Source organism: Pungitius pungitius, chromosome 18 (genome assembly GCF_949316345.1).
Source record: "Pungitius pungitius chromosome 18, fPunPun2.1, whole genome shotgun sequence".
Classification (NCBI taxonomy): domain Eukaryota; kingdom Metazoa; phylum Chordata; class Actinopteri; order Perciformes; family Gasterosteidae; genus Pungitius; species Pungitius pungitius.
Window position 1 is genome coordinate 11,214,757 of NC_084917.1, and position 133,651 is coordinate 11,348,407.

The window sequence follows — 133,651 nt, forward strand, 5'->3', positions numbered from 1 at the left end:
CGTATCTGTAACTCCTCTCGGCTTTGCAGAACTTCAGTGAGTTTCAGCTAATTGGTTATTTTCTCTTAAGCCAAGAAAAGCCTGGACAGGAGCTACTGGACACAGGCTGGTGAATGAAGTGGTGAATGAAGTGGAGCATTTGGAAACTAAAAAGGAAAAATATCAGACCTACATTCCCCGTTCTACTCTAAGGCTGCTAGGAAAGGAGCTGAGGACTCACCCACCTTGCTCCCTGTAGGTTGAGAGTTGCACATGTGCAATTTGAATGGCGGAAGCGAAAGCTGCACATCTTCTGCTTTTAAAACGTTTTGCAGTAAAGTATGAGTACGATCCCATGCAGTATGGATTCAAAAGAGACATCACAATCTCCTAACGTTGCAGGGAAATGTGGGTCAGAGTAGCAAGAAAAGCGTTCAACATACTTTAGTGTTGGTACACCTTTAATCTGCTATACTAAAGGTGGGGGTCTTGGAACGCATGGAAAGGTTATGATTACAATTATCCTGTGGAGGGTAGGAGTCCAGCTCGGTGATGTTAGAGAATGTGGGCAGAACAAAGACATTTCTTCTTCTACTTAAGTCAACATATAAAATAACGACATTTTTTGGTATTTCTTGCTATGTGGTAACCCGTTATTCAATAAAATCCTTTTAATGGACTTTTGATTCCTGTGATTTACATATTGGTTGTGAATCAGTGTTCAACAACACATTTTTCAGAAAAATCAATATTTGAAGGTGAACCTGCTGTACTGTTGGACAATGCTCAGATATTGTTTAAAATTAAAATGCGAATGTATACATTATATTGACTTGTAATTCATCACCAGTGTCCCTGAATCTATTGTGTTTAATCCTACATGTTCATTAATCTAACCTTCCTTATGCTAATCCTTTTTCATCTGCAGCTCTGAAACTAATATATGAATACCATTATCTTTATCAGAGATGTCTCATATTTAATTAAAGGTCCCATTTTGTGATAACAGTCCAACGCAATTACATTTAACAGGGTACTTTTAAGTGACTGAATGAGATTCCTCTCCCTAGGACTATGCAAACAACTCCTGTACACCAGCTGGTTGTACACACTCACACACCTCAGTGTGTTATTTTTACTTTCCGTTTGAATTAGTTTCACAGTGATCTTGAATAGCTCATAATGACATGACTCTTCCAGGATGTTTGATCCCTTTTAGAGACAGGTAACTTTAAGTATTTAGAGGTTAGTCTATAAATGCGTCCTAGGGGCTTTTACTTTGGAATATAAGTTTAGCTTTTGGTAGTATTAAAGCTGTATCAATATATAATCAATGGTGCCAAACAAATTACTCAAAAAAGTGGGTCTCAGTGCATGCTGGTTGTTGGTAATGTGAAAGCATGAACCAACTAGAGAGTTTCATGAGAATGACTGCTGCATTATTTCAAAAGCTAAACCACTATTAAATCTATCTGCTGATTGTGCCATGTTTATATCCTATTACACCCTGATTAATTAAGGCCAGTAGAAAAGTGTGTGATAGCAATCTCACAGTAATAAACCCTTAATCATAACAAGACACGTTATGTGTGTGCATGCATTCTCCAACCGGGCTTTTGAACAGTACAGTCCCTCCCCTTCTAATTATTATTCATAACCTGCCCCTGGCAGTTAATAATACTAATCATGTTTGAAACACTTCTGTCACCAAAATGTTATTCCAATGACGCAGAATAACAACCAACAGATTACACCTCAGTCTTTACATCGTCACGTTACTCCTCTCCAACAGGAACCGGAAGAGAAAAAAAATGAATGTTTCTCTTTTTTGTTTCCTGGTCCGGATTAAACAAACCTAGCTACTCATGTGAAAGATCTCAAATTATGGCTCCAGAATATGTATTTTGTCTCCATATTGAAGTAGATCGGTCTTACGAGCTTCTTGCTAACACGTGTCAGGCCGGTGCAGACTGGCAGATGGTGATGCAGTCTGTTTCCTCCTGCAGAAATGACTGTGAGGCAATAAGGAGCAGGGATCAATGAATGACAGGAGCCGCAACATTTTGAGATTACAGCTAGCCGAGGCTTTCTGTCAGTGAAAAAAAAGAGGTTGCGTCAGGTAATTACTCTTTTTCCTGTAAGAATAACACAAAAAAGTGGCCTTTTTTTATTGGTTATTTATATCAGCCCATGGATTTGATCACTCAACGCCTTTATGAAACACCGCAATAAGAATATCAATGAAACAATGGAATGACTGTATGTACATACAGATGTATATGAATACTGTGGTTGGTATCAGTGCATCACTAATTGGGTAACCCCCATCATAGAGTGGTTTAGTCCAATTAGGGTATGGCTTGAAGTCAGTCAGTCATTTTCAAAGCCGCTTATAGGGTCATGGGGGGCTGGAGTCGGCGTTCAGCCTGGTTCAGTCGCCAATCAATCGCACGGCTGACACAGAGACAAAGAACCATTGTTTGTTGTTTCACCCAATTATGTCTCTTTTTGACTTTGTGTAAAGAGAGAGAATGTGTGTTCAGAGAGAGCGTCAAGGTGAGCAAATGGGTCAAACATACACAAGACTGCAAATGACTAACTCCTGACAGCTTAGACACGGGAATGATGTGAAATAATTGGAATGTTTTGTCTTTATGATTTAAGTAAACTGTGAAGAATATCTCAAATCGAACACCTACAATACATGTTTTCTTTTGTGAACGTGTGAATATCCTTTTTGGTTCCCGACCCAAACTTTTGTAAAATATGTTTTCCTTCTTCTCTCCTGACAGGCAAACGTTGTGTTGACAGATGGTTTATAGAATCCTCGGCCAAGTATCTTTCCAAAGTGCCTGACCATTCCCAAACAGTTTGCAATGACGGCTTCTCAGATGTCTGTCTGGAACAAATCTTTGTGCTCCGTGTTCATTGCATTCAGTGCGTTTCTAGATACAAAATAAAACTCAGAATGTGCAGGCTTTTTTCAAAGCTTTCAAATAAACTACATCATTCACATATGATAAGAAAATACAATACCAGTTTCATTTGACAACATCAGATATAATTAGAATATCATCTGCGATGGACCTTCTACAAAAAAAGTTGTTTGCTGATTCCGACTGTTAAATTCAGTGATCGTATGCTACACCATAATAACATGAATAATGTCTCAATTATCTGATGACTATGATGTGTTACAGAATTATAAAATGTATAATATTTTTAACAACATGTTGGTGGCCTGGATTTATATTCCAGGAGAGGTAATTATAACACCTGCATAATTTCCTTTTGGATGAAGTGGCTGCAGACAATGTGGAAGGAATATATTGTCCCATGTAGATATAACCGTTTTTAATGTCTGTTATAATGTATGTAATTTAACGTATATCAACTTAAGCACTGACATAATCAGTCTAGATTCATCTCCCAGTGAAGATGCACATGCTCATTTTCTGCAGGGAAAATCTCTCAACATTTGCAGTAGCGGTAACAAGGCCAAACTGTGGTGGGGGACAAACACACTGTAGCTGTAGTTGTGTCGATTGTTTGCAGGTTTGTATGTAAGATATAAACAGCATTCAGTCTGTTAAGTGGGGATCTGAATCGTCTGAAATCAAGGGCAGCGTTGAGGTCCGTGAGCGTGACATTACACCGGTGTCCAATCAGTAGCCCGTGTAGCAGATTTTCCATCGAATGCCTTAGTTTGGCTTTTGTTTTGGTACGTTTCTAAGAGTTAGATGACTTTTTCTGTGATGGTTATATTGTTCTTTGAAAGAGACTCTGGATGATCCACATGACAGTAATCCTGCAGTTAAAGGGTACCACGGTACCCTTACGTTGAAAACGGTACGGTTTTGAATATTTTTCAAAATATTGTAGTTTTTTAATAAAGGGGAAAATCGGCCATTAATTACGTGTCCACCTTTAAAGTACCCAACCCACATAGCTTTAGGTTTTTTCCACCTTAGACACACATCTGTAAAATGATGTAATTCATACTAATGGAAATAACTATGTAGTCATGTGGTCAGATACAGACAATAGGCCTACATAGCCTTGTATAATCAATGCTATGATTTCACCATGTAGTTTTCATGAATATCTTGCTGTGGGTTGATACTAATATGAATGCCATTTGTTAAGTGTTCAACAAGCTGCTAAAGTGACGTGTGTCTTAATGTGAGGCTTCAGAAATGAACACAAAGGGATTCTGTAGTTGCTCATAAAGCCTGAAGAAAATGGGATATTTGTGCAATGTTTTGATAACAGACTGCTGTTTAACTTGCATCTCACCCTCTGCTGTCCGTTGCGTTGTGCACGGCCCACACAGGGTGAGACCCCCCCATAATAATCCTTTAGGTGAAGTGTATATAAACGAGTGCTGCAGTGGGAAATTTGAACAGAAAGCAGTGTGTCCATTATGGATTAAATGCTCTACTGTTGGTGTCCATTTGTTCCTCATTTGTCTCACTCGTCCCTTTCTCTCGCTTTCTCTGCCTCATTTCGCTATCTTTCATTTCTTCTGTCTTTCTATTTGTAAAAAGTGTGACCTCTCATCTCTCCGCAGTAAATTTAGTTTATAGTCTTCTCTGCGGCTGTTAAATTGTATGTATGTGTAATTAAATAGCAAACGTGACGCATCAGTGAAAGACTTTGCAGAAAGTAGATCATAAAAACATCACTGTAAACACTTTGAATGAATAAAACAACACCAAGGATCAGAAGTTAAAACCTTTTATTTTGGACGTTTAGTGTACAGCCGCTCCATATTTCTATGGCGATTCATAGTTATTACACTAAATTAGTTTAGTAGCAGTGAAAGAAATCCAAAGAAATGTTTTATGTAATGTTTGACAGCCCATCACCGATAAACATTAATATCAAATCTGAATCTGCAGAAAATCAAGTATTTGTTCTACTCAGTGTGATTGACAGCAGAGATGATCAGAGGAGCAGAGTTCGTACCTTTATAATTAATACATGGACTAAAGTACGGGTAGAGTTTCTCAGTGAAGCAGCAGCCAGTAAAGGAGTAGATCAGAGCTGCAGCATCAACGTCATAAAAGGAGTCCAGACCCTCCTCATAATCCATAAACACCCCCCACCTTCTCAGGCCGAGACTCCAGAGAGAGACGGACTGGAGGGTCATCAAGAGCAGAGAACTCATTCTCCTTCCTCAACCATATCACCCAGTAACCATACTGAGGAGACACTGAACTGAATCCCTTCCTGTTGATAGACTCTCTCACCACTCCTCATGTCCACTCAGTCTTCCCTTTAACCTGAACCTCATAGTAAAATCTACCTGAAGAGAAACTCTGCTTTCCTAAAACATTACCACCAGGATTAAATCTCTCTGGATGGTCTGGGAGATTCTTCTTTACATCTCCAAGTTTAACTAGTTTTCCATCATTAGACAGGATGAGGTAAGGATTAGCTGTATCAGGATCGAGTGTCACATCAACTGCAGACTGCTGGACTCTCAGCAGGCCTCCAGCAGCTTCTTCATCTGCTTACTGAGCTTCTCCTCCAGCTGGTTCACAGTCCCCTCATATGAAGGTGGATTGACTCTGACTCCTGTCCAGTCCTTGGTGGGTGGAGCAGTGTTCAGGGTCTTGCTCTGGAGGAGGTGGAGGTGGCCTTCAGAGTGTGAGAGCTGCTCCACCTCAGTGCTTCTCTTGTTCAGCTCAGAGATCTCCTGTTCCAGCTCTTTGATGAAGCCTTCAGCCTCTTTCTGTGTCTTTTTCTGCTTCTCTTTGATGGTGTCCATGACTTCTCTCAACAGACTCCTTCAGAGCGCTGAAGACCAGGACACCTTCTGCTACCTCTCTGTCTGCTTGTTCCTCACTGAGCTCCACTGAGTGTTTGATCTCCTGAATCTTCAGTTGTCTCTTCTGGATTATCTGCTGGACTTCATCTTCAATCTTCCCCAGCTCAGTCTTCTTTCCTTCATATTCTTCTCTCAGAGGAACAACATTGTGGTTCTTGTGGTCTAAAACAGTGCAAAGCTTGCAGACACAGATCTGGTCGGTCTTACAGAACAGCTCCAGCAGTTTATCGTGCTTCATACACATCCTGCCATCCAGGTTCTCCACAAGGTCCATTCGCTGATGTTTCTTCAGAACTGACGTAGTCAGATGAGGCTCCAGGTGAGCCTCACAGGAGACCAGACACACCAGGCAGGACTTGAGGGCCTTCACTTTTGTTCCAGTGCAGACGTCACAGGGAACCTCTTCTGATTGGGCAGCTTGTTGCTCTGAGCTGTTGAGCTGACAGTCTGAACTGAGCAGCCATCTCAGAGATGAACGTGTTGACCTGCAGCTCAGGTCTGTTGGAGAAGAGCAGTGATGCAGGCTTTACAGACGTTGTGTCCACATGGTATGGTGACTGGATGAGTCAACACATCCAGACAGATGGAGCACAGGAACTGATCTTCAGTCATCAGACAGCTCGACACTCTGAGGACAACAAGTGAGACAAATACAACTTTTACTCCTTTTAATAACAAACATTAAAATACGGGTAGATGAAATCCAGCCTTCTGATTGGTTCAGAGTGAGTCATGGGGTGCATTATTCAGTGATAATGTACAGTAGTTGTTCAAAATGACCCATTGTTCCACATCACTGCACTCAAAGTAACACGTTAGATTTTGTGTGACCGTTAGTTGACAGAAACACCACAAATCATTTTGAGGCAATGCGATCTTTTGCAACGGGACATTAAGGTGGACATCATGAGCGATGTGAATGAATGAGATGGTGCAGGACCCGATGCTGTTTACATGCACGTAAGGGACTCTTTGTGTGCAGCTCTACTACTCGGCTTTCAGACATCCAGGACACTTGAGATTGGACAAAAGAAAGTATATTTTCTTCAAACCAAGCGAGTCTGCTAAATTTGTTGTTGATTCTGCTAAAGTTAAGTTAAACTTGATTGCTAGCTTGTTGCTTTAGCTTTAGTTTTTAGTGCCAGTTCTCACTGTAGATTCTATTTATTATTATTAGTTATTTTTATTATAGTTATTTTAGACTAATTTGAATGCTAGTGTCTCCTTCTATCTTTGGTAGGTTTGACCTGATCTGTTTTGTCTTCTCTACTGAAGCAGACTGAAATCATTGAAAACTCAGTTTGTCAAACAGCATATGGTGCATGTTCACTGATTAGGGTCAAAGTGGTTGATGTTTTGCATTTTGATGAGTTTCGGTTGAGGGCAATCAACCGGTTGTATTTAAGGGGTTGGATGAAGCGATGGCAAAGACAAAGGAGTTGAGGCTGCATCATCCAGCTCAAAGCACTGGTGCTCACGTAGCATGGTGTGAATGGATGGGGTCCTGTCTTCATCCAGGACATGGTAGAACCCTCCATCTCAATATCAAGCTGCTTGTTCCTCCCTCACTGAGAGCAAAACACTCGACTAGATCACGACTCTTTGCTGTCCTGCTGCTCCTAAATGGTGGAAGGAGCTCTCTGATGACATCAGGACCACAGAGAGCCTTTACATCTTCAGACTAAACCTCCACTAAAACACTAACACACTGTAGCCCTTAAACTGTACTTATAATGGCTCTTAACTATAACATGGTGTACATCGGCTTATTTCAACACAGCGACCTGCAAGTAGCGAAGCGTCTTAAATAAAGTGACGTGTGTCTTAATGCGAGACTTCAGAAATGAACACAAAGGGATTCTTTATTTGTGTCATTTAGGCTTCACTGGAAAATGGGTTTTTATTTTACTTGCATGTGTCCCTCTGTTGTTTTAGCGTCGCCTCTCTGAATGTCGCCATGTCTCCATCATCCGGCAGGTCACGTCATTTTTAAACCCTTGTATCTGTACTTCTACTTGAGTAATGAATGTGAATACTTTTAACACCTGATCATTATCAGTTTCAGAAAATATTCTCTACAATGCTTCTCAGAGGCTAACTACACCTCCCTTGTCTTGTCCAAAACCCGAAGATACTCAGTTTATAATTATTGAAGTAGAATAAATCATTTAGTGTCAGTGGGAGCATCCAGATTTAATGGTAACTGAAACACTAGAGATGATTAGGCATGATTTCATTATTATTACTAAATCATTCATTTGAAATATTATGCAGGGAGAAGAAAGAAAATAAATGATTGTGGTTGCCTATATCTTAATAACTGGAAAATGAAAGGCTAAAGTCATCTGCACCTTGAGATTTTTTATAGTTAAAGCTTTTGAAACAGATAATAAAAATACATTTATAAATAAAGCAAAAGGTCCCCGGGCAATTTCCATTGTCAATTGATTCAGAAGAAGATGTATGTTTACTGTGTAGATAACTGTGTTTACAGACCTCATACTGCATTCCTATCTCATCGTACATGACATTAGATGCAATCTCTTGATGAGGTCGAATGGCTGGGTCGTGTTCACATTTTACCACACGAGTTCTTGACACATTCAAACACGCTCACGTCCTCGCCTTCTTTTTCCGCTCGCTCGCCATGTCAAACACACGTGAATACAAAACGGCCCGAGATCCTCACCCCCAGACAAGCACTACAGCCGAGATGATTATCATTACACTGCATCTTCTGAGTATCCCAACTCAATCAGAGGTGATACAAAAAGGCCTCATCGGAGCTGACGAGCTGCCCTCTCGAGTCCCTTTCCTCCTCCTTCGGGCTGATTGCAGCTATCAGTGCGTGTGTGTGCGTGTGGGAGAGATGCCGCTTGATAACTCTCCTCTCCTAAATGAGCCCATCTCCCCCGTTCCGGGGGGAGGTGACGTAGCAAAACGCCGCGTGGTGTGCGCACGTGTAGAAGGTGAATGCTGGTGGTGCAAACGTGGTGCACTTGGTGGTGAAATGTCATACAGAGTATATTTCATTGTACCATTTTAAATAACTTTTGAATTATATTCTCATCACCTCAGTATGTTTATTGTTTTTGGTGGTTGAAAGGACATGATTCAGGAGAAAACGGCTTTCACTTGGCGGACTGTCTAATAAAAAGACATCTTTAGTGGATTTAGTAGGTAGATTTGGTCAAATGACTGATGATTTCCTGATTAATATGTTCTGCTTTAAAACTGTTATTAAAACGCTGACCAAAAAACATAGAGAACTGCAACCGTGTGAATGGCGTTCCTTTGTTTTGTTGGACGTCTTCATGAGCTCATTTAGACCTTTTATTAAAATGTGTCTGACAATGGTCAAATGTGATTAGTATCTCCAGTGTCCCTATTCATTTCCAATGGTTGTGACAGCAGCAAACGTTAAGCGTTTGTCGCTTCCTGCTGGTGTTTTCTATTTAAAATAGCAGCTCGTTTCAGTGTGCAGCTCTCTCTGCTTCTGAGGTAGTCGCCTCCCCCACATCTGAATCCAGTGTCGATGAGTGCATTCGGTCAAAATGCCGTAACATGCAGCCAAATCCATGGCCGTATTGTGTACATAAGCGGAGGTTTATGGGGCATTTTACTTGTCGCTTTAGTTTGAGACGTGCGAACAAGCGCAAGACGCTGCCGTGATGAAAGGTAATTAGCAGCCAGTGTAAAGCCTCGGTGGGCAGAACAAAGCATGGAGATTTTATAACCTGGGGGTAATGAGAACTATCATCATCGCGTCCAGCAGGCAGCGGTTTTGACAGCTCGTTTAAAAACCAATCATCCCTGAGCTGAGGTTCTTTGATGTAAGCTGTTGGACAAACACAGGAAAGCGATCTGAGTGTGTCATGTCCAACACACTGGTATCCCTCCGGGGTACACACACACAACTCCTTCACACAATATAATCTCGCTGGGTTTTAAACAGCTTTGGGGGTCCTGATCAAGAAATATCCGGTCCACAGATCATATCTAGTCCAGATGGTGGTCTTTGTCTGCAACTATTGCTTAACTTTTTTTTTGGCACTGGTTCTTAAAAAAAGGAAAAGATCTGTGAATTGTCGAGTCTTCAGATTAAGAGCTCAAATGAAAATAAAAACACATTCTCTTATTCATGCATTTGCTGGAAGCTGTTCTTGAAATACTTTATATTCATTTAATTCTTAATTTACACCCAGCTGTACCTGTTAGTATTCAGTCTGCTACCCACACTCTCTGTTCCACCTCAGCAAAGACCCTGTCTGGACTTCAGCACGGCTTTAGTCTTAACCCAATTATGGAATTGGGTTAAGCCGATTCGGGGAGGTCCATTCATCAAACATCACCGTCTTGCAAGCTGGGATCATGCAATTTATGGCCAATCAGTTGAACTTTCCCAGGAAAACTCATTAAACACTTCAGGCAACACCACTATGATGCCAGCTTTTTCCGTTAATTATTACTCATAAGATTTTGTCAATCTGTGTGTTGATCTGTCAATGATGAAAACATTATCTAATCGCAGTGATGGAATCGAATGGAATGGATTTAACAGCTGAATTAAAATGGCTTGTAGTCTTAATGAAGAAAGCACATGTCACACATGTGGAGTCCACCTTCTAAACAGCAGAAAAATAGTGAAATGCAGTAATTTCCCATTAAAAGCCTTGTGCGTTTCATACTAAAGCTAAACGTTGCTAAGCGTCAGTACAAAGACTGGGGGCACTGACCCACTGCTGCTATTTTGAGTTTTAACTGGAAAATATTTTGTTATTGAGCTTTCATGTAAGTTACTTATGGGGAAATCTTTATTCACATCTATTTTAATTGCAAAGGAAACGCTACTTCACACACATTAATGTGGAAATATCTTGATGCTGCATGATGTATTTGTTTAATGACTACTTTGTTTTTACTTATTGCAAACTAATTTTACAGACAGATTCTTTCTTGTTTGTTTGTTAGAATGCACAAAGATTGTGGGAAGGGTGTATTTGCAAAGTGTCATTATAAGTTGAAACTCCTGCATGAGTCAAACGTTGTATACTGGGAATGTACCCTGAAGACTTGTGCACCAGTCACTACTGGTTAACTTTGAGCTTTTTAAAATCCAGAAGAATTGTATTATGTAAGAAAATGAACACTATTGGAATATGGACAAAGATACATATTTTTAAAAAGAACAAAGTGAATGATTTGTAATCGTCCAGAATCTACACAATGTTTTTTACCTTTTATCTGCTCGTTTATGTTTTCGTTTTATGCATCAAATTCAACAAAAATAATACTTAGTGTTAACTGTTAAGTTTCCCTTGTAAGATGTTAAAATGTGGAACACAGCGGATCAAAAAACGATGAGAAAAAGACTTTCAATATTATGTCACTGCTTGTGTATGATTTGACCTTTTTTGAATCTTGACTTTAAAAAAAAGGCAAAAAGGCCGTGGATTGTCCATCATGTACAGGAATGTTAGATACTGCAGAACATGGAACAAGAGACAACACTGATTTGTCTAATTTTAAAAAGCAGCCTCACACTCTGGGCAACACCACATTGATGCCAGCCCCCCCCCCTACGGTGCAGCATTTTAGACACATCTCAGAGACACACAGCGGGGCCGTGTGCTGCGGTTCTTCACCCGGGGCACCATTCGTCCGACGAGGCTGGATCCAGTCCAGTCACGTCGGTGTGGTTTGACTCAGCCACCACACAGGACAATAAAAAACCCTGCCCATCATCTCTCAAATCTGTCTGAACAACTCATGTGGACTTGTCTCCTCATGAAGAATTCCAGCGCATCACATTGCCTATACATAGTTCAATCGGGACAGACTCGGTCCGGATTGACAACCCTTTATTAAACAGTATTGAAATTGTGCAGAATCTTCCGCATCCGGATTCACACTGAAGTGACACCTGAGAGCAGCACAGAGAGAACCCCTTAAAAAAGGTTTGACAGCAATGTGATTGGTTTAGAGCCACAGCGCCGCCTCTGTTGGCCCGTGAACACCTGGGTGCAGCCAATCTCCGCTGATTGGATCATTCTGGGAGACCAGCTGAAGCCTATCTAAATTACGTGTGGCATAAAGTCACGTGGCATAAAGTCCTACTTCTAGAACTACCACTTAAGCTCAATTTTAGGTTTCATTTTCTGCTACCAATGCACCGTAATTTTTTCCTGTTACTGTCTAAAACATATAATTCTTTTTTTATTATCATATTTATTTATGTCAAATTTTAATACAAAGTTCTTCATAGTGCCAGTTCAACATTTAGTTGTAAGTTTAATTGGGACACCAGATGGATATTTTTTTGTCCAGCAGATCTGTATTTTTATTCCTTTTATAAAAAGCAATTTCACCCATAATAAGCAATTATATGGGAGTGTTTTACAAGAACGTTGTCATCTTATGGAAAACCTCCACATCTGAGGTGAAATCATTACACTTACAAACTGTCCACCAATGTTGTTCATGAGCAACAAACTTAACTACTAATCACCAATTACCAGAAGGGTGCAGGACGCGTCGAACTGTAAATACGGGCAACTGCAGTAAAAGAGATCATTTGACAGTTAAACACTACTGAAAAGCTGCATATAGAAAAGCTACCATGTGACACCATTGGCATGCACAAATTGACTTCAGCATGACTTACATTGCAAGTTGTATATCGCCTTCACGGTAATCATGCTAACCTTTTTCTATTCTAGAACATCACCCTGTTTATCCTATATAGCAACCGTAACTCCATTTTTACTATAATAATATATCTGTTCCTTTCTTAGTAATGTCAGTGATAATATATCATAATATAACATAATTTACTTTCAACCCCTCACTTGAACTCTGAAGATGTCCATGTTAAAGGATTTTTAGAGCTTCCTTTCAACCATTTTTCTCTTGTCCCCCTTGCGGCTACATGGTCTTAAATGGATGCACTTAACATGTGACTGTCTTACATTTCCCCACTGGGCCCAGGTTTGTCGAATATTTTCTATTCGGATAAACCATGTGACTCAAGTTCAATAAACGTAACCATGGTGACTAAAAGCATACGACTTTTTTTCTCTTTCAGTCAGCGCATTCTTTCTCCTTACGGGACGAAAAGTGTATTTTTAGATTCGACGTGGCTATCAGGATGCACGGACGTGTATAAGACGATGCAGGTAAAAAGGGGCGTGGTGGTAAGGACCCTCCTGCACTTCCACTTTATTATTATTTTTATGTTGTAAGATTAGCATTTATTTCATTTACATTTTTTATGTTTCTCAAAAGCACACAAAATATGTGAACGCAAAATACTAAATCACCTGAGTATCATTGTATTAAAGCTATTCAGGAGCTATGACAGCATGTCATGTTGCTGAACAACTTATCCTTTTCTTTTTCATCTTTCTCATCAGTAAGTGGGGATTTTAAATTGTTTTAATTCTAACAGCTCCAGCTCCCCCACTTTGTGTGGCCATTATCAGAAGAAGGCGGAAGGAGGAGGCACAAGTCTAGATTCACCACCTAAGATACATTCAGAGAGGAATGATTGAGTTTGCCCCCCAAAACACTGTAATCACTCTGCTTTTGGACCACGTTGCCCTCAGAGAGACAAAAGGTGGGATCTCTCTGATGAAAACATGTCAGCTCTGTCCTCAGCTTTTCCATTGTGGTCTGAAGCGAACATCGCGCTCTCTACGATACTTTGTGATGCGTTGGATTGGTTCAGACAAAGAAAACCTTCAAATGAATTATCTGCTGCTGGGTAAAAGGTAAGAAAGTGGCATTTCATTTTTGTCCCAGACCTTTGTGTGTAATAGTTTGCTATTTGTGGCACTGCATACGCAGAAGTTGACAGGTGCTCGGGCCCCCTGCGTGACTAAAGTGCCACCGAAGTTATGAAAGTCATGAGTCAGATCCGCAGAGACCAATTTAAATCAGAGTTTTCCGGTTCATTCGTCCGGCTGGAAATGAGAATGTTAATTGTTTTTCCTACAGGTGGCTGCAGGTCGGCATTCAGCCGCCTTGGTGATACGCAGACTTACAGTAGATGGTTGTTGGAAGTGATTTGGGGTCAGGTGGTTCATTCTCAAAGGGACAGGAGGTAGCTAGAAAAAGTTGATTTTTTTATTTATCTTAATGTTATAACTTTTGTGAGTGCTTTAATGTATGCATTGTTTTAAATAAAGAATTCCTTTCTTTAGGGGCATTTTTAGGGTAATTTATGATCACTGTTATGACGGCACCACTCTATCGTTCAACTGACAACAAATGATTTTCTACTGTTTTAATCAAACTAATTAGCATTACTTACCGAGCGATGTTACTGCTGTTCTACAAACACATTCTTAAAGGTAATTCAAGGGAATCTTAAATCGTTATGAAACTGTTCATTTGATACTGTTGCCTCTATATCAGCGATTCCCAGCCCAAATCTCCTGTGGTTTCCCTCGACCTGTGGTCCAAGGAGCTGTTGTGGGAGGTGGGGAGCGGAGCTTCTCCTCAGGCCAGGAGCAGAGCTTTTGCCCACGCGCACTTACCACAATCACACCAAATGAACGCTCCTTGGTGTTAACAAACAATGCTCACGCTTTCCCAAAATCTGATTGCTTTCTAAATGAAAAAGAGCTAAACAGTTAGTTTTCAAAGCTATGATGACCGTAGGTCCTCTCACCAACTCATCACACAGTCTGTATCAGAGTGTGTCGTTGTCCTGGAGCCATGAATATGATAATACATTTGGAAAGTATGATGTTGATTGATCCGAAGCTGAATGAGTGTGAAGCGTTTATTAAGCATTTGGTTAGAGACTAATGAAAGCCTTTTAACCCACATCTCAGCTCCACACTCACGCCAAACCAAGTCTGACACTAATGTCCACTTTGAATCACAAGGCGTGAAAACAGATCCTGAAGCACACACTCAGATTTCATAGGTTGAACAAGTTGTAGAAGCACAACTTGTTATAGAGTTGTGATGTTCACAAGTGTGCACTACAACTGTGACCATATATCAAGTGAGGCACCATGACCGTTGCCTCAGTGGAAAAAAAATGTACATCTTAAAAAGCATTATCCAGTCTGTGGCAAAAGTGTATTTTCACGAGCCGTTCACTTGGTTACCCTGGTAACCCCGTGGGTTTGCTAATACTCACTGCACCAGTAAATAGGACTAACTAACCGGAGGTAGTTCTAATCATCTCAGCTCATCAAACCTTACGAGTCAGAAATGAACAATATTCTTGCAAGGTCAATATTATTTAAAACGGTTGATAAATAGTCAATATAACATGAAGCTATTTTTAATAACCATTCCATCTCAATGTATTGAGCTGTGTCATTGTTTCCAAATCAATATTCATCTTCAGAATAATACTTTGGATCCAGGGTTTCAAACACAAATACAATCACCCAGACTTTGTTATAAACGTTGTTTAAGGATTCTCACATTGGTATAAGTTTGCTTTTTAGCAATAATCTCTGCATCAATATGTCAAATGTAAACTTTTGGGATACCTTTCAGTTTAAACTAAAAAATGGTTAGGCAATCTGTTTAAACCCTCACAAACTCTTCTTTTCAATAAAAGTACATTTAAGAAAATGCATGTACAGAAAACTGCTCAGTGGAAAGAGAAGCTCAGGGAGCTTTAAGGGCTGTAGAGAGCGAGCACGTTCCTGGTTACCCTGCTTGGTAAACATTATTTCCCTGGCCACGATAGCATGAAGAAAGAAAACCCAAATCATAATAAACATTAGCACTGGTATTCCTGTTACAATATTTGAAGTTTGCTCATCTTAAGCCTCAGACCTGTATTTAGGGTTTCCACACATTCACATGCTTTGTAATGTCTGCGCGAATGTCCCTGTATTCACCTGCTGTCTGAAACGTACCGTTTTAGCGCCTGTTTATTAAGCCTCTCCCCCACCAAACCAAACCAACCCAGCATTACATTACCTGGGTTAAGAAGGTCCGTTTCAATATGATTTGCGCCGACGCACAGCTTTTCGCCAATTCTTGCCAGGACATGATATTTATATATGAAATGAATCCACTGCGTTCTTGTGTAGAACTGTGCAGCCGACTCCAGCCTATTTTGAGGGTTAAGTGCTTTGCGGTGTTGGAGGGAAGGTCAAGGCCATGTAAGGGACTCCTGCATTAGCGTGAAGAAGACCCGTCAGAGTGGAAATTTAAAGTCGCGTTTCAAGTAATATCCCAGCAAAAAACTGTTTTGAACAGATATGAAACCAGAAAAGTACCTGAATAAAAGTGACATACGGAGCTATTGCCTATTTTCCTCATGTTCACACAGGGGATAAATCCAACTTAACATATATCACGGGTGTTTTCAAACTCCTGCTCAGTTCCCTGTATGTGTGCACTGTTAATTTTGTTATTTATAAATAATATTTATTTAACCTGCTGCTTCCACTGCTTCTAATACGACAGCTATTGCCCTTTAAATCTGCAATCAAACCTGTTTATTTCTTTACTCACCTGCAATGACCATAGCAGCCTCTTGGGGACATTAGCAGCGCGTCCTGTGCATGTGTCGTGACGCTCGTTTGTGTGGGTCGAAGCGTTTGGAAGGTAAACTTCTTCAGTGCTCCTCAGTGTTTCCTGTCTGACAGAGAGACACATTAAACAGAAGCACCAATTCCCCCCCCCCCCCCAAGCGTACCAATGATTGCAATCAGGAGCCCTAAACGTCTCACATTTTGTCTTCCGTTGGTTTATTAAGACAATTCTCTGTTGTTTCTGTGTGTCTGTGTGTGTTCATTTTTACATCTTTCATGTTAAAATATATTACCCAACTAATATATTGACGAATATTACAACTGTTAACCCATAAGAGAGGCCTGGGGGTGCTGTGTGTAAGTATGTTGTGTACATCTCTGCATGGACACAACTATTTAAGTTCAAGGTCCACTTGCTAGTCTTCTACTCAGGCTCAAGCTGTCAACTTGTGACCTTAAACATTTCATTCTTTACTGAAACTGAAATCGATGGATGAATGGATGGAAGATATTACTTATATTCTTGTCAAAAGTACGATGATGAGATAGCAGTCTCACAGCTAGTAGGCTACACTTTAGCGTAACAATATTACATAACGCATTACAATTAGTTAGCTTTAGAGGTGAATTAAAATATTACGGGCTAGCCGGTTGCTAAACGAAGCCAACGACAACTTGGCTCTGGCATCCTTGTTTGTTTTCCAGTAGCATAAATAATGAGTTTCAGAACTGTAGTAAAGGTGTGATCCCCTCTTCAGCTCCTCAGACTCTGAGCTGTCTCTGCACTTAGTGCCGCGCGTTGAGACAGGATGTCTAAATCCTACAGTGAGACAGCAAATCGGTGGTATTTCCCCAAATGTCGAGAGGAGCTTTCACATGCACGGCGTTTGGCTTCAGCCAGTGTGTCCGTGTGGCTTTCGAGTGGCGCCACCGCGACGGCTGGTATGGGTGCAGGACGCCGGCTGACTGAGAATGAATCCGGACAGCTCGGCGGCCGCGGGGAAGCCCCGGCCCGGGGTCGCTGTCTGATGACCTTGTGCTGTCTGCCGTGGAAAGCTGATCTGACAGTGTGCGGCCCGAGGCCTCGCACACACACACACACACACACACGTGGGGAGTGCAGATCGCCACCGGCACGCAGACGGATCGACTGGACGCGGGGAGGAAGGCGAGGGCTGTGAGGCACCGTCGTTAAGGGCGCGGCGCCTCACAGGCCTCGCACGTCAATTAAGCAATTAGCACCCTCCAATAAAATAGGCGGTGCAGAGTGAGTACGGGTACGGAGCCGCGACCGTGATGCAGGCGACGGGTCCAGGGTTTAGTCCCTGCAGTCGTTCATCTCTGAGATCTCCAGGAGTGTGAGATACTGAGGTTGCCCTCATCGTGCCTGCCCATCAAGTCCTGAACAGGAGCCAGATGAGGAGACAAACTATTTTCTCTTCGGATTAACGCTAGTGTGATGTCAGCATTAATCTGTTTCTTTATCACAGGGGAGGACTTCTATTGGACAATGAAGGTCCGTATCATTGTATGATACATTGTATCATCATGCTGTATCATTCCCGGTATTGAGGTTTTTCTTTGAATATTCACCGGTTCACTTGGCTGCACCACACCAGGACTCTGATGTCACATTTTTGCTAATCTCTCTGTCAATTCACAAAGCTAGCATGAAATGGAATTCCGGTTCTATAATTAAACACATATTAAATATTATGCTGCCAACATAAATTCTGCAGCAACTGAATAGCAAATCTGTTTTCTTTTGGCTGCACTTTACGATAGCAGTCCATCAGGAACGGTTCAACATCCTGCTTTTTCCAACATGTCAGCTCATGTCCATGTGGTAGATATGGAGATAACTGCAAGTAGCATAGCTTAGCAGACTGTAAATATGGGGAAACAACACAATACCAGCCCAGTGCACCTCTACAAACATCCCTAAAGCTGGCAAATTAACACAGAATGTTGAATTTCATACCTATATCTTCCACCGTCTAGTGGTTGCCAGGCAACAAGTCCCGCACGTAGATCTTGCACAACCACAAATTTCTGTGGTTGCCAGAGACGACAAAATGTTAATTAGCTCAGTGGACTGTGGATTTGATTGGTGGGCCTCTTCGGAGACGAGGGACCAACTCGACAAAAAATAAACACTGATGGAGGTTGTAAAACTGCATTTTCAAGGCCAAGGGCCGAGTCTCAACCAGGGTTAGTGGAAAACTAGTGACGCCTGTCAAAGGGTTTAGTTGATTTATGCAGGACAAGCCCACTGCACGAATATAGGCTCAAGCCAGTGCTGGTAAAATGTAGTTTAATTGCTCCTCTAAAGTGTGGGCCACCACATAACAGACACCTGGAAACAAAAAAATAATAATTGAAACTATTGGAAAAGGCTTTCCAATTATGTAAATAGCTTTGTTAATTTCGAACATGATATGAACAAATAATCAAATCACAGTTTTCCTGATTATGAATCATCCTCTAGAGTTATGTATGCTTTAATTGAGAAAGTAGTCCTGTCAAATCCATTTAATTTAGACTTCCCTTCACTATAAATTTGCCTCAGACGGTTTTAGCCGGAGATATTTATCTGCTAGCCCTGTGCTTTGTTATTGAGCTCAACATTATCTTTACACCTGGTTCAATTTCCTGATATGAATGATGACAGATGTAGCATTTTGTCATAATAATTTCCTTCCACAAGCAGACTCTCTATGAGCTGAACCTTGATATTACTGACAATTAAAACTCGGTACTCAGTAGCTGGTGCAGTTGTTGTTGCTGCTTGTCGTGGTGGGATCTATTTTGGAATTCACATAAAAAAATCACTGATTTAAAAGAAATACGAGCTTGCTGCCTCAATGTCCCATTTTATAACATATAGCTCTTTGCTTAGCTACACATTAATTATTTATACTGAATTAAAGTTCCACGCATCCTTAAAAATGGTCTTTTATGTGATTATGTGCTCACAAGCTCCATATTCGCTCTGCCCTCCCCCACACTGCTTATTGCTTAAAGACTTTTGGAGGTGTTTGCAGTGCGCTGTAGCAGCTTTGTATGTAACAGTGTAGGTTTATATTGGACAGCCACTCAAAGAGCACTCAGCAGCTCCCTGGGAGTCTTCAGTCATACGCACAGAGAGACAAAAGTTCAATCACTGAACTCCTACTTCAGCTGACTCCATCAGACTGTCGGAGCAGCGGCTCCACACATTAGCTCTTCACAAGGAGAGCTCATGAATTGATTGATCGTCATTAAGGAGACAATTCCTTTCACATCACACTGTCTTTAACATGCGCACAATCAACGTTAAAGCGCCATCTTCATTCTCCTCGTTATCAGCCTCATCAGCCTTCTCTTCTTTATTACTCTCACAATGACCGTGTTAATTCTCATTTTTACTTTCATCTTGATCAACACCATCATTACATTGCCATCCTCTTAATTGCCAACATCCTTTTTTTGTGCATTCTCAGCGTCGCCTCATTATTGTAGAGGAAAGGAATCCGAATTGCTAATAATAATGCAACACATATAAAGCATTAATTTGGAAAAAAAATGCTAAATTTGGTTGTAAAATTGTGATCGATTGGTTTTAAATGCGTGACACTTTTTAAAATATGTGACACTAATACGTTGCATAGCATGTGAGAAAGATGAAAAGGACAGCCAGTTCCACCCGAGGTTCGACCTTAAAAGGGACAAAACTCAGCAAAAACTAATTCCCAACACAAAGTCTGTACTCGTCTTCATCACAAGCAGATACAGAACAGTAGAATCTTGGCCACGAATCCAATGTATCCATTTAATATGTTATGCAAATTACTCCAGAAATTGTACAGCGTTTTGTACAAAACAGCAGTCGTAGGCGCAGACAGCTCACTTAATTTCACCGCCACAGGAACCTTAGTGGTCGTATTAGAACCGCGATGACTGGCGCTTCCAGCGGTACGAGGCGCTGGCCCTCAGCCCGCTGGCTTGGAACGGGGATCGGACTTCTTCGCTTCCATCACACTTCTCTGCCGAGGGAACTGTCCCATGGCAATACACTGTGGCTCTTTTAACAGCCAGCCACACGTTATCACTGAGCCAACTTCCTGCAACATTAGATAATATTGGGTAGCAGTGTGTAGAACTATCGTACACTATAGTGCACTGTTTTCAGTGCAGTGATGGGATGTTGTAAAAAAAGGCACATATGGTTGTTCTTTCCTGGACTGGTCCCAATATAACAAGGACGTCTCGTACAGCTCGGGGTACCCACACACAGCCACACACAGCTAACTTCACTACGTTACTAGTAGTAGACACACTTTTTATCATGGGTATGCCATTTTCGGAGCAGGGGCCCAAAAATATGTTTGCTTTCTTTTGACCTTCTCCTGTTTTTTCGACCCAAACATATACACTTGTCTCTATTGACATTGACTATTATATTGATGGTTTTTAAGGATAAATACAGGTCCAGAATCCCTCTGTAACAGGTTGGCTGGGCGAATTACCTTCGTACAACAATTGTGCTTCTGATAACAGATCTTTTAATATTACTCTCCTCTCCAATATCAGAAGGTTGTGAGGTTGCCAGACGGGGATATTGAGTGAGAGCTAAGACTGTCTCCCTTTCGGCTTTGGCCCGCCATCAAACTTATTAGACAGATAATCGAGAGCTGGACCTGCGTTGGAGCGGGGAGCTTTCTGTGCCCGCGTGTCATTTATTCGTCCCCCTGAATACTGGCTCAATCAGATAGCAGCCAGCCTTTCACAGCGGCCCCCGTCTCTCTGCATGCGTTGACCTGCACTGGCACCGCCGTGGACTAATGTGAGCTCCATTGTTGGCTCTGAAACAGCCCTATTCTTGTTGCTTTAAACCTGCTTTTGTTCAATTTGTTTGTATTTTCGCCCGAGATAAAGTTGTGATCTGAAGGTCACATCTGTACGTGTGGTCCTACAGCTCCAAAGAGCCTGTTTTGTGCTTATTTTTCCAAGTAGAGAAACCTTGACACAAAACTTTTTTCAAATTTTTTTTTTTAATTCATTCTTTGTCCTTCAATTATACAGCTGATACATGACAGAAGGCTTAATTTGCTTTTTTTTAAATCTTATAATAGACAGATTATTTGCAATGATATAATAGAGGAATGAGAGCTTGTCTCAAAGATTTCAGAGCAGACCCTCTACCAATCAGCAACAACTCAAACTGTAGTCCTAAGGGTGGGAGGGTATCCTTGAGCTGTTTCCTGTATCCATGGCGATAGGAATCGCTCTCCAATCACGTCTCTGTATACTGTGTTAGGGAAGTGGACGGTTTCCTGCTGTTTTCACAGGCTTCCTCCCTCTAGTGTGCGCGCTTAAGAATGTATCTTGTCATGGAAAGCCACTTCGCTCAGTTTCAGCGTCCTTGTTGTGTTCAGCTTTTCTATTTCGAATGCACCTACCACATCAACATCACATCTCGAATGAAGTAAGTTTCAAAAGCTTTTTGCGTTTTCATGCAAACTTTACATGAACTGTAATTCAAAGACAATTTTATCTTCATAAGTAGTATTTGTTTTTCTGTACTGTAGTTTTCCAAATCATACATCAACAATATTACATTTGAATAAAACTGAAATTAAGTAGTAGAAGTAGTAAATCTTAGGCGCTTTATATTGAAACATGCAGTGGGAGCTTTTTATGTTACACTTAAAGCCCTCTGAAGCCACTTCCTGGGGAACTCCTCGCTGAGAGTGTGTCACGTCAAACGACATTCCTTCCCACCGGATCAAACCTGGGAGCGATGCCGGTTGGTCATCCGGCGACCAGCAGCTCCTCTCTCTCCGGATTCCTACCAGGCCTGAGACGGCTGTGCTCTGGAGCCCACACCCGAACCTGCTGGACACCCTGCGGCCCATCTTGGTCCAGGCCATCGTCATCCGTGAGTGAGGAATGGAGGGACGCCTCCAGACGCCGCAGCCCCCCAGGGGGTGCAGCTCCCCGGGACCTGCTGGGAAGTCCTGCTGGAGCTTGGATGCCAGTGTGGCCGTGCTTCTGGTGACCCTGGTTGGAGCTTTATTCCTGCTGATGCTTTACAAACTCTTACAGCTGAGACACAGGTGTGTGCATGTTATGTTGGTTTTCTTCCCAAATTTCAGTCCCTTTTAATAAAAGAATAATTAATGTCTTACTGGCTTGCAGAAGAATGCCTTTCAGGTCTGTGTACCATAGGTGGTGCACACACGGTGGCATCATCAGTATTGCAGGCAACTTGTGATTGATCGGTTTGCTGCCACAGCGTTGTCCTATCTCGGGGTTGTCTGTTTTTTCGTCCTTCAACTGTGAACCTTAACAGCGTGCTTTGGGCTTCGTTGACAAAAATGGACTCATTAGATGTTTGGTTGCACTGAGCTCCGCCCTCGTGTCACTGCTGGTTGCCAAAATGGGTTGTGCTGAACTTGTGTTGTGTCCTGCAGGCTGATGTTGGCCAGGGCGAGGAACGCGCTGGAATACTACAGCTTCTACCACTCCGCCACCTACACACTCAAACGCGCTGCGTCGTTTCAGGACGTGCCGACCGAGAAAGTCCTCGTCCCCGAAGCTACACCATCTGATCAAAGCGTTACCACGGGGACCTGCGCCGCCATCAACCCACTTCCGCCCCCTCTGCTGCATCCTCCGCCCCCACTGCCGCTCCCCCCACACCCTTTCCCGCCTCCCCCGATGCTCCAGAATCCCCCCACTCTCACTCTCACCCCTTCCGTCCTGGCCTTCGCCCTCCCGCTGCCTGCGATCCACACCAACCCGCCGAGTCCTCACCTGTCGTGGGGCGCGTGCTCGGACGCCGATGTGTACTCTCGGATCGGAGCGTTCAGGCCCTCCAGGCTCCCCAGCCTGTCCAACCAATCCAAAGTCATCCTTTTTGAGCACTCGTCTCTCTGACGACAAAAGGAGGTTATTTACCCCAAATATTATTTTTTTTCTCAAACTTGTTCTGGAGGTTGGAAAACGCAATGGCAGTTATCAGTAGGGCTACATGTGCTCATGTGCTACAACACCTTCAGTGATACAGAATCACACCGATCGCTCTTCTGCTGAATGATTCCCTTTAGTCCAAGATCATTGAGGATCATTCCTGTTGCATAAAAGTCTTACGCAAGGAGGCAGTGGTTAAATTGGATAGAAACTAACCATCCTGAGGGTTTCTTTTTTTAATTGGGTGTGAAAAACATTTCCTTAAATTATATTGAAGCCCAGAAATGGCCAAAATGACCGGACTTCTCTTATCTAATGACTTATTTAAGAGTGATTGATGAAAGATGAGTTAGTAATTGATGACACTGGCGTAGAGAAACCTTATACAAAGTTCACATGGTGTAAACTTGGACAAACGATTTTACTTTATAATGCTCCGCAGCCAAATATGTTGTTGTGAGAAAGTCCTGATGTTTGGTGTGTTTGAGTGAGTCCATTGTTTGTCTAAATGGGAGCCGTTTCCTCAGTCAGTTTTCCATGCAGGGTCCCTCCCTTTTTCACACCATCCTCCGTTTCCTCTGATTCTCTCGCTGGAGCAGTCTGACTTTGCATTTCCCTCAGTGGCTTATATTATGACTTAAAAGATCTTTTTATATTCAATCAACTGTTCCAATCTCTGACATGAATTTTAAATTGTTCATTTTTCTTTTTAACAGATCCCAAATCACAGTTCAAGGAAGATAAAACTGATAAAGCTGCAACGTCTGAATAATGTGTTCCTTGTTGACCAGACTCGGACATATTCAGATCCGGCACTCTTTTGTAGATGTGAGAGCCTGAACGTACACTAACAAGCTGTTATGTTGCATTTTTGTCTTTTTAACATTGTTTGCCCAGCCAGCTTCTCATTTATAATTCAACAATTTGTAAATTCATAAGGGACGCTGCTTTATTTGCCGCTTTTGTTATTTTTCGCTGAAAACCGAGACCTTGTGTGCCATTCCTCCTTAGTCTCTTCTGTATCTAAGTCCGTTAGTGAGGCCGCTGTCTCCTTACTAAAAGCCAGTTAATGCAATCTGTGCATGTGCCCCAGCATTGTCTCTTGATTGGTTGTAAGCTGAGCAGGGAGAGCATTTGTAACAACATACAGTTGCTGCAATTAAAGAGAACAAAGGACGACCACACACGGATGAAAATGAATGTCTTTGCCCTGGTTGACTTTTGGAGTTTATCTTCTGGGATGCTCCTCCAGCTCACTTCTGTTCCTTGATCTGTTAAACATGGTGAGCTAATGGCCAGGGTCAACGCTCAGTTCGGTGGTTCGTGTCACTTGATTAGAGCCGATGACGTCGTTCTGACCAACAGTATCATTGCAAAAGCGTATGAAGCTCCAACCCAGGTGAGCACTGCTTGCTCCATCAGCACTTTGCGATTGTTTAACCCGTGCGTACATGGCTGCGTTTAGTTGACGCTGTTTCCATGTTCCTGAAATAAATGTAAAGATAGATTTCTTTGAAAGTTGACACAGTGGAGGCTCTTAAGTCTTATCCTGACTCCCTATCAATGACTTTGTCCCAGAAGCACTTGACTCAAATTGCAGTCTTGGTAATTGCATCTGTCCTCTTCTCATCTCCTGAGAGGAAATGGGATTTTTTTTCAAATTTTCCGTCAGTGTCGTGTCCCCTCCGTGCCTCCAAAACAACTTATTTGCTTGTTGCTGAGTGCTGTGAAGTGGAGGCGAAACGACTGACGTTTTGAAGCCTCGGGTTTGGTCATTACGCCTCCCCCATCCATAGTTTGGCCCACATCACTCATCAACCACAGAATGCTTACTATATTCAGAATGCTGAATCGTGGCATACAGACTGGTCTATTCTACTGTCAATGGACCATGATGTACTCAATGAACATTGCGCTATGTTAAGGAAACTTTGAAGGTAGTAATTATAAATAAATAAATAAATATTTAAATATTTACAATGTTTACTGAGGTAAGAATTCAAGTGAGAATTTAGGTTTAAATTCTGATTGACTTTTAATCAGATGAATATGCACAGGCCGATAAACATCTCTCTCTTTTAATTGATGTTTTGGTATTTTATAGTGTGTGATGTTATTTAAGGAACTGAACACAATGGGTTAATGAACAAATCTACTGTTGGAGAGATGCTCATCTATCATCACAGTCCCAAAATATTTTTAATTTCTCTGCATTTGTGTCTCCTATGTGAGGTTTTTAAACTGGAATTGGACAGATAATTGTCAGCGAGATGACGCTGATGAAGCTTCCTATGCTAATTACATCCAGGATAGAGCTACTGTGTTTTAGACAGAACAAACAGTGACGGTAGTTTAGTGTGTTCAGCGAAATACTTCTATAATCAATGGAAAAACAGATACTAATTTGGCCAGAGACAGCATGAATGTGGCCTAAGGCACAGCCCCATAGATATCAGTTCTTCTCTAAAGGCTTTATATAGGTCAAATTGATTTAGTAAAAAAAAAATTGAGAGTTTCTGGTGTGAGCTAGTTGGTACGTTGGCTGTTTGAAGCAGATAAACACAAACTGCAAAAAACACTGGTAAAATGTGGTAAAAAACAAAAGGCCAAATTGTGCTTCACATACTGTTGAAGCACAAGGGACCAGAGCTAAAGATGTTAAGATTGTCCTGAATGTAGTGCGAGTGGAAAGGTTATGAGCTTATTAATTCTGACCTTCAACTGCAAAATGTATGGAATGGCCACAATCTGCCCAAACAACATTACTGTCCTGCTGCAGTAAGTCAAACACAAACGCACCCTCAATTCTCCAATGAAGCATATTTTGTGCTGGTTAGTGTGTCTACTAGAAGGTGAAAACACTTGTTCCCATTTGTATAGACAGTAAATGAACATGTGCTAAATGAATGTCTCACTATTGTGGTTATGAGAACATGCAAGTGTTGAGAATAGCAGCCTCTTGTGGCCACAGGGGAAGCATTGCTGTATAAACATAAAATGTAAGTAAAACAATTGTAAGGCTATAAAGTATAACATATCAATTGTTGTCCTATAGTGTGCAAAATATATAAAACTGTATAAAACAATATATTTGTGGCTGGCTAATGTTGGCTATTAAAACAAATTAAATACTGTGATATTGTTATTTTTATGGGTAGCAGATTGCCACTGAGGAGAGCATATTCATTTATAACATTTTGTATGCTTTTATTTGTTAATTATGAGCCTTACATTTTGGCTGAAGTAGCTCTGAGTAGTTTGGCAGCCACCATCATTTCATTACTGTCAATTGTTCAGGAAAAAGTGACTGGCTTTGAACTCAGAGGGTCACCAGAACTAAAAAAAAATGTAACTGAGTCGGACCAAGTATATTTTAATTATTTAAGTCCCCTATTTACTCACCTTTTTAGAAAAAGTCCTCTCACAATACAAGCAGTATTATTAAAAAATAGACCATTTTCTGTTAAATTGGTTGACTTCATATAATGTTGCTTATTTCCATTATCCTTAAAACTTTTATTCTCCTTATACATTGAATTTCTTTTTGTCTTGCCCCGTATAATGTGCGTAGGTGCTATTTAAAATGTATGGTTGTTTCATTTTAAAACCGAACGATCTGCAGCTCTCGGTCCCTTTAAGCTTGTTGGCAACAAGCGGCTTTCTCCCTGCCTTGCTGTTGAAAGGCCGTAACGTAATTCCTCTGACAGCAGCCCCCCCATCGGCGCCTCCGTAAGGGAAACATGACTAAATAGTCCAAGAGCGTATGGATGAGAATGAATCCACACTCTTAACCTCCTCCAATAGACGGGCTGATTACAGCCGAGTGCTCTCTGGGGCAATGATCCACGTAGTGTAACCGTGCTGTGGAGACTTTCACCTGCACATTCCACAGGTGACTTTGTGGAATTTGAAATGGTAAAGGCTTTGGTAAGCAGGTGATGTTGTTTTATGAAATTGTGTTTTGAAATGTCAAAAGGACTAATGTGACGGTTGGTTGGAAGAATCAAAACCATTTAATCTGGGCTGTAAGAGAAAGCATAAGCACTGTGGCAATGGTGGCGCGTAGAGTGACGGTTGGTGGTTCGAATCCCGTCCACCCCATGTGCCATGTGCCAAGTTTCCCAGAGCAAGACACCCAACCCCTAATTGCTCCCCAGGCAAAATGTAATGCATGGGTTATAATGCAATGTAAGTCGCTTTGGATAAAAGCGTCAGCTAAATGACATGTAGTGAAGTAGTAACTGTGCTTCGGAGGAAATGCATCACTACAGACATTTAACAAGAAAGGGGTTGTTTCTTCAATTTCTTCACTAATTACTCTGTGAAATTGACAAATTTGCATGATCAGTGAGTAGTACTTTTAGCCAAATCATTTTACAGCCAAACAATCTATTTTATAAATACTTAGTGGTTCAGTTAAACTGTTAAAATGGAGATATAATTTGACAACTGATTGTTTTGTTTTCCATCACACATCCTTCCATTTAGATGACTGCCCTAAAACAGAGAATAAAATACAGTACTTATTTAGTTAGTTATTTCCAGTGTGCTGTGATCTGACTGCTCATGCTTCTTGTTTCCAGTCGTGTTTGGGGCCGTCGACATGCTGTAACAATACTGAGGTCCGGACCCGTTTGTTTTGGATTCTCTCTGGTCTGCACACTGAAGAAATCATGGTCCTTTAATCAATTTTTTTTTTTTTTTTTTGTGAATATAAACTCCCTCCATGTAAGACGTAAGGAATTAATACTTAAATCCATGCCCTTATTTGTTGACTGCAGCACTGGTAATGTGTCAGTGCATCAAACACATTGTTTAGGCAAAGAAACCTTTGTTCAACTTGTGGACATTTGTATATGTCGAATTGTAAAAATGTCAAGCTGGATTTGGGGGAAATGTCTGTGGAATTGATGCCTGGACGGCCTTGAATTAAAACGTGGACTTTTCTTTTAAATTTTGCATTTAACATCTAATATCATAGCTTCAACAAAGCAAGCTGAATTGGAACAAAGGTGTATGTGATCGTTGCAGACAACATTGGAAAGGATCAATCAAATAACCTTTTAGGGTCACTTGTTGGAAAATAAAAGGGGAAAAACAACTTTAGAAAAAGTTTGTGGCACTCGTCTCCAGAAAGGATCACAGGACGCAGACCTGCTGTGCATTAGCAGTCACTGCGTAACACTCCACGCCTATTCGGCTTGAAGAATAACAAACACACCTGCTTATTGTCTGCGGTAGCTGCCAGCTGTGGGCCCCTCACACACACCTCTGTATTCCTGCCCAGCAGCGGGCCTTTGATCAGGTAATTGCCCCTCCGGCCCCCGGAGTTTGCATCCACCATATGTCGCTATGGCGACCACCTCTCCAGCATCTATCCGTGCGCCCCCTTCACAACCTTTTTAAGATGGACTGCTACGTTATGAGTCCGTGAGTGATGGAGGAAAAGGGCAAATAAATTACGCAACAAGAAGTACCTCAACCACGTCAACAGCAACCTTTTCATGTCATGTTTGGTATAGGGAGTGTTTTTTATTTCTTCTATTCAACTGGCTGTCTGTCATCCCACCCAGCAGACCACCACCATTAGAATGATAAATCTCTTTTATTTTAATACTGTCATATGTGTTTTCTTTGTTTCACATCATATCAGCCCGGAGACACACGTGCATGATATGAGAGGATCAGAGTGTGCAGGTGGAGCCCAGTAGAAACACTTTGGGGGCTCAGGATGCTGTTTGAAGGTGCAGACGTTTTGAAGAGAGGGAGAAAAAAAATTTTTTTGCAGGGGATGCGATCGTGGGAAGACTTTAACACAAAAACAAATATTCCATTGGGATTAATTCAAAAATACCACATACTTGTTTTTGTTTCCTTCAAGCAGGGTTTGAGAAATCCTGCACGCTGTCCGACAGGGCATGGAAGTTGTACATTGAAATATTTTCCAATTAAAATAATTTTCTAAGAAATGGCAATTTTCCTTGACATATATCTTTTAATGATACCTTTGTGTGGGTTTAAACAATGCCTACATACCAGGCTTTGACTTTGTTACTAACCCACTGTTACATTTGGTTGATTATTTAGACAGAGAAAAATAAAATCTTGGAGCAACACAGTCGCATACTCCAACTGACAGCTTCCATTTGAAAAAAGGTGTCACATTGTGTGCCAGACGTTCAATGCCGTAATTGCAATGTTCTGTAAAATCCTGTATCACACAGGGAGAATAATGGCCTGACGGTTGAGGAAAAGTACAAAAGCATATTTTTTCAAATCTCAGCACTGAAAATGCATCTACTCCCTTCTTCTTTTTCCCAATTGCCTCATATAATATTAAGTGTTTGGACATGCAGAGTGAAATATAATGAATTTGGAGGTGCACTGCAACTTTTTGGTCATCATTATCTATAAATCTATTCATATTTTAAAAAAATATTTTGTCTATGAAATGTAAGAAAATAATTATAACATCATCATCAGACTTTCGAAGAGCCCAGGGTGGCGTTAACATCTCTCCTGGTGTCTGACCAGCAGTCCTAAATCCCAAACTGATATTAAACAGAGAAGACATTTTATCTTGAATAACAAATTGATTATCAAAATTGTCATTTGTTGCTTTCTGCTGGTTGAGTACAAGTCAGCCGCAGGAACTTTGCTCTATAGATTAATTTATTCCCCCTCAATGTATCACTGGTTTTGGAAAATTATTAATTTGGATCATTTTTTAACCATAAATCTGTTAGTGTTTGAAATCATGACTCCTGAAAATGTATATAAAAGGTTTCTTTATTGAACTTTACAGAACAGGATGAGCAACATGGAGCTTTCAATCAGACATCACAGCGTTATCTATGCAAATAGGCTACGGACATCTTCTGGGAGCATTTCAGCACTGATAAAAATGGTGACGATCAACAGTAATGGTTGTGAGCCCTCTTCTCTGTTTTTATCATAATTCAATTTTCAAAACTATCTCTTTTATAAGCTCTTGGTTGATTAGGGCTGCTGCTCTTTTCAAATGAACGTCCGTCATGGTCTGCAGAAATGACACTTGATTATTTTCTTGAAAGCGCTCTGAAAGTCTTTGTTGAAGTACGCGTATATGATCGGGTTCAGTAAGGAGTTGGAGTAGCCGAGCCAGTTAATTACATCCTCCAGCCAGCGGGGCATGTAGCACGACTCCTGGCAAAAAGGCATCACCAGAGCCACGATGAAGAAGGGCAGCCAGCAGAGGATGAAGGTGCCCATGATGATCCCCAGAGTCTTCACCGTTTTGCGCTCACGGGCCATGGCGATCTTCCTCTTCGCCTCGGTCGCCTTTTCGTGCCTGCTCTCGAACAAAGGCACGCAGCTCGGGGTGTTGGGCAGCGGCAGGTTGCCTTTAAAGTTGCTGTGAACTTCAATTATCTCCAGAGACTCGCCGTCCTCCGCGTGTTTCACCGCGCCGTTGACGCTCGGCAGCGGCCGGGGCTCAACGCTCCTCTTCCAGCTTTTGCCCTGCGCGTCACCGGGAGTCTTCTTGTGGAACATGGCGGGAGAAAGCGCCAAGCAGGAGTCGGATACTTTCTTTTTCTCTGTTTTACGCACTGTCCTCCTGATCCGAAACCTGGCAGCTTTGAAAATGCGCCCATATAACACAAGCATAAGCGTCAGCGGGATGTAAAAAGCCCCAAAGGTGGCGTATATTGTGTACCATGGGTCTTGCCTGATCTTGCACTGCTTGGGGTTTGCCCTGTCCTCTGCCATGCTGCCGGGCTGGGAGCGCATGATCAGCATTGGCGGCACTGAGATGGAGAAACCCACGAGCCAGGTGACACTGATGAGGACTGCGGCTCTCCGCGGTGTCCTCTTCTTCATGTACTCTATGGGCTCTGTTATGGCCCAGTATCTGTCCAGAGCGATGGCGCACAGGTGCAGGATGGACGACGTGCAGCACAACACGTCCAGGGAGATGAAGATATCGCAGGGAATCTGCCCGAGAGTCCACCGGTTCAACACCTGGTAAAGCGCCGCCATGGGCAGCACCAGCACCGACACCATCAGGTCGGTGACAGCCAGAGAGCCAATCAAGTAGTTGGCCACGTTCTGGAGAGACCGTTCCAGGGCGATGGCCGCGACGACGCACGCGTTCCCAAATATTGCGCACAGAATGAGCGCGCCAAGCAGGAACGACGTGACCACTTGGTAACTCAGCTTCACTTCCTCGTCTTCGGGTTTGGGCGTTTTGTTGGAAGAGTTTTCAAACTGAGACCACGATGTCGTGTTGTTTGTGCCCTCCATTTTCGGTGAACTCGAGGTGTTTGGAGAGCTTCTGTTACTTGATGGAGAGCCTAGTGCGCATCTCACCGTCCCAACTCGAAGAGCACATGGTGGACTGTTGGACTGCCTGGTGCAGCAGAGAGAGTCTGAACTGTGAGTCTCGGCTGCTGACAGAGAATGATGCAGTGTATTTATACCAGTGATGGAAAATGCGTCATTTGTCTGCAAGGATGTAACGGAGTGGGCTGTTGGTGTCTGTTTAGTCAGCAGCTGAGGCATGATGTGGCAATGATTGACAAACATGAAAGCAGTTCATATTTACTATAATGTTTATTTTTGTATTCATCCATTTATTTAAACAACTATTTTTCTCTTGTGACTGCAAGTGAAATCAACGTGCCGATTTTTAAAGAAAAACGAATCTCGTTGAAACATGGATTTTGCCATTTCGGTGAGGGAGAAGCTTCCCTTTATGTCAGATGAAGATGGTTTGAGTCTTGCTTTGTTGACGATAGTGCGAATCTAGATTCCATTAAAAAATAATAATTGAAGAGAGAATATATAATGCATGTTAACGTATTGTAAACACACTAATATTAAATACCAACAACAACAGCAACTGTATCTTATTTTTCGTCCCCTTTTTTGATTTACCTAAGAAATGATATGAAGTTTAACTTCATATTATTTCTTAGGTAAAAGGTGTACTTGCTTGTCATGTAAATCAAATTTTTTGCAGTGGGTAAAACCACAAAAACAATGAAAATAGCACAGCAATAAAATAGCACATTCATTTGAGTATCGAAAGGATTTGTAGATTTTTTAATTTTAAAACGAAATAGTTGTTATTAGTTTTGGGTTATATTTTTTTACATTTACATTTTTTCTGCATATATGTGAATAAAAGAAGCGTTATTGTCGTCTATATTCAGCACCATGGTCAGCATTCTGGGACCGACAGGTTTGACACTGCCATCTGGCGTTGGTCAACTCTCATAACAGTTACCAAAGGGTGCCCCAATCATTCGTAATTTTCACTGTCACTAACAGTATCAAAAAAATGTGTACTTTCTTTGAGTAAAACTATTATATTCATTATCAGCTATTTTCTCCTGTCACTGGCTGGTGCATTTATACGTTGTGTGTGTGTGTGTGTATATAATGTATTCAGTCTAAAATGTATAAATAAATAAAGTACTGTGGGCTGTATGGTGGAAGGCAAACATTTAAGAATTGCTGGTTGATGTTGAACCACTCACGTACTAGGACACTACGGTGAAAGCTGACATTGTCCCAAACCACAACATAATACAGGACGCACTGCCTGCTGATGATCCTGCTGCTCACGTTCAAACAAAACATCCCGAAGACCACCCAGAAATGTGAGAAGGTGGTCAGTGTTATATGGCCCCAGGGTTGCATGATGGTGGAGAACCCCCCCCCCCCCCCCCCCCCATTGCTTATGCCTGCACATAGGGTGACATTGCCACCACGCTGGCCAGGGACTTCCACAATGGCACGCTGGCCAAATATGTTCCGGCCTCTCCTTCTCCTCTTCGCCAGATTGAACCCTGCTTCATCTACAAAAATGTATTCATGGGGCCTTTCCATGGAATCCATTTCAAATCATCAGTGCTGAAAGTGTAGGCTAAACTTACTTGCACATACTGATTTCGTAGATCTTTAACCCTTTCTGGATGGCGCTCAAAGGGTACTCTGTACACCTGCTTCATGCGTACCCTGTTGCGATGGAGGACACGGGCAATGGTAGAAAGGCTGACACGTTGACATGTTGATTCGTTCAAAGTTTACATTGTCTTCTACAACTCTTTGCTGTATTGCACGCAGTTGGATGGCATTGTTTTGACAAACCATATCAACAATGAGAACCTCTTGCTGTTGGGTGAACAAAGGAGTCCTTTCACCCTCATTTGGTAGTCTTGCAATTCTTCAAAAGGGAAAATGCTCTTACAAATATATACATACAGTAACAAGGAAATGACATATATTGTAAATCTTTTTTTTCTTTTCTCCCCAGTCCCTTCTCTAGTCAAAAACTGATGTACTGTATCAAATGTATACAGTAAACTTCTAGTCGCTCAAATTAGAAAAACAACACATTTAGCTGTTCTCTTCCCTGAATGTCCTGATAATGGTGGCCACAGAGAATCTGCTCAAATTGGGTTGTACTCTTTGTCCTGCTTCCCTCATTGTCATTCCATGAACAAGAACATGGTCACAGTTGCCCAAATTTGATCTGAAATGACTATTCTTTGTCTTGCTCTTCGTTGTCCTTGTACTCCTCCTCTTTGCCCACCACCTCTTACACAAACTCTTCCTCTTCCTCCTCTGCCTCTCACATTGTGTCCATCCATTGTTGTTATCAACATTCAACGTACCTGGGCTGGCTTATATTCTAGACAACTGATTTGATGACAGCTGTGTTGTAGTTGTGTTTAACTTTTGCCACATGTATATACCATTTTGCAACACAGTGCAAAATATGGTTTAGTGAGTGAGAATGTGTTTAGAGTTTTGCAAAAAGAGTGGATGAGATTTGCAAACAGTGTCTCAAACACCTGAACTTGTTAAAGGTTTTTGCCTACAGAGTGACTGATTCGACAAATGGGTTTAGGCCACTGGGCATTGGGTCCAGAGAATGGGGTTTAGTGTTTTAGCAATTGTGAAATACTCTTTTCTTCTCCTGTCACTCGTGCAATGATTACAAAGTAACCCTTTAGATGGCGCCTCATTTTTGGTCTATTAGACTTTCCGTAGATTCCCACTTCGCATGACGTCACAGCCCCGCTCTGGAGCGGAAAGGCTGCTTAACTTTCTTGTTTTCAGAGCGACGGGTTTCTTCGTGTCAGCGAGTGTTAAAGTCCTCACAGCTGTCAGGTAGACGAGCACGTACGAAGAAAACATTCACACACTGAGGGGCATTATCGTGAGAATGCTATATTTCCTACCACGCCACAAGATAGTATGTTGACTCCTGTTGTGCTAACTTAGCAATACATTGTTGTTGTTGCCACCGAGCCTGTTAGCTATTGATGTGCATTAGAAAACTATGAAGGTTACTTTTGTAGTTTTCTTTAGGAGACCGGACATGTCTTTCGACCTGCTGCAGAATCAAGATCTGAACTCTGACACACATTTATTTTTAGCTTGCGTAACATTGAAGTTGCACACATTTAGGCTTCTTTTGCGCCCTTCTGGTTTGGGGCTGTTAAGAGTCCATTAACGTTAGTTCTCATTTCTCCAGCACACGATCATCACCGTTTTCTTCCTTTTCGTCTCGACTGAGAGAGAGAGAGAGAGAGAGCCATGCTGCGCTGCAGGAGGTGTCGCAGAAGCATCTTGGACTCCACTTGTTTGTCAAAGGTTGGTGGAAGTCTGATGTTTTCAGCAATTTGCTTCTCTTTGAGGAATTCTGCTTGTAATAATGTAATGTAATGCTTTTCATTTCATTTCATGCTGAAAGGAACAGTTGATTAATCAGTCACCGGGGAACTCAAGCCCAATCATTTTGACAGTTATTTTAACAAGTTTTACAAGCCAGAATGTCAAACTTTTAGTGTTTAAGTTTCTCAAATGTAAGGATTGTTTTTCTCAGTTTTTATTTATTTGAAAATTGAATAGTCCATCTGAATACGGATGGATATCTTTTGTTGTCATCTCCCGTTTAGCAGACTGATTGTTGTTCAGTAACTCTCCTTATAACTGAGAGCGTTGATGGAATTCAGTCGTAATCATCAGTCTCTAAAGTTGCTGTGGGACATCGGGGTTGGGAAAACCCGAAAAGGTAACAGCGTGTGATTCAGTCATGAAAAAAAGAAAAGATGTCCTATCAGTGTCAGTGAAACCGAGTCTGATGTTGGCTGTTGTTGCTGATTGTGTGTTCTTAATGTGTCAGCAGGTTGAGGCCACAGATGGAAGCTCATCAGCTGTTTGCAGCATTTGGCACGTAAATATCGACACACTGCCAGAGTGGATACTGACGTCAGTTCACACGGTAAGTGTCACAGCGCAGACGTGCACCCACTGCACCCAGTCGTTAGGCCCTGAGTGATCGCGCTCACTTCCAAAAGGGGAAGAGAATGGTAAGAAAATGTTTTCTCATGGTACACTTTACATCTTAAACGCTGTTCATTTAAATATATTTTGTCATCTGCTTATTTTCTAATTATTCTGCATGAATTGGACAATTTTTTACTGTTGGTGCAAGTAGTGTTCTTGTGAATGGATTCCAAATCAAAAAAAAATAATATTCCTCAAGTGTAAATCTTGAGCTTCAATCTAAATATGTTTAGTTCATAAAATGAAACTGAATTTACAGTTGCTGCAATAGTCAAGAAATGTAATTGTTCAACTGTTAATTGTTGGCTTTTTTTAATGGGAGGATTTGCTGCTTTCATATATTGCAAAGTGTTGGGCAATTTGGCCGACAAAACATGCAAATTGAACATGTCCCCTTGTGCGTTTTTATTCCATCTAACAAAAGAATCAGCAGTTAAATTGAGGAAAATAATTGTCTTTTTTTTATTTTAACAATTTCCTTCACACGATTGGAAGATGGTGATTTCTGAATGTGTTTTCTGTCTAGGCTCAGTGGACAATTGGAAAACTGAACTGCCAAAACTGCGCAGGTCGTTTGGGAGGCTTCAACTTTGTCAGCCGCAGTTCATGTCCGTGCGGCCTGGACGCCACTGTCCACCTCAACAAAAGCCGCGTGGATCACGACCACAAACGCCACGTCCTCATCGTCCGTCCGAGGAGGACGAGGCCTGAGAAGGAGCGGGCCGGTCCGCTGGCGGACGTCTCGAGAACCGAACTGAACAGTTTACGGCTCATGTCCCACATGAGTTCTGTTGAGGCCTCTAACCCACTGCCGGACACCACCCGGTCCTCTTTTAGTCCTTCGTACTGCATCTCTCACAGGAGTCGGTGCAGCGGGGACGAGGATTCTGCCGTCAGGCCCTCGTGTTTTTGCCCCGGGGGCCTGACGATCCGGTCTGCGGCAGAGAGGGCAGGTAGAAGAGCCCATGGCTCTACGGAGTCACCCGTCCTGTGTCCCAGCAGCCAGCAGTTCGACAGGGACGGTGAAGCCCCGGTCGACGGCGCCCCCTGCCGTTCGTTTGTCTCTGGAAGGCCTTGGTCACCTCTGGATCGACAGCTGCTGCAAACTGCGGAGGACGTTGAGTCTTCTCCTGAGACGGCGGGGATCCACGAGGAGGTTTCTGTTTCAGACCTGTCCCACAGAGGGGGGTCCATCTCTGACAGCGGACAGGAGCCGGACGAGGAAGTGCTGGTGTGTTGCTGGCATTTTAAAGAAAATAAATCTGCTTTAGTTAGGATTAAAGATGTACAAAATGTTGATGTTAGCCATCTGTAGAGGCAACATGAACATTAAACAAAGTGCTTATTACTTACCTTTCCTTTTCTTAGTTGCTAATGGTAATTAATGTCCTTTGTGCATTGTTTTTTTCAGCTGTTGAGTCAGTGTCATGAATCAGGCCTCCTGATATGTGTGTGTTTGTTTGACCTCTCAGCTTGAAGGCTTCATGGCGTCCACAGCCTCAAGCAGACTGAGCAAAAGGGAGAAGAACCGTCTGAAGAGTCTTCGAAGGAAACAGAGGAGGAGGGAGCGATGGCTGCACAGCCAGCTGGAGCAGGTGAGAGAGCAGCAGCAACACTGTGGCACTATTCCAATCTCAATGAGTACTACTGAGCAAATGCAGGTAATCACAGCACAGAGAATGATAAAACAAAAAGAACCCTTGGGAGGTTTAGAATATTTTTGCAGTTCTTAGAAAGTTTCAGTGTTCCTCCGAAGCTGTAGAAAGGTAAGGAGGAAGCCGTTCTATGAGCATGCTTCGTGTCTTTTTAATTGCATTAACTGCCCCGTCCGAACAAGAATAGCTTCATTAGAATCCCTTGCAATTGAAAACAAAAGACAAACCACATACAAGTACAGACAAAGTTGTTGTTTTTATTATGGTTATCACTATTGTGTTGAATGGGACTTCAGGGATGATCTGATTTGGAATCACATTAAAAACTATTACGTATATTGAAGCTGTAAATTGAATTGTAAATCATGAATGAAAAACAACACGATGCTTAGAATTAGTCATTTCGGAGATGAAGGAGAGGGTGCAGTGATTTGATGCCAATGTAACCGTTTCTGTAGGATGACCATCAAGTGACGAGTTGTAGAAGATCTTTCAGAAGGAACATTAACGCTGTGTGCGTGTGTGCGCGTGCGCCTCCCTCCAGACCGAGAGTGTGAGCGCCCCACAGTCGGACAGTGAGGGCGTCACCTGCGCCGTCTGCCTCGAGGTGTACTTCAGCCCGTACAGCTGTCAGCCGTGCGGTCACGTCTTCTGCGAGCCGTGCCTCCGCACAATCGCCAAGAACCGGCCGACAAACACGCCGTGCCCTCTCTGCCGCACCCTCATCTCACACACCACCTTCCACAAAGGTAGGTTCTTCCTGTGCACCAAAACAAAGGACATGTGGGTGGGTGTGTTTTTAACCTCCTTCATATCTACCTTTGGATTGCTTGACAAAACAAGACGTCTCCTCGTGCTCTGAGAGGTAGAGATGGCTGACATTTTACAGACCAAATGATCAGGTGGTTCACACCCACGGCCCAAAAACCTGTGGGGAACTGAATTGCTTCTTAGGGTAGCTGTAAATGTGAATACTCGACTGGACAGACTGCCCCCCCCAGTGCCTGGTAATCAGTCAGGGATGATGGGCGGTGCAGTAATGAGGTGTAATGGCCTTTTGTAATACGGTACATACTGTTCTCTTTCCTCTTCAGAGCTCAACCAAACCGCAGAGACCTTCTTCCCGAAAGTGTACGCCGCCCGCAGGCGGAACTTCCAGAATGCTTCGTGTGCAAAATGGTCTCTGCCCAGCTCCCGCAAACGCTTCCGTAGCTTCTGGGGTGAGAAAGAGTTTGTAAAAGTTGTGTCACTGTTTTTTCGGGTTTTTTTTAATGTATATAAGTATAATTCATCCTTTTGACTGGGACATTCAACTGGGTGTACTAGCGGAAACCAGTTTGACTTAATGCAAGCCTTCATCAGCAACCTGTGCCAACAACACTGCATTATTATAACATAACATCTGTATTATATACATAACATCTAGTTAGTTTGTTAACACACTGTTAGTTTTTGACCTCACCCCTTCTTGTTAAACTGACGGATTCCCAGTCAAATGCCCCTGACCGTATTTTTTACCCTTTCCACATGTGGTGCCATGACCTTGTTACTTCATTAAAGCAGAGGTCTTATTGCTTTCCTGCTACAATTTAGGGGCAATAATGAATGTTATCTTTTCTCTTTAAGAAGAGAATCCTACAAACGGAAAAAACAGACCATAAAACAGCAGCGATAAAAAAATCCAGTGAGATGAACATTATTACAAGTAACTTTGTACCAGTAACAATTGTACTTGGTATAGAACAGGTTGTACACATGTCTTATATGTACATATTTAAAAGACCTGCTCAATGGAAAACCTCTATTGAGTATTTTAGCTTCACAATCCATGGCGATATGTATAATAATAAAATGAATAATTTAATACATTTTGTGATTCAAAATTGCAATCTGCAATAATTAGAATTTTAGAAACTCCTGATTTTTGACAATTGCTAAAGAAAACACAATAAATATTACACGTTTAATGGCCATATTAAAAAAATGGTTAACCAAAAACAAAAAAATGTATTCTTGGTTTAGGGATAATCAATAAAGTACTGAAATTGTTGCAAAAGATAATATTCCATTGCCCACTACAAATCAGTTCAGACTTAATAAAAGTAAAATAAGCTGGTCATGGTCTGTCCTCGTCTTCAGGGGAGCAGAGGCAGGCGGCGGGGGGACGCTGGCACTTTGTCCACGGAGGCTTCACGCTGGAAGCTCTGGACTTTGGGGACATGCGCAGCTGGCTCTTCTACATCGGCCTCGTCATCGTCTACATCCATTCAGTCAACTGGATCATGGCTTTGCTCTTCCTCTTTTGCCTCATCTACTACTACTTATTTTAAGATTAGGAGTACAGGTTTATCTTCTTTTTGTTCAATTTAAGTCAGCAGTTACTTTAGTGTTAAAAGTATCCAATAAGTATGATGGTGGTTTTGACCTGAATCTGGACATGAGACTTTGGCATGTTTAGAAAGGTTTACAATATGCTCAACTTAAAAAACTGATTTAAACGGAGTAGATCATTCTGCTTGTGTGATAAGTGCAATTTACACCGAGGTGTCCTGATCTACAGTCAATCTTCTCACTTTGGACATTAAAACATCACAAATGTGTGCTATTATTTAGTGAAACCTGTGGGTTGTGGTGTAACTATTTTGTAATGGTGGTAGCGAGGATCAGACAGACAAAAAGTCAGGATAGTTGCCTCATTTCATTTAACATTTTTGTTCAAAGAATGAATATTTTGGGGAAACATGCTTGCTCGCTGCCTTGAGAGCTTCAAGAAGAATGAAATTGAAGTTGATGGAAAAATCAAGTGACAAAGGAGCACTATTGCCATTTTCCAAATCCACACTTGTTACTTCAACATGGTCAACTCTAAACTACCAAATCCAAGAAAAGGAAAAATATAAGTCTGTATAAACTGTGCATCTTGCAAACGCCCAAGAGAATGATCCAAGTGGGTCATTTTTCATGGTTCACAACAACAATAAAGCTCATACGGGGAAAAATATAAATCTCTCATTCATTGTGCAGCTTCAGACGATATTTAATGTCTGGCTTCTGGCTAGAGGGACATATATTTTGTGTTAACAAATATTGATTATAGTCCAAGAAAACATGCATTACCAAATAATACAAGGAATTTAACTTGGCGGTTGGTGCATGGCATCAGACAGTAAGACTGATAAGACAACATAGTCCAAGAAAATAACATGTTAAATGTACAATTTGACTCTACATAAATAAAAAAGAGTATTAGGCTATGGGCTAGGAGGATAAAGAATAAGCAATATGCAAAGGATAGGAAGGAATCGAACTTAATGTAGGTCATGTTCCCCTTTAAAGGCTGTCTAACGCACTAAATGCCCTTCATCCTTCATCCTCTGCCCCTAAACAGTTAACGATCAGTCGGCCGGTGACGGCTTGTTTTGCTGTTGGCTCGTTCCGTGGATGCTCCTCACACGTGAGCGCGCGGCGGAAGACGGAGGAGCCTCCCTCTCGGCCTGAAGGTGACTCTCCTCTCGGCTGGGATGCACAGCGAGCTGCTGGGGGTCCGTCCGCCCCGCTACACGGCCCCGCTGCGGGAATAACCACGCACGCACACGCACGCACCCACCCACCCGAGGGTGGCTTTGAGAAATAACCAAACCCCGCGACTCTGCTGCGTTCGAGCGGGTAAATTCCTGTTCTTTTTTTCTGGAGGACACGGCTATTAGAAAAAAGGGGGGCTACTCTCTACTGCTCCCCCCCCCCCCCCTCTCTGTCTCTCTCCCTCTTTCGCGACTGCGTCTGGCTGGGCTCCGCTGGTGGGTGTGCATGCATGTGTTCTGCACCGCACGGGCGGAAAAAGCGCCCCAGATCTGCGGGGAGCATCTTCCCCACCGGCAAAGTGGCGCAAACGGAGCCGGAGCGCCGCGAGAGCGCGGAGGGGGCCGTGGAAGGCAGCAGGATGGCGAGTACTGAAATAAGTCATCTCTGTTGTCGATTGGCAAAATGCTCCGCGTTAAGCGTGTAAAGCTCCGCACAGGAGGACAGGTGCCTTTTTTGAAAAAAATTTACCAAACAGCCCGTTTCTATCATGCGCAGGTGCAGCGGTATACTTTGCGCAACAACAACAACAACAAAAGCCTCTTGGCGTCATTTTATTTGATCGTTTCCTGCCTCTTGAAGACGCTAAATGGAGGGCTTTGCAGTGCTCCGGTGGTGACCGTGTGTTTGTTGTGCAGGCAGTGCAGGAATTCAACACCCTGGTGGCGCTGTACCGCGAGCAGGTCATATCCGTCGGCGAGATCTCAAGCGACTGCCCGTCGCTGCGGGCTCAGATGCACCACACGCGCTCCAAAGGTTGCTCCATGGCGCGGGCGGCGTACCAGGACCTCACGCTCATCTCTGTGTCCGGGTAAGAAGGCAACATGAGACGTGCTCCCGGGGGAGGGGGGGGGGGGGGATTTTTGTTGTTGTTAAACCCCCGAATTGCCTCCTAAAACAATAATACAATTACAAATTGTTGTTGCTAAACAAAGTTACTTAGTGATTGACAGTAACCAAAGAGATGGTTTGTATTAATGAGATGAAACAGGAGACGTTTGATGTTTAAAAAGCAGAATAAAAAGAAACACAGTGAAATAAGGCACAACACGTTTTGTTAATAAACCTTTACAAATGGCACGTGACTTTGTGCAAAAGTTCCCTGAAAGGTGATTGTGTTCATCGGCCAAATCCGCTGCATGCTTTGGACCTCGGCCAGCTTGAATGTAAACAAAAGGTCCCTCGCTGCCTGTTTGTCTCATTGTGTCTTTGTCTCGCTCCGCTCTCGTTCCTTCCTCCCTTTTCATCCCCTCTCCCTCTCCCTCTCACCCCTCCTCCTCCTCCTCCTCCTCCTCTTCATGCTGCAGTCTGGAGGACGGAGAGATCCACCCCGAGATCTGTCGGCTCTTCATCCAGCTGCAGTGCTGCCTGGAAATGTTCATAACAGAGATGCTCAAATCCATGTGCCTGCTGGGGGTGCTGCAGCTGCACAGAAAAAGTACTGTCCCGAAAATACCGCTAAATTATGCTCTCACAAGAACACTTTGTTTGAAAGATAGCTCTAAAGTCATTGATGAGCTTAGATTTGTGAAAATGACACAAGCACAAGCATATGACCACCTCCGTGTGAATCACGTAAGATCAAAGTGATTGGTGGTGTATTCCATTTCGCTGCTTCACCTCTGTATTGTCACAATGTCCCCACTTGGCATTGACATGCGTCGTGGGTAATCCGATTACAAGGGGACAGTCCGGTCTTTGCCACCTGATATAAGCATACATGTCATACATGCATCTGCTTTATCCAAACAAGCAGATGTATCATTTCCTTTAGCAAAGACCCAATGTTTTTTTCTTATTAAAAAAAGGAGACGGCGACGGAGCCGGATCACTTCCTGTGATTAATCCGCTGGAACATCAAAGAAGAAATTCCAAATAACGCCGATCGGCTCTCTTCCTTGGTGTGCAAACCAAATTCTCCAAGATGTCTCACTTTTTACATACTGTACCTCCATGGGCTTGTCGGATTCGTCCGGCTTTGTGTACACAGCCAGCTCACATGGTTTGAGAACCAGCTGGCGGTGAGGAAAGAGAGGAACAAAAGGAGTGTCGCCTGCAGTGTGTTCACATGCACTGCAATGTGTCACAGGGCCCCTTTGAATCCAACACAGCCATTATTAGAGCCATTAGTAACCACTGTGCTTTTCGTGCTATGACTGTTCCAAATGTCTGTTTTTACAATTATCATACATTGTATTTACGTTTTACAATGGCAAAGATAACACCAATGACCAGAGTAATTAAACGATTCAAAACACTATTGGAAAAAAAAAAGAAAAGAAAAATCTGAACCTCGGAAAAGACAGAAAGAGAAATAACCCACAAAAGACCTAATTGGAAAATAAGATGATGCATATGAAGCATGTACTCAGAAGAGCACATTGAAATGCTTTGAATGTGTTTGCGTTGTCCTCATCGACGATGCCTCAGCTCTGCTGTCTCTGTCCGGACCGACAGGAACCGAATCAGAGCCCAGGTTGGACTTCAGGGTGGATGAAAGCTCCGACGTTCCCATCCTAGATGACCGATCCTCCTCTCCCACCCACTTCCCTCAGGAGCAGTGGCTGGTGGGAATGGATATTCAAAATATAGAGAGGTAAACTGCATCTTCTTTTAAATGGAATGTATTACATCATTTAAGTGTATTTTTCTGCTGCTCTGATTTTAGAAAAACTCATTGAAACTGCACATGTTTTCAAGCCGGTGTTTCTTTGGGTTCACAGAGACATGCGAGAGATGAGAAACCTACTCAGCAAACTCAGGGACACAATGCCATTGCCGCTGAAAAACCAAGGTGTGTTATATAAAAAAAAGAAAGTATTCATCATTTTGTGGATGTATTTTAAAACACTGTACCTTCCTTGCTTTTTTTCTGAATTTTCAACAGAAATGATTTGAAACCAATGCATTAATCGAATGAGACAGTATAGGAAAAATATAATGAACAAATATGATTATTTTCAAGGTTGACCAAGGTCTTTAAAAGAAAAAACATGAAAATCTGCTGACTCACCTTCTTCATAACAGTGAGACTGAGTGATGGACACCACTTATGCCTCTAATTATACAAATACAGCTAGCAACCTTAGCCTAGCACAAATAGTGGAAGCGGCTGGTTTGGTTCTGTCCATAGGTAAGATAATGCAGCCCTGGGGCTCAATGACCGTTGTTGCCCTTGGTTTAATCCGTGTGTAAAACCAACACGTGAGTAACAACGAGCTGGATCTGCTGCGTCGACAAAAGCACAATCTGACGTGTTTACGTCCCGCGCTTGGTACGGAATGTGTTAATTGGTGAGAGGAGGTTTCCATCCTTTATGGACGGAGCCCAGCTGTCCCGTGACCCTGCTTCCTGTCTCCACGCTCGATGAGCCCAGAAAGATCTTTCTGGAGGCCAAAGTGGAAAAAGCAAGTAATGCCCTTTGCAAACGCCAAAGGAATTACAAAATCAAAAGATAATAAGTTAACCTCTAGATAAAATATGAATTATAAAAAAGGAAACAAACGATTAGAGTATTTGCTCACTTCTCATAGACATGCGTACAATATTAAAGCTAGTCAAAAGAAAATAGTAGTCAATCTTGATACAACTTCCTACTTTTAAATCCTTCTTCTGAACGCAAAGATCCCTTTTTATCTGGCCTTGACTGTAACACACGCTGATCTGTGTAAAAGCTCTGCACTCCGACTTAACGGGGTTACGAGTGAAACAGAAAGGGAACTGGTGACATCTCCTCTTTGTAATGAGTCGTCCTCATTCCGACTCGCTGTGTGTTCCAGACGACAGCAGCTTGTTGAATCTGACCCCACAGCCGCTGATCAGGCAGAGGAAGAGACGCTTCCCCGGCCTCTGCTGCATGGTGTCTGGCTGAGAGCCCGAAGGCCCCGCTACAGGCAACACGGAAATAACTGATTCTTATTTCATTCTTTCATCTTTAGTTAGTCAGTTACGGTATTGGCGATCATAATATCTGAAATTGTAATCTTGTAGTAACTGTTGAACTGTCTGATGAAATGCCATTGGTCCTTTTAGTCTATTCCGTCGTTCGGGTCTGGAGTTCTGCGACTCACCTCGTTACGATTCGGCCCGTTTAGTGGCACGCGGTTTTGGGCTTGAATCGAGTCTGGGTTCGGGTATGTTCAAATGCATTTTATTGATACTTATTCAGAATAGATAGTTAATATACAACTTTGAGTGGAGAGGGGGAAATAGTGAGGCCAGAGGGTTGTGTTGGGCGGGCGAGCTAACTCAGAAATCCAGATTTTAACGTTAGCTCTGTGCAGAACTCCATTTTGTTTTTCAAGGGAGTCATCTTTGCATTGTCGTTCTTTTTTTTACCGAAGCAGCCATTCCAACCTATTATTCGGTTTTGTGACATTTTTCGTTATGGAAGAATAAAATTGTACATATTCTGGCTATGCACTGACAGCATTTGGTTTTCAGGTGTCTTTATGTCACACCTTCATGTTTGAATGTGTCAAAATGTGTCATGTCCTACTGCCCTCATGATGTAACGTTAATTCAACTGAACATCATCCAGTAGAGGCTCTGGCCAAGTGAGTCTCTACTTGTCTGCGTGGCGTGAAATCACGCAGACAAAGCAATTCATCTGCATTGTTATCACGTGTACGCTTAGTTGGCTCCTATAATTATTGCATTTATATTTTCCATAGAAAAGGAAAAATGATTTTTAATGTATCCTACAGTAGTTGTCTAAAAATAAACAGAATACCAAACAAATACAAACAGCTGCTATAAAGCTTATCAATATTTTAAGCATATTTTCAGCCTTTCAACTGCCGTGCAGCAGCAATGATGTAAAATGATGTTGGTCAGTTAGTTGTTCCACTAATAAAAAATCTTTTAGGTCACTATGAGGAAAGATAACGATGTATCTTTTAACCATCAGAGTAACACGTGAAAGCATCTAATCTCATTTACTTGATAACACATATTTTTTTAAATGAAATGTATTTTTGACTTTTTCTCATAAATAATTCCATCATAATTATAATGTTATGTTTATTCTTAATACTCAAAAAAATAAATGAGTCATCAGTATGTCGGTCATTCTGTTGACCACTTTAGAGGTTCACCACATGACATTTGGTTACATGTCATAGCCGCAACCAACAGTTTGCTACATAACGATGAACAAGTGTGTCTCCTGAGCAGAGATGTAAGTCACTGACTGTGTGTAATGTGAGCTTCACTGTGCTGTGTTGGGACAGCCGGACCGTGCCCCACTGGCATAGAGCAGTATCAGCTGATAAACCCCCCCCATCCAAACGCTGTTAGCGCTGTTAGCCACCGGCCGCTGAGAGGTATAGAAATGCTTTGAAATTCACATTTGGCACATTCAATATTTTAGGATGTAATGCTTTTTGCTCTTAGTCTTGTTGTTCAAGTTTTCCTATACAAGGGTTTTTTAGTGTTCCACATAAAGAAACAGAAGAATTGAAAAACCCACACACTAAAAACTAATTGAAATTAACTTATCCATTCAAAGCACTACACTAGATCCATTTCACATTGAATGTAAGTAATGTAATTTGTAAATCTGTGTTTGTGATGTCTTTTCTCTTTCTTTCATGTAATCTAGAGTTGTGATGTCTATATTGCTAAATTCTTTGTTCTGGCATGTATATGAACCAGAGTATGCCATGTGTAGTTAATGTTAATGTGCAATGTAGAGAATCCACAGCTTAACGTATGTACAGCTTAGGGCATTTTATAATGTGAATAAAGTTTTATATACAAATAAGATGATTCTTTTTTTTGAAATGTCTTTCACTTGGAATAATTCAACCATCATATGTTTTATTTCATTGAGTAAAATGAAAGGATGTTGATGCTTACAGTCAGCCTGGACTGGCCCTTAGCCAAGCTGCAAGGGTACTTCCTAGGATACACTGAGCTCTCTTCCCTCCTCCTCTCTAGTTATATACACGTTCACATCTCATTAATGCACAGCACTAATTCAGCTTCTTTCCCAGAGCCTTTGGGCTTTCCCTACTGTCAGGTTTCTGTAGGTGGTGGTTGTTCCTGCAGGGGACCTGCCTGACATGCACCTCTACTGTCAGGATCAATAGTCACATTACTATTGCTGACACCATTACTACCTCTGTTATCATAGTCTACTAATTCCACTACAGCTATTAGTATTAGAAGTCATTTCAAGTCATGATGTGGCTCACTACGACCAACATTTGAATCATTGCTGTGATATACCTCGAGGTATTGTGCATCTCTTACATTGCTCACTCTGTACAGCTGACATTTATTCCATTCTGTCCACCTCAGGAGAAGGATCCGTCTGCCTGAGGTTTCTTTGTTTTTTCTCTTTGGGGTGTGTTTTTCTTTTCCGATGTGAGGGTTTAGGGGTGTGATGCTGCATGTGTACAGATTGGAAAGCTCCCCCGAGGCAAAATTAATATAACGAATGAATTGTAATTAGAAGAAAGTATCCTGTATTAATCCCACTGTGTTTTGCTGTAAAGGCGCCGGGCAGCAGTTAAAAAAATAGACACAAGATGAGAATAAGATGAATAAGAATAAGATGAATATCAATCTTATCTACTAACACTTCCTATACCTTTGTCCACAGCCCCAAAGTATTAAGGGAATCAAACAATAACTCAAATCCAAGTAATAATATTTTCATACATTGGTGTGGTGAATGTCAAAACGTTCAAGCCATAAGAGCAATAATCTATTGTATACACACATTCTTGATGCAGAATTCCTTTTGATTCTTGACATGGTCCAGTTGGGATTGATAAAAGTAGCAGATTGTGCAAATGCTTGGATAACAAATAAAAAAACATTTGTTCCCTTTTCGTTTTCTCTGAACTGTTAAGTCTCAAACACAGAACATCTGGTTTACATTTATGCAGCTGAGATATTCCAGGGCCCTCAACTTCCCGTAATAATGAGGGACGAGAGGGTTGTTTAAGAGACTTTATCTGCTGCTATGTTTGCAGATTATTGAAATGTTATGACAGAGATTGGGCAATGTGGTGCAAAATGAACTGGATTCCCAGGAGAATTTAAACTGCTGCTACGAGCCTCATGTCACAATCAGCTCTGCCTGCAGAGCAGAGTGGACTTAGTGAGAGGACCTGAAGCTACAGACTTGTATTCCTTAATATCTTCAGTATATGTGGTAAGTACGATGGATATTCTTTTTATAGCATGTGGACCGAACATTGCCTTTATTTGTACTATTTTATTTGCATAATCGCTAAGACCACAACATTTGAAAGGGAAATTATCTGAATTAATTGGAGAATACTATAGAATCAACATCAGGACTTTCTTTTTTTTTTTTTTTTTAGAGGAGGTGAAACCGATTTGAAGATTCCCCGATGGCTGCATCCGACCGTTTGGTCCTGATGCTCCAACTCCTCAGCTGGACATCAGTGGGCATGGCTTGTTTCTGTGATCGATACCCTTGGGGCTCCTGGTCCGCCTGCTCCAGAACCTGCAACCACGGCACCCAGCACAGATACCGGTGAGACGATGAACAGGCGGAGGGGTCACAGCAAATTGAAACTGGGCCGAAGCAATCGAGAAATACTGTGATCAAGAACTGTTTTCAAACGTTGATGGGCCGTTTTAAATAATTGCTCTGAAATACAAATAAGTAACGCAGATGTGGCGACATCTTCCGTGTGTAAAAGGGATTTTCACTCTCTGTTACTAGGCAATATCATTATAATGATGGCTATTACTGGAAGAACAGTTGCCATCAGCTGTGTGAGAAACATGACGAGAGAGCTTGTAACGAGCAGAACTGTCCCATCAACTGCCGGCTGACAGACTTCGGGTCTTGGTCCGACTGCTCGCCTTGCGCCAAGAAACAGGCGAGAAACACAACCACCACACGACAGAGCTCTGCCATGTTCCCAACTACCAGCTATGTCTTATTTCTATGGTACACACTCATTCTCAGACAGCTTTTGAGTGGTATGCAGACTAGAAAATGAAGGATACTCACCGCACCCTCCGCTCAAGTGTAGGCGCGTGATGGGATATTTAAATGATTGGCAAACGGTGGTGAGGAAGCTCAAGGAAGGATGTATAATTGTTATGTCGACAAAAAAGGGAGGGAAAGCAAAATAAAATCTGCATTATGGTATAAAAAAAAAAAAACGTTGGATTATTGTGTCCTTATTTTTTCTTTCTTAGCAAACAGTTTCAATACAAAATGAATGGCTGCGAAGTTAGTGACTGGGTCTCTTTCACATGTCGGGGCTACAGTTTCGGACGCGGTCAGTCGAGAGGCCGTCCCAATTTGGTGGATCGGCCTGCAGCGTGGAGCTGACGGATGAGAGGCCCTGTTACCCCTCCACAGAGTGCAAGTTAGCACCCATCGATTGCAGAAGCGACTTTAAGTGTGATAATGGTGAATACTGTTGGAACATGGTTGATGGGTTGTAGAACAAAGGAAAAAGAGTGCCATCCTGAAAATGGTCAGAATTAACTTCAGCGCTTTTGTTTAATCTCGGATATGTTGTCACTACAAACACACACATGGAGGCATAAAACAAGAATTGTGTTTTCTACTAAGCACCTTTTCTGCTGCAGGACGCTGCATCAATTCAACGCTGACGTGCAACAGGCAGAACGACTGTGTAGATAACTCGGATGAGAGGGACTGTGCAGACTTCAAGACAGTGTGTCCAACGGAGAGGAGGGTGGCCCCCGGAGCTAGCCTGGTAGGAAATGGGTAAGCTAAAGGTCAAAAAGGTCAAAACTTTGTATTTAATCTGCCTTCCTGCATTTGTTCATACTTGTAAACATTTCTATTATTACTTCTTTTAATGTTGTTGTATAAGTGAAGCAAAAAACAAATAAACAATATAAATTTACCAATTAGAGCCCAAATTTAATTTGCACTAGCAAACAATATCCATTTTGTGATTAAAATGTATATGTGTATATGTATGATGTAGATATTCAAATGTTAAATAAGGTATATTTTTTTATTTCGTTAAATGAAAGAAATAATAAATCTAAATTCTGTAATGTAAACGTCCCTGAATTCAGATTATTTTACATTTTAAATTCAAACATATAAACATTAAGTGTGCTTAAATGGTGCTACGAAAACAATTATTTGTCCAATTAAATGGTCCATAGTTTCTTTACCCCCAAAGTAATTGTCCCATACTGTCCAATAATATTTGTCTGCCAATATATTGTTTGTCTTTTGAGCCCATTGTATAATAAAATGATGTTTGTGTTTGTAGATTTGATGCTCTGGCCGAGAAGCAGAGGTCAGCGGTACTGGACAATATGTTTATGGGAGAAAGTTGCATCATCAGGAGGCCTCCGACCACGCTGCTGTACCATCGCATACCTCACAACTTTGAGAGCTTTGACATTAAGGTAGCTTTATTTTTTGTAAAATGTTATACAGTGAAGCTTGCCTGGTTCCACACCTCTGACTCACCGCACCACATGTCAGGTTTGTCCAGTCATTCACAATAAATGATGGCTGTTGATATTGTTGAAGAAGAAACTGGCCAATCAGAAGTAAACGGTCCTTTTTCTTTTTTTTAAACGGAAGAAACAAGCACTGGAAAGACCTTTGTCATTCTTCTTCAAACATTGAGAAAACACCCACTCCCAGACAGAAATCGCTCCACGTGAAAGTGGATGAAAGAACAACATTTTTTCCTTTGTGCGTGTATAAAAATCAAACAGTCCTGTTGAAATTTGCAGAGGTTTTTTCAGCCATGGCTTTGTTGTTGCTGTAGTTGTTGAGATAGACCTTGATTAACCAATGTGGTTGTGGTTGTGTAGGTTGGAGAGTTGGAGGACTTCAGCACAGAGCCCCATCTGCTGCATACCGAGTCCATTAATATAAAGAGGTCCAGTTCGTCTGCAAAGGAAACGAAAAATTCAGACTTCTTATTCGTGATCCTCTTCCTACGAGATAGATTTGGAAACCAAGTCAGCTCTAACAAGGAAGCTTTTGAAGCTTCAAAGAAAAAGGTGGGTGACTCATACAGTGACTTTCACATTTGAAGAGACAAACTTGTGAGGACTTCCATTTACTTAATGCATTCCCTAATAGGTTTGTTTTAAACACGGTCCTCACGTACATGGGTAGGTGCAGATACACACAGACAAACTCACACAAAGAATGTATTTAAAAGTTTTTAGGGTGCATTGCATTGACTGACTCTAAACAATACAGCTACCAGCATAAACCTAACCTTACCCCAAGCTTGAAGTACATATTGTGCCTTAAAATGTAATGTTTAAAGAAAAAAGTGTGTGACCAGATTCCTGTCCCCCCCTGGGTGGTTGAAACATCCCCACACACACCCACACAACTACAACCACACACACACACACACACACATGCTGGTATCCTCTCTCCTTTATTTCCCTCCGTAGGACTCCAAGTTTTTCCGGGTCCACCAGGTTCTGCCCGTGTCCACGTTCAAGGTGAGAGACCCGGCGGACCTCGTCTTGTCGCAGCCCTTCCTCCAGTTCCTTCACGCGCTTCCTCTGGAGTACAACTACGCCCTCTACAGGGACATCTTCCAGCGCTTTGGAACGCACTACTACAGCTCAGGGAAACTGGGGGGCATCTATGACCTGTTGTACCAGTTCAGCCGAGAGGAGCTCTCCACTTCAGGTACAACAGCACAGCTGGCTGTATCTGTTTGGACGTAAATCAGACCCATGTAATGTTAATCATATATAACAGTTAAAAACTTTATCATTAGTAATATTACATTTATAAAGGTGTGTGTAGGATATGTCATTGGATTGCACATTTTCCACACTGTCTCTCCTGAAGGTGAAACGGAAGAGCACACCAAAGGCTGCCTGGGCCGCGAGACCACGTGGTCCATCATCCTCTACACGGAACACAGCAGCGTGACCCGATGCTCCGACAACAGAATGACCGAGAAATATCACGGTTGGTAATATGACTTCCCCACTCTTTCTTCTCAACTTTCCCCTTCATGGCGTACTGGCTGTGGAAAAAAAATAAATCACTGTTTCTGTTGCTTGCTTCAGACATTCCTTAAGCATTTTTCTCCGCTGCAGGCTCGTACATTCAGGCATCAGAGAAGTCTTTCTCAATGACGAGGGGAGGGCGACCCAGAGAGGCAGCAGCTCTGGCCTGGGAGAGGCAAGGCCCCGCTCCTGACCGGACATCCTACAAGAACTGGGCCAAGTCGGTTCTCGACAACCCTCATCTGGTCGAATACGAGGTAAAACCCAAAACCACACACGTGTATGGAAGCCCATTTGTGCAACTTGGAAAAAAATAAAAATGTTCATTATAGTGATATAGTATATAGTAATAATAATGATAGTAATAATGATGTTGCTTCCTCTTATGCATCAAAGCAACAGAGGTGCATGACATGAAGTTTAGTATTGATTGAAACATGTACAACCACTGACGACTACATTAGACAGAAATTCAAAAATCTTGAAATTTTAGTTTTGGATGAATCACAAGATATCAAACTCTACAGAAAGATGAACACCCCGTCCTGACCTCAGCAGGTAATTGTGAAATCGTAAATCATAATTGTGACTTTGTTTCTTCATAGTGACTTAAAGAATCTTTCAAAGTTTAATTTCAAAGAAATTTCGAAGTGGCGCAAATGTGGCTTCCATAGAAGTGCCAACAACAAAACCTGATTAAATGGGGTTCATGGAATTTGTGTTTGCTTAGATCCTTCCCATTATAGATCTGGTCCGGGGGATCCCATGTGCTGCTACAAAGAGGAGGCACCTGAGGAAGGCCCTGCTTCAATACCTGGAGGAGTTTGATACCTGCAAGTGCTCTCCCTGCCCCAACAACGCCAAGCCAGTTCTCTCCGGCACAGAGTGCAAGTGTATTTGTCAAACTGGCACATTTGGCTCAAACTGTGAGAAACGGGCCCCCGACTTCACTTCAGGTACCATTTTGTCCAACGCTTTCATATCCGAAGTTGAATTGTAATTGCGTACTACACTGTGCATTGGTTTTTCAACAGGATTGATGGTGTTCACAATGGACATTTGGTTTGGTGTGTAATTTCCACAGAGGCGGTGGATGGTTACTGGAGCTGCTGGGGGCCGTGGAGTAGCTGTGGAGGCTCAATGAAGAGACATCGAAGGAGGCGGTGCGATAACCCCCCCCCCCTCAGAGGAGGCCAACCCTGCGAGGGTCCCGACAGGAATGAAGATCCATGTCATGTCTCCATCTTTGAAAGGTAGGACCAACTGTTTGCTTGAAGAGTGTTGAAACAGTCATGAAAAGTTGAATTATTTTGGACATTTACATGCCAGCCGTCCAATGGAAGACAGAGCTTTAGCTCAACACTGCAGAATGGTCAAAGTAATACTTTGAACCTTACTTAAATGTTTTTGACATACCACAATTTCCTTATACATGCAACCACGGATGCACTGGTGCTGCCATAGAAATTTACAAAATGCATCGATTGTATTTTCACTGTTTGTTCTGTATCTATGTGCTTGTGTCCAGGCAGCAGACCTGTGACAATGATGACGACTTCACCGTAGGCTGGAGCGATGAGCTGCCACCGGGGGTGCAGGGCTGTCGGAGGCCACAGAGGCCCGCCAACAGTTTCCTCAGGGTAAACACTGACAGCCTGTAGTCATTAATGCACGCCATAAGAGAGACATGAATATTTAAGTTAATTCGTTACCAGTTAACTGAATAAGAATATTGACTAAAACTCACTTTGACGGTGAGTAGTAGAAAGTGATTGCTGCCAAGAAATTAATGCATGCATTAATAATGCAGGTGTAATGTTGAAAAGTTAAAGTTGCCTCTCTGTGTAATCTGTCAAACATTAATGGAATTTAATACAAAATATTCTAAATGCTATATTCCATTTGCATTAAAAATATGTAATAAACTAGCAAAACAAAAATGAACAAGTGATCACAAACTTGCCAAATAATAAATGATGTTCCTTGATTTCTATTAACATTTTTTTTTTAAAGAACTTGGAATCACAATATTGATGTCAAAAGTTTACTTTTTGTCTTAATATCAATGTAATCTGTGTGGGTCAATTGTCAAACCGTTCTTCTTTTTGATAGTGTACTCATGGATGTCTTAGGTTTCAAACACACTTCAAACTCAGCCAAAATATTGAATTCATTCCGTTTCATTTCAACCCGCGAAGCAGCACAAGCAGATCTGATGAATCTAGTAACTCTGTTCTCTGACAGAAAGCAAAGCAGTATTATGACTTTGGTGAGGACGAACACTTTGTGTGCTTCACTGGATTTGATCTGGAGGGTTTCCAGTACATCAACTGTCTCCCTGACGGGACGTGGAGTCAACCAAGAGGCAGATGCTTGAGTAAGTTGTTGTTGCACAGGTATCAAAGGACTGTTGATTTTGGTATCTCAGCACCTGACGTCTACGTTAGCTCAATGGTTGCCCTTCTGTACTTTTAGGGAAGCTGTGCCTTCCTCCGGAGATCCCTGATGGCATGATGCTGTACCCCAACAAAGCCCAGTACAAAGTGGGGGAACATGTGGGTATGAACTGTAACGTGACAAACTTCTTACCGGTGCCATCGGGCTTCTACAGATGCAAGGAAGATCTCACCTGGGATCCTCCACTACCCGCTGAACTACGCTGCACTGACGGTACGCTGGATTTCCTCCGATCACTGATCCGATCAGAGCTAGTTTGAGATGTGTTGTCCGACCACCTTTCCTTTCCTTTGTAATAAGATCCATTTAAAGTTCAAAATGAAGCAACACCCCATGTTTGTGAGATCTGTCTCACTCTGGTCTCACCACCTCTGTGCGGCTGAGAAAGACAGTTGTTGTGCATGATTTTCTACCAACAACCACAAAACACAGCAATGAGCCCACTTTGGACAAAACGTCTTTCTGTCATAGACTCGATGCTAAATGCTAAATGTTTTGCGTCAAGCATTCTCTGTATGATGGATATGGCAAAGGTGTGTGATGTGTCTGTGTTCTTCCCGTATGCAGAGGAACCGTACGTTCCAGAGAGTAGGTGTGGTCCAGGAGAGAAACTGCTGAACTCTAGATGTGTCTGCGTTCCACGAGAGAGCTGCCTGTAAGCTTTTAGCATAAAGTAACCACACCACATACCACATACCTTCCATTTGTGGAATTTAAGGGAAAGCCAGTTGTAATGCATTGCTCTCTAATACCAGCTGCTGATTGACATGTAAGTGCTTGTGTGCAGTTCACAACCGGAGACTCTCTGCATCCTGAACCTCGACATTGGCGTCACCGTGCCAATGTCCCTCTGCTCCTTCGGCGCTGGTCGTTGCCACGGGGATCCGCTGTTCTTTGTCGCCGAGGAGGCATGTGAGGCAGTCGATTTGGCCAAACTGGAGTGGACACGGTTCAGAGCCAACATGTCCTCTAAGAGCTCAGTGCAGGAGCCCTGTGGTCTCGACACCTGTTACGACTGGGAAACCTGCTCCTGTGAGTTTGTCTGATATGAAACCATTAGCTTATCAGGAGATATATATTGATTTGTTAAATGATTTGGTTCCTTTGATTGATTGATTTTTTAGTTTTTCGTTGCTGGCATGCTGATGGGTTAGGATAACCTTTACAACACGTGAGGCAAACGGATGAGATTCTAGAAAGTTGCTGACCCAAGCCCATGAATGAATTAAAGACTTTTATAATTGTATTATCACCAGAAACTAAGAAATGTTGCGTTCATTAGCTTACAATGACCTCTTCATTTCTACATCGGATATCGGTTAAATCTTCAACTTGTCTTAGCATGAATTATTCATTTATAAAAAGTGTTAAAACGTCAATAGGCCACTCACTGAACAACAATGTGGTTTGACAATTTTTTTGTCTGTCCACAGCCTCCAAGACGTGTGTGTGCAAAGAAGCTAGGATGTGCCCCCAAGTTTCAGAGCAAACGTTCTGCGTGAAGCTGACAAGAATCCGGAGGACTCGCAGCATGGGCCTTTGTTTGATGGCTGCCCTCAAATGTACCAGCACTCAGATTGAGATTCTTAACGAAGGGGTCTGTGAGTCTAGATGATCCTGGAAAAAAGCTCTGCTGTGCCATTCCACGCAATTTCTGTATACATATATCTTTTATCGTTCTTAAAAAAATAAATAAACCGAGACTGGCAAGTGAAATGGGGTCCACGGACCCAAAGCAACTCACACCCAACTGAGAAGATGGAGCAACTCTAAATTCTTTAAACGTGATCATTGTATTACTATAACTATATGTTGTATATGCATTGTGTGTGTACGCAGCTTTAGTGACCTTAAAACTACTGTATTACTTTAATAAAAAGTGATGTAATGAAACTAAATATACAAACACAGAAGCTTTCCTTCCTTCCTATTGGGAAATAAAGCTGTTTCAAATGCAATATTGTGCTGTCCTTATGCTTAGAAAACTCAAATGAATGATTTGTTGTGCACATTGCAACCCTCCCTCCCCCACAAACACACTCGCACACAAACACAAAACAACAGAACAAAGATGTATTGAAAAGCGGTTTTATAAAAACAATCAATTTCATGACATTAGAACAAAACAGTTTTTTTTCACATGCTGTATGTTGTCTTTTATCAGTCCGCACACTGCAGGTCTCTAAAGTGCAATTCATTGGCACACACACAAGGAACATTTTCTCCATTCAGTAGTATTTGACTATGCATCACTTGCCTATCATCAGTCCTTCGTGACAATTATAAAAAGACACAAAAGAGGAAGATTGCAGAGGAACATATTTACGGAAGTTCCAGTGCGAGCAATATGTTTTTTAATTGCTTACAAGAAGAAATAGAGAAATATTTTCCCTCCTTTATGTACAGTGGAAGGCCGCTCAGTAAAATAAACGATCAGCTATCTTTATTCTGGACAAGCTTCAATACTGAAAACATTGACCTTCTCCCCAGCACACCGTCTGGCCCCCACCTCACATTCGGTCATCGCTTTGGCAACACCGCCAACACCAGATCTCACGCACAGGGAGGCGGAGTCGTTGGGGCACTCTGTTATGTTCTGACAAACGCACTTCGATTCTAGAATTGAAAAAAATAAAAAGAAATAGAATCTATTTAGCACATTCAATGTTTAAATCAACATGGGCCTGGAAATTACATTATTATTATGTCCCCTTTAGATTTGCATTGACACTACAGTGAAAACATAATCTGAACTGTGGAAACATTGGTCTTGGAACGATTGAATTATGAAAAAGTACAGAAAACATTAAATTGCACATAAAAATACAAATACAAAAAAAAAAAGATAATGAATAGGAATATCCTTTAATTATGGTTGGGGGGACTTACCCTGACAGATCGTTCCTGGTTTGCAATGCGTGCAGGAAGTGGATGTCTCCTCTGGCCAAACACAATCGATGTCATTGGCCAACTCAAAGCTTCTCCCATTACATTGCAGAGCTCCAAGCTGACAAACGCTAAGCAAACGGGTTCGGCTGGAGCCGAGTCTGGCGCACAACTTCAGAGAAATCCTGGAAGAAGAAAATACGTGGAGTTACACGTGAATGTTGTTTTGTGTTTCCGTGCAAGCCAATTCCCTTTGAATAAATGATCAAAAATGACACTCACGGGCACTGAGAGGGCATTTTACACACACACTCAGTTTTTCCTACATCCTCCCACGGCTTACACTGCAGGCCAGATGGTGGAGGTGCAGCTGATGGAACTGAGGAGAAGAACACCCAGTGAATATGAAAACCAGATTCCGTAGCTCCACTCAGCTCTACGGAGCATAAATGCCACTTTCAGCTCATTGTTTTGGTCGTCTGGCTGCAACTTCAGGGTTTTAGTTCAATGAGCTTGTAGTGTTGCTCCTCAACGCTAAAACAGTGACACTGAAAGCGGCTAAAAAGAACTGGAGAGCAAGTGAAATCTCTGGTTAAATATTTCACATGTATGTCTGAGAACACTTGAACTAAGAGTGTGCACTGTACCGGCTTTACAATGAACACTGGTTGGTGAAGGAGACCACTCCAGACTGGAAGTGCACATGATCTCTGACACGTCAGCATCCAGAACCAACCCCACCGGACAGGAGAGGGACACTCTGTCTCCAATCTGATAGGCTGCTTGCGTGGACATGGCTATAACCTGGCCGTTGAGTGGAGGAATCCCACATGTGGAACCTGAGAGGGGAAGAGGCATAATTTGAGTAGAGGAACTGATGGAAACATGACATTTGATTCCTTGGAGGTTCCTGAGAGTGAATGTGTTCTCTTCAATCTGCATCCACATCTGGATTTAGGCCACGACTGGAGATTGATTCTATTTAAATCTGTTAGTGTACGTAGCTGCTGAAAAAGACAACCAAACCAAATCTATAACAGCCGTGGGTGAGTTGATAGAAGGAAGACTTACTTTTACAAACCAACTCTCCTGTCCTCCACTTCTGGTTTTCAGTGCAATGAGCCCTGGCGTCTCCACTGAGGTAATAGTCTTGTATGCACGAGTACTCCACTATGTTTCCAACCAGGTAAATGTCTCTGGGATTCTGAGAAATAAATAAAACGACGACTATGCTCAAATAAACGCAATAAATCACCTTGAATATTTGCCAGAAGTTTACTACCGTTTTGCAGCATTTTTTGGTACCCAAAGTACGCAGGGGTTTAAGAGGTTTACATAAGTGGAACTGCAACATCAGTCATGCAAACTAACCTGAATAAATCCGTTCCTGAGGTTTGGAGGCGCTCCACATGTCTTTGGTGAATTTACAGAGAGGTTGAAGCACTGAGGCTCAATCGTCCTGCACACAAACATTTTACAGAGAGACAACTGAAACGTTCTAACTGTGTCCAGAGCAAATGGTCATTATTAACTGATGACTTTCAAATCTATATCTAGGATCAATTTTTTTTTAATTCTCTTTTCCTGGTTTTAACCAGGCTTTGGGCCCAAAAGTCTCATCAATTGACAATTACAGAAATAATTGTTTTGGTTCAAATTTGACTTGGAATTCCGTCCTGCATGAGAAGTTTGAGTGTGCATGTCCTTACTGCAAGAACTGAATGGCTGCATCCTCACAGGGCTTCTGCTCCAGCTGCAGTCCGGAGCACTGTTGGCCACCTCTGCTGGGGGCGGGGTTGTTGCAACTTCTGGTCCTTGACCTTTGACCCTGAGAGCAGGATCCCCAGGAGGACCAGCAGCTCCAGCTGCCATGGATTACCCCTGAGAGAGAGGAAGGGAGAGAGAGAGATTCACCTCATTACTCTCCAACTAACAGGAAAGCAAGGGACTTTATTGTAAAGTTTATTGTGTAATGGTTTTAAATTACTTCTCTTTTAAACGCAAATTAAACCTTTTGAACGACTTCATTTTGCTTTTCGAGTCTGCAATTCGCTCACCTGGTTGTTCTCCGATCACGGCTCCGCTCTCGCAGGCCTGTCCTGAGGTTCCCGGACGGCAGATGCAGCGGCACTCTGAGCCCGTCAGAAGAGGCCGGCCGTTGTTCTGGCAGGGCCGGCAGTGACAGGGATGCTCCTCCGTCAGGTACTCCTCGGTGGCTCTTTTCAGGTGGAGCTTCTTCAACCCTGCACACTGCACCTCCTTCACCAGCTCATACAGAGGACGCAGCTGGAAAGCCAGTGTCCATGTTAGTAATGTGGACGTATTGAATAGAATGAATGAATACTTTATTTTATTGAGAATATATATATATCAGTCGGGATGATAATAAAAAGAAGAAAATACACGTATCAAATGTAATTGTATTTGGTCATTTTCAATATTGGAATAATTGATGAAGAAAAAAAAAGCTTTTAAAAGCACAGGTAAATCATTTAGTGAGCAGGCTGTGCCAATTGCTAGTAACTAAAGGGGCGGGGCATGGCAAAGGATCACTTGACCTGGACAATGTAGGTAATCCCAACATAAGATTGAAAAGGGGAAAAACAAACTAAATACGTTTTGAAAGTTTTTTTTATATCAAGTAGACTACAACTAAGATACAACTAGCTGTGTAGCAGCTCATTGTCATACCTTCTGGTCTATGACTTCAGGGAAGTCTTTGACAGATGATGCCCAGTTTTCGTAGATCTCCCCGTTAAGTTCTGGGTTCTCCAGATCTAGAAGACTTAGAGCACCTATAAAGGTTGGATCTCCCCCAATCACGTTGACCTTTATGGGCATTTTGTTCACTTTTTGTCCTGCAGGCAAATTACATCCAGAGTAGTCAGCGTGATTTTTGAATTTAAATACACATAAAGTATTGGAACCAAACTTGACTAAACTCAAGCGTACAAAAAATATTTCTTCAGAACAACTTTTGGTTCTAAATGCATTCACTCACCGTAGCTGGATGACAAAGCTTTTGTTAGTTTTTCACAGACGGTTGTCACTTTCTTCCAGAATAAACGGCGTTTCACTTTTCTCCAACACCTCTGGTAATCGATATTTGTAGTTTCTTTGAACAAATAAAGCAGGAGCAAGACATTTAAAACTTCAGATGTCATTTAAAAAATTTGAATTCACAAAAAATATAAACTTTATTTCACAGATGTTTAAAATCTTTTATTGGTATTAAGCTCAACTAAATTGAGAGGTTGATATGTAGCACTGATCAATATAGGAAGGTAAAAGTCTCCCCACTCCCCATTCTGATGTTGAACTTGGGGTGTCATTTAAAAAAAAGGTAATCGTCTATAGTAATTTGGTGTACCTTAAGGAACCAACTGTAAAAGCAACACCCTTATTATTGTTAGCAAAGCACTTACGGGTTGATTCGAGAGCCTGGCGGTCAAACTCCAAGAAGGCCTGGTATTGGCCTCCAAGTGAGCCCTCTGAGAGGTAGTGTGTGCCGTACGTCTCCAACAGCTGGCGGTAGGCAGAGTAGTCGTACGTGTACGGCAGCGAGGACAAGGCCTTCCAAAAGCCTTCAGCCAGAGGCAGATACTGAGGGGCGGTGTTTTGGAACTGGGCCAGCTCCACTTTATTCTTCAGGACTATAAGTCTGTAAGCCTGGAGGATACACGTATAAAGACTGTGATCTTATTCTCTGGAATTACATGAGGAGAAATCTTTAACCTCAATCTTCTCAACATTAGACACTTTGTCCAACATGAGTTAAGTAATATGTGAAGCACTTCGGGCTTTATCATCACCTTATTGTCAGTGAGCTCTTTGTGGAAAGTTCGTCGGTCATGTCCCACCAGTGAGTTGGCCTGGATGTGTTGCATGTAGGACCAGGAGCTCTCGTAGGATTCGTCACTCTCCTCATTGTTTACGGTCACCTGCAAAGGCAACCCGGTTTCATTGGAGCAGATTATGTGAGAGAAGCTCATGATCCACTCCCAATTACTTTTTCTAATCCCTTGTAGATCTGCAGTTCGGACTGTCTATTAGGGCTGCCTCTAGCCTTCGGGTTTATGAAGGTACTATACGTTTAATTGAGTGATAAGAAGATGAGGTTACTGACTGTAACATAGTTATTTTGCGTCTTTGAAGCTATTTACATGTATAACATTATAACAATCATAAATGTCTAGGCCCCACACACGTTGCGACAATTCCTTTTATTTGTTCGACCCACCTCGAAGCTGTACCCTAGGATGTTCTGTGGCAGTCTGTAATAGGCTTTATGGTTACCACTGAACACCTTCCTGCACTGCCCTCCAAAACTGAGGGTGTTGATGACACCTGCTCTCAGTTTGCCTGTCAATACATTGTACCTATAAAAAAAACCCCACAACAAATCCATTTGAGAGGTGATGTGTTTGTCAACATGACACCAGGAAGTTATTTACAGTAAAGAACCAGATTGAGTGTAGCTGCTAACCCTCTGCCGGGGAAGTCAGAGCTTGGAGGTGCCTTGTCAAGGTCACATGTGTACTTGCTGCCATCTTGATCACAGCTTCTCTCATCCAGGCCGTCATCACAGTCTTGGTCTCCGTTACACACCAGAGACTGGCTGATACATTGACCTGGGGATGATCCATTTGATTTGATTTATATATGTATTTTCCTAATACGAAGGATTCCGTTCACCTGGTGATTTGTTAAATATTTTAATTCCTAATGAAATGTATCTCTGCCACATTTCGATAAACACAATATATGTTGCGACATACCAGATGTACAGCGGAATCGGTCTCCACAGCCTGTCGCCAAGGGACATCCTTTTTGTGGGACACATGACTGTGTTCTTGTGGCTTCCCCTGAACATGGGCGGCCCCCAAACTGGGCGTACACCTCCACATGCCGAGTCTGCACCTAAAAAAAAGGAAGCAACCATTAAAATTTTTTTTTTATGTGTGAACAAATTAACGAGTTAGCAGTGACTAAATGTATTTTCTGTTTCTTAAATATTCATTAATATCACTATGTAAATCTTAAAAGGCCCAATGCACCAGCATTTGAAACTCAAACTTTTATATTTTTAAAGTAAAGAATACATAGTTCTGACACAAGAGGAAGCCAAAGAGTCCACACCTGAGCTAACTTGTCAGTTGGCGACAGCAGGACAGTAGTCAATAAAAAATGCACAGCGTTGACCTATTGGCTTTTAACACCCGGGCAAGCGCACTAGTTTTCTGGAAGCCAACCTTTTCACGGCTGATTTGAGATATTTTGTACTAGCATTCGACCTGGGTAAGGCCTTGGTATTGTGCATTCTGGGAAACTGGGGCTCAGTGGAGAGGGGTCGTCCTGCATTCAGTTTGGCCGCTCCAGCCACGTGTCTTTAGGAAAGACCAGAAATTGCTCCCGTAGCTGTGACTACAGCCAATGACTGATGTACACTTAGTTACTGATGGACAGCGTGTACGGTAGCTCCTGTCATCAGTATGAATGATGACATGTAGTGACATAAGTGCAGTCCATTTACCATTTATAGCATGTCACTAACTGGCTTGGCAGCTACAATTCGTCAACTAGCCCTGATACTACATGGTTCCTGGTTACACACAGACACGTGGTACTCCGATTCACAACCGACTTAATGGATATAGCTAAGAGGGTCAACAGTGTGAGCATCAGACACCATTAGGAATGAATCATATATGTGTGCTTTTTATTCAACGCATTGCGGGAGGACAAATGCCTGTTTGCACACTTTTATTGTGGAGACTTACTTCGCATGTGAGGACAAAGTTGTGGTCTCATCAAGGTTAGCCATTTATTGTACAGTGTTTTAGTTAACTTAAAAATGTATGTTAGAATGATGAGTTTAAGGATTGCATACTTAGGCTTACCTTTGGATCACACAAACAGGTAATTAATTTAAGTCTACAGTTTTCTCATATTTACAGTAATAGTACCTTTGTGCTGGAGCAGCCATCACACTCAGACCATTCTCCATAAGCGCCCCATCTGCAGTTTACAGGCTGCTGGCAGCTGAATGGACATTGATTTTCATCAAAAGCTAAATATTTATTCTCTAAAGAATCAACGGAAATGTACAAATATTTTTTCACTCTGTCAATACATTATTATCCAAGTAATGAAGATCTAAAGACATCTGGTGTGTTTCTTGTGTGTAAACTTACCAAACTGGAGACCAAGAAATGACCAACAATGTCACAGAAGACAACGCTGCAGCTAAATCCAACTGTGCACAAAAAGCAGGAAAACTGTTAACTCAACCTAAATCATACCTTGATCATTGGCACCATCATTAAACACATTTTTAATAAACTTCTTATTTTGACAGTATTCATCACGAGTAGAGCTCCTAGTCCAATATTTTCAATCTTTGTGATTCATTACAAAACTGGAACGTTCTGTAAACTTTTGAGTTGTGGAATTCTGGAAACCCCATTTTCACTGTTTACTTTAGCCTTTGCACTTTACTCGCACGTGAAAAAAGAAATCTAACAATCACATGAACAGTGTTCTTGAAACCACCTCACCAACATCCCAATTATTTAAATGAATGCAATTAACCAAGAGAGATCAAGAATATCTCCATACCCTTATAATTCTATGCCTTGCAAAATAAAATACTTTCCTCCTGTCTCAGTGCAGAAACAGCCCATACTGCCGGCAACTCGTTCAAAACACGACAGTCGTGTTATGGTGAAAGCCAATCCCACATCACATTATTGCTTTAATAGCTCGAGGGGAATAGGTTTTATCTGTCTGCACTTGTTTCCTGTGAATAAATTTGTTTTTAAAGTTGCTGTCTGAATACGGTGTAACTCAAGCACATAACATCTTTAAGTAAATCATCCAACTTTATTTAATTCAAATCATTTAAAGTAATATTTGCTAGTTGAAGCAATTTAAAGATGTAATGGTAAGAGGTGAAGACTCCTATTTGTGATGACATAATACATCATATAACAGCATAAAAACACTTTGAATGAATTCAAAGTGTTCTAAAGCCTTAATTTAAATCACCTTATACCTTGCAACCTGAAAATCTGCACATCATTTCTTTCAGCATGAAAAGGATTTGTTTGTCACATGTGTAGGGTGAAGTTTTCCATACCTTCATGATGTGCTCCAGCCCTCGTCTGGTCCAGCACTGGAACACTAAGGGTTATATAATCAGCAGGGGGAGGAGACTACAGACACAGAGGTCAGGAATTCCCAATGTTAAGAAATTCTCATTAACCAAATCCGTACAACCACATTTGTTCTGCCTCTGTTCACTCAGTAATTCATGGACAGAGACCTAGTGTTCTTTCCCACAGCATCAGTCCCTGAACAGACGTTTTGTTCTCCATTCTGCACTTGACTTCCAGTAACAATTTATGTGTCCACTCTGTGCTGAAGCATTCCCGGATGAAGCTTGATGCTTGGTGTGCTATTTATATTTGTTTTTGTCCAAATAACATCATTGGAGTGTGACAGAACTAGGGGCATCACAATTGTTTATCCTGGAGAAGAACAGTACAGTCAGCATGACTTCGGACAAAGGTCAAAAAAGCCTGCTAGGCCCATGTTTGAATACATTTGACAAAATGAAAGTGGCAATAATAATCCAAATCTTTATTTGTAATAGAAACATCCTACTTATTACTTTATGTGATGATTGATCCAAATGTTTTCTACTCTGCGCATTAAAATAGCAACACAAAACTTTATCCTATGGGAGTATATTCAGGAGCAGAGACAGAATTTGTCTCTTTTTCTGTGTGTTTTAATCTGAGCATCTCTTTGCTTTCGGTGTCTTTCAGTTGATGTGAGCGTGCACCACCCATTTGCCCTATCAGCACTATTGCCGTTGTTTGCACTGTTAGCAATGTTAGCACCGTTAACTGAAGGCCACGGGATCAACCGGCCAATTATGAGAGCCACTCTGAATTTACAGCCGCATATTTGGGAAAATGAATAGAAACATGTCTTAATTTGTTTTAAATGTGTTAATACAACTCAAATCCATAGATAAGGAAAACAATTACTAATTACTTCTAGTCAACACATTTTGACCTTATCCAGTTAGACAACCACCATCTAGAAGTCAGTGAGCCGGCCTACCTGTACAATAAGATGAGGTTGCCATCCAGTGGTGTCACCTTACCTTCCGTAGCATTTAGGACACATGGCATGGTGTGTTTACCTGTTTTGATTACAGATGAAGAAGGTGTACTCTTCTTCTTGTCTTGCAAAATTCAAAAACAAAGATGCCCCCCCCCCATTCCAACCCCACAAGACCCAGCGTGCCTCCACGTCTCATTATTATGATTGGAATGTTTTGTCCTTATCTATTGATAGACCATAATGAATAATCAATTAAAGAAGGGGTTCATAATATATTTAGAATATGAAACCAAATTACCACAATCCTCCATGCATTTTGGGTCTTGTTTAGTGTTGTCAAAACCTTTCAAACTGATATTGCATCCTAGTCAAAAGCTGTGAGAGTTTTATGAAAACACCCATTGTCAGGTTTTTTATGAGTAACTAATATTTCTAAACCAAACAAGGAATGTGGGCTTCTGACCCCAGCCCAAATCCTATAACTCTGGATGCTCCCGTGCAAAGAATTACAACTGCAAGCTTATTGTTTTGGTTTTCTTGGTCACTTGACCAGTGATTACCTTTCAGTGCTCTAATCCGCACAGTGAACAGGACTCCAATGCAAATGTAGCTCCATGTAAATATGGCATTTGCTTACTAACAAGTTATTTAATATTTACAGAAATGTGTGGGATGTGTAAAGTATTTGGAGCATGTGTGTGGTCCCTACAATGTGTCATAAACAAGGTGCTGACATGTCAGAAGTGAAACTCCCATGTACCATTCACAGAACATAACATGAGCCTATAGGCTGAGTAAAAACTAATAAGTCAAGTTGGATTTTGGCATACTAACAACTTGCACTTAACATATCTATAGGGTATCTAATCATCATCATCATTAGCGTTACAATTTAGGTGGTACTACTTTAGCATTTCTGGGTCTCACTTCCAAGTGTTTACCCTTAACACTTAAATAGTTGTCCATTTACAGTATATTTCTACTTTCCATTTTGGAAGCTAATATTTAATAAATACACTAGTAAAGGTGATGTTAAGTTACATCATTAACAGCTGCAAATTGAAATTGTATGCACTGAATGAAACATAATGCATAGGCACTTTTGGATCATGAGTACTTTTAGCCTACTTTTGTAAATTTAATATTGCAGTTATTTTGCACTGTTTTTGCTGTTCGCTGCAAGGATTGTGCTCAGACATCATAAAACAGAACTTTATGTTTAGCAAGTCCAAGTAAGATGTTAATTAGAGTAACATCTTGACTGCAGTAGTACTTTTTGTTAAGTAAATCAATCTGAGCCTACTTCTTCCTCTAATGTTGTCAGGTCTGCTTATATATATATATATACTGTATATATATATATAGATAGATAGATATAGAGGGACTGCTCACAGAGGAATCTCTATCTAGAATTGTTCTTTTCGCATGCTGGCTGAGTTTCCTTTCAATTGGCCTGAAAATTCCTTATAAATATTTGATAAATTCACCGGTTGGCGTTAGAGACCCACATAGCTGTAATCCGTCAGTAAACAGGCTAAAGGAAGCAGAGGTCACTAAACCAAAACAAACCAGCCCTATCAGTCATCTAAATTATTTCTGACATGAATTCCTTGAGATTTAGTAACAAACCTGCTTGTTTAAGTTCATGAAAACATTGTGGTTTGGGTTTAAATGAACCCAGGCAGAGAGCCATGAAGGAAAACTTCCCTCTTTTGCCAAACATGTTCTGTTGCGTAATGATTCATTCAATTTGACTTAAATAAAAAACACACCAACTCACCTTAAATATCTTATTTTTCGCAGTGGATATAGTTGAATCGACATGTTGTGTCCATACTGATTTAACAAAAAAAACAGCTCCAACAGCTCATGTTTCCCTCCCGGCTTTCCTGGAGATCTGCCGCTCGTCCCCCCTGCAAACCCGGCCTCCACCAGCAGATGGCGCCCTTCTCCCTACGGCCGGCCCCATGGGGGGTGGATGTCTGTGCGGGCAGCAAGGCACGGTTCTCCGCCTCAGAGTTACCACACCGCATACAGAGCTCGGGGGGGGGGACACGTCAACCACGGTGTGTTTTAGGAGAATTGTGAGTCGTTTCGTGCGCGAGGTTTTGGTGGTACTTTTCTACCGAGGGAGCCTGTGAGGACGGGGATAGGAGGTGTCCACTTAAGGTGCCGCAACGGTGAGTTGGTCCTGTGTGTGTGTGTGTGTGTGTATGTTTACGTAGACGCGCCACATGGTGACACATCCCTCTACTACACTAGTGTGTTAACCGCCTCATGCTTGTCGATGTATAGGGGGGGTGCTCTCCATTAGTTAATAATAAAAATGAGAACTATTTAGGTTTTTGTTTGTGTAATTACTTTGTTAAATTGCAGTGAAAGATTCAACACCCACATATTTGGACTACAGATGAGGACTCATTGTATTTTCTGCTAAAATATTTGCGTAACAACTTTACCTGTGTCATGTTTACAACTGGTTCTGTTGTAACCAAATTAACAACGAGTATACACAAATCGACAGTAATCGCTGCCAAATAGAAATAAACAGAATTCTGCAATTGGGAAATGAAAAAAGGTATAAATTCAAAATTTTGGTATAGAAGTCTTGCAGCTTTTTTCTCCAAGAAATTATCTGTGAACATAACAGTGAAAACAGAGCCTTGTGTGTCCAACTTCTCAGCGACAGTTCTAGGTTGAATTTGCTTGAACGTGCTCACGTTTGTTGTCAGTCTAATTAGTTTGGGACAAAAGTGTCAATAGAGGACATCTACACTGCAAGTGTTACCACACGTCATATAATGATGACCTTGAACATGTTTGTGTTGATCCAAGCAGAGTTTGAGCCATCTGGAGTTGGGAGTGTAGTTGAGTCTGTTAATTTGTCTAATCAGCATGAGACATCCCAGATGTCTGCTCTCAATGGGGGTGAGCAGAGACTACAAACCAAAACAATACTCTCACTGCAGTTTGAAGTTAATGTTGGGAAAAATTAATATTGAATGAATGAATACTGTTATTCTCCCTCTTGGCACAAAAGATGTTTTTATCAGAACCCAGGAGAAGTTAAATATTATGTAACAGTGATTATTTTTATTTAGCAATAAGGTATGAGAGGCTGTACTTTATCGCGTGGGGCCTCAAACTAAATATATAAACACAGACAAATGATTTCGCCTCCACCTGTCACTGTTATGGAACAAAGATTCACGAACAAATCCATAGAAATCCAATTATGAAAAACTGTAAATGAATAAAATCACAGTAAGTGGAAATGTGTGAGTTAAAAATGATCAGTCTGGCTGTGTTTTATAAAGTATGATATTATAAATAATGGAGATACTGCAGGTCCCCCATTTGCACAGCAACATTGAGCGCTTAAGTAAGAGCAAATACACTAAACAAACATAGCGTTAGTATTCTAATCACAAGCGCACAACAAGCCACACTTTTGGGATTTAAATAAATATCTGCTTCACATGATACATTCTATGTACCCAAGGCTCAGTAAACTAAACCCAGAATGTATAGATCGAAAGCTCGTTTAATTGGCTGAAATATGTTGGCTTGAAATGCCTTTCAGGTCTAGACAAGATGAAAGGTTTTTTTCCCCTGAGGAAGTATAAACAGTGTGAATGCCACAGAGATAATATGACAATAATCAGACAATCAGAAGAGGTTACTATTCACCTATTGGGTTCTCTTGAATGGTGTAAAACATTGGTGAGATCTAATTCAGCCAATAAAATGAATTGATTTTAAAAGAATTCCATTTACTAGCATTTTGAAATGAAAACAGTATGACAGATTGTTTAGGTGTAAACACTGAAAAGTAGAATTTGTGAATTTTTCGTAAGCGTGAAATCAGGCTGAAACAAAATTAAAGTAAATGAATTGAAAGCAATGAATGGAGTTGTAAAGTACACGTAATAAAAAGAGCTGGAAGTGACAGTGTAAAGGATTCTGAAAGGAGCTGCATGTCCGTTCAAGTGCAGCAACACAGAGCAGATAAAGTTCCATATGTAAAATCCATTTGAATAAAAGCAACGTAAGATGCAACTTGAGCGTGTTTACAAGGAATAATCTTGGAATGCTTTAGGACAGATACCAAAGTATTCAGCACGATAACTGCAACGTGGGAACAGAGGTCCGGCAGGCTGGATGTCCCGACACAGAACGGCCCGATTGACACGCAAGCTGCTGTGTGTGCGCACACACACACACACACACACGCAGGAGCGTGGGTTGCCAACCGAATGCCATTCGATGAATGCTTCTACCCAAAGAGCCTTCCGGTTCTGGGACTCTGTAGGTGTATCATGCGTGTAACTCAGCCTTTTCTTTTGGAGAGAAGCTAAGGAGTGTTTTATAGTGGGCCGGGCCTTCATGGGCTCTGTGGGTGGACTTCTGCACGGACAAACTAACCCCACATGTTCCCTCCACAGCTCCACGCCATGGCCGCCGCTCTCCCCATGCTCTTCTTCTGCCTGCACGTCTTCACTCTCTCAGCAATGGAATCTGCCTCCGAGCAAGGTATGTTCATTAATGAATACTGACACGTTTGAAATGATCTTCGGTGTATGACATACATATTGTGTGATACTTGGTTATGCTTTCTTGTTGATCTGCTTGGTTTTGGAATCAGAACTTGCACAACCCCGGATACGCCCACTTTTTAATGGGCCACAGGACAATGTGAGCCCGGGCAAGTGTAAAACATCTGTTGTTGCATTTATGCTGTTGTTTCATTGATGCTGCCGTGCGGATTTAGTATTCAAATGAATATGACATACGCACAACACCGAAGCCCCCCTCCCCCCGACACCGAGCCACATGGAGCTGCCAGCAGATTTCTAGGAAAGCGGCTTCCCAGGAATTCTTGAGAGCAGAGAGTGCTCTCATGCTGAACAATGGGAAGCTGTTCAGCGTGTCCGGACTCTACAGAACAAGCGCTCGCTGGCGGTGGAAAGGCTGTGTGTTTGCACACATGGTTTGCATTTCATCCACGGCTATAAACTCGGTGTCACTGGCCCGGTGTTAAAGTCGGACGTGCTCAGTCTTATTTGCAAAACAAATGTCAGTATAGTGTAGAGGTGTGGACGTGCTCCTCTCCCCCCCCATTTTCCTGCTTCTTAGTTTGATTTTTGCTTCATGCCTTTAATGGAAAATGCTGCTGCGTTCAGTTTCTCCCCCTGTAGAATAACAAGAGAGTACAAGCTCTCAACCCGCTGCCAAAAGCGTTCGTTGAAATCCAACGGCGCCTCGGCTTCAGCGGGTCTGTCTCTGGGAGAACGACTGGGACTTTTCTCAGCTCACGGTAACTCCTCTCACCTCCGGTCTAAAACAGTAGCCGCGGGGGGTTGCTGCTCCCGGAAACCAAAGTGTCCCTGCAGGCGGGAACATGTGCTTCTTGCGCTTCCCCACCTGAGCGCCACTTTCTGCACCACCCAGGAATAACGACGTTGCCTCTTGATGCAATTACGAGGTCGTACACAAGCGCTCCCGCTGATTTTTTTTTCCGTCTTTCCCAGAAGGGATGTTAGGTCAGTAAAAGGGTCATTAATTGCTGTTGAACACATAATGGCTGTTGGCCAAGGAAGGAAATGGCTTGTTCTAAATACAGGGAATGAGATTTTGTCTCTGGGGAGTGCAGTGATTAATGTCCAAACATGTGACTCGCAGGAGGCGTCCAGATGTTGTTAGATGTCAAAGTAAGAAAAAACACACTAAATGCAACATGTTGTGTTCTACCTATAATTGATGGGATCAGCGGGAGGTATATGGGTGAGTCAGAGGAAATTAATACTAGCTGATGTTTCTCTCATCCTTGGAAATTGCCTTAGTGGAAACGCCTCTGAGCTCAACACATTGAGCAAGGATGTTTTCTTTCCCCCTAAAATACTCTGTCGGCGCTCTGCAGCACTCAGAGGGAAACCACGCTGATGTAAGCATGTTTACGTCTCACGCTTGTGGCAAGTTGGACCGTGGAGTCCTGCCACGAGAAGATCAAGAAAATTATGCTTTACTTGCTTGGAAAGTGTGTGCATTTATTCGGGTGTGTGTGAGGGGGCTTTGCGGCTCCTCCTGCACACAGGTTTACTAAAGTCTAGTGAACTCTGTTTGACAGCTTTTGAGCAAACACGGCAGCACTCTGACAAGCACAACAATAAAAGTTTGCAAGTTGATCTGGTAGCCTGATAAGGAGTCGGAATGAGGCAATGTTACACTTTCCCTACGTGTACTCAGTGGGACAAGAAATATTCAGAGCCAATAGTGAATGCAAAGTAGGAAACTACAATTTCACAAGTTCCCTCAGCCCAATATTGTCAGGGTCCAAGGCCGAGTTAGGACTCAAAAGCAGTGACGGACATCGGAGACGAGACTTAAGGTGGCGCTTTACTTCACAAACAAAAGAACTCAAAGCGACGCCAACCGGGCGCGAGCAAAGATCCACAAAGGGTCATAAGTCATTAGCTCGGCACGACCAACACGTACAAGGGGAGGAACAATGTGACAACTGGAGCGGGTGTATATGTGAGTGGGGTGATGAGGCGATTGGAGGCAGCTGGGTGGACGGGGCCGGTGAGCAGGCTGAGGGCAATCAGGGGAAAGACACACACACACACACACACACACATACCGCAGGCTTGCGACACGTTACAAATGTACCGTCCTCAAGCTGCACGTTGTGTCCAAGCAACAGTTAAAAGCCTTCATATATTACATGTACTATCATACATGAAGTTAAAACTGAAAAAATAATTTAGTTTTATAGGTTTTGAAGGACTAAATATTTTAGCCCTACGTACTATTTATCATACACATATATACTGAATCTGCTTGATTTGGAGCCACTGTTTATCAATGAATGTTGTTCAAATCTATAGAAGTACATATTTACCAAGTTAAATAGACGTTTTGTATGTAGTGTACTCTTTATCAACACCATATATTTAACGTATATGGCCAAATGTTTATGGAAAACGGTTAAAATGTTCCACGACATTTGTTTCTTACGCTCTGTGCTCTTGTTGTACAACATGTGCTTGTTGAAACTAAAAGGCGGTTAATCATACGTTCAGGCCTTCAAAGCACTTTGATAAAGTGCTGTTAGATAACCTATTTCTTTTAAAACATTATACACAATAGAAATGAATTGCTACAACCATGTGGAAACACGGTAAAAAATATAGTTACTACTGATCACATTAAACTGATTCCAGAGCCTTCATTGGACACACCAAGCATTTCAGAGCAAAGATGCTGCTTATTTTCCTCACAACTTTGAACATCTAATGTACTTCGACTGTGGTGGGACAAGATCAGAAAACATTTAGTTTTTTTCAAGTGATAGATCTTGAATCGAAAATATCCGTGCTGACTTAAACATTTCTCTTCGTCAAAGTACTTTTGCTAGAAGTAGTGCAGAATTTGAATGACTCGGCTACTCTAAGCATTTACTATTGGGTTTATTTCAATCTTCATGTTCATTCATGCAAGGATCATTTTTATAATAATCAGGAATGTACCCTCAAACGCCCCTCCAAAATGCTAATAAACCAATGTGACACATTTCTCCATCGAGAACACTCCATCACCGAACTCACTAACCACCCACATTCATAACGATGAAAGGAGCGCAATAAATGATCCGCCTAGCTGCGTGTCGAGTTTGTCTTTTCTCTTAATCCTGAGCCAAGCCGAGTTCCGAGGAGGAGTCGGGGGTCTGGTAAACAGGTTATTTTTAACCCGTCACTGCCTTTCCCTGAAGCACCCTAATTGGGCCAGAGGTATTCATAACGTGCCTCGAGTGCCCCTCAGCTGTGAAGCCAGCGCGGGCCTGTGTGTTGTTCCTCTCCGACGTCTTAATGTGGTCAGCTGACTGCTGTCCCGGGAGTTATTGATCTTGAAGCCTTCCGGTGAACAATCAGCGGCGTGTTTATTAAATGACACGTAAAAACTCCCCTCGGCTCTTTGTTTAAAGCTCACATTAAACAAAGATAGTTTGGCCTCTAAAGGTTAGTGAGGAACTTTGATAAAGTGGATAGTCTATATATTAAACATATGTATAAGCAAGGTTTATTCTGACGAGTTAAAGACATTGAAGATATAAAATGTTGTTAAATGTTTGTATGTATTGATCAATAGAAATAGGATTGTAAACTCATAATTGGACCCTTCTAAAATTAGGTGGTTTAAATGGATTTAATTCAGCTGACAAACTAGTAATAGCAACAATATTTTCTGATTATATCAACCCAGCTTGATGAACATGTTTTTCCTCAATTTTAGGAATATAGTATTCACCTACAGCAAACTTAATGATCAAGTGAATTTGTCTTTTTTTTTTGTATGCACATTGTTTATACGTAATTTGATCCGTTTGTTTGTTTGAATCCACAAGGGACACAGCTACGGTCTGCTGCAAGAGAACAGGGGCCACTCAGGGTTTGAGTTTATTTTGAGTTGTACTTCATGTGCAAGTGGGTTTCCAAGTACAGAGGGGGCAAATAGCCCCCTCCATGAGAGCCGTGGCAATGAACTCTGTGGCGCAACAATGATAACGTCGCGATCATAGCAATCATTTGCAAAACCAAAAAGAAAAGAAAAGACGATTTCCATGGCATCAAAAAGAATTAGATGTTATAAATTTAATTTTATGTTTCTCCATCCTTCTCACTTCCTCTCTCTGTTCCCTACAGTCCTCCCCCAGATACACCCACACATCACTGGTTGCGTCTCCACCAACATGGATACGTTCCGCTGCAGATGGAATGTCGGCCATTCCCAGAACTTCTCCGAGCCGGGAGACCTGCGCTTTTTCTACATCAACATAAAGTAAGAGGGGAAAATGTTGGGAAAACTGACAGAGTTTAGGACTGTTTAGGACTTTTGAACACGTAGTGAGAGAAAACTTGACTCACAAAAAAAGTGTAGTTCGAGCAAATCAAGATAATATTTGTAACAATATTTAAATGAAAGATGAAGCAAATTCATGCAAAGGAGCAGCGGCTCTACTCCGAGCTCCTCACGGATGGCTGAGCTTCTCCCCCGATCTCTAAGGGAGACGCCAGCCACCCTCCTGAGGAAACCCATTTCGGCTGCTTGTACCGTGTGACCTCTCTCCGCCATGACCCATCCTTCGTGACCTATAGGTCAGGGCAGAGATGGGGAGTTTGAGACTCGGACTCGAGTGCAGACTTAAGTCGCACACACAGTGACTTCAGACTTGACTTCGTCCCCGAAAGACTTCAGACTCGAGCTCAGAGACTTGTGAGCATCTCTGGGTCAGGGGAGGAACAAAGGTCGACAGGTAGATCGAGAGCTTTGCCTTCCGGCTCAGCTCTCTTTTTTCTACGGTGCGGTAAAGCGAGTGCAATACCGAGTCTCCGTCCAAATTCACACTCCATCGTCCCCTCACTCCCAAACAAGGCCCCGAGGTCCTTGAACTCCCTCACTTGAGGTAAGGACACATTCGCTAACCGGAGTAGAAAATCCGTCCAAACAAACCTCAACAGACCACAGTTCATTAAAAGTGGCTGAATGTCCAATCATTCCTAAGAGAATGCCCAAAAGTTTGAGGGGATTTTCTTTCCTATTCCCTTCTTCCTCTGGTACATGCCGCAGTGTGAAAGGTGTTTTGTCTCCCTCGCAGACCCCCTCCCAATTCTCCTAAAGAGTGGAGTGAGTGTCCTCACTACAGCACCGACAGGCCCAACGAGTGCTTTTTCAATAAGAACCACACATCCATCTGGAATTCTTACCGTGTCCAGCTCCGCTCGAGGGATCAATCCACCCTCTATGATGAGGACCTTTTCACCGTCGAGGATATCGGTGAGTTTGATGCCCAAGTGTGCACCTGCACCTGAAGATCGAGAGTCATTTGAAATGAAAATGAGAACATCGATAAATGGATATATTCTTGTTCCAGATATTCCACAAGTCCTCATATATTTGCAAACTGTCAAAGCATCATGGCAGCAGTCTTAGTTGGATGTTATAAACACTCTATGCTACAATGATATAACAGACAGTATTCTGCTGCCTAGATTGTGGCAAATGGTCCTGTTTCAATGGGACAATGAGTGAACTTGGGTGAACATGGGTCTCATAACGCACTTATGTCTGAAAGGAAACCAATCCGTACAGCCAGCTTCCAACTACAGGTGGAAAGCCTAAAACCAGAAGAGATTTGCTGACTCAGCCTGTATCAGGCTTCTATTGTGTCGTAGAATGAATACATATGTATAAACTCTGGAGTTTAAACTCTCACAGTAAAATCATTACTTTTTGTCCTGCAGTGCAACCGGATCCTCCATTTAACTTGAACTGGACCCTGCTGAACGTGAACTTCACAGGCACGAACTATGACATCATGCTGAGCTGGAAACCGCCTGAGTCAGCAGACGTGGGGATGGGATGGATGACGCTGATTTACGAAGCCCAGTATCGCAACGTCAAGTCCGACGTGTGGGAACAGGTGGGTGTTCTAGTTTAGTGTCATAGTGCTAAATCATACATTTATGTGCATCAGTTAGCTTAAGAAAAGTATATTTTCAATGTACAGTAATATATTTCTATTGTTAAATTAATTTTTTATGTTTGTCATATGAAGCATTCTTCTTGGCTGAGAAAAATCAGCAGCACTGCTCCTAGCCTTTGAACCCTATTTTCATCACCACAGACCGACCTTGTGAAAGTCACACATCGGCCTCTTTATGCGCTTCGGACTGACGTCAATCACGAGGTTCGGGTCAGATGCAAAATGTCTGGTGGGAAAGAGTTCGGAGAGTTCAGTGACTCTGTGTTTGTGCACGTTCCATTTAAAGGTAAACACATGCTGCAAACTACATGCTTCAAAAGAGCTATTTAATAAAAATAGTTTTCGATTTATTCCCTCCCGAAGATGCAGTCCATGTCAGAATATATGAAAAATAAATGACATTGCCATAGTTATACATTTTTTATTTATGTTTGACCCCAGGTCTTTAGCCCCTGCTTAAGGATGTTATTGATGTTGTGATCAGAATGTACCAGTAGCCATGAGTGGATCCAATTGTATTAGTGATACCTACATTTTTGTGGATTCGGGTTTTGATGACACATAGTAAGCTATTGTACTTTTACTTTTATTAAAGATGTTTCTTATTCCTTAACCTACTTTTAGTATGAAAGTGGGTACAGTAGGAACTGAGTGAACTAGTTAGCAGTGAAGAGCACAACTCAAAAACATGGAACAGTAGGCTCCAGGTTGAAGAGTACATACATTTGTGTCCATTTTTTATCCCCAGCGTCGAGATTTCCAGTGGTGACCTTGCTCGTCTTTGGTGCCTTGTGTTTACTGACCATCCTGATGTTAGTTATTATATCGAAGCAGAAAAGGTAAGTAGTTTCAGATCCTCTGGGTTTCTGTGCAGGACTGGAAGCTTGAACTTGGATAAATGAGAGAGCAGTATGCTGCTCACTGTTGGAGGCTCGACCTTCAGAAACAGTGTCTGTGGAAAAGGGATCCCTTTTCTTTTTGCATTTGTGTTATGTTGAATTCCACTTGCCTTTTTTATTCCCTAAGGATCATGGTTATTCTTTTGCCTCCTGTTCCCGGACCTAAAATTAGAGGAATCAACTCTGACCTTCTTGAGGTATTCATCTAAATGTTACTATGCTCGACCAAGACATGTTATAACTGTTATATGTTTTAACTAATTATAACTATTATAACTTTCCCAGCGAAGATATTTCAATTTCTGATATATACATATAATGATATCTTAAATTCAAGACACCATTTTCTTATATATATACTGAACATATATACACATATTTTCAATGCATAGATAAATGCAAAGGTAAAAATACATGTTTAAGGTTAATTTTGCATTTGCCCAACACATGTGTAAAAAAGTACATTTTTGTTTCCAACCATCTTTGGTGAACCTGTGGTCTTGTTTAAAAGCTTCTGACTGCTTGGATATCTTGACCTGTCCTGTATTTACCAGCATTTGAACTGTTGCGAATAATATTACATCACTGATTGAAAACATAACAAAATAAGACTGGTCATAATAAACAGTAATTATACTTGATGTATAATCTCTAGAGTGTATCAAATGGGTTTTGTTATCTCACAGAAAGGAAAGCTGAAGGAGTTGAAATCCATCCTGTGTGGCCCTCCTGTTCTGAGGCCGGAGCTATACAACAACGACCCCTGGGTGGAGTTCATCGATCTCGACATTGAAGAGCACAGCGACCGGCTGACAGACCTGGACACGGACTGTCTCGTGGAGCGCTCCCTGTCCTCCAACTGGTCCCCTCTCTCCATTGGCTTCAGAGACGACGACTCGGGCCGGGCCAGCTGCTTCGACCCAGATCTACACAGCGACCCGGAACTGTCCCCTTTTGTTCCTCTCATTCCAAATCAAACCAACGGAAAGGACCCGACTTACGCGACCACCTCTGAGGCAAGTTCCGACGTCCGCGGCGCCGCCCCTGGGGACCCTCGACTGGTCGCACCGGGCAGAGAGGGGCTGTACACCCAGGTGAGTGAGGTGAGGCCATCTGGCACGGTGTGGCTGTCACCCGAAGAACAGCCAGAGACCAGAAAAGACCTGGTGAAAGACATCACGGTGGGGAAAGAGAAGAAAGACCTGCAGCTCCTGGTGGTGAATCCAGATCACGGAGGTTACACCTCAGAGCTCAACGCGGGAAAAGCGAGCCCCGCGTCTTCCTCGGGAGACGTGAGTGAAACCCGCCAGACTGGAGGGGTCTTGATTTTGTCGCAGCCCTTGTGGCGTGACCAGGATTCAGACCCCACCGTGTCCCCCCTTTGCCCTGCTCCGGCCTATACCCTTGTAGAGGGTGTTGGCAAGCAGAACAGCCTCTTACTGACACCAAACTTAATACCTGCCCCGCAAGTGACAATTACAAAAGTCATGCCAACACCGGACGGCTACCTGACCCCTGACCTTATGGGAAGCGTGACACCATAGACCACCTATTCCATCAAAGGCACAGATGAGCTCAGGAACAGGCTTTGAGATGGAGTGTCAAGGCTCACAAGCTTGAGTGTTGACTGTCAGTTCCCAAAAAAAATAATTAGGGGGTCCGCGCCTGTCCTGCCGCTGCTCCGACTGACTTGGCTCTACAGGGTTGGTTAGAAGCTTGGTATGAGCGAGGAAGAGCGCGTGTGTTTTCCTGCACCTGTGGAAAGGGCCAAAGGAAACACTTTCATTCATTCGGGTTCGTGTTTTGATCCACTTGACAAATGCAGTTTCAATTTCCCCTCCCCTGTAACCCCTTTGGTTTGGTCCCTTCAAGCCCTCAACGTGGGTCTGGCTGCTAAAGGATCCACTGATTTCACTAGCTTGTTTGGGCATTTCCCGTTTTCACATTTTGGCGCTATGAGCGAAAAGAGGCTAAAAAAAGCTTTATTGAGTTCCAGAGCTGCTGTGGGTTCCACCTTTGACATTATAGGTAGTCATTTCATTCATACTGTATATATTTACAGTAGTTGCACAGTAACATTGATAAATACTATCATTTTAAACAAATTACTTCTTTTTAATACCATCAGGTCATGACTTATTGATATAATGTGCCTTCTTTTTATCTGGTTTTCACAATGTTTTTCCAAATATTGCCAAAATTAAAATGCTGCTTAACCAATTAGAAACCCATTTTTTAATATTACTTGGTTACCTGGTTTATATAACATTTTGTTGCAAACACATGAACTCCTGAATAAGTCAAATAAAGCATGACACCAACTTGTTTGAACGAACATAAAAACAAGTTAAAAAATAAAATGTGTAGAACTTTGATGCAATTACAAACTATGATTTTTATATATTTTATAAACTTTGAAATGTTTGCAGAGACCTTTTGATTTGGTAGTTTCTGTTTTAAATTGAGGTACATGGTCATCGTTGTTGAAGTGGTTAACTGTTCAAATATTACAAATAAATGGCAAAGGTATGAAAGTTTGTCTTATTATTATATCAGATGGTTTTAGTTGTTGTGTTTTAAAGAAATACATGTATGCCTTAAAAGAATAATTTTAGTGAAAAGCGCAAACAAATCATCAGAAAATGGTCACAGCGTAGTACGTAAACAGATGTCATAAAAGTCCACAGTATAGTTAAGGATGTTCGAAAACATCATTCAAAAGTAAAAGCATAGTATGACAAAAAATACATTATACAAGTAATGTGTTGCAGATTTACAGGCTGTAAAAAAAACATTTAGTACATTGAAAGAATATTATTAAAAGTCACAGTTTATTAAAAAAGCATCTCCTAAGAGAAATAGTTTTCCAAGAAATCACCAACCCGTCATAGCAAGTCATAAAATAGCATGTCAAACTCTGGCCTGCATATATCGATTTATATTGATAATCTGAATGTTTTTGCAGGATTCTGCATGCCTCAATGATTCATCCAGTTAAATATTACATCTTGGTGATGACGCATACATATTTCATTAAATGTATAGTTTCCTTTATGTGTGTTGACATAATCAAACAAATACAATTCAATAAAACCATTCAAACTTTGCCTTCATTCAGATCAGCATCCCGTTCAACTTGAATATTTAACTAAAGGTGACGTAACTAACCTTACGTAACGTATAGACAGCATGTCACTGTAGCTTCAATGTAATTAAAGCAGTAAAACGATAGTTTCTCTTCTTGCAGTAGTTTTTTGCTCTTTCTTAAGTGTAGTAAAATGATGATGAAATTAAACTGTGTAAACCTCGACAGGTGTATGGAAGAGTTTACTCAGCTCGAACGGGTAAGGTAACTTTAGCTAGCTTAGGTAGGTTAGCTAACGTTAGCTATGCTAACGCAATTGTAGCTCATTAAGGATATCTTTGCTATAATGTATGTATTAACGTTATTTGTCTGTCTTACCAGTTATTTATTCTTTATAGGACCTGGCTAATATTTAAAAGTTCGATAATAACTACTGTGAACATAGTGCCTCGGGCACCTTAAGAAGTTACGTTAGCTTAAGCGTTAGCCTCAGTCATTGATTACTGTAAAGTTAGTTAACGTTACTTGTTTACTGTTTCCTTATTCTGTCCATATTAACGCTGTATCAAATAGAGTAGTTCTTAGTAACGTTATATAATTCAACTAAATAGAAAGCAATCATATAAACGGATGGATACGTTAGATAGATGGATAGACAACTTAAACTGAATTAAACATTTAACGCTGAACTCTATTGTCTGGGATATATTTAAGTACAACCTTTAGTACCTATAACGTTAACCTACCCATATAACTTGAGGGGCCAATACGGTGTAAAAACGACTGTTGTCTTTACTCTCATGAATCAGAATATCACAGAGGTAAATGGCAAAAACAACGAGTTGGAGATGCTGCTGGAGAACGCCAACAGACTCACGAACCTCTATTCGAGCAAGGAGAAAAGTCTGATTGACGGTGACTATTTTCATTTCATACCTGGAGTTGTCTTTCACATTACTGATGTCTGTTCTAAGGATGCATTAAACTACTCTCTACTTTTTCATGCAGTTTATCATTAAAAGACATTTGAGATAAATCGCCACGATGTGATGATAATGGTGATGCTCTGTCAGACAGATTAGTTTCAGTTTAATGCAGTGTGAGGTCAATTAGTGAAGAAAAAACAGCACAAGATACATTTCATTCACAAACTGAATGTGCCTTTTTGAGTCAACTAAAAACCTTTAAGCAAACATATTGCTGATCTTTCAGAGAGAGACAGTCTTCTTGTCGCAGTGAAGGGACTGCAGCAGACTCTGCAGGAGCAGTGCAACCTCAGAAGTGAACGCAATCACACACTCGACACACACACACACACACACACACACGGTATATTGTTGTATTTATAATACAACTCAATACTTAAAATACTCAAATCAGTATTTTTAAGGTAGAGATATTTACACCCGACTTCAACACATGTTAAGGACAAATAAGGTCTACAACAATATATATATATTCTAGATAGGATAGTGTTGCTGTTGTTATTTTTGCTCTCAATGTTACATAGAAAATATTCCAAATGGCTTATTGCCTCAGTGATATCTACTTAATAGTATGATTATAGTTGGGATGTATAGTTGTCAATAACCAATATTACAAAGTACTATATATAGTATAAAGATTTGATTCATATATTTTGAATCTGTTCATGTTGTAGTAGAGAATGAGAGACTGAAGAAGGATTTGGTGGACGTGAAACAACGCAACGAGAGAGCAGCAAAGGTGAGGTAAACTAAACCCAGCAGTTTGGAACGTTCAGAAACCTTTGTTGATATATGTAGGCTTTACACAACAAAGAACAATTACATTTCCTCTCATTCTTGTTTCTAACTGATTAGTTGCAAAAATACAGACAACACTGTCATTAACACTGTGTACATGTTTTGTGAGCTCTACAGTCAGTATTAACGACACAATTGCTCACCTTCCGCTCCACTTTAGTACAAATAATCTACATATACATTCTACTTTATTAATTAATGTCATTTAATAGTAAAAATCTGAAGCTTTACTTTAACTGAAATTAATTTTCGATCCATTTTTAGCCTTTTAATGCTTTGTTTTGTTTTTTTATTACCTATTTTGACTTTTGGCAAGAGATATCCAGCTAATTGAGAAAACAGATCCACTTTGCTGAAGAACAATGAGAATTGAATTTAACAGCTATCGCGTTCCGGTTTAATCTGACATCAAAATGATGACTTTTGTAAATATGCCTACTGAGCAGTATTTTGAAGTAACAGAAATGTGCGTTAATCAGGACGGAGTGGCTGAGCTTCAGCGCCTCGTCGGTGAAATGAGGGCCGAAGGAGAGAGACACAAGAGGGAGCTAGAGACTGCTCGGCAGCAGTGCAGGAGCGAGTTGGAGGAGCTCCGCACGGAGGCTTTCCATCAGCGTAAGACCCACCCAAACACAGCAACGGGGCTCAAGGTGTTTCAGGGAGGACTTAGATCATCTATGTACTATATAACCCCCTTACAGCCCCAAAGTTGTAGTGTAAAACATAGACTGTGGATCAGCGATATGGGTAAAAGGAATTAAAGCTTTGCAACAGTAATGATTCTATCCTTATAAGAGAAGAGAAGAACATGATGAGGATTGATCTGTTTTTGCCTGCTGTTGTTTTGTTAACTCACAGTGGAAGCTAAAGATGCTGAAGTGAAGACTCAGCTGGAGAAGAAACATCTGGATCTGGAGCAGTTAAAGGGGAAGCTGAAGGAGCAGGAGAGGGAGAGGCAGAGCGAACTCCTAAAGTTACAGATGGAGGTAATTGAAATGCTTCTTCCAGCGGTGTTACCGCAGGAATTTATTTTCTCATTATGCAGGGTACAATAAAATATGAGTTTAAAGACTTTTGACTGACAGAGGATCAGGCTGACTGTTGGTTGGTTCACACTAATCAGCTGATATTAAGGCCCTGCCTTTGAGCAATATCCCCAAAACAATGAATCACTATGCGATTGATTACACTCTCGGGTGTTCAGTAAGTCAGCGCTGTCTCTCTGCACGAGGGGACCAGTGATCTCCAGTTTCACACGTGGACAGGAGACGGTTCACAAGATTTTCATGGAAGCTCTGTGCGTGAGCAGGAGTCCCACAAGTTATTTCAGCTTTGAGGACGGCCTTGCTTTTGTCAGCTTTTGTCATCAGCTTCACTTAAATATTTGTATTGTTTTGCGCTGTACCTTTTTTTTCAGTTTGGTGCAAAGTTAGCCAGAGTTCAGAGTACAGCTCAGTGGAGCCAGCAGCAGCAGCAGCAGCAACACGGCTCCAACCTTCTTCCACAGAGTGTCTTCAAGAGGGTGAGTCTCGCACACAGTACCTCTGACATCTTACACATTGTATAAGCACATAACCCAGCATTAAACGTTTGGACTTTGCTTTGTACTCGGCTCATCACAGACATCGTCTGTCCAAAGTTGTTATCAGCTGTGTCTCCCATATCATCTCGATGTAAATTAGACACCAAATTATTGAAGAAAATAGGCATTTCAGTAATTACATTACATTACATTTCATTTAGCTGACGCTTTTATCCAAAGCGACTTACAATAAGTGCATTTCCACATAGAGATACAAACTCAGAAGAACAAGTAACAAGAAAGTACAATTTTCATCAAATAAGCAGTTTCAAAACATACTATAGAAAAGTGGCATTATAAGTACAATTTAAGTGCTGATCTCGCCGAGTGCTTTTCTCTCAGTGAGGGCTGAACAAGCAGCTTGGCAGATGCAGCGGGTTGGGATGTAGACTGGACCCCATCCATTCATAGTATGTGAAAACCAATGTTTTGAACTGTATGCAGGCAGCCACTGGTAACCAGTGAAGAGAGCGGAGAAGTGGTGTAGGAGAAATCACAAAGGATAATAAAAAACAATCCATGTAGTCTTTAAACACCTTGGATTAAGTTATCTTGAAACACCTCAAGGAGCAATTCATAAGAATCACTGAATGGTAATCGTCTTCTGTTCTGAGAAACCGGCTGCATGTCTAGTCAGTGTTGCTCCGTTCTAGTACAGTGATGACGGACTAACTGTGTGTGTGTGTGTTCCCAGAAGCTGCAGTCCATCCAGGAGGAGAAAAACAAGGAGATTGGGGCTCTGCGTCAGAGAATCAAAGAGCTGGAAGAGAACCAGCGCGGCGGCGTCTTTAACGACAGCCGTCTGAAGAAGCCAAAGATCTAGTTTGATAATTGGCCCGCATGCTGTTGACCTCAGCTCTGCAGGCGCACAGGTCTCCTGACTCTTCCAGGGGGCAGAAGTGAACTCTTTTTGGTTGTCATTTCTAGATTAGTATTTCGGTATCTAAGAGAAAATTGTGTTCCTTCAGATTTTATTATCACGCTCCGACTTGCCGTAGCGCCGCCCTGCTGGTTCACAGAGCACATGTGAGCGCAGACAATGTTTCTCTCTAAGGCCTTAATGCAATCAGACTGCATGCGAGGAAGTGGGGGGAGGTGCTGGAGCAGCAGACGTACACGTCAGGGTGAATCAGTCAGGAAGGAAGGCCAACCACATTCAGGGAATTAGATCAGTTCATTTCCTTTCACTCATTGATCATCCCGCTCATTTCCTCAGCTTGTGTCACTTTACTGAAAGTCAAACCAGCGTTTAACTATCGGCTGCTGTTACCACTGTTTGCATTTCTAAAATAAATGAAAGCATCTAAACTCTGGTCCCTGACTTGTTCAGAGAGGTCTGCAAATACTGTGGTGATGCAGTCTTCCTGAGCCGTACTCCTGATTAACTGACTTGAGCTTAATTCCAAGATCCCGTTGTGCAGTTGATCACACATCATTCAAGGGACGAGGGAGGGTCACAACAGTAAAACACATATATGATCTGTGCAACAGAGTGGCGGATATTTTTTTTTATTCTTTATGCTTTTAAATAAATAGTATTACCAGACATTTTGATAAAGATTCAATGAATTGGCTAATTTAAGGACTGGGCAAATCCTACAAAATGTTTCCAATACATTTAATTGGCAAGTTCCAGATTCCTCAATGTGAGGCTCTGCAGCTTTTCTTTGTTGCATATGATAGCACGCTCTTTTGTTTTAGACCTTTGGAAGGAAAAAAGAATAAGAAGCAATAGGAAGAATTCGCCTGAGGAAAAAAAAATTATTTCAAAAATATATGTGACAAGCCATGTTAAACTGCATCTTGATCATTGAACAGTGCAGTGTTCCCTCACTTTGACAACGCACCTGTATAAAGACGATTGGCCCGATGACGCTTTGACCTTGGGTTTTTTTAATCTCTTTATCTGTGCTGCTCAGCCTGAAGGGAACAGGGAGCTAATCTCCATGGGAACATTGGGTCACGGCGTTGCATAACATGTCATCCTCACAAAAGCCCACAGAGCCACCTGAGCTGCGTAGCAAAGCCTCGCTGAGCCCGCGGACCGAAGCACTTGCACACAAGCCGCGGACTCGGCGTGCACATCGACCGACGGCTGGATCCTTTTACACTCGCGTCTTCTGCCGGGGACCGACATTAGGTATCGGAAAGGATTGGCAAAGAGACCGATTTAAACTGGATTAGAGTTCATTACACCACCTTAATGAGGGGTGGGGCCTGCAAAGCTCTTGGTGTCCGTCCTAAAACAGACGGGCCCCCGCCCCTCCTGTGTTTTGGGGGCATCAGCATACAGTAGTGTGTAAGAGAGGACTGAGAGGGAGACAGTGAGGGCTCTGCTCAGCGTCCTGGGACCTACCGCAATGATTTGGGAACAACAAGTCAGACCCCCGCGTGCAAGTGAAGTAAATTCCTTTCTCTGGATCCCACGGGGCCAAAGGAACAACTTGTTTTATATTGCTACGTGCAATGGATTCCACAGCTGTGTGTTAATGCAGTACAAAACTTTGGAAACTTGGTAAGAAAAGAATATTGCTTCCTATATTTATTTATTTTTTGCTTGCATGCTTTATTATAATATGTATAAATCGTTGCTGAAGCCGTTTGTATTTAAAGTGAGGTTTAACTAGACGCTACTAGATGTTATAATTATGCACCGGTGAAATCCTCGTATCTTTGATGGTCTCCTCTTCGGCCTGTTGCAGAGATGCCTGGAGGCGTGTGCCAGGTGGAGATCGCCAAGCGGCACCACAGCCTCCACAGCCTGTCGGACAGCTCCGAAGCCGACGAAGGGGCCGAGGGTCCGCCCCCACTCACCCCCCTGCAGAAGCTCACCGCCGACATGTGCAAGGACGAGAAGACCATCAAGGACCTGATCATCGGCCGCAGGGTGGGCTTCTACAAGGTCCGCGGGGAGATCGGCTGTGGTACCTTCTCCAGGGTCAAACTGGGTTTCCATGCTCTGACTAAAGGTACAGAAGGCGTCCGTGCTGTCCTTTCCTGTAGGTACTAAACAACAAGTACTTTTGAATAAAAGAGAGCAAATGCTCCTGTTTGAGAAGCTGGAACCAAAGAATGTTGGGCCTCTTTGTTTGATAAGTCTCCTTACTGACAAACCAATGATAAGAATTGTTAATGATCAATTATAGCTGACTCAGCGTGTAAGCATCAGGACGTCAGTGAATTTCTTGGTCCATCAGACAATCAGATTCCAATCATATGAAATACGTTTTCAAATGGGGCATTTGTTAATCGCACTTCCTAGTTGACATCTGGACTGACATCCTCCATTTGTCCTCCTTGTAGACAAGGTAGCCCTGAAGATCCTGGACAAGACCCGGCTGGACAGCCAGGCCCACCGTCTGCTCTACAAGGAGATCAGCAACATGGAGTGCCTGCACCACCCGAACGTGGTGCGCCTGTTTGAGGTGGTGGAGACGCCGAGCCGCCTCTACTTGGTGCTGGAGTACGCGGGGGGCGGAGACCTCCACAGCAGGATCGCCGCCGAGGGAAAACTGTCCGACAACGCCAGCAAGATCATCTTCTCCCAGATCCTCTCCGCCATCAAATATATGGTCAGTGGAACTATTAGGTCAAATTAGACACATTAACTACCATCTCTGTTGCTGCTGGCATTTCATGGACTACTCTAAATACTGCAAGCAGCGACCTCCTTCTGATTTTACTTCCCTTGACCCGTTCAACTAAAAGTGTCTCCTGCTGTGCAGCACGACATCAACGTCATCCACCGGGACCTGAAGGCGGAGAACGTCCTGCTGACCGGCAGCGGCTGCGTGAAGGTGGCCGACTTTGGATTCAGCACGCAGGTCTCAAACCGCAGCGTCGCCCTCGACACCTTTTGCGGCTCGCCGCCGTACGCCGCCCCGGAGCTTTTCCGGGACGAGTGCTACCTGGGGGCGCCGGTGGACGTGTGGGCCATGGGGGTCCTCCTCTTCTTCATGGTCACCGGCACCATGCCGTTTCGCGCCGATACCATGGGGAAGCTGCGGCGCTGCGTCATCGAATGCGCCTACACCGTGCCTCCCTGGGTGCCCGGCCCCTGCCAGAGGCTCATCAAGGGCATCCTGAAGGGGGACCCCGCCGAGCGCCACGCCGTCGACCAAATGCTGGGCTGCGATTGGCTCTTACCGGTGCAGTTTCCCTGGACGCTGGCGACCCCTGAACTTTCGAGGCCCCTGCAGAGCATGCTGGACTCGGAGCGCAGCGACCTGGCGGTGGAGGTGGAGCAGGTGGAGGAGGAGGTCAGGAGCTCGCTGCGGGAGCTCGGCTTCAGCACGGAGCACCTGCCGAACAGCCCGCCCAAAAACAGCCGCAGCCCCGTCACCGGGGTTTACCGGATCCTGCTGCACCAAGCCCAGAGGAGGAGGGGCTGCGACAGTCCCCCGGTGGTCCGAGGGATGGTGAGGGACCCCAAGAGGGAGGGGCTCCGGGCCTATAAGGGCCTCAGACACACATCCAAATTATGTGTGCTTTCATAACAGTATAATGAAGGTGTTTTTTTTATGTTTTGTGTTTTTTATTTAACATTTTATGTTGTTTGCAAGGAAGGTTAAGGATAAAATGTACTTCATTTCAGTGCAGATTGTTTTGGGATATGTGCCTTATGAAGTGAAGAGGCCTGCGTAGGTTAAAATATCCGGAACTCATCATTTTGTGCCACTTCTTCAAGATATGTAAAATTAGGAACTTAAGGATCTAAAGGAACACAGTCACAGTAAATAATTTATTTTCTGTGTAATCACTCATTGATGAAAATATATATTTACAATCCTTTGGCGTGCACAGCGAGGGGGGTTCCAAAATATGAACTTGGTTGTAATAATGAGAGGGAAATGCTTTAAAAACAAACCGTGTCACTTGAAATGGCTCCTATTGTTCATGCAAAACTAAATAAATTGTTGGAAAAGATACTGACGTCACAGAGCAGGTGGGTGCCTTGTTTACAGAAGTTTCACTACGGGCCTGCGAGTAAATAGCAGTCACGACAGCAGCTGGCAGGACACCAGATGACACTCGGGACCCCCTCTCCATCGCCACAACCGGCCCAAACCAGACAGACTCAACCCGGCTCCCCGCACCAAACCCCGCCCCCTCGAGGGGCCTGGCCGACCCCCACCAGCAGGGATCGGCAGATGGTTCGGCGTGGCTGCGGAGACATCTGCAGGCCGAACAATAGGCGCTCTGTGCGGACCGCTGGAGCTGACAGGCCCGGAGCTCCCGCTATTGTGCGCCGCGCTATACACATGCAGATGAGGCTCGCGATAAGAGGGTCCGTGCGGGGGGGGGGGGGGGGGGGGGGGGGTTGTATTCTTTTTTACTGCCAGCAGATGACGGGCTGCAGCGCCTTTCATGCAAATCGGCTTGGTTTTTTGTTGGGTTTCATAAGCACCGCCTCCCCCCCCCCTGACTGACCTCCCCCCGGCACCTGCTTCACCCAAACACGCAACTAAAGAAGACACTTTAGCACCACCAGTGAAAATTGACTTTGTGTTTTTTTATTAAGCATTTTCATTGACGATTTCAAACAATTTCTACAATAAAACTGCCATAAAGACATAAGTTACTTTTTTCAAACATAGTTACAATGGGTCATTTTTTCATTTTGTTTACATTTCAAGTGAATGTTTGTGTTAACATCCTCTCATCATTACATTCACTTTATTACTCTATTTTATAAAGTGAAAACTTTAGAATTCTAGAGAACTAGAGAATTATTTTTAGAATAGTAATTTGTGAAACCTTTAGTTTCTCTGAAGCCTCTAAAGTGAAACCTTTAGAGAATAAACTTGTTCTCATTTTTTTTCTTTTTTATAATATCATTTGTCATTTTGAAATTTCTAAAGTGAAACCTTTAGAGAATTAAGACAATTCTGGAAAGTGGGAAACATTTTCGCTGATTGCAACTGTTGTCATGTTGCTCAGCAAAGAGGACATCGTTAAAAAAGTCTCTTTTTAAGAAGGCCTCTTCCTCAGCACCGCTTCTTCTCCTGCTGCGCGTGCTTCAACGTGCGACGGTCGCTCTGTGGGGCCACAGGACGCACAACTCGCATCTCCTTCCTCTCCAAACCTCATCCGCACAAAGAATGAGGGTCGACGTGTCGCTCTTGCTGCATACCTGACCTCATTCACATAAAGAATGAGAGCCATCTTGGCATGGACGGGACAAGAGGCGACGGGTCACGGGGGGCGGGGCCTCCTCGGGCCCGGCGCCGTGCTGCCTGGACGGTAAACCCTCCTCAGGAGGATCCAGGGATGAGCAGAAACAGGGTCATCCTGTTCATTAGGATGAATATTCCCAGATAAGAAGCTTCACAGCCTCTGAGCGAGAGAGGAGCCTGAGGCCCCCGATCAGCGCTCGGGGAGGAGGATCTCAGGAACCCAGTCGTTCACACTGCGGCTCTCCTCGCAGAACAGGTGCAGCTTCTCCAGAGCGGGGTCCTCCCAAGACCCTTCGGCTGGGTTCTGTTCGGACGCGAGGAAGGAAAGAGGCTTTAGTCACGTGTGTCTTTTCCAGAGTGCTTCAACTATAGACCTCACAGCTGCATGTATGTGTACTCGCACACCCTGGTTATCTGAGCTCTACGTACCGTGATGAGGACACAGTGAGCGTCTTCCAGCTGCGCCTTGTCACCGACAATCTCAGCCATACGCTGCACGTCGCTCACTCTGACGATGCTGATGTCGTTGTCGAAGCAGAAGGACTGGATGAGGGTGAAGTGGATCTGCAGGGCGATGTCACACTGGAAGTCCTCGTCCATGGCCAGGACGCAGAAAGACACACTGTCTGGGTCGCTGTGTGGTCAAAAAAGAAGGGGAAAAAAGATCATAAGATTTCATCCAATATTGATACAAACTGTCTGGGTGGATGCACGCGCAGTATGCTACATCTCAAAGCAAAAACGTGCACTTTCATACTTACAGATTCATCACTTTTGCGCACTCGTAGACACCGACGGTGAGCGCGTCGTTGTCCTGAGCGGACACCAGGACCTCCTCCAGGGCTTTGCCGGTGCACTGGGCACGCTCGGCGGGTTTCTGGATCAGAACTTCCTCAAAAGTCATGATGAAATTGATGAAGATATTCAGCAGAGGGAGAGCAATGGGAAGCTTAGTCAGATAGTTAATCCGAAAGAGAGCAGAGTGCTTTCAGACCTGCAGCCTTCCCGCTTTATACTCCCCAGCTCGTGCGGCGCAGTGAAAGCGCTGCCCCCTGATTGGCTAAAGCTGAATGGTGTATTGGTATGATAATGCTTTTGTCACACTCCGGCTCGTGGCAGATTGATGGGGGTCATCGAGCCGCCCCCCCCCCCCCCCCTCCCCCAGTACCCTCCCATCTGAGTGCAGCAGCCTGCCTGAAACTAAAATAGTTTCATCAAATTAAAGTTTGATCATTGTGTAGCACTTTATGTTTTTTTGCAATTAAGAGAACAGTTGTTGCAGAGCTGCATGCAGGAGGCAACTTTTACAATAATTTATAAAATGCATGGACACTTCATTTTGTCCGCTTTGGGAACGCAAGGAACGATTTATTGACCAGTTTATGCAACACTAAACTAAACCGAGAAATAGAGTAATAGAGAAATAACAAGAATATTTTCTTTTGGTGACAGTATTGCAGCAGCAACAAGGAGAAAGTGTGACGCATCCCCCCCCCCCCCCCCCCCTCTCCCTCTATCCAGCCGAGAGAAAGGGCAGGTGGATGATGCCATCTGTGGACTGGAGGCTGCCCATAAAACGGCCTCATTGTGAGCATAGAATCCCTCTATTATCTCGGTGGCCCATACAAATGCAAATGACGAGCGCGTGCCAAAACGCTGTGCGTGCAGCGCAATCTGCACTGTTGGCCTGTGCTGACCACGTGGCCATCAGCTGTCCAGCAAATCCTTTCTCAGTTTGTATTTATTTACTCTGGGGAATTCAGCGGCCACGCGAACCTAATTCTATAGGAAAACCTAGTGGACTTTGCGTTCAGTTCTATTTGGTATTTGATGTGCAGACCCAGCAAATGTTGCTTATGCGATTCTATTCAAACCCATATCTGAAAACGCTTTTAATTTCCGATTACTTTTGAGAAAGTTCCACTCACTGATTTGGTTTAATTTGCCATATGGTAAACATTCACTAATCTCATCATCTGAGCCTTTAAATAAACTTGTTTTTGAAAACCTTCTGTCAAGATTCCATCGTCCTCGCGCACAACACAACCTTTACGCACGGCTCTGGTTCTTCTGCTCCACGGATTCAGCGCTCTAACAGCTCGTGAAATGTTAGTTCTTCTTAGGCTGCAGAATAATTCACTGCATATCTTGCATCAGGTCAGGCCTGCTGCCACTGCTGCCTAAATAAGAGGAGTGCAGTGGAGAGGCCGTGCAGGAGACACGGGTTGGCGGTGATTGATTCAGCGCTATTGTTCTGCGGAAGGCAGAGCGGCAGATGGAGAACTGTCGCTATGAGGGACCCTCCCCTTTCTCCTAAAAACCGAGGTCAACCCCGACCCCGGGCGCGCCGCTCTTTTGTCTACAAGTCTCCACATTCGGCCGGCTGTTGTCTGAGTTCTGATTAAATTTCAATGCCAAAGAGAAGAGCTTATGGTCTAAACTTTCACAATGAATAAGAGTTATCTCCCAAAAGGTGCCAGACGTGTAGATGCAGATGCAATCACTTTCAGTTTGAGCTATAAACACGTACGACAATGCCGAAAGTGTTTCTCCATAAACAACACAACAACACAACTGTTATCTGTGCATTATTGCAACAACAACACTTTTTTTGGGGTGGGGGGGAATTCACTTTCAGTCTCTGTCCGTGGTGCCAAGGATGGACTCGGCTCCAGTTGATAGAGATTTGGACGCTGATATAAGGGAGGATCAGCTTGCATGTCCACGGGGCAGGCGTGTGCAAATCGATACCGACCTATTGTTGCCGCAGCACATCTGCCACGCACGCGGAGGCCTCCCCGGCAGCGCGACAGGTGTTGGTGGTCAAAGCTCTTACGCGGTGACCTGCGGCGACTCACCAACGCTTTGAACTCTTTATTGGGGAAGGAAGGTGTCCAAAGCTGCAGTATGAGATGTTCAGGCTGTTGCCGTGTGCTTTTATAACCTTTGAATGTGGGAACATATACGCGAATAGTTTTTGACAGAACTACTAAATAACTTCTAATAATTCTGCCTGGACGCAAAACTTTAAAATGTAGCGGATCAAAGACAAAAAAAAAACTTCCATCACGCCCAGCAGGTGCTGTCTGACTTCTTTTGTCTACCCTCCCCTTCGCCCACCCCCCGAGGGCAGATGGTATCTTTCAGTTGCTATGGGGAGTGATGCAGAAAGACAGATAAAGCACGCAGGCCACGCGCCTCAAGTGAGGACTGGATTTAGGCATCCAAAGCAGCGGCGCGTGCCACTGCCCAATCTACACGGTAACAAAAAAAACAAAAACAAAGAGTGGAATTGGCCATAAAAGTAGAACTCTGTCTGACATCGAGGGCACGCTTGTTGCATTATGCCACGTCAAACATTAACAAACGTATGTTTAAGGCTTGGAACAATTCGATCTTAGCATCATATGATGGGAAACATGTCCTCTGCACTTTCTGTAGCATTTTAGGGGTTTTTACAAATTCAAGTCAACCATGCTTACATGCAAACTGTTGGTTTTAGAGTACTTGAGGTACTTTAAGAACACAGAAAACGTAAACTAATGGTGGAGATTTTGGAGGAAAACACATGTAGCCAAGAATAAGTATAATTCTATGAATCATTTATTTGAAGCTAAACCTCAAAATGTTTTGCAATTTTTATTGCGGAGCCGTTTATGTACATTTTCAGATTTGAGGACAGATTTAATAATGCATTTCTATTCCAGTCCACGCGGCCAATTTTTAACATTCAATTTTCTTTAGTATGAAACAGAAAGTGAAAGTTGCCATATGTGAGGAAGCAGACATCAGATTTGCAGGAATATTGTTAAACGGTGGCTGGCCTCAGAAAAAATGACATGGGTTTGCAAAATGCTGTGATGTTGAGTGTTGGTGATTGTGAAGAAAACCTTTTAGAATTATGGTCTAAATAGGAGTTGTTGGTTGCTTCTCATTGGTGGTCTCCCTGTGTGGTTTCATTATTCCTGTAATCTGAAAGAGTCATTAAAAAGGTCAGAGTTACTACATCTGATCCTTTCAACTAAAACTTCCCCCGATTTCTAAGACTTTTCTATAGGCACGCGTCCCTGAGGGTGGGGAGGGGGCTGCAGGCCTGTTGTAGTCATTGTGCACCAAACGCCCAATCAGAGAGTGAGCGTGTGCCGGGTCTGCAGTATAAATGCTGGCAGGAGCCTTGGAGGAAGGACAAACTCCCTTTACTGGACTTTCTGATCAGCTGAACTCAAAGCCCAACTTTCACCATGCAGACTCCCGGGAAATCTCTGAAGGAAGCTCTGCTCTGTGCTCGGAGCGAGGATCGACTCACTGTTGGAGTGTACGAGAGCGCTAAAATTATGACAGAGTAAGTAAACTAAACATGACTCAAATATGACTCCGGCATCCACTATGAACAGCCCAAAGGATCAGTGTCTGACAGCAGCAGCTAACCAGTGACTTTTCTTTATCCACAGCGACCCAGACAGTGTGTCTTTCTGCGTCCTGGCCATGGACGAGGACTTCCAGTGTGACATCGCCCTGCAGATCCACTTCACCCTCATCCAGTCCTTCTGCTTCGACAACGACATCAGCATCGTCAGAGTGAGCGACGTGCAGCGTATGGCTGAGATTGTCGGTGACAAGGCGCAGCTGGAAGACGCTCACTGTGTCCTCATCACGGTACGTAGAGCTCAGATAACCAGGGTGTGCGAGTACACATACATGCAGCTGTGAGGTCTATAGTTGAAGCACTCTGGAAAAGACACACGTGACTAAAGCCTCTTTCCTTCCTCGCGTCCGAACAGAACCCAGCCGAAGGGTCTTGGGAGGACCCCGCTCTGGAGAAGCTGCACCTGTTCTGCGAGGAGAGCCGCAGTGTGAACGACTGGGTTCCTGAGATCCTCCTCCCCGAGCGCTGATCGGGGGCCTCAGGCTCCTCTCTCGCTCAGAGGCTGTGAAGCTTCTTATCTGGGAATATTCATCCTAATGAACAGGATGACCCTGTTTCTGCTCATCCCTGGATCCTCCTGAGGAGGGTTTACCGTCCAGGCAGCACGGCGCCGGGCCCGAGGAGGCCCCGCCCCCCGTGACCCGTCGCCTCTTGTCCCGTCCATGCCAAGATGGCTCTCATTCTTTATGTGAATGAGGTCAGGTATGCAGCAAGAGCGACACGTCGACCCTCATTCTTTGTGCGGATGAGGTTTGGAGAGGAAGGAGATGCGAGTTGTGCGTCCTGTGGCCCCACAGAGCGACCGTCGCACGTTGAAGCACGCGCAGCAGGAGAAGAAGCGGTGCTGAGGAAGAGGCCTTCTTAAAAAGAGACTTTTTTAACGATGTCCTCTTTGCTGAGCAACATGACAACAGTTGCAATCAGCGAAAATGTTTCCCACTTTCCAGAATTGTCTTAATTCTCTAAAGGTTTCACTTTAGAAATTTCAAAATGACAAATGATATTATAAAAAAGAAAAAAAATGAGAACAAGTTTATTCTCTAAAGGTTTCACTTTACGATGAAAAATAAGATTCTAAAATATTTAAAACCACATTGATTCTCTAAAGGTTTAACTTTATGAATTTGAAAAAAACAATTACATTCTAACTAAAAAATTTGAAAAAGTTTATTCTCTAAAGGTTTCACTTTAGAAATGTAACAATGATGAATATGATTAATATTATACTTATAATATCTAACAAAAAAAATTGTCAAATGATACAACATATGCCCTTCATATTTGATTTCTTTGTATGATGAAAAACATAAATAAATACATTTCTGAATTCAGTTTTGCCTTCTGACTGTACTTTTTAAGTTTACATGTTACGTTTGATTTAAATCCATCTTTTCTTCTGCAAAGCTGCTCCAACCTGGGTTCACTTTTGGACTTTCCGAGCTCTTTGAGGGGATTTGTTTATGTCTCATGTGACTACAAACCTTGACCAACACAGCTGTGCTCAGCCTGCAACTCAAAACACGTCTGTTGACCATCACACATCAGTTCTGGGGAAACGGAATTGAAGTATGAGCGCTCTCTAAATGTGAGAGAGCAGTAAGTGTACACTAAGAAATTTACCTTCAATCAGTTAAAGTGCTGATTGAATATGAGTCACGTTTGGGTGGTGACTGGGATAAAGGTGGCCTGACTCCCTTCTCTTTAAATGAGACAGGTGCTTGACAGATCTGTCCTACACTTTAGCTGTTTGCATTAAGTGGGAAAAGGATTCTGCAAACTTCTATTTCAACACAAAGAATCCACCGAAGACGTTTATGCAACACAGTTAAAGAGTCAAAACAACATCATGGCCGACATATGTGACCAAATTTAAGAAAATCTGCATTTAATTGTGGAAAATGGCTCAACATGCCCACCACTCTACTGAGTCAGCACTATTGATGAGCTATTTGGGAGCAGTCTACGTTGTGTAATTAAGGACCCCCCCTCTCACCGGACCCTACTTCTGCCTCTCCAGGCTGCATTTTTTCGGAACTACTGCGTAGCATTACAACCTGCAAAACATACCCGAAAAAAATAACACAAACTGTCTTATTCCTGCAGAATATTTGCATTTGATGACATTACATTCTGGTTCCTATTTGTATGGTCAGGTTTGATCTTTTCTTTTTACAGGTCTTTAAAATCTAAAAATGATTTCTGATACTGCAGCTCAGGAAATTAGTGAAAAAATATTCAATATTCAGTGAAAGTTGTGTGTTAAAGGGGACACCGTGACTGCATTGGGAAGGGGAGAAGACAACTGAAGCTGCAGCTTGATGGAGGTGATCTTTTGCTCCCGGCACACGTTGTTTTTTTCCTCCTCTCAATCGTGATTCGGGACCTATAAGAGGCTTTTGTGACTCTGAATTCAAACTCCAAAGTCACTCTGTGGCCTGCCACTGCGAACTATGGTGGAGTCAACAGCTGCTGCAGCCCCCACCGTGCCACACACACACACACACACCACTGGGACTCTCTCTTTGTATCAAAGAGCACATTAAGCTTCAACTTGATCGAATACACCAGAAAATAGATGGAATAAAATGAACCAAAGAAGAAGAGCGATTAAGTCTAAGAAACATATTTAACTGTCATCATTCCTTGTGCTGCACCCTCACATGTGCACATGTACAAGCCCACAGAGCCTCCTTGTCATATAATAAAAAGGTCCAAGCAGGACCAGCTAAACAGCAATCACCCCTTTGAATCTCCACGGCAACCAACCCGGCACTCACTCCATCTGCTGTCCAATTTAATGATGAGGAGAAGGGAAGAGAGAGAGAGGAGGAAGAGGGGGAGCAAGAGGCAGTGTGTTTGGCGCAAGCCGGCTGCCATTAAACTATTCGGGACAATATCCTGACTAACAGCAGCATCCCCCGACAGTCAGCAGGGACATGTCACAACTCTCAATGCTGCTCTTAGGCAACTTGGTGACAAACCTCTGTACCTGGAAAGAACAGTACAGCTTTCATTCGATTGGAAAAATGCATTGAGAGTGAGATGAGAAGGTTGATGCTAATATCAAGTGAAGTGCAGATCTGGAGTCATGACATATAGCTTAGCCTATACGATTGGAAGCAAGGGGGGGATAGTTTGTCTGGCATTCTTAAAAAACACCCGACAACACGTCTGAAGCTCCGGGACTAATACTTTCTGTCTGAACTCGCTAACCCCGAGCCGCCCTCCTGCCCTCTGTCTACACCCCGGTTATAAAAAGCTCTACTGCTGCAGCCACATGCTGCTTCTCAAGTGTCCTTTCAACATAAAAGCCTCCTCCTACAAGGCATTTTTTTCTGTTTGGTGGTCAGCTGCAGCAGATGGCACTGATGGGCTGCAGGCTAAGTGTGTGTGTTTGTGTGTGTGTTTGTAGGTAAGTGCTGTGGTGTCTTTCTGTGCTCTTAGTCTTAGTTTGTGGATGTTTTGGTTGAGCAGGTTGCCTTGGATACTGGCATCAGCATCTCCATAGCTCAAATCCTTTTTTATTTATCTATCTTTTAGGAGTGACTCACTCTGACCATATACTCTGATTGTAGTTGCACGCCCTTCGTCTGATGGCTATGCTAATGCAGTTTTTAACTATGCTAATATTACCCACTGTCACTACCACAAACCTGCTGCCGTCCCAGCAGGCTCGGGGTTAAGCAACACGCACACACACGTATAACTCAGGGACGCGTGCATTCAGTCAGACACACACACGCCCATTCCCTCAGACATCAGCTGCTGGTGCTAATGTCTGTTTCTGATATGCATCAGCCTGTGTCACCTTATGATGAATCAAATCACTAATTACATGAACCCGCTCTCCACCAGGCTGCTCCCCTCAACATCTTTTCTTTATTGTTTTTATTGAAATTCAAGAAATGTCTAGTTCTGACGAGTTAAAAGTTGTTAAAAGATTTAATCTTAAAACAAAACCAGAGTGTAAATAAATACGTCCAAATAAATACGTGGCTGCTTTTAAACTCAAAGTGAGTTCTTAAAAACACACACACACACGCTCGCATATTGGCAGCTGTTGCCAAAACACTGGTCCGCTTTGGCTTTCAACGACTGGACCCTGAAGTGCCCTGTTCAGACACAGCAGGAACGCTGTGTAGTTGTCTGTGTGCGTGTGTGTGTGTGTGTGTGTGTGTGTGGGGGGGGGGGGGGTTGCAATCAGACTATACATTTTGCATATCCAAGTTAATTCTAATTCTGAAAGAACAGTTTAAAAGTAACTAAAAGGAAAAAATCGAGACAAAATGTTTCGCTTTTTTTCAGAGCTTTCAACGTTTTGACGGACTACATGAGAAAAAAAAATACACATTTGACATTGAAGTCTCTGCAGTACTGTGTGTGCTGCAGAACTAGATCAGGTGGCTGAATGTGCTTATCCCCCCCCTTCACCAAAACAAAACTCAAACAAAAGCCAGCACTTCTACACACTGTTCAATGGGCACAAAGAGCAGCAAAACGACAGGAGGGGCCGTGCACAAAGGTGCACCGAGACCCCGGCCCTCTATCCTCTTTTGTGCTGAAGAATGGAAAGGTCCAGGAGCAGCTGCTGTTGGCTGCACGGGACATTTGAGACGGCTCTTTTCACCAAAAACACAAAGTGTGGAGCCGTGAGTGTGCAGGCTGCAGGGGCGAGGGGGAGGAGAGAGGTCGTATACAAAACGAAAGGCACACTTTGCCTGATCAACGTGGGGCTGAGTCCCCATTCATCCTGCAGATCAGCAGCAGAGGCGGTGGGGGTTGGGGGAGGGTCTTAAAGTGCAGGAGCAAACCTTTAAAGTTGACGCGAGTCACATCAGTAACAGCACAAAGGAGTCACAGAGGCCTGCCATATGGACGAGCACCTCATCTGGTCACGAATCACTCAAAGCAAATCCAGCCAGAGCCAATGAGAGTGCGAGCTTTGCACCTTTCTCTCCCCAGAGACACATCTCTGGTTTCTGATTGGTGGTGGAGGTGTTGTCATTGACAAAGTGTCTCAATTAGCCAAAAAGCTGGGTGGGCACTTTGTTGTTTTAGTGCTCCAGGGTGATCTGCGTGTCTGATTGCTCAGTGTTAAGATTTGCTCTTTATTTAAAGCAATTTTTCCAGGAATCCCTTTTGATTTACTATTTCTCATTACAATAAACCTATATATGTATATATGTATGCTGTTCTCAATCAATAGCTAATATATCTTGCCAAGTAAAAAACAAATACTAAATTGTAAAAGCAATGCTTTACGAAAGATGAATTTCAAACTCTGTGATTAATAACAAACATATAATGTCTTAATTTCAGACAAGGACTTTGCACGGCATGTCATGTCAAAGACTGAATGTTATTTGTAAAACACACAGCACTCACCATCACTACATGAGTCAATTAGATTTTTCCTGTGGAAATTCTCATCACACATCTGTGATTTTACAAACATGCTACTGTTATTTTTAATCCACCCAAAAACACAGGGATCACTCATAACCTCACAGCTTTCTCCTCACAGTGAAGTACTGAAATAATGAAGACATAGGAGTGCACATTGGACAACGCTGTTGCAGCGCCCCCTTGTGGCATATAACGTCACTGATCCACATTAGAGGAAGTTCACCTGATGCACATGTCGAGCCGTACAGGAAATGTTCCTTATGTGGCTTTACATTTAGCATAGGACGCCCTCTATTCTTACACACTCAGGTCATTTCACATGAGATGTGCAAAACAGGAGGGCTAACCACCACCAACAGCCTGATTGACTGTGACAATGATAATGATGTATTGTTCTGGACCAACTATTTCTTTCCGATAAGAAGGTAGAGAGGTTGCCTTTTGACAAACCAACAATAACAACTAAGAGCCATCACATGTATTTGCTTTGTGAAGGGTGTATATACAGCATTTGCTATTTATAGTGAAATAACTTGCCACATCCTTTACTGAGAAAAAGTACCAACACAAAACACAAACTCTATACACAGTTAGTCTAAAAGTAAACCTGCCAGATTCTACCATAGTCACGTTACAGAACTATTTTTTAACAAAATATACTTCTTTTATAACATGTAGCTCTTAAGATCCGTGAAAACAATTGAGTAAGAAATGTATTGATTTGTTTTTGTTTGTCCTGAATAGATAAAGAAAAAAGTGCAAGTATTCAACTAAATCCACAGATCTTCTTTGTAAATGGTGTGACGCCCAGTGGTGTAAAAGTGCTACTACAGGCTGCAATGCTTTTATGGCATCTCTTAATCCAGCCTTATTAACAGCTCCATCTAGTGGTTGTAAAAGTCTCCTGCATCATGCAAGGATAAAAAAAACGTATTCATACAGTACATACACACGCAGAGATGCAGACATTTATACACATTGACGTTGGATAAGAAGGTAGTAAAAGGGGTACTGCACTCATTTTCTAACAAACCTCCATAAAGTTGGGTGACATATAAGACACAGATTTAGTAAAAGATGAGCAGAATTGATGCATCAGATAATCCTGATTTGTAATCCCTGGGTAAAACTACAGGTTTGATCGGATTTCGTATGATCATCCTCATCTTTCAAACACCACTACCCAAGTTTGAAATGCAGTAGTCTCATTAGACAGAGCTATTCCCACACAATTGGTAACAGAGAAAGTTATTGCTCAAAGGAAAACAACAAAACAAAAGAAATCTTTAAACAAATTACAATTTTGGTTGCCATCTATTCAAGCGTACCCCAAAAAGTTCTCTCAGGCCGAGCGCAACCAAAGCAATCACAATGACATCATAAGGGTTATTATCTTAGACACGACAGAGCTTTTCAACAACCAATCGTTGATGTCTTGACACCTTTACATATTCCCGTCCTCCTTACCCTCGCTGTTAACGAACACAAACAGTTCAAAAGTGACCCTAAGTGCGGAAAGTGGCTGCCGGCAGGTTCCTTTTTCCACCGGTTGCGGTGGTCGGTGGTAGGATCCTTGTTCAAAACGGCACAAGCCGATATCAGTTGGGTATTAGAGTGCCACATGGACCCTCCTCCTCCTCCTCCTCATGCAAATTCCATGTAATGTTAAATGAGTATCATTATGACCATGGGTTTGCTGCAGGCTACATGTTTTTTTCTAACTTTATAGAGAATTTGGCACAACACAGCAACTTGCAAGGATTGCAGTGTCTTAAATAAAATGATGTATGTCTTAATGCGAGGCTTTAGAAATGAACCCAAAGAGATTCTGTATTTGTTCATTAAGCCTGAAATAGCCGCCACTTTAGAACCGCAACCTGCCATTCTGTAAAAGGAACCTGCCACCGACCACAGAAACCTGCCGTTCTGAAGCCGATACCATTGCATGGCCTCCCTTTACAGCTCCAATTTGTTTTCACAGTCAGTTACATCCTCCCGTTAGATGCACATCGCTTCCTGGAACGAGGACCAGTGTCAAAGGGCGACTGAGCAACAGAAATTCATCGTTCCTTTTACTCTGAAGAAGAGTAGTCTATATATGGAATCGGAGTCCTGAACGGAACAGGACATGTTTAGGAGCGCTAGAGTGGATCTGGTTGCAGGCAGATGCATCACCACAGCTGGATGGTGCGACCCACACCCTCCCAGAGACAGGCAAACGTCGGTGGGACTGGCCTCTGAATGGTACTTCTCGGAGAGATAGGAGTGTACCCTATATCCAGAGCATCAGAGTGCATCCTACTACAGCTTGTCACGTGGATAGATGGTGTGTTAGCCTACCTTCAAATGTTGGTAAGATCAAAGGCTATGGAGGTTATCTTTTTAAAACATCACCTAAACAATGAGGAGACAGCGGCTGCCTGTTCATTACAGAGCGCACTCTTAGGGCGTGTCTCCAGCCGCGTGATGCCATCACACAACCCTACGTCATGCTGTCATCCAATGGCCCTTCTCACAGGGAGGATCTTGTCAGCGAAGAGTTACTCTACAGCAGTGGTTCCCAATTTTTTATTTTCTGCTGCTTTGAGCCGAGGCGGGAAGTGGGGGAAACCTGGCCTCTCCCCGCTCCTGCCTGTGTCCCAACGAGCCGACCACCCGCACGCGGTACCGAGGGGACGAAGCATCAGTCTGGCCGTGAATTTTTAGCTCACAGTGAGCGCTTGAGTCAACAGAAGATGCGTGTGTGTGGTCTGAGGGCCGCGTTAGAGAGCCATCCCAGTATGGCCACAGACTAAGTCCGTAACATGCTCAGGCCCTTCAACCCTCACACTCCATTAAACTGAGGACAGGCGGGTGAGTGAGGGTAACGCACTGTGAAACTCTGCCGACTTTCAGGCGCGCACAAACACAGTAGTTCTGACTGAAGTGTTTCCCCCCCCCCCCCCCTCCCCCTCTCTCTGTCAGCCGCCCAGCAGATTTTCTTCCAATACCAGTATTCTGGTATTCTGTGGAGCACAAACTTCACGGGCATGCATGACCCTTTTAAAGAAGTGAATCTGGCGCATAAAGAGAAGAACAGGACACTGGATGACATCATCGAGAGCCAAACGAACCTAAAAAAAATAATCTAAAATGTAACTTTTCTTTCCAGTTCTGAAGGTTACAGAATGCTCATCCCAGAGATCCAATTATTTCTCTCTGGTGGAAGTTACAGTGGATGTTTAAGTTGCATGGCAATATTTCAAAATACATTTTGTGCAATATGTACTTGACTTTTTTATGCTCGGATAGAAAATGTAGGTAGAAGCACTTTCGCTCTAGGTGCAAACACCTCGGTTTGTGGAACTCCGGGTCAACAAAAACAGTAACTGAAGCTCCCTTCAAATGTTAACATGTGCTCACATGTGTTGGGGCCCTTTTCCTTGCTGACTGGTCAAGGCTGAAAAAAACCTTTGCAACCTTGTCATTAAACTAAAACGATCAAGAAAAGTATCAGATGACTTTGTGGGCTCACACACACACACACACACACACACTTTAACTACCTTCTCTCCAAACACCCTTCTGGTCTATGTACTGATAATTGAATTAGTCATTTTCAAACGGTTTGAGGTATTTTGCTCTTTCCTCCCACAACTTCTTCCTATATTTTTCCTCTGTTGACTTGTTTGTGATAATGTCTCCATCTCTCTCTGTCTATCGGTCCCCGGGCGAATACAGAACAGACTGGAAGTCATTTCAGGAAGAAATTAACACAGAAGCCTAATACCCTAATGTTTCCACACAGCAAATTGGATTTGTGCGCTCCACTGAGTATCAGTGTGTTGCGGGACACAAAGGCTCCTACACTGACTCTGGGGGGGGGGGGGGCACTGGTGCTTTGACACAGCTAAACCTATAAAAAAAAGCGGTGTGTGCCTGCTATCAGGACAGCTTTCTGTGTTACTTGTTGTTCACTTCATTTTCAAAAGTATGCAAACACGTGTGTACAGAACCACATGCCTCAATCGTTTTGGGAGGACTTTCCATTCCACCCCATTGTGGTTTGTGCTCTCTGAACGTTTGGCATGTTGAGACAGCAGAGACCCTTCCTGCTGCGTTGGAAACACATTATTACAAAAAATTCTATTGTGCTCCGTAACATTCAGCTCTCCATTTATTGGAGCTAAAGAGCCCAAAACATGCAAATCAACCACAGACCAAAAGCACCCAGGTGGAAAGAGGACGTTGTATAATGTTGCATTTACCTTTGCAGGATGTGAATTGAAGCCTTTTGCTTCGAGGTGATTCTTTGATGTACATGTGTTTTGGAAATTTGGTGCTTTTCACAAAAATGTTTCAGATTAGTCAATGGTTACACATAATGATGTAACAGTTTTTTGTCTTTTATTAATTATATAAAAAGCAGTATGAGGTATTTCTCTCTTTCATCCACATAAAGCAAAGTAATTTCATTTTAAGTGTCTCCCATCCCTCCTTATGTTTCCATGGTTTCCAACAGGTCTAAATAAAACAACCCTCAACAGCAATAGTACCCCCCCCCCCCCCACATGCTTTATTTTCTATTTGTGTCTTTAGTCCAACCAAAGCCTATATCAATACTAAAATAATAGTAGTTGGGTTGGCTGCTCACCACAAGGTCTTTGCGTTATTCAGAGTTTCCGGGTCAGGATTTCTTCAAAGAGGCTTTGCTGTGTTTTGGTGTGGTTTTGGCGCTTGGAGTGCCAACTGGTTCCATCACATTGGAAAGAAGCTGGACTTAAAGAGGAGAGCTTGTGGTTCACCAGCTGATATTCGTAAATAACCATGGAAGTCAAAGACCGGATTCTCGTGAACAGCGGCTGCGTCCGTCGCTCCACTTCCGCCGAGCTCCTTAAACAATTCCCCCCACCGGCCATTTTTAACCTGCCACACAGCCGTCACCATTTGGCCCCATAATCCCCCAAATTCACGCTTGATCAAACAATTGATTAGCCTTTATGCTAATTTCCCATGACTCAATTATGCTAAAAGCCCGGCTTGAATGACAGTCGTAATTACAGCCGTAATGCTGCCAGAGATATTACCGGCGAATAACACGGTAATGGATATCAAAGGAGCAGGCTTCATCTGCTGTATGAAGGCGCCGCTGAGTGGGTTAGTGGGAGTAAATAAACTGTGATGTGCTTGCTGATGAGCTGTTCATGTCCTACAGCGCTGGTGAGACGCCACGGAGGTCACACACACACACACACACACACACTTATGTACGGAAAGGAAAACAGGTTTCTCTCTCTCCCTCTAAGTTTGTGATACTGTGATGTTTTACCTCATGAGTAGTGCATCTTTCTTTGTGCTTTACTTACCAAATGACTACTTTTCTGTCATTCTCTAATTGGTTATTTACTTTGAAATAATTTGACATTGATGACTTAAATTAAGCTTACTGAGCTGCATTGGGTACTTTGCAGCAGAGACCACCACCACACATGGGATCAATATTCTTCTTGTTGATCTGAAACCTCCAGTCTGAAACTTATTATGTGACAAACACACCTCAGGGAGTTGTGCAGAAATATTGCAGTTGGCTGAGTTTCAACGTTTCTTACAACCTTTGCAGTGTTGCAGTGTTTCGCTTTCATCCTTATTTATTAGTTACCATTATCACGTCTCATCCCACTCACTGTTGGCAAACTTTTGCCTTTAGAGGTGTTTGTGGGTTAGGGTTAAATTTGCTCTCATAACTTTTGTTTTTGTTTGCATAATATAGACACAAATAAACCTTCATAATTGTGCAGACTGTTCATGCTTTATGCTGTGAGTGCGTAAAGCTTCGATTGGTTGCAGTCATTTTTGACCATTGGAACATTCATTGTTTTTGGATTGAATAGATATCTTCTGGTCATGCACAGGAAAATAGAAATTAAAGCAATTTAAATTTAAATTTAAAGGGTTTAATTATGCTCCAAAGGAAATGTTTAATTTATCATTTACACATTTTGGGGGGAAATTGGCAAGAATTTTCAGAAGGATCAGTGCAAAAAAAGAAGTGATTAAATCAAATATTTTATGAATCTATGGAGGCTCTGAAAAAGCACCTTTTAGCGATCTATGTGACTTCTACCGAGGGTGGAGGGGCGCATTAAACTAGAGCATCCTAAACATTTCATCACGTAGTATAGCTAGTAAATAATTGTCTGTAAAATGTGTTCCTTGTCAGACTTGTAGTTTGCAAGGGATCAGGTCAATCCTGTCTCCTACGAAAGGACGTTACCATGTAATGCGCATATAATATTCATGTTCTAGCAAATGCAGATTTACAACATGTAGTTTATGTTGTATATTTAAACTAGTGCTGTCAACGCTGTCTGTTGGAGTATCTGGCTGAAAAGCAAAAAAGTAGTAGGCTTACAGTTTATTGGTAACCTAACTGTTACAGTTCATTGTTTCTGAAATAAGAGGCCTGACTCCTTTGTCACAGCAAATTTGAAAAAAAGAAAATATCAAGCCATGGTTTAACTGCACTACAGGCTGAGTCCTTTTTTACCTGAAATGTGCACTTTATAATTGATTTTGAACCGCCCTGTTTGGCAATGTTGTTTTTCAGTCAAATAAAACATTTGCATAAAGAAGCCAATCCACTTTTCCATGTTGATAAGAGCATTAAAATGAAGAAGAAATTATGGAAAAAAATAAACCAAGGGACATTTAGAATAGATACAAATTTGAGATTAATTGTGCTTCATTTTGAGTTAACTATGACATTAATCGTGATTAAATATTTTAATCGTTTGACAGCACTAATTTAAACAATAAAAATAATGCAACACAACTACAATCTAAATCTTATTAAAAGATAATGGTTTGGTTTAAAAATGAACTCTTCTTTAACTCAGGATGTATGGTGGTTAGAAACGTATTTCTGATACAGCAAAGCCTGTTTTTGTTGTATAATAATGTACTTTTTAGGAGACCCGGTTGTTTCAAAATGCACAAATCACTTTCCCTTAAATTAGTCAGTTACATCATTTACTTTCCATCATTTCCTTTTGATTTTAGTGTAATTTCTTTTGGCGGCCTGGAGAAGGTGGTTGCTTCACGAACAAGGCTTCCTTCCTTCATATTTTGCTGCTCCCGCTGAGATACAAAGAGACCTCAATCACAGGCTCCGATCTTAATTCCAGGAAAAGAGGGGAGGAATAAATAGTTCTTCTGCCAAACATCATGATTGATACCACTGCTTATGACAGAGCAGTCTCTTTTTCAATACCTTGGAATTTTGGCATCTAAAAAGTACCTTTGGACTCCTGACAGACAGCATAAAAATACAAAATGAAAATGAAATGAAATCACACCACTTTTCCAAAGGATTGCAGGGGCCAGATGTTTGTGTTGACAGTATAATGAGACATGAAGCGATCTGGACATTATATTTCTTATGGGAACGATCCTTCTTAGTTTCACGATGGATTGATAGTGTTTTGGATAATGTTCATTTACTCCTCTTTGCTGTTCGGGTCAGAAGTCAAAACTGAAAGCAGCAATGTTTTCCTCCTCTCAGTGTTGTTCTCTTGTTGTGTACAAAATCGTTGTCTTGCTCAGCAAGAGCAAACAACCAAACACGTGGGTCCATAACTTTATTGTGCTGACACAAGCGCTGCCTTATTCCCCAGGGGACTCGCTGAGCCTGGTGATGGATGGACCCGCAGCAACTGCAGACTAATTACATATCTGAAGGTGCTCGGATGAATGATCCAGCGCGGATGCGTCATTATAATACTAAAGCTCAGGTCGTCATTGGCAGTGGAGAGCGTTGCTCAACACTGATATTTGCACAGCTGCAGGGGGTCATACATTATTGAAGAAGTCGCGCACACATTAGTACAACCCTTTCATCAGGAGTTCTCAAACAAGGTTTCAAGGTTTCTCGTGGTTGTTACAGTACATGTGCAATATTATATAGCTTTGAACTAAGTGAGGCTTACAGTGTTGAGGGCAATCAACACCCACAGCGAGTTATGAAGCATCTTTGAAGGGTGAATGAGCATGCAGCTCCTCCTGGAAATGTCTAATCAGGTCTGAATGAAGCCAAAAAGAAGATGAACATGAATCAGAAATATCATGTATTTCATACATACAAATTTTTTTAGGATGGGATAAAGCCACAAGGCCAAGAGAGGGGTCTAATGCTCCGCTGGGCCTTTGGGGAGGAGGCGCTGACACACAGTGGGCTTGTTGCATTGCCGGGACCTGACCCGTTTCCTGGCCAGAACCAACACTTCTACATCAACAAAGTTCATAATGACGACATGAAATAGGACGAGGAAGGAAGTCACTTCTAGGGAAGAGAGTTTAATGCCTTAAAGAGGTGTTAATAATAAATGTTCTTAATAAATAACTTTCCTTGACTTTTTTTGTAGAAATGTGCTGTAGAAAAGTGTTTTGTCTCTGTGCCTCGGACGGACGGCGGAGGCTTTCTTCACACACAATGATGTGTTGCGTCTGGTGTGAATCTCAGGTGGGGAGGATCCATGTGCAGATTTGTGAACCAGTCTTGGCTATAAATCTGAGCAGACATATTGGCCCTGAAATCAAACCGATACACTGTGTGTGTGTGTGTGTGTGTGTGTGTGTGTTGACAAGTACGTGTGGGAATTGATGCACGTGTGTGACGCTGCTAATGTCTCTCCGTCTCTCTTAACGACTCCTCATTCTCGTTTGGAGCAGGATACGGATCGCCACCGCTCGCCGCCCCGCCGCCGCTGTTCACCGTCTGATAACTCTGTCCAATTAGATCACAGAAGCTCCTCGCACTCGCCGCCCCGCCTCGCTGCTGAGGGTGACAAATATGACAATTATCCAAAGTACCGGGCGCTGCTGTTCATTCCTTATTAGAGAATCAATCCAAAGTAGGAGCCCCCAGGCGCCAGCACTTCCTCAGCCCTCAGGCTGTTCTGCACGGTGGCCTCGGCTTCAAAAACACTGGAAAGTACTTGTTGCTTGTAGGGCCACTTTTTTTGTAGAATTACTGAATAGGCTGCTAATGTTTGGATCTTGAAATCTGGCAATAACCTTTGATGAAGGTGTACCAGGTACAGCTCCATCAGAAATTTAGTCAAGGCATTTAGGATCTGCGTCAGCATGCAAGCTATCCGATGAGCCAGACTCAGTGAATCTGTGACTCTTTACACTTTTTAAAACATCACGAGAGTGCACATGTGCATGTGCTGGTCGTATCGGTCATCGCAGGGACCTCAGCTCTGTCTAATGTCCAACTGAGCCAATTGTGTGGAGAATAGGATTGCTGCTATTAAGCGCTGATGGCGAAACCTAGAAAAGGAAAGGCGAAGGCTCCGTAGGTGAGAACGCGTCTGACACATCTCCTGTGTTACATGCGTGAAACACAACAACAATTATCACCAAACACGTTACAGCCGAGGTTGATGGGAATGGGATCAGTTTTAAAGGAGCCATTTGGCATTTTTATCTGATGGTAGCTATAGTGTGTTAATGTACAGATCGCATGTACAATGTATGAACATGAGATGTCATCCGAGGGTCTGTGCTTCTGAAAAGCCACTGTGTGCTCACTAGAACAGAGCACTACAATGGCAACATCTAAACTCAGCTGAAAGCAAATATTGTTATGCTCAAAGCAATGAAATCCCACATTTCTGCAATATTCATGAGGAAGTGAGAGTCTGTAAAAAGTCTCAGTGGAGTACACTGGACGATATGCAAAGGATTCCTTTAAAGAGATAAAATGCCTCCATTTGACCTAAACAGACACAAATAGCACATTCATTCGGAAACCCTGTAAGACAGACTGAACGTCCGTTACTAAGCAGAGCTGCAGATGCAGCAGAGACCTTGACCAGTTTTCCTTTCCCAGCGTGTCGGATGAACAACTCCCCACCAGTGCCTAAATGGATCTGTGGAAGCCGCTCGTCATTCTGTTAATGAGGATCAGACATCCAGGACAAACCAACAGGTCATCACTCGGTCCGAGGTCTGTCACCAGTCCAATGCTTCAGGACTTTTTTTTATATGCAGTTCAGCATGTTTTTTATTCTTCTAATAATGTTGCTGATAAAGACACGATAAGATAAGCTCCTCTGTTGAAGTAATGCCGTGGGGGATCCGGTAATGTGATGTGTTCCCTGCAACGAGCTGAAGCCCCACTCACAATCTCCTCGTCTTTTCTTGTACAGCTGCTGTCAAATGAATGAATGAAGCTGCCTTCAAGTGCAGTTGGAAAAGTCACGGTCATTTAAACACTTTCAAAGAAAACAATTATCGTGAAATATGAAGTCTATTTGGACTGCATTCAGGGTTAAACGTGTCACACGAATGCACTAAGTGTTCACTTGTTAGAATGTGGGTACGCAGGTCTCCTCCAGGACAACCTCAGACCTCAACTAATGGAGATTCAAGGCAGCCCTTCAACTTTCCCTTTTCTCCTTTCTCTGCCATGCATGCACATGTGTTTCTCCCTTCTTCCTCAGTCCCACAGTTTGGTTAGGGTTGATTGTTATCAGCACTTCTTTGTAATAAAATGCCCATCATCAGCATGTTCACCTGGTTTCAGCCGTGTGTAGGTTGCTATATAAGTATTTCAGTACTATTCAGCCCCCTCCACCCCTCCGTCCCCCCCCCCCCCACAAGGTTTCATACAAGGACCCTGATGATATCATGGTGATGTCATCAGGGTTGTGTTGGCCTGCACCTGAGATAGCTATTCATAACGAAGCCGGCATGGCTGGAGGTGTGTTTGAAAGAAGAGATGTTAAACCAGGCAGGGAGGCGATAAGGAGAGATATCAGACTATCAGCCAATACTGAGAAGCTGGAGAATTATTTTAAGTTGAGGGTGCTCTGAACTACATGACAGCAGTACATGTGCTGGTAATCCAAATGGAAGCTCAGCTCCTTGTCAGTCGTTAGTTTGATCCATTACTTCACCAGGAAGCGCACCTGACTCATGGAGGTTTTATGCCAAAAGAGGGGGAAGTTAATTAACCGTTAGTTTCCATCTTTTGGGAAATTATTAATTAATTACTTTTAACATCAAATAGTAATACTTATAACAATTACACGACCTTTCCATTTAGATGTCCAAAAAATGGAAAGCATTACATACATGTCCAGGTCTTTTAAACATTCATGACCTTGAGGGCACTGGTTGATTTATTGGTTTATTTGAGCCAAGCATTGTGGCTTAATAAAGATGACTTTTGATTACAGCTCCCTCACCAGGTCCTTACAGATACCTGTTAAGCACTTATGGGCTGTGGTTTACGAAAATGCAGTTTGAACTACCTAAGAACATACATATTTGCCATTATCTATTATTACATTGATTTAGAGTTTATTAGGAATTGTTCCCACTCATTCTCAATTTATTGGAACTTATTATTTTGTAATTTCTCTCTTTCTTACTTTGGTTAAATATAACAGATTTTCATTTTCATGACAAAGATGCAACAGCTTTTCTACATTCAAAAGTTTAAAAAAGTACATCCATAAGAAAATATCTTTCACCAAACACTTTTTCATTGCTCAGGGCAGTAAATGTACAGTTGATAACATTAACATAGGCTTTTGGTTGTGGTGCTGTTTGTGTGTGCCACTTGTTTCTAGTATTACGTAAGTATGTAGCGATAAAAATACACACCGATGTTGCAAAATGAAGTATTCGAACATAACATCTTAACAGCGTCACACTAACAAGGACCAGTGTGGAGCCAATTTAAACCACAGTTGATTTAACACAGTGCAGCTGACATTCTATCATTTACACTGAGACACAACAATACGCTTTGTGTGGAAAAGGCCCAGCTGCTGCTGCTCCACCTCTCCTCATTCCTTTTGGTTGGCTCTGTGTACTTTCTTGAAAAAGTCGGAAGGGTCACTTAAAGTATGACAGTAATGGTAGATACAGTTTCCTCAATAGGCATGTGTCATCTTGGTTTCACTGAAGGGTCAGTCTGGGGTAAATTTTGCCTCTTTATCCTCAAATTCACCAGTAAAACATTTTTCTCTTTCCCTTTTGATCATCACGGTCAGACTGTTTATAGTTCTTTTAATCACCGTTTATTATGCCAAGACTTAACTGAAAACATGCTTTCTCATCAGCTGACGCACCTCACTGGCATTCACATGGACACATTATTTTCCTCCCAGGACTTTCTTCCCGTCCCGAGGACCCGGAGAGTGTCCTCCGTGCTCAGGGGATGACCGATACCTGATCCCCGGCCCGGGAGCCTCCGAGATATTCTTCGGAGCCAAAGCGACCCGCTGTTTAATGAATAAATAACGGTCCGGCGCAGCGTGGCGGATCGCAGGCCAACGTGTTTCCAGTTAGTTCTCGGCAGGAAGAGGCGACACAGATACTGCCGGGGGGATGAGAGCAGGAATAACATTTTACGGAGGGAAAAGAGCGCCGTAGTTGGTTTGTTGGCCTTCACTCACATCGAGACAAAAGGGAAGGGTGTGTATTCTCAGGGATCCGGTTGAAGTTGGGGATGACTGCGCAGGAAGTAGTCAATGCACTGACGACTTACAGCTATTCAGAGGATACTTCTCCATGCAAAGAAAAAAAACGTATTCCTTTATGGGTTCATGGTGAAGGTCCGAAGCACATTTGGTGCTCATCCATCTCGATAACTGATGGCGTTGACCGGTTTGGTGGCGCTAGAGGAAAAAGTCAGGGGATCAACATTTGCATTTGACATCTTCTGGGAACCAGGAGTGTTGATGGGAAATGGCGTCGGTACGCGTCAAATAGTTCAGCTATAATAGTTCAGCTGCAGACTGCCTCGCTGATCCCAAGAGCCGTGGCTTCGGATAGAAAGTCCATATGAGGTCACCGGTGATGGTAAGAGTGCAAATTGTTCCTCAAACACAGCCCAAAAAAGGCTGCTCACTCCTCTTTTTAGAGTCAAATTTGAGGGACCACGCACCACTCTGACTGGTCGGACTCTACCAATCAAGTAATTGTTTTGATGTTGAAAAAATGTATTTCCCTCCGCTTCCAGGAACGAGAAGCCTCACACGGACCAGCGTTGAGCGGATCCAGCGTGGCGAGTGGTCCGCCTGGTTTGGAGGTCCACTTGTTGGATGTATGTATGTGTTTTGGAACAGAGGTCTCTGGGCGCTCGGATGAAATGTTTTGTTTGGTCGAGGAGGTTCATGCTGGAGCGGAAGCCCCCCCGGGGGGCCCTATCACTCAATCGGCCCCGCTCCTCGTGTCACGACCCCGCAGCGACCCTCATCACTTTTCACTTCCCGCTCCGCATTTTCCCACCGCCATAATGACGCACTCCCAGATGCCCTCAGCGCCATTTTTGATACGACCCCCCGCCACCTCATATAATCTAAACTCAACGGAGAGCCAAAGGTCAAAGTCGTTTCAAAGAGGTTTTCGTACTTCTCCTTTTCAAAATAAACCCCTTTCCTGCTGTTTTAGTGATGAGGAGTGAAGAGAATAAAAAGGAAGGCCTTTTCCCTGATAAAAAAGGAGTGTTAAAGTGAAGGCACTGTTTAAACGGCAGGTGAAGAGTGTTTATAGGTCAGCCCAGAGGTCCCATTCGGAGTGACAGCCTTGTCAAATAAACATCACGCTAAGTGTTAGCGCTTGTTCCCTCATTTCCCAACAAAAGTCAAACATGCTCGTCATATTTTATGCTACTAGTGTGCACCTTTCTGGAGAAATTGTCCTACATGTTAACTGGTAACTGAATTTGAATGATTGCCAATGTTTCCTGGAAAAAATGTTTGAATAAGATCCCTTGTTTTAATGAAGCAGTGTATAATTCAAGAGAAATTTCCTCTTGAACCATAAAAGGAGAAGAAGCTCTAGGGATGCACATAATATCTCCCTAGATAAGGCCTTCATATGTCTGTGAGTAATGTGCTGCCTCAGCAGACACTAAGGACTCTTCTTGACCCTTTTGTATTTCTGTTATAACATCTGGAATAAATCCAACTGTAGATCTTGTAGCGTTTATAGTTTTATTCTCATTCTGCCCCAAAAACAGTGTTTTAAGGAGGGAGATTGCACTTAACATTATTGAGCACATTCATGCTCCTCAGAAGATCAACCCTCTTTGACTGTCCTACGTTGTTCTTGACAAATACCTGATGGATTTCCAATAAATATTTACTGCATCTTCAGGCTCCCTGGGGGACTATAGTTATAGAGACTAAAATGTTTCAAGAAATGTATTAACAAAAGCAATGATGCCAAACTTCAAAGAAATCATTTAAACCAAAAAGCAACCAACTCATTGCCCATGTTAAGGTATTTCAACTAACTGACTGCATTCAATCTACTGTACACATTCCTGGTCACCAGAGGATCAATCACTGACGTGTCCCCGAGCCTCACTCTGGCCCAAAATGTCCACTTTTACAATGGAAATATCATAACTGCCGCGATTACACGATTTGAACCCCCCCCCCCATTCCTTTCCTCTTGCACAACCTCCTTCCTTTCTTCACACGGCTTGGAAACACAGGCTTCCAAAATGCTCGTGGGAAAAAACATGAAGATAGTTCACAGAGATTGTTTGTCAAATAATAACAAAACAATACAGTCTAGCACATACCACTGGAGTAAATGGTCTCGCAAGAGTGGTCTTTTTTCAGAGTTTTAAGCTCACAGCAATTAGTCAAACCAACGTTAAGACAAAGGTCAAGCTTGTTGTCAAAAAGGGTGGTTTAACTAAAGTGCAGCAATCACGCGGTGGTGACCGATGGTGTGATTGCTGGTGTTGTTGTTGATGTTGGCCCCCCCCCGTTGGCTCCACTTCTTCCAAACCTGGATCTATATTTAGTGAACACCACTGTGGTAATGGGATGATAAATGGACTCGGCGAGGGCTCATTTCACGGGGCAGGAAATCACTGGAGAAAAGCTAAACTGTAGAGGCTGTAATTATCCTCAGGGAGAGATCAGTCACGAACTGCAACACAGGAAGTGGACGTATCATGACTCATGGTAAAGCTACACGCGTCCTCCACTGAGATGCCACCTTCACATGCTTGCCAACCCCTTTGCGCGCTTTCTCAAGGGATTCCTGTTCGCCAGTGATGTACTATTGCAAACGATTTCATCCCATTCCACCTCTCAGGAGACACTGGGATGGGATCCTTTGCAGCATCACTGCGTGAAGCATATGCGTGTATAACACCAAGCAGAAACAGTGTTTGTTGAGTGATGTATTGTCTTGCTTGAAATATGTTGTTGTTAGTGTAATAGGTTACATGTGAGATTCTTAAAAAGTTACATATTCTGCCAAATGCATGCTTGTAAAATGTAAACTTGTGCAGTCTGTCACGTAGCCTATGCAGCTGCTGCACAGCTTGTTGGAGGATTTACATTTTTACAAAAAATTGTTTTTCAAATTGATTATTTGTATCCTAAAAGTTATGTACTGTATGTAACATATCGTGCTTGGATAACTTGAACTGGTGATTTTTGGTACCTTCATAATATTATTGTGCTTGAAGCTCATTTGAATGAACTGAATAATATTTTTTGCACTCTAGCATCTGGTTTTAGATAAACATTGTGTTTTAGGGTTAAGGTTAGTAATACTCACTTTTTGGACACTTTATCAGATTCCTTTGTCTTTTGTGTTCTAAAATTGACATACTACTCTCATAAATGCATGATGACATGTCTGAGTGACATTTTTATAACGAGGTGCTTCATCAAGGATGTTTGTTTTTCTCTCCACCAGCAGAGGGAACCATTCTTCAGTTTGATGGTTTCAACTTCGTTGTGTATTTCAACACAAGTATTGATCTGTGTGACAGCAAAGGTACAATTTCACTTGATCTGTGTGTGTGCGTGCGTGTGTGTGCGTGCATGTGTGTGTGTGTGTGTGTGTGTGTGTGTGTGTGCTATGTAATCCAAGCTGTTTCGTACAGAAAGCTGTTTGGCCTTCTGATACTCTGGAGTAAATATGAAAATAAAGCTTCACGCGGGAAAACACTAATTAGCGCGTCACTCCAAACGTACCGTTCAGATCCCCCACGCTTGCCTCCCGTCCCCCCCCCCTCCTCACCCGCACTCTTTTCTCCCGCTGTCAGAGTTGGTCATGAGTGTCAGATTTAATCTGTTGCAGGGGTCGACTGAGCCCCAGGGTGCAGGGAGAAACCCATCATTTTGAGTTTATTTGTGTGTGTGTGTGTGTGTGTGTGTGTGTGTGTGTGTGTGTGTGTGTGTGTGTGTGTGTGTGTGTGTGTGTGTGTGTGTGTGCGTGTGTGTGTGTGTGTGTGATGGATAGAACAGATAGAGGAAAGGATTGGGCCGTGGAGAAGGAAACAGCCTGACAAATTCAATAAAACACCTCTGAGGAGACCGCCTCGCCTTCTGCTTCACTTCGCCACTCAGAATAAATATGAGTTGGTCTAAATCGGCATTACCGTTGTGTATAATTGTGTCATTTTTTTCCCCCGGGTCGCGTTGTTTCACAGAGTGAATCCAATTACAGGTGTCACAATCACTCACGATGGTGGATGGAGCGGATGATGCGGGGATCTGGACGATTGATTGGTTGTTTGCGGGGTGATCGCATCGATTAACCGGGAAACACTTCGACCGGCAGTTTCTATCAATCAACCCCCAAATCAGTCTCTGAAGAGCTAAAGTTAAACTGAGCCAAGGAATTTCTCTTCTTTGAAAAATTTATACTCTTTGAGAACAAATGTTAGAAGGAATGTGTTCCCCCCTCCCCACCAAAAATAGTTTGTTCAAAATGTTTGGTCATAAAAAATCGGATTTTCATTGACTTTTAAAAGTTTTTTGGCATGATAAATGCCACTGAATCGTAAAATTATAAATATTTTCCAATGTATCTTGTCTCATATATAAAAGTTTGAGTTATTATCAGTTATGATATCAGCCTGAGCCTGAAAAAAGACACACTTACTTTGCACTCACAAACCAAGGAAACATTTTTATCTTTTATTTTACTCATTGTTTTTGTTTTTTTAATCGCTCCTTCACACTCACTCTGTTCCCAACACACATTTATTTGCATATTTCCCCAGTCCAGTTTTCTGACAACCCGATGCCAGGGGAGATCTTCTTCATTCTTTTAAAACTGCAACTTCATTGTAAGTAATGGCTGCGAAATTGGGGGGAAAACGTGGGAAACCAAGTTCAGAATCAAAGATTAACACCACATCTCCAACATGTGGTTTATCAGACTGTGCAGGCTTTTGTGTCTCTAAAGCCAACATCCCATTGGACAACCAAAAATTGGTTCCCAGCATCTTAGCCAGCAAAACTAATAAAAAACAAGGATCCATCTTGTGAACTAAGCAGAAACCCAACAGCGTGTGTCTGTTTCTTGGGTTCACGGTTAAGTGGTGAGGTCAGAGGTGCATAGAACTGAGTGTCAGGGGGTGAGTGCAGGACTCCTTCCAATCAATGCGCACTGGCTTCCAGGATGAGAGTTTAGACGACAAACACGTTAGATCCACTGAGATGAGAATCAAGCTGACACTAATGACCCCTCCCCCCTTCACATGGAGCTAATTATATAGTTTTCCAGTGTTTATTTTTTGCAAACTAATCAATCGGTTTGATGCTGCAAAATGAAATTACTTTAATGTGACTGGTCTCCTGGTGAGTCATTTCAAAGTAATACATGAATAAATAATACAGTTAATCAATATCGAAGCAGAGGACACATGTGAGTCACATAAAAAAAGCACTGTGTTCATAAGAGTAACATTCATGCATTCATAAAGGCATTCCAAAAACCTTTTCTTTTATGTTAATGGTATTATGATTTATATCTAATTTTTCCACTATGGCTGTTCTAATTTTATTTAAAGTGAATGTATTTTGTTTTCCTATTAACACTGGATCTAATTACAATGTGTAATATGGGAAAAGGCATTGGCACTGACAAACTCACAGATAATTACTCTGCAAAGTCTGTGACTCGCTGATTAACATCAGGAATGAATTATCAGCTGAAGAGGCTCTCTGGCAATAAATCGATTTGTGTAGCTAGCAGGTAGCTTGCTACGCTGTCCCCATGTGGCCAAAAAGGAACATCTTCTATCCCTGAATGAATGACGGGTGTAAATGGTTTTTAAATTGCAACATTTTCCTATGGACTTTCAGTCAAAATTAATTATTCTAAAAATATACTATATATTTTGAGGCAACAGCTGTATCCACACCAATGAGACTCAAAACATCAAAACATTTACTTTTGTCATTACATAAAACATTCTTTTTGGTTACCTGAAAAAATACAACTGTGAGCTTTATTATAAGAAACAGAAGACTTTTATCCCTGACACCCCAACACGTGGGTGAAGAATGACGTGTCGTGTTAGAGCCGAGAGGTCGGAGGATTAGAGGGGTGCTCAACCCAGTCTCCAAAAAAAGCGTGAAATGGCTACGTTGGTCCACCGTGATAAACGTAGTCATGTTACGTTTTCCCCCAAAATAACGTTACTATGTTACGTTTCTTTTGGCCCATTCATTTACATTGCTTTGCAAATAGGTCACGTGACTATCAAGTTTCCCGGTAGCGAAAAGAAAAACATGGCGGACGGTCAGCATAATCTCCGTGAAAAACACAATATTTTAAGAAAGCATCAGCATTTGTATGCATTTCGATGGCATTTCTAGCGAGAAGTATGCGTTATTCTTTCATAATCTTCTATCAGAGACTGTAGAAGACCTTCCGTTTATTCGTTTCTGCGAAGATTTGAGTGTCTCTTTGAGAAAGCGTGGCTACGCAACGCCTTTAACGGCGCATTATTAAAAAAACACTTCCAGTGGGGGCGTTACCGTAAAGAAGCGTTCAGCCTTAAAGCCACTAATCGCCAAACAAAACAAACTCAAAGCACTCGAATCACATTATGACTTTTTAAACATAAATTCCGTTATTTTTATGAGTTTTCAATGAAAGAATGCATCATTTCCGGGGGTAGGCATGCCCGGGACATCCCGAATTATGGGCAATTTTGATTTGTCCAGCTTTTTGACAGCTCCAGTCCCGACTTCCAATCACAGCCTCCTAAATCAATGACGCGCCTAAAACTCTCGGATCGAACATTACGTCTTGTTTACATGGGAAAGGGGGGCGGGGCTTCGCCCTCAGAGCGGAGCGTCATTTCTCGCTCCACACGTCTCCTCTTTTTACTGGCCAGGAAAACGGGCGATCTATCCCACGTGGGTCTGGCTCCATTCCATTGGCTCTGACGAATCCATAGAGAGGCGGGACTTATAATTTGCCCGGCAAACGGAGAGATTTGAGCTGCATTGCTTCCACTGTGCGTGAAGTGGCCGTGAGGCCTCCACTAAAGTCTCTCTCTATTTGTTCTGCTTTACTCAATAAAAGTAAAACCTTTACAGATATACTGTCCACACACTAGGCTAACATAATGGAGACTTCCAGGCTTCGTCCTTTATGTTTTATGGGGATAAAGCCCCTGTAAGTAGTTTTTTCCCAAGCAAATCTGAGTTTCTTCTTTTTTTGTGTGTCCCATACAAATATCAAAATATATATACTGATTTTCACATCCAAACACACTCACTTATGTTCCCTTTTATCATGACAACAAGAAATTTCAAGATATACCTTTTGCTTTCATAAATCATACAGTTTTAGTGTGTAAATGCCCAGCAGTGTACGGTCCGAGGGCCCCTATCGGGCCACTTGTTAGATGGGTTTGATGGGTTACCGACTAAAATATATGCCCCCACCCCCTAACTTGATTTAGGTCTGTTGCCTCAGGGTAACTTGTAAATATAATAAGTCAAACAAGCAATGTAAGCATTAAGAAAGTAGTGCATTTTGAGCACATTAACCACAAATGGATTCAAACATAAATTCAAAAATATTAAACAAAGAAATGAAATGACCAACACTGTATGTACAAAATCCACATACAAAACATGTAAACTTAAAGGGCTTGTTTGTGTCAAATTTTATGGCATACACATTCAACTGGCCTACAATAACCTGAAGAATGTCTTAAAATACTGAAGGGGGGGACATGATATCATTAGAAATATTATGCCAGAGGGAGCACAGAATGTATTGTGGGGTGTTCAACAAGGAGGATTTTCAACCTCTACTATGTCTCCATCCTCATCTTGATCGACAGACTCACTGTCACTATCATCAGACATGCGTTATCCTAGTTTTAGTGTGTAAATGCAATTTCCAGCATGAGACCTAAAAAACGCCTACAGGAATAAAAGGGTTAAACCAGATACAACTTGCTTGTTTGACTTATTTGACTTATTATATTTACAAGTTTCCCTGAGGCAGTTAGGGGGTGGGGGCATAAATTTTAGTCAGTAACCCATCCAACCCATCTTAAAACTCAGTCGAAGGAGTCTAACGCCGGAGTCACAGGGTGCAACAAAACTCTGTAGTGAAAAAAGTGAAGGCCGAGGCATGCTGGGTGAGGTGCGATCCCGGCCCTTTTGGGACAGTGTTGTGCCTGAACGCGTTCATAAACTTGTTGATATTTTGGGCGAACGTGAACTCAACGTACTGTATTAATGCCCGATGAACGTCACTGTTCTCGTTCATTCTGGTGTCTATGAACGGCGCGTTCGTTCAGCTTAACATCGTTCAATGGGGTACCAGATTTCTATAGAAAACACACCATAAACGCGCATTAATAAGTGTAGCAAAGAGGCGGCGTATAATAATTTTAAAGAGTTTATGAAGTTACTGACAAGGTCGGTGAGGATGGGAGGAATCTGACCTTTCTTTGCAAACATTTGCACCTTAATGATTACTGTCCTGTTTTTCTTTTAATAATTCCTTATTTAAAAAAGACCATTTAAGCAGCATGTGTTTGAGAATGTAGTGTAGGGGTAAACTCTGCAACTGCTGCTAGTGTGGAGTGAATAGACAGCAACATAGCATCAAAGAATCATTAGGGAAATGCTGTCCCCTCAATGCTAATGTAAACCCTGGTTGGATAAGGATTCAAATTGGATAAGAAGATTAAATCTGATGCATCGCTTCAGTGTTAAAACTGATAAAATAATTGCTGTCTGTGGTTCTGGGCTGTGGCAATAATTAAAAAAAAAAATAGCTCGCAGCAACGTATGGAAAAAAAGAACTGAACTAGTTCATTTTTTGGAACCGTGAACTTAGTTCAAATATTTTGAATTATGAACTGAACTAGTTCCTTTTTAAAATTTGTAAACTAAACTTTGAACTAGTTAATGTAGAAAGTAAACTTTCCCAACACTGGCTATAGGACCCCGGAAGATGATGAACTATGCCTGGGAAGGGCGAAGCCATGCCGGTACGAGCATGATGTGCAAATTAGTCGTCAGATCAAAGTATAGTAGTGATAGACTAATCGAACCATCTAACAAGTGGCCCGATAGGGGCCCCCGGACCGTACACTGCTGGGCATTTACACACTAAAACTGTATGATTTATGAAAGCAAAAGGTATATCTTGAAATTTCTTGTTGTCATGATAAAAGGGAACATAAGTGAGTGTGTTTGGATGTGAAAATCAGTATATATATTTTGATATTTGTATGGGACACACAAAAAAAGAAGAAACTCAGATTTGCTTGGGAAAAAACTACTTACAGGGGCTTTATCCCCATAAAACATAAAGGACGAAGCCTGGAAGTCTCCATTATGTTAGCCTAGTGTGTGGACAGTATATCTGTAAAGGTTTTACTTTTATTGAGTAAAGCAGAACAAATAGAGAGAGACTTTAGTGGAGGCCTCACGGCCACTTCACGCACAGTGGAAGCAATGCAGCTCAAATCTCTCCGTTTGCCGGGCAAATTATAAGTCCCGCCTCTCTATGGATTCGTCAGAGCCAATGGAATGGAGCCAGACCCACGTGGGATAGATCGCCCGTTTTCCTGGCCAGTAAAAAGAGGAGACGTGTGGAGCGAGAAATGACGCTCCGCTCTGAGGGCGAAGCCCCGCCCCCCTTTCCCATGTAAACAAGACGTAATGTTCGATCCGAGAGTTTTAGGCGCGTCATTGATTTAGGAGGCTGTGATTGGAAGTCGGGACTGGAGCTGTCAAAAAGCTGGACAAATCAAAATTGCCCATAATTCGGGATGTCCCGGGCATGCCTACCCCCGGAAATGATGCATTCTTTCATTGAAAACTCATAAAAATAACGGAATTTATGTTTAAAAAGTCATAATGTGATTCGAGTGCTTTGAGTTTGTTTTGTTTGGCGATTAGTGGCTTTAAGGCTGAACGCTTCTTTACGGTAACGCCCCCACTGGAAGTGTTTTTTTAATAATGCGCCGTTAAAGGCGTTGCGTAGCCACGCTTTCTCAAAGAGACACTCAAATCTTCGCAGAAACGAATAAACGGAAGGTCTTCTACAGTCTCTGATAGAAGATTATGAAAGAATAACGCATACTTCTCGCTAGAAATGCCATCGAAATGCATACAAATGCTGATGCTTTCTTAAAATATTGTGTTTTTCACGGAGATTATGCTGACCGTCCGCCATGTTTTTCTTTTCGCTACCGGGAAACTTGATAGTCACGTGACCTATTTGCAAAGCAATGTAAATGAATGGGCCAAAAGAAACGTAACATAGTAACGTTATTTTGGGGGAAAACGTAACATGACTACGTTTATCACGGTGGACCAACGTAGCCATTTCACGCTTTTTTTGGAGACTGGGTTGGGGTGCTCGACAAAAGGCCACTGGAGCAATCCAAGTCTGAATGAATCTAGACATTACCGTACATTTCCAATCATGTAGGCTTAAGAATATTCTTTTGTTGTGAAAAGGACCAACTCATTTGCTGTGCCTAGTTTCACTTTGCAGTGAAACTCATTTCCAGTGAGAGGTGAGAACACTTTTGTGAAAATAAACTTAATAGGACCAAAACGTTTGAGTGTGTTTCTCTTTCTTATTTGAACCCACAGGTCCTCCTGTGGATTCTGCTCAATGCGCACACGCTACCTTCAACTGTTGCTAATCAATGTTCGTGCATAAAAACCCGGTCGAGCCGCTTCCCGGGGGGCGAGGTGTGGGGGTGTCTTATTTATGCCGTTCAATACGCGTGCGGAGCGAGTGGGCCGCGGCCCTCGGGTGCGTCAGTAATCGTCCGGAATAACTTCCAATTAATTTGCCAGATGGTATCTTCACAGTAACACCTGGGATGTCCAGGCACTCGGCAGCCACGAATTAATTCCACTTAGAGTGATATTTCAAAAAGTGTGAAGCACCACATCCAGCGCGGCTGCTTAAAGTTGTAACAAATATCTCCTGCTCCTCTGTGATGGAGGGATTCGGATTGGCCTGCACAGGCACACACACTTACGGGTGTTGTAGCGTCCTCGGTGCTCCTGCTGAAAGACATCACTCTCTGGGACCACTTCCAGGGAAGCACAAGGGCAAAAAAAAAAAAAAAAAAAAATGGAAAATGGAAAATTCCATGTGTTGGTCTGTTTAGAACTTAATATGCCACTCGGGCTGCAGCAGCACGGAGCGGAGCGCCGCGGCCCAGTGAGCACGGGCCAAATCATGTTAGTTAGGCAAACACTACAACATGACGGGATTAGCCAGGAATGAGAGCGCTGCAGCAGCCAGCGGGCCGGGCCCCGGCTCATTTCGTCTTGTAATTACGACTAAAACCAACCACTTAGTTGGCCCCGTCGATGAATGAATATGTCGCTTGTTATGGATGAGTCTAAGGGCCATTGTATGAATGGAAAAGCGTATCGCTTTTCTTCAAAATTCGGAAAATACGCATCAACATAAAACACAAAACAGAAAAAAAACTCCAAGCAGTGATTCATTTGTGTACAGAATTACTCAATTTAAGGGCATAAACCCAAACATGAGAATAAATTATGAAACAACTTGCTCCAGACAGCTTCCAAGCTCTGCACAAAACCACATTCACGCACAACCAAACACTGGTCACAGAACAAAACGTCGTGTGAAACTACGTGTTTACAAAGTCTGGGCGAAAGTATAAAATTCCCAACTAATTCTATTCAGCCACAACGCTGAATGTAGCGCAACAGTATTTTTTCCTGCATAAATAAAACTTCGGCATGGGTGGTACGAATGTTAAGTACATTACAGCGGAGGCAAATAAGAGAAAATGACCGAATGGAGCTCCAAACCGCACCGCTGAGGATCCTGTCTTCACCGTGGGCTTCGGGCCTGTGCAGCGCTGATCTCTGACCAGGGAAATGAAATGAAAGGCAACATTAACTGTAGTTGTAATAACACTTACAGGAAGCACCGTGTTATGGACACATAGAGAAAACTTGGTTGGATGAGTCACAGGCTAAATTGATTCATCCACAATAACAATTTTCATACCAGGTTGCATCCTTATAGCTTTGAGCAGTTCGACCAAAACGTGGTGTTCTACTCTCAGATTGTTTCGCTTCAAAACGTTTGAAGAAGTAAAAGTCTGTAAGAAAAAGATGTAAGAAAAGCTTTAAACTTTTCACATTTTCATCTCGTCACCCTTTAGATGACCCCCTAACTGGAGAAAGAGGCAGATAATGACAAAACTGTCTGATCAACATTCAAACAGAACTTTATAAACTGCATCATCATCATCATCATCCATGCAAACTGAAGTAATTTCTCCCAGGGAACCAGGAGATGGAAGGGATTACTTATCCAGAGATACCAACTGCATAATACAGTCATCACTGCAGAAGAATAATCATTACATTTCAAGAGCAAAATTATACCACTTGACACCAAAGCATTTGCCCCCGCTATGAATATGAAATGCTTCATTACCAAAATAGTAGAGAAGAGCATCCAAATAATGAAACTTGGCATGTTTCGTCTGTGCCTCTCCTCAGCGATTGTCAAGTGCACAACGGTCGTGCTGTGATGAGCTCCCTCTGATGATCCCAGATCAAATCACAGCTCATTATGGCGAGTTTGTTGATTATCAGCCGCCCCCCCCCCTTTTCCTTTTTACTTGCTCATAACGATCGCTCAAAGTCGCTCAAAACGCGCCTCCCTGGGAAGTCGTCCTCCTTGCGGTCCGCCGTCTCCTTGTTTCCAGAGGCCCCTCCACATGGAAGACATGTGCACCCGCCTATTAGCTGGTGCAGAGGCACGGAAACTCTCTGCCTGTACTCTCTGATGTCATTAGTAGCTTCTCTTGTCATGAAGGAGCTTGCCGTTCATCTTTGTCAAAGCCCGCCCATTAAATCATTATTAGCTGGCTGGCTGCTGCAGGAGGGGCTTCGCTGCCTGCGTGGCCGGTCCACTGAGTTATGGCCAAATATTGGCTCTGTCAGACTGTCCGTTAATTGATGGCTGTGGTTAAGCTTGGGCCAATCTACGAAAGAGCAGTTTCTGCTCTGTGGGTAATGCCGGTCTGGGAAACATGAGGAAATATGAGACGGAGGAGGCAGTGAGTCACAGGAGGACACAGAAAGTCCCCACATTAAAAAGCCAGGAGAGGCATTACATCGATCCATGTAATGTAATGTTGCTCGTGTCCAAGCTGAACACACATGGCCTCACTGCTCAGGAGATTAATAAGAGCGGAGCCAGCAGCAGGTCTCCTAAGAACTTTTTTATGGTTGCATTTTTGCATTATTGTGCAGCACTTAACATTAATAAGAAAATAGATTAGCCCTTTGAACCCCTGCTTTTTTTACAGGCTCATGTCACACTCACTTACCGTTCTAGCTTGCACATTCAACTAATAATCCTGAAGATTCGAACCAAACCCAATCCTGTTGTTAATCTGGGTCGGCCAGCTCGCCAAAAGGCAGTCAGACTACGGCTGTGTGGAAACCCTCTAGCATCAGCATTGGACCGTCTCTCTTCAATATACACTTCCAACATTGGGCTGGCTCTTATTTGTCCACGTTAACTTGCACTACTTGATTAGGTTTAGCAAAGCGTTGTAGTTTTTGGTTGAATAAATTTGCTCACATTAGTTAAGACAACAATGACTTGTTTTCATGCAGAACCTGATACACCTGAAATTGTCTTGTTTGTTTAATGCCGGGAATGGTATTTACGCTCCGAGTCACTTGGGTGATTCTCACAGAGGCCGAAGGGGCCCTCGAGGGGCCGGTGTATTTTCTTCCACTGATAGCAGCCGCGCTTAAGTTCACTTAAGCTTCAGCCACGGATTAAGTTATGGCATGTGCAAAAAAAAAATACCTACCGTTGTTTAGTACTACATCTGTGAAGCACTTGGTGACTTTTTGTGAAGCAACCACTCAGGACAAGGAGAGATCAGTATTACCAAACAAACATCTGTGAGTGATGACAAGCAGTGCATCCGAACGTCTAAAATAACAGACCGGCCGAGGACTCGGGGGAACGTCTGTCTTTTGCAACTCGCTGTGTGTGCGCGTGTGGCTTTTGTTTGTGCGTATTTGTGAACATGTGTGTCCCTGTGTTTTCCCACTTTCCACAAAGTCTGGCTGTCGGTAACATGCAGTGATGCATGCTGGGAGCCCAAGGCATGGAGATATTAATTAGCTCAGAGGAAACAATAGATGACTGGCTAACAGAGAGCTGAGCAGTGTAGACTTTTAAACAGAGTGGTTTTCATTTGAACTATATATTTATATATATATTTTATGGTGGTAGAGCATGAAAAGCTCATAAGACACCTACGATGGAAATCTCACTCTGTGAAGAGATCCCAGAACAAATAAAGCAGCTTGTTTACAAAGTATTAAAAAGGCAGAAGTGCCACAATGTGACTCTGAGTAAAAGTCTTTATTACAAGCTCCATAATTGTTTTCCAGGGGTGGGTGGTGCCGCTCAACTTCAGGCAGTAAACACTCATTTGAATTCAAAACACACCCTCATCCTCTCGTTTTCCACAGTATTTCATTCATGTGCCCGTAGATTTGGTTTGAAATATTTTTACTGAATGAGAATTAATTTGAATGAGTTTTGTTTTTACAAAAAGGTAAGAAACGTGGGCAGATGGCTTTACTTGAAACTGTTTTCTCTTCATACTTCCTGAATTGTGGGCTCATGAGAGGTTCCATCACTGCACGTTGCCTTTTGTGAAAGGTGGAGAAGTTGGAAACATGTCTTCTCCTCTGGAGCCCGTCTATAATCCGCCTTGTTACCAAAGTTCTCCAAGCACAGGCGGAGCCCTCTGCTGGGTAAAGAGCCCAATGAATGCCCCCCCCCCCCCTCCCCTGCCGTAACATAACCGTCACCCAACAACCTTCATACGAACCACATTCCCTGAGAACATGCTAGTGTGCAATGCCCATAAAATGGGAACATGTGTAAGACAATCAACGCACCACCCGGCCATGATAGGAGGAACGTACTGTATTCCAGAGCCACCTCCACATGAAAGTGAACTCTATTTAAAAGGGTGTTGAACAGTTTCTGGGACTGCCTAATGGTTAGCATACCGAGGGACAGTTTATAGGACCCGCAGATCCAAAACAGGTTGTAAGTATCCTGCCTTCTTGGGAGGGAGGAAGAACCTGGAAAAAAGGGAAGAACAACAGACTGTCAACCCGGAGAGCGATCAGTAGCAACAAAGACTCTATGGTGAGATGGTGAGCCCATGAAAATATGAGAAGCAATTGTCTTTTTAGTGTGAAAAAAAGGAGGCCCACGTTATTTGTTTCACTTCAGACTGCAAGAACCTCCCGGTAGCTTCTGCTAGCGCTTCAATGCCTGCATCGGTATTAACATCAGTGATTCTGGACCAGCTTTATTTGGACAGCTCTTTCCTCCCAGAGGCCAGCAATCCAAACGCATCACACAGAGGCTAAAAGGACTCCAACGTCTTTGCTCTAGCTTCAAGTTCCCAAACCTCTCCAGCTAATGTGTTTTCTCATTGTTTTTTACGACTGGCATGCCGACATCAGGGCTTTTTACTTTAGCTTATGTTCTCAAAGCTATAAACAATGACTGGGAGATTCTGGCAACAGCCCTTTTAGGTAACTACAGTGTATAAACTTAGATAAAAAAACATTATTACCATCAACAAAACTTCTATTTATATCCAGGTGTGTTATTGGAATGGGAACTTAACTCCTTCAAGCCCTAATTGGCATCACAGTAATAACTATTATTACTATTATAACAATAACATTGGGCTATAGTACAGTTCTTTGTGTCAGTCGGGTTTTAATATTTGTATTGTTTCACATAATGTTGTAAGCATATAATCCTAGTCTATTGCCTTGACACTTCCTTCACCTCTCCTGTCGTGTGGTACCTGCAATATCTCTCCCACCTTTTCCTTAATCACCACCATGTTGACCTACGAAGCAGTGAGCAGGTACCAATAAAGGCGATTTAGCGGCCCACTAAACCTCAAAGGTCGCAGCAGGACGCGGGGCCCAGAAGAAAGCGAGCCGACCACCTGACCCCGGCTCCCAGCCCGTCGCCGCGTGTCACGTGGCGGCGTAACGAGCCGCGGACGCCGCGGACGCAGCGGGCACGGCTGCGATTTCCGCCCATTAAAACCCCCAAAACCGCGGGTTCGCCGTTACGAGGCAGCTGTGTCCACGAGGGTCGGAGCTGACGCGGAGGTGGACTTTGATAGCGTGTCTCGGGCTAATTGTGCGAACACTCATTACGTATGATAAAGAAGAACATAAATCACGAGCAGAGGCTTGACCCGCGGCTGGCCCCCGGACGTTTGGCGGGGAAAACTCTCTGAGGCCGCCTCAGAACAGCTAAGATCTCATTACGTCTTTGTCTTTACAAAAAGCCAGCAGCATCTTTGATACTGCCGCCACACACACACGAACACACACACACACACACACTGCCTCTGTTCTTTGTGGCCGGATAAAAGCAACGTGGGACTGACACCACATCTGGCGTTGAGTCTCTGATACTGGTGGCTGGGAGTCCTGCCTGCCTCACTGAAAAGAGGAAGGTTGTAACCCCGAGCAACCAGCTTCACTATCTCATACAAATATTACCTTTACATAACACTTTTGCATTTTTGTGTTTTGGGCGGAAAAAAAAAGCATTTTGCCGTTTCCTTCAGTGCTTTTGGAGTGAATGAGGTTTGAATGAGGTATCATTTAGCTTCCAGGAGAACGTGCTGTATCCTGCTTGACTGTTCATGTAACATTACTCGTGTACACTTAGGTGTCTGTGACACTCACACCAGCGGGTGCTTCTTCACCTCCTTGCATCTCCATTTTTCATCTAACACAACTTCTTTATTTTCTTCCCTCTTTGGAGTTCTTGTTCTTTGCATTTGTCATTCCTGCTTACCTTCCTTTGTTTCTTTCTTTCTCTCCGCCCTCTTTCCTACATTCCTTTCCTGTTTCTTTTTGGACTAGTTTCATTGCTTTAACACTGTTTTCATTATATCATTTATTGAGTACTTTCCCCCTCAGATCCCTTTTTCCATCTAAAGCTGAGGTTGTTATAGCTGGCCTCTCTTCAGCGGGGGGAAGCATTGGTTTGAGGGAATGGTTGACCTTTGACCCTGGCTCCATACTTCCTATCTGCTAGAGGGTTGACAGCACACTTCATGTTTTAACCTCTCCTTCAAAGTACACCTTGGCTGCATCCTTCAGAAGAGCTTTGCCTGTGCGTTACTGCGAGGCCTTGACGCACGGCGTTATTCTAACACATGGCTAATTTTCTCCCTGACACATTAGAAACCAAGACAAATACTCCCTTTCCGTCTGCCGCGGTCTTTGCATCACGACGGGTGGCCTCTCATTGGGCCACCAGAGTGATCGGCTCGGACTCATCAAAAAAAAACAATATTGTGTCAGACATTTAAGTACAGTCTCATGTGACTCGAGCGGGCGTGTCCACGTCTTCAGACATCTTGAGTCTGAGTAAACACTATAAACATTCCAGCACTGGGAGAATCAAGTCCTATAACATCTGTACGCCACACACCCTCGGGATTCAACTTTCGACCACCAGCCAGAGCCACATGTCTCGCTAGTTTAAGTAGGTGCAATAGAATGTGAGCGTTTAGCCGCGCTGCTCTGTGAGATGGAGACTTCAGCCTGTGGTTAACCAATCTCGCTCAATCACAGTTTAACAGCCGGTCGGATGTGTAGGAACCATCACTCCGGAAGGCTTTTCAGTATTTGCTTTCTGCACAGAGTGACAGCTCAGATTGAACACTAAAAAACAAACCCCTACATATTATGCATATTACACTAAAGGTTTGAAGTCAGACGTACAATATATTTTACTAAAAAGACATGTCTGGTTATATTACAGATTTGTACAAAAGAACTGACAACTGACAAAAATGACAATTAAATGATTCAAACTATAATAGGCATCAAAGAGGAAGCATTAAAAGTAATATCCTTTTTTGCATATCTACAATTTGTAGTAGACGTGGATATCCGTGATTCATCAGTGTTTTTTATGGTTTGCTTGCCTATAAGCTAAGAAAGCATTATCTGAGTGATCAAAATCATTCTTACCGTGGCCTGTAAGAGAGAAAAAAAATGTAATTTAAGTAAGATCAGAAAACGGATGAATATATGCAACCAAACTTTGTTATATATTATAGAGTTAATATAATAATCCGATTTTTTGACTTTTAAAAAATATTTCTTGGTTCATTGTGAAGCTGAAAACAATAACTAGCAATTGATCTCTATTTAAAGCAGTCAGCTTCTGTGTCACGATCGGTGCTGGTGCAGGCGGAAGCAGGACTCAAATGCAGGTTCTTCTGACGTGCTCTTTATTCAATAACAAAACCTGGACGTGCTCCAACAACGAGGGACATATAGACAATGACGCGACAAAGGACAACTGGCACACAGGGCTTAAATACACAAGGGAGGTGCAGGTGATTGGACACAGGTGGAAGCAATCAGGCAATCACAGGACAGGAAGTGAAGTTACCCAGAGACACGAGACACAAGAAAGCTACAAAATAAGACAAGCAGACCCAAACCGTGACATTCTGAATGTCTCGGACAGCTCTGCGAGGCTTTTAGATTTTCGTGTTACATCAGAGATAAAGAATCCCTTGTTTTCTGAGTTTACCAGTAGACGTACCCACCACTGCACAAAATATGTGTTAGTCCGCCACATGAAATAGACCCCAACAAATGAACCAATTTACTATTTATTTTATATTTTATATTTTCATTTCATATTTTTGTGACTAATTATTCCTTAAATTGTGATCTTTTGCTTTACACACCCACTCAAACCACCTCTTTAAGACTCATTATGTTTGCCAGGAGACATGATTCAGTTTCCTTTCAAAATGTAGTGGGAAGTTTATGCATATATATATACTGTATTTCAGAAAATGTTGCTACAATGTATGTTTTTGTATTTTAAGGTGATTTGTGGATTCCTCATATCTTAACTTTTTTAAGGCCAATTGTGGAAAAAAAAAAACGAAGCCAACAATAAAATAGACCAATTACCAATTATAGACAATTCTGCAAACAGAATAATCTGAATGTGGAACAGTAACATTTACAAATGATTTGAGATGAGAAGTACGAATGAAAGAAAGAGAACACGACCCCGCCATCTTCAAACTAAGCCTTAGAAAACCCAATTTTTCATTGGGGATGATCGCCCGTTTCGGCCTGTTCAGCCCAGCGAGTTAGTGGCGCTGCATGACTAATGGCCAAAAGTTATTCATCAATCAAACCATGTGAGCAGGCGTCTGTGGGCCCCAGTACACTTGTGATCCCCAGGCTGGTTAATGGCACCGTGCTGTAGCAGACATGGGAAACAGAACCAGGTGTCACCTCACTGTAAAGCTATGCTAATTAGCACGGCAATAAAAACATTCATGCTAATTAACAAAGAAAGGGCATATAAAAGGAAGGAATGTCAAACAGAGGAAGCAGGGGCCGGGGGACTCAAACTGCTGCTCACAAAGGGAAGGAATGTAGGAGGACAAACACCAGCGGAGGGTGTGCTGAGCTCCTGTCTGTCTGTGTGTGTGTGTGTGTGTGCATGTGTGTGTGCACGCACAGAGGTCATGATGTCTGAGAACGTCCAGCCCTTTGACATGATCTCTGGGGTTGGCTTTCAGCCCCTGCCATGTCAGGCAGTTTTTTTCCGCCCTCGATATTGTTTATTTAGTAATCTACAAGACACTGACTCCGCGATGTTAACTTAAAACAAAAAACGAAGCATCCCCGGAGCATCCTGAAGCAATCTCTTGATCTCTCTTTACTTTTTGGAGAACTGCTTCTTTTAGTTCTTTAGTTTAAATTAACTTGGAAGGACAACCAGACTAATCCATTCATCAGCAACAAGACCCAACACTGTTATTGGTCTACAGCCATATTACAAACAGTTGGGAATCTCTTCTTTGCTAGAAGAAAGAAAATTAATGATCCACTCGTTTATTTTGACTCATTGTTGAAGAACCATGCAATTGCTTAACCAAATTTCACAGCAATTCACCTGGAGCATATTGTCCTGGGTAACTGCAAACTTTGATTTGGCATCAATTTACACAGACATTCAGAAGAATGTCATACAATTATCTGAAAATAGTGTAAATAACGTATATTGCAACGTAAATCAGGATGAGACATTTAAACTTTGACAAAAAAAGGATCAAAAATATTTATTTTGGCATGCCAAAATGAGCTGCTTTTTATTTCCCTCAGCAGGAGCGCTTGCAGGATGTTTTTAATGTTATAGTAGATTATGAGACCAGATGTTTCTGTTTTCTAGAAACTGCCTTCGACAAAATCCAAGCTGTAACCATGTGAAGCAGTGAAATGGACTGTAAAAACATCTCTACATCTGTGTGCGGCACATGTTGTTTTTATGGGGTAAAGGAGGGAAAAGCACAAAAACTTAGAGACTAAAAAGGCTTTTAGGACACACCAGGAATCAACTCATCTGAGATCACACCCTGCACTTCAGTAAACGTGTTTTAATTTAAAAAAACCCTCAGTTATATTTTGTGATCAACTGGTGGTTACGGATGCCGGAATTAGGAACCAGTAATGAGTCCCAGTAATAAGAAAACACACTGGGAGAAGAAAAATGTAACTCCTTTTAAAGCTTGTCATTTCAACATTTCCTATCCATTTCAATGGAATCTCCATGAGCACAGGGCGGGATAATCCAGGGGGATGTTCTTCCATTCGGTTTAAACTTAATTTAACCGAGCCGAGAGAAACAATCGGTGACTTACATGCTGCTGCAGGGTCGATGGTTTTCTCACCCAGAACTTGACGTAGCAATGATTCCATCAGATTTCGGATTACTGCATTTTTGTTGAACAAGATCATTTTCACGAATGATCACAGCTTTCGTGCTTTTTGCAAAGTAGAGTTAATCCCCGTGCTGTAAACGGACAAGGACTCCCTTCTGTACATCCTTGAATCCTTGGCTTCACCAGCCTCAGAGCCAAAGCTCACATTTCCTCCCTCTCAGGACTCTGTTTGTCTTGTCTTTAGAACTTACTTCATTATGCTGGAGATCATATTTAACCTGATCATTTCACCTGACAGACAGAAACCCGTTGCTCATGATGAACTGTGAACTAATAAACTCTGCAGACACACCTGTGATCCGTTGTCATGGCCGCGCCGGTTAGCCTGCAGGTGTGGCCCTCTTAAGGACCTGGGGGTTTCCTGCTCTGTAAGCTAAGTGTTGGTGGTTTTTCTGTTAAACACTTTAACAAACTTGCACATGTGCCTGGTATCAGATTTACACGCTCCAACAAGCCAGAGCTACGACGAGCAAACTGTTTGGAAATGACTTCCTTTCAAGTCACACAACATTGAAGGCAATTTAGGGACACGTGTCACGCTGTGCTGTTGGGAGGAAGCGCGTCGTTAAACTGAAGCAAAAACCTGAACAGCACCCCCCCCCCCCCGTTTCATGTTGACCTCGTCCACTTTCCTCAACACCGGGGGGACCGGTGGAGTTTTTAAAGATCCTGAAGTGCTGCTGAAATTTTTTTTGTCTTTTTATCACAGTGAAAATAAATGAGTTAAAAGTACATGCAAACACTGCCCCTAATGAGGCAGTTAGAGACAGAACAAACTCAAGTGTGGAAAATGGAGCTGGGCCTGCAGGGGTGTAATTGCCAGTGGAAAAGGAGCGGCAGCATAGACCTGTTGGCTGTGCATGGTTTATGCTCTTTTTGTAAACATTACGATGCCTTCTTAAGCACCGTCCCTTATTATCAGCCCTTCTATTCACACGCATCAGCTGCGCAGTCCTTCATCTTGCTGAATCTACACCACTTAAACAATACACAACATAAATATGTATATATACTATAATCTTATATGCATCTTAGGAAATTGTTACAATGATACAGATTTATGTTTCATAAAGAGTCTTTAATGCAGTGCAACAACATTACTTGCCTATAATGTTTTACATATTTAATTTGTGTAATTTGCACATATTTACTCTTAACACATGATGTCTACAACAGTTTATATTCAGTCTGAATTTTTGAGAGGTACTTCCGGACTTTCACATATTGGATGTATTTTAGAAGGAATCTCTTCAGACG

The 133,651-nt window shown here is 42.6% G+C and overlaps 11 protein-coding genes across 20 annotated transcripts; 7 read left to right on the forward strand and 4 right to left on the reverse strand.

Moving 5' to 3' along the window:
* Window positions 1-5,694: 5,694 nt before the first annotated feature.
* LOC134107234 (tripartite motif-containing protein 29-like) lies at window positions 5,695-22,235 on the reverse strand. Its single transcript, XM_062559024.1, is given in 4 exon segments — window positions 5,695-6,249; window positions 6,251-6,322; window positions 6,324-6,440; window positions 22,087-22,235. Coding segments are annotated over 4 exon segments (882 nt in total). The 3' UTR covers window positions 5,695-5,705.
* LOC119227070 (uncharacterized) lies at window positions 21,441-26,637 on the forward strand. The gene is made up of 2 exons (XM_037485530.2): window positions 21,441-22,421; window positions 22,779-26,637. The coding sequence occupies exons 1-2, from the start codon at window positions 22,255-22,257 to the stop codon at window positions 23,242-23,244; spliced, it is 633 nt and encodes a 210-aa protein (XP_037341427.2). The 5' UTR covers window positions 21,441-22,254; the 3' UTR covers window positions 23,245-26,637.
* A 3,444-nt stretch (window positions 26,638-30,081) lies between these two features.
* Window positions 30,082-31,691, reverse strand: htr1ab (5-hydroxytryptamine (serotonin) receptor 1A b). The gene has a single exon (XM_037485034.2). It carries the CDS (start codon window positions 31,558-31,560, stop codon window positions 30,310-30,312), a length of 1,251 nt encoding a protein of 416 aa, XP_037340931.1. The 5' UTR covers window positions 31,561-31,691; the 3' UTR covers window positions 30,082-30,309.
* A 2,621-nt stretch (window positions 31,692-34,312) lies between these two features.
* Window positions 34,313-40,579, forward strand: rnf180b (ring finger protein 180b). 5 transcript variants are annotated; one of them, XM_062558788.1, is made up of 8 exons: window positions 34,313-34,437; window positions 34,805-34,923; window positions 35,459-35,554; window positions 36,146-36,850; window positions 37,092-37,214; window positions 37,819-38,023; window positions 38,369-38,494; window positions 39,414-40,579. In XM_062558788.1, exons 2-8 carry the CDS (start codon window positions 34,867-34,869, stop codon window positions 39,602-39,604), a joined length of 1,503 nt encoding a protein of 500 aa, XP_062414772.1. In that variant the 5' UTR covers window positions 34,313-34,437; window positions 34,805-34,866; the 3' UTR covers window positions 39,605-40,579. The 5 variants fall into 5 exon arrangements, with proteins under 5 accessions (XP_062414772.1, XP_037340770.2, XP_037340768.2 ...); XM_037484873.2 differs by having other exon boundaries at window positions 34,314-34,437; window positions 35,456-35,554; XM_037484871.2 differs by having other exon boundaries at window positions 34,329-34,522; window positions 35,456-35,554.
* Window positions 40,580-40,987: 408 nt separating this feature from the next.
* On the forward strand, window positions 40,988-55,986 carry c6 (complement component 6). Of its 2 annotated transcripts, XM_062558783.1 has the most exons (23): window positions 40,988-41,221; window positions 41,496-41,664; window positions 42,161-42,291; window positions 43,311-43,449; window positions 44,246-44,251; window positions 47,016-47,033; window positions 48,265-48,366; window positions 48,559-48,718; window positions 49,116-49,260; window positions 49,443-49,584; window positions 50,108-50,246; window positions 50,664-50,855; window positions 51,264-51,507; window positions 51,673-51,795; window positions 51,927-52,093; window positions 52,567-52,792; window positions 52,921-53,089; window positions 53,365-53,476; window positions 54,081-54,213; window positions 54,312-54,506; window positions 54,861-54,948; window positions 55,081-55,325; window positions 55,727-55,986. In XM_062558783.1, the coding sequence occupies exons 1-23, from the start codon at window positions 41,086-41,088 to the stop codon at window positions 55,906-55,908; spliced, it is 3,363 nt and encodes a 1,120-aa protein (XP_062414767.1). In that variant the 5' UTR covers window positions 40,988-41,085; the 3' UTR covers window positions 55,909-55,986. The 2 variants fall into 2 exon arrangements, with proteins under 2 accessions (XP_062414767.1, XP_037340763.2); XM_037484866.2 differs by lacking the exons at window positions 40,988-41,221; window positions 41,496-41,664; window positions 42,161-42,291; ... (1 more) ...; window positions 44,246-44,251; window positions 47,016-47,033 and adding an exon at window positions 47,866-48,018 and having other exon boundaries at window positions 48,191-48,366.
* Window positions 55,971-64,407, reverse strand: c7b (complement component 7b). Of its 3 annotated transcripts, none has more exons than XM_062558784.1 (18): window positions 64,318-64,407; window positions 63,374-63,435; window positions 63,146-63,221; window positions 61,958-62,099; window positions 61,666-61,810; window positions 61,420-61,558; window positions 60,992-61,120; window positions 60,605-60,848; window positions 60,181-60,294; window positions 59,871-60,037; window positions 59,237-59,465; window positions 58,889-59,060; window positions 58,551-58,638; window positions 58,251-58,383; window positions 57,827-58,018; window positions 57,462-57,615; window positions 57,183-57,364; window positions 55,971-56,909 (listed from the first exon to the last, which is right to left on the reverse strand). In XM_062558784.1, exons 1-18 carry the CDS (start codon window positions 64,321-64,323, stop codon window positions 56,737-56,739), a joined length of 2,547 nt encoding a protein of 848 aa, XP_062414768.1. In that variant the 5' UTR covers window positions 64,324-64,407; the 3' UTR covers window positions 55,971-56,736. The 3 variants fall into 3 exon arrangements, with proteins under 3 accessions (XP_062414768.1, XP_062414769.1, XP_062414770.1); XM_062558785.1 differs by having other exon boundaries at window positions 57,462-57,558; window positions 64,318-64,404; XM_062558786.1 differs by lacking the exons at window positions 61,420-61,558; window positions 61,666-61,810 and having other exon boundaries at window positions 64,318-64,384.
* A 2,928-nt stretch (window positions 64,408-67,335) lies between these two features.
* Window positions 67,336-78,302, forward strand: ghrb (growth hormone receptor b). Of its 2 annotated transcripts, none has more exons than XM_037484870.2 (9): window positions 67,336-67,492; window positions 69,758-69,845; window positions 74,015-74,150; window positions 74,968-75,146; window positions 75,614-75,792; window positions 75,997-76,141; window positions 76,604-76,694; window positions 76,882-76,951; window positions 77,441-78,302. In XM_037484870.2, exons 2-9 carry the CDS (start codon window positions 69,767-69,769, stop codon window positions 78,296-78,298), a joined length of 1,737 nt encoding a protein of 578 aa, XP_037340767.2. In that variant the 5' UTR covers window positions 67,336-67,492; window positions 69,758-69,766; the 3' UTR covers window positions 78,299-78,302. The 2 variants fall into 2 exon arrangements, with proteins under 2 accessions (XP_037340767.2, XP_062414771.1); XM_062558787.1 differs by lacking the exon at window positions 67,336-67,492 and adding an exon at window positions 69,564-69,620.
* Window positions 78,303-79,432: 1,130 nt separating this feature from the next.
* On the forward strand, window positions 79,433-84,481 carry LOC119226681 (coiled-coil domain-containing protein 152-like). Of its 2 annotated transcripts, XM_037484877.2 has the most exons (8): window positions 79,433-80,098; window positions 80,649-80,754; window positions 81,052-81,120; window positions 81,500-81,564; window positions 82,103-82,238; window positions 82,482-82,609; window positions 83,041-83,145; window positions 83,900-84,476. In XM_037484877.2, exons 1-8 carry the CDS (start codon window positions 80,033-80,035, stop codon window positions 84,026-84,028), a joined length of 804 nt encoding a protein of 267 aa, XP_037340774.2. In that variant the 5' UTR covers window positions 79,433-80,032; the 3' UTR covers window positions 84,029-84,476. The 2 variants fall into 2 exon arrangements, with proteins under 2 accessions (XP_037340774.2, XP_037340776.2); XM_037484879.2 differs by lacking the exon at window positions 81,052-81,120 and having other exon boundaries at window positions 83,900-84,481.
* A 158-nt stretch (window positions 84,482-84,639) lies between these two features.
* On the forward strand, window positions 84,640-88,428 carry nim1kb (NIM1 serine/threonine protein kinase). The gene is made up of 4 exons (XM_037484875.2): window positions 84,640-85,720; window positions 85,908-86,174; window positions 86,509-86,777; window positions 86,931-88,428. The coding sequence occupies exons 2-4, from the start codon at window positions 85,910-85,912 to the stop codon at window positions 87,699-87,701; spliced, it is 1,305 nt and encodes a 434-aa protein (XP_037340772.2). The 5' UTR covers window positions 84,640-85,720; window positions 85,908-85,909; the 3' UTR covers window positions 87,702-88,428.
* A 268-nt stretch (window positions 88,429-88,696) lies between these two features.
* Window positions 88,697-90,376, reverse strand: gadd45gb.1 (growth arrest and DNA-damage-inducible, gamma b, tandem duplicate 1). The gene is made up of 3 exons (XM_037484956.2): window positions 90,143-90,376; window positions 89,811-90,015; window positions 88,697-89,685 (listed from the first exon to the last, which is right to left on the reverse strand). Exons 1-3 carry the CDS (start codon window positions 90,283-90,285, stop codon window positions 89,572-89,574), a joined length of 462 nt encoding a protein of 153 aa, XP_037340853.1. The 5' UTR covers window positions 90,286-90,376; the 3' UTR covers window positions 88,697-89,571.
* Window positions 90,377-93,580: 3,204 nt separating this feature from the next.
* Window positions 93,581-94,723, forward strand: LOC119226767 (growth arrest and DNA damage-inducible protein GADD45 gamma-like). Its single transcript, XM_037485033.2, has 3 exons — window positions 93,581-93,723; window positions 93,833-94,037; window positions 94,163-94,723. Exons 1-3 carry the CDS (start codon window positions 93,623-93,625, stop codon window positions 94,274-94,276), a joined length of 420 nt encoding a protein of 139 aa, XP_037340930.2. The 5' UTR covers window positions 93,581-93,622; the 3' UTR covers window positions 94,277-94,723.
* The last annotated feature ends 38,928 nt before the right edge of the window (window positions 94,724-133,651 follow it).

Bases quoted from the DNA above. Each gene is read 5' to 3' on its own strand.
- LOC119226767 (XM_037485033.2), top strand. From the start codon at position 93,623: ATGCAGACTCCCGGGAAATCTCTGAAGGAAGCTCTGCTCTGTGCTCGG. The intron at 93,724-93,832 runs GTAAGTAAACTA...CTTTATCCACAG, and splicing joins AGCGCTAAAATTATGACAGA to CGACCCAGACAGTGTGTCTT. The intron at 94,038-94,162 runs GTACGTAGAGCT...GCGTCCGAACAG, and splicing joins CTCACTGTGTCCTCATCACG to AACCCAGCCGAAGGGTCTTG.
- LOC119227070 (XM_037485530.2), top strand. From the start codon at position 22,255: ATGGAGGGACGCCTCCAGACGCCGCAGCCCCCCAGGGGGTGCAGCTCC. The intron at 22,422-22,778 runs GTGTGTGCATGT...TGTGTCCTGCAG, and splicing joins CTCTTACAGCTGAGACACAG to GCTGATGTTGGCCAGGGCGA.
- LOC119226681 (XM_037484877.2), top strand. From the start codon at position 80,033: ATGATGATGAAATTAAACTGTGTAAACCTCGACAGGTGTATGGAAGAG. The intron at 80,099-80,648 runs GTAAGGTAACTT...CTCATGAATCAG, and splicing joins AGTTTACTCAGCTCGAACGG to AATATCACAGAGGTAAATGG. The intron at 82,610-83,040 runs GTAATTGAAATG...CTTTTTTTTCAG, and splicing joins TCCTAAAGTTACAGATGGAG to TTTGGTGCAAAGTTAGCCAG.
- gadd45gb.1 (XM_037484956.2), bottom strand. From the start codon at position 90,285: ATGACTTTTGAGGAAGTTCTGATCCAGAAACCCGCCGAGCGTGCCCAG. The intron at 90,016-90,142 runs GTAAGTATGAAA...TTGACCACACAG, and splicing joins TGCGCAAAAGTGATGAATCT to CGACCCAGACAGTGTGTCTT. The intron at 89,686-89,810 runs GTACGTAGAGCT...GCGTCCGAACAG, and splicing joins CTCACTGTGTCCTCATCACG to AACCCAGCCGAAGGGTCTTG.
- c7b (XM_062558784.1), bottom strand. The intron at 61,811-61,957 runs GTATGTCGCAAC...GATCATCCCCAG, and splicing joins CCGATTCCGCTGTACATCTG to GTCAATGTATCAGCCAGTCT. The intron at 61,121-61,419 runs GTGGGTCGAACA...TTGCCTTTGCAG, and splicing joins TCCTAGGGTACAGCTTCGAG to GTGACCGTAAACAATGAGGA.
- rnf180b (XM_037484873.2), top strand. From the start codon at position 34,867: ATGCTGCGCTGCAGGAGGTGTCGCAGAAGCATCTTGGACTCCACTTGT. The intron at 34,924-35,455 runs GTTGGTGGAAGT...TTAATGTGTCAG, and splicing joins ACTCCACTTGTTTGTCAAAG to CAGGTTGAGGCCACAGATGG. The intron at 38,495-39,413 runs GTGAGAAAGAGT...CCTCGTCTTCAG, and splicing joins ACGCTTCCGTAGCTTCTGGG to GGGAGCAGAGGCAGGCGGCG.
- ghrb (XM_062558787.1), top strand. From the start codon at position 69,579: ATGAATGCTTCTACCCAAAGAGCCTTCCGGTTCTGGGACTCT. The intron at 76,142-76,603 runs GTAAACACATGC...TTTTATCCCCAG, and splicing joins TGTGCACGTTCCATTTAAAG to CGTCGAGATTTCCAGTGGTG. The intron at 76,952-77,440 runs GTATTCATCTAA...GTTATCTCACAG, and splicing joins TCAACTCTGACCTTCTTGAG to AAAGGAAAGCTGAAGGAGTT.
- htr1ab (XM_037485034.2), bottom strand. From the start codon at position 31,560: ATGGAGGGCACAAACAACACGACATCGTGGTCTCAGTTTGAAAACTCT.
- nim1kb (XM_037484875.2), top strand. From the start codon at position 85,910: ATGCCTGGAGGCGTGTGCCAGGTGGAGATCGCCAAGCGGCACCACAGC. The intron at 86,175-86,508 runs GTACAGAAGGCG...TCCTCCTTGTAG, and splicing joins TTTCCATGCTCTGACTAAAG to ACAAGGTAGCCCTGAAGATC. The intron at 86,778-86,930 runs GTCAGTGGAACT...CCTGCTGTGCAG, and splicing joins TCTCCGCCATCAAATATATG to CACGACATCAACGTCATCCA.
- c6 (XM_062558783.1), top strand. From the start codon at position 41,086: ATGTGTTCTGCACCGCACGGGCGGAAAAAGCGCCCCAGATCTGCGGGG. The intron at 49,261-49,442 runs GTGAATACTGTT...TTTCTGCTGCAG, and splicing joins CGACTTTAAGTGTGATAATG to GACGCTGCATCAATTCAACG. The intron at 50,247-50,663 runs GTAGCTTTATTT...GTGGTTGTGTAG, and splicing joins TTGAGAGCTTTGACATTAAG to GTTGGAGAGTTGGAGGACTT.